Here is a 137,699-nt window from a genome sequence, read left to right on the forward strand (position 1 = left end):
TAATAGGTTGCATGCAAGCTGTTAATGGAAACCAACATCCTCCTCTAGTGGTAGACAGGTCATGTGTATGCTCGGTGTGTATTCGACCCCACAAGTGGGGCTTACACTCTTTTGCAGGTAGGCACTAGTCTGTTTTTAAGTAGCGCTGCTCATTTCCTTGCTATGTACTAATGTAATTCGTTTCTGGTCAGCTGCTCCCACTTAACAGCCATGCTTTTGGTGTATATGCAGAGCTTCTGTTTGGGTTCAAGGTGCGTTTGTAGTTCCTGGGGGGCTCAGCGCATCTCTGATGGAGGCCAATCGGAGGCGGCCTGGTGTTGCGCTGATCCATCTTTTGCGCAATTTTCAATTTTCGATTTTATTTGATTAGCCGCACCCAGGCTATGCATATACATAGGTTAGGATTTAGTTAGTGTTAGGCCCCTCCCATGGAGGATTGACTTCTTCGCAGTGGGAGGGACGAGTACTTAATAGGTTGCATGCAAGCTGTTAATGGAAACCAACATCCTCCTCTAGTGGTAGACAGGTCATGTGTATGCTCGGTGTGTATTTGACCCCACAAGTGGGGCTTACACTCTTTTGCAGGTAGGCACTAGTCTGTTTTTAAGTAGCACTGCTCATTTCCTTGCTATGTACTAATGTAATTCGTTTCTGGTCAGCTGCTCCCACTTAACAGCCATGCTTTTGGTGTATATGCAGAGCTTCTGTTTGGGTTCAAGGTGCGTTTGTAGTTCCTGGGGGGCTCAGCGCATCTCTGATGGAGGCCAATCGGAGGCAGCCTGGTGTTGCTCTGATCCATCTTTTGCGCAATTTTCAATTTTCGATTTTATTTGATTAGCCGCACCCAGGCTATGCATATACATAGGTTAGGATTTAGTTAGTGTTAGGCCCCTCCCATGGAGGATTGACTTCTTCGCAGTGGGAGGGACGAGTACTTAATAGGTTGCATGCAAGCTGTTAATGGAAACCAACATCCTCCTCTAGTGGTAGACAGGTCATGTGTATGCTCAGTGTGTATTCGACCCCACAAGTTGGGCTTACACTCTTTTGCAGGTAGGCACTAGTCTGTTTTTAAGTAGCGCTGCTCATTTCCTTGCTATGTACTAATGTAATTCGTTTCTGGTCAGCTGCTCCCACTTAACAGCCATGCTTTTGGTGTATATGCAGAGCTTCTGTTTGGGTTCAAGGTGCGTTTGTAGTTCCTGGGGGGGCTCAGCGCATCTCTGATGGAGGCCAATCGGAGGCGGCCTGGTGTTGCGCTGATCCACCCTTTGCGCAATTTTCAATTTTCGATTTTATTTGATTAGCCGCACCCAGGCTATGCATATACGTAGGTTAGGATTTAGTTAGTGTTAGGCCCCTCCCATGGAGGATTGACTTCTTCGCAGTGGGAGGGACGAGTACTTAATAGGTTGCATGCAAGCTGTTAATGGAAACCAACATCCTCCTCTAGTGGTAGACAGGTCATGTGTATGCTCGGTGTGTATTCGACCCCACAAGTGTGGCTTACACTCTTTTGCAGGTAGGCACTAGTCTGTTTTTAAGTAGCGCTGCTCATTTCCTTGCTATGTACTAATGTAATTCGTTTCTGGTCAGCTGCTCCCACTTAACAGCCATGCTTTTGGTGTATATGCAGAGCTTCTGTTTGGGTTCAAGGTGCGTTTGTAGTTCCTGGGGGGGGCTCAGCGCATCTCTGATGGAGGCCAATCGGAGGCGGCCTGGTGTTGCGCTGATCCACCTTTTGCGCAATTTTCAATTTTCGATTTTATTTGATTAGCCGCACCCAAGCTATGCATATACATAGGTTAGGATTTAGTTAGTGTTAGGCCCCTCCCATGGAGGATTGACTTCTTCGCAGTGGGAGGGACGAGTACTTAATAGGTTGCATGCAAGCTGTTAATGGAAACCAACATCCTCCTCTAGTGGTAGACAGGTCATGTGTATGCTCGGTGTGTATTCGACCCCACAAGTGGGGCTTACACTCTTTTGCAGATAGGCACTAGTCTGTTTTTAAGTAGCGCTGCTCATTTCCTTGCTATGTACTAATGTAATTCGTTTCTGGTCAGCTGCTCCCACTTAAAGTGACTCTGTAACAAAAATTACAACGTTTTTTCTACCATCCTACAAGTTCCTAAACCTATTGTAATGTGTTCTGGCTCACTGCAGCTCTTTCTACTATAACCATCTCTGTAATAAATCAATGTATCTTTCCCCTGTCAGACTTGTCGGCCTGTGTCTGGAAGGCTGCCAAGTTCTTCAGTGTTGAACTGTTCCTCTATGCACACTCCAGTGTGTGTTTTATTTACATAAGCCAGCAGCTTCTCTGCTATCTTATCAGTGATAGAAGAGAGCTGGATAAAAATCCTCCTCTGGAGGCTGTGAAAGGAGCTGGTCTGTCACATACTGAGGAATTAACGACATAGGCACAGGCAGAGCTGTCTGCAGGAAGCCTGTAATGTTCAGTGCATGAGAGAAGCTGGGGACAGAAGGTAAACACACACAAGTGATCTCTTGAGATTCAGAAGTAAGGCTGTATACAGCCTGCTTGTGTATGGATGTATTTTCTATGTGTGGACATACTGTACATCAACCTACTTCCTGTTTTGGTGGCCATTTTGTTTGTTTATAAACAAACTTTTTAAAACTGTTTTTGACTACTTTTAATGCGGTGAGAAGCGGTGAAATTGTGACAGAGGGTAATAGGAGATGTCCCCTAACACACTGGTATGTTTACTTTTGTGCGATTTTAACAATACAGATTCTCTTTAGCAGCCATGCTTTTGGTGTATATGCAGAGCTTCTGTTTGGGTTCAAGGTGCGTTTGTAGTTCCTGGGGGGGCTCAGCGCATCTCTGATGGAGGCCAATCGGAGGTGGCCTGGTGTTGCGTTGATCCACCTTTTGCGCAATTTTCAATTTTCGATTTTATTTGATTAGCCGCACCCAGGCTATGCATATACATAGGTTAGGATTTAGTTAGTGTTAGGCCCCTCCCATGGAGGATTGACTTCTTCGCAGTGGGAGGGACGAGTACTTAATAGGTTGCATGCAAGCTGTTAATGGAAACCAACATCCTCCTCTAGTGGTAGACAGGTCATGTGTATGCTCGGTGTGTATTCGACCCCACAAGTGGGGCTTACACTCTTTTGCAGGTAGGCACTAGTCTGTTTTTAAGTAGCGCTGCTCATTTCCTTGCTATGTACTAATGTAATTCGTTTCTGGTCAGCTGCTCCCACTTAACAGCCATGCTTTTGGTGTATATGCAGAGCTTCTGTTTGGGTTCAAGGTGCGTTTGTAGTTCCTGGGGGGGCTCAGCGCATCTCTGATGGAGGCCAATCGGAGGCGGCCTGGTGTTGCGCTGATCCACCTTTTGCACAATTTTCAACTTTTGATTTTCTTTGATTAGTCGCACCCAGGCTATGCATATACGTAGGTTAGGATTTAGTTAGTGTTAGGCCCCTCCCATGGAGGATTGACTTCTTCGCAGTGGGAGGGACGAGTACTTAATAGGTTGCATGCAAGCTGTTAATGGAAACCAACATCCTCCTCTAGTGGTAGACAGGTCATGTGTATGCTCGGTGTGTATTCGACCCCACAAGTGGGGCTTACACTCTTTTGCAGGTAGGCACTAGTCTGTTTTTAAGTAGCGCTGCTCATTTCCTTGCTATGTACTAATGTAATTCGTTTCTGGTCAGCTGCTCCCACTTAACAGCCATGCTTTTGGTGTATATGCAGAGCTTCTGTTTGGGTTCAAGGTGCGTTTGTAGTTCCTGGGGGGGCTCAGCGCATCTCTGATGGAGGCCAATCGGAGGCGGCCTGGTGTTGCGCTGATCCACCTTTTGCGCAATTTTCGATTTTATTTGATTAGCCGCACCCAGGCTATGCATATACATAGGTTAGAATTTAGTTAGTGTTAGGCCCCTCCCATGGAGGATTGACTTCTTCGCAGTGGGAGGGACGAGTACTTAATAGGTTGCATGCAAGCTGTTAATGGAAACCAACATCCTCCTCTAGTGGTAGACAGGTCATGTGTATGCTCGGTGTGTATTCGACCCCACAAGTGGGGCTTACACTCTTTTGCAGGTAGGCACTAGTCTGTTTTTAAGTAGCGCTGCTCATTTCCTTGCTATGTACTAATGTAATTCGTTTCTGGTCAGCTGCTCCCACTTAACAGCCATGCTTTTGGTGTATAAGCAGAGCGTCTGTTTGAGTTCAAGGTGCGTTTGTAGTTCCTGGGGGGGCTCAGCGCATCTCTGATAGAGGCCAATCGGAGGCGGCCTGGTGTTGCGCTGATCCACCTTTTGCGCAATTTTCAATTTTCGATTTTATTTGATTAGCCGCACCCAGGCTATGCATATACATAGGTTAGGATTTAGTTAGTGTTAGGCCCCTCCCATGGAGGATTGACTTCTTCGCAGTGGGAGGGACGAGTACTTAATAGGTTGCATGCAAGCTGTTAATGGAAACCAACATCCTCCTCTAGTGGTAGACAGGTCATGTGTATGCTCGGTGTGTATTCGACCCCACAAGTGGGGCTTACACTCTTTTGCAGGTAGGCACTAGTCTGTTTTTAAGTAGCGCTGCTCATTTCCTTGCTATGTACTAATGTAATTCGTTTCTGGTCAGCTGCTCCCACTTAACAGCCATGCTTTTGGTGTATATGCAGAGCTTCTGTTTGGGTTCAAGGTGCGTTTGTAGTTCCTGGGGGGGCTCAGCGCATCTCTGATGGAGGTCAATCGGAGGCGGCCTGGTGTTGCGCTGATCCACCTTTTGCGCAATTTTCAATCTAAATCAGTTTGGACTCTCCTTCACAGCAAATATACATCCGACCACCATAGACTTTTTGGATTTGACCATTTACACTGATCATTCAACACAAAAGATTATGACAAAAGCATTTTTTAAACAAACTGATTGTAATGGTTACTTGAACTATACCAGCGAACATTATAAACCATGGTTAAAAAATGTTCCATACGGACAATTTAAGAGAATACGGAGAAACTGCACGCAAAATAGTGACTTTGTTGACCAATCAGAAATAGTGAAGAAACGATTTCTGCATAAGAAATACCCCAAAAAAATTGTGGACGATGACGTAACCTTTAGACACATCAAATCCAATACAAGAAAGGACCAAAAAAGCAATTGGAAATTTTAGTTGGAAAAAGAACAAGTGCCTTTGTTGCAAAAATATTGAGAATAACAAAAAGAATTTCGACTCAAAAGTCAATAATAGAAGTTGGCCTATCCATCAACACCTCACATGTAAAAGTGATTATGTTATCTATTTGTTGGAGTGCCCTTGTGGCCTCCAATACATAGGCCGCACCAAACAACCATTACACAAACGAATAAACAAACACAGGGAAAACATCAAGAAAGGTTATTCTAAACACAGCGTATCAAAACACTATGATCAAATGCATATGAGAGATTATGGAAAAATGAAAATAACTATTATGGAACAGATTCTGGATACAAACAAATTTAACCACTTCGCCATATCTGGGCGCATATATCCGTCCAGATAGGCAGTGGTGCTGCAGCCGTGTGGTGCGCGCGATCGGGCGCGCGCCCGCGCACGCTCCCGCTGCCTCCCGCTGCACCCCCGATCAGTGAATGGGAATATAATTCCCATTCACCGATCTAAGTCCCCGGCAGAAATACCGACGCTTTCTCATCAGAGAGCGTGGTATTTCTGCCCCCAGGAAACTTCTTCTCTTCATTTTAGTTCCTAGATGCGACATCGTTCGCATCTAGGAATTTTTTGAATGTGGCCATCTTGTGGCCAAATAGTAAACTGCACCCACATACCTGTATTGAATAAAAAAAAACATTATATTACATCTAAAATTGGCTATTTACCTCCCAAACTAAAATTACCCAAATACATTTTTCTATTAAAAAAAAAAATTAAAAAAAATTACAATTAAAAAAAAACAACTACATAAATAGTTACCTAAGGGTCTGAACTTTTTAAATATACATGTCAAGAGAGTATCTTATTAAATTTTTTAAAATTATAAGCTTGTAAATAGTGATGGACGCAAATTGAAAAAATGCACCTTTATTTCTAAATAAAATATCGGCGCCATAAATTGTGATAGGGATGTAATTTAAATGGTGTAATAAGCGGGACAAATGGGCACATAAAATGCATGGGTTTTAATTACTGTAGCATGTATTAATTTTAAACTATAATGGCCAAAAACTGAGAAATAATGATTTTTTCCATTTCTATCTTAATCTTCCTGTTAAAATGTATTTACAGTAAAGTGGCTCTTAGCAAAATGTACTACCTAAAGAAAGCCTAATTAGTGGCAGAAAAAACGAGATATAGATCAATTAATTTTGATAAGTAGCGATAAAGTTATTAGCGAATGAATGGGAGGTGAACATTGCTCGGATGCACAAGATTTTCAAAGCTGTAGGCTGAAGTGGTTAATCACTTTAGGGCCCTGTGCAATAGAGAAACATACTGGATTCTGCAGATGGAAACTCTAACTCCAAACGGACTTAATATAGCATTAGAAAATATGTCAAACTAAAGGAAATAACAAAATTTTACTAGTAGAACTTTTTATCATTCATTTATTGTTTATCATCATCCACCTGCATAGTTTAAAGGGAAAAAAATTATATTTTTTAACAACTGGTTCTATATTTCCTATTTATTTATATAAATATACAGGAGGTGTGTATACATAAAAAGCATATTTTAAACGCTGTATCCTGCTATTCATAGTGTAAATGCACATGTGTTAATAGATTTGGGAAGCAAAATCCCAGCTGGACGCCATCTAGTGGCCATAGGGAACTTATAACCACTTAAAACCTTAAACATTCCATTTGGGAACTATACTGCCACCTGTTGGTTTTTCACACATTGCAAGCCACCCTCCAAAGTAAAAGGTCTTATCAAGAATTATAGTTGCATATTCCCCCTTTCCTCCCTTATTCTGATTTTTTGTACACAGTATGATATTTTGTAGCACTCCAAATTGGTTTATTTGACCAAGAAACCCTGCCAATGCTTTTCAAAGGTGATATGCCAGGTAAACTAATACAACCACATTTTTCATCTCCATCAGCTTTAAACACCGCTTCTAAGATTAGTGGTTTGCCGGTGGTGTGGCTTAAATGTCCCTCTTTCAAAAGCATCACCGGAAGATACCAAATGCTTTTCTGCTCTCTAGCAAAAAAGCATTTGAGCGATACACCATCTGAAGCGGCCCTAAAGCAAAACGAAACAAAAAATAATAATATTAAAGACTTCTACATGGGCAGTACAGACTACACTGATTTATGCGAGGTCATATTGAGAGAAGCAGTGCAGAAATTAAAAGATGTGGGGCACAGAAAGAAATAAGGCATACTCTGGAAAAATCTAGTTATCCCTCATATTACCATTGCTGAGTGCAAACCTGCGCACAAAAGTAACCTACCCTGTCAGGCCTGGTGCACACCAAAACCCACTAGCAGATCCGCAAAATGCTGGCAGATTTTGAAACACTTTTTCTTATTTTTCTGTAGCGTTTCAGCTAGCATTTTGCGGTTTTGTGTAGCGGTTTTGGTGTAGTAGATTTCAGATATTGTTACAGTAAAGCTGTTACTGAACAGCTTCTGTAACAAAAACGCCTGCAAAACCGCTCTGAACTGCCGTTTTTCAGAGCGGTTTGCGTTTTTCCTATACTTAACATTAAGGCAGAAACGCATCCACAATCCAAAAAATGCCTCACCCCGGGAGTATGCGTTTCTGCAAAACGCCTCCCACTCTGGTGAGACCCACCCCATTGAGATACATTGACCAAGCGGATCCGCAGCCGCAAGCGGCTACAGAAACGCTGAAAAAGCCGATCGGTGTGCACCAGCCCTCACTGTGTGAAGAAGACTGTAAGACTGTAAGCTTCATACCCCTCAGAATCTTACTCCTTCTTCTCCTGGTTGATTATTTCTTCTTCTCCTGTTGTTCACAGCAGTGGTGCTCAGCAGAGCTTGAATATTCGAGTAGCTCGAATATTCAAGCTCTTTTTCAGCTATTCGAGCTCGGTATTCGAGCTCCGAATAGCTGGAGCTATTCGAATGGGCTATCCGAGTACACTCGAATAGCCCATTCACTATTCGAGCTATTCGAGCAACTCGGCGCTATTCGAGCTCGGTACCGAGCTCGAATAGCGTCATAGCCCAGATTGATGTCCTTAGAGCCAATCAGAGGGCTCCCAGGCCCTCTGACGGCAGCCAATCACAGAGGGGGACCCTGGCCAGCCCCTACCCTATAAATAGCGGCCGCCATGTTCCGTTTCTCCATGCTTGCCTGAGACTTGTACAGAGAGAGAGTTGCTCCTTTGTGCTTTGGCTTAGCAAGTGCTCTATTGTGATCATTTACCTAGCGTTTTTGCTCACCTACACCTGCCATATACACCTATATTGTTGTTAGTTAGATAGACATTGTATTTTAGTTAGTAGCTTGTGTGTTACATTAGAGACAGGCAGCTGCTGCAAGCTTACAGGTTTAGGCCTCAGGGGGGCCTTGCCTCTGTGGGCAGCTGTCCTCTGTTTATTTCTCTCATCTATACCAGTATTTCTGCTGTCCTTTACTAATAGTATTGTAGTTATACTGTACTAGGAGTAGGACACTCACTGACTGTCACTGTTTATAGGCTACTAGCTAGCTCCTGCGTGTGTGCACTCACTCACTGTCTGTGTGTACACACACTCTATTTCCTTCTGATTACTGATAGATTATTGTTAGTTAGTTGTACTTACTTACTACTTATACTCTTACTGTACCCGTAGGGACACTCACTGTCACTGTTCATATAGGCTACTAGCTCCTGCGTGTGCGCACTGCACTCACTGTCTGAGTGTACACACACAACACAAACTCTATTTCCTTCTGATCGCTGATTGATTATCGTAATTAGTTAGTTCTACTTACTGTTACTACTTACTCTTACTGTACTAGGAGTCTAGGACACTCAGTCACTGTCCATAGGCTACTAGCTCCTGCGTGCGTGCACTCACTGTCTGAGTGTACACACACCCACACTCCATTTCCTTCTGATCGCTGATTGATTATTGTAATTAGTTAGTTCTACTTACTGTTACTTTACTCTTACTGTACTAGGAGTCTAGGACACTCAGTCACTGTGTTCATAGGCTACTAGCTCCTGCGTGCGTGCACTCACTGTCTGAGTGTACACACACCCACACTCCATTTCCTTCTGATCGCTGATTGATTATTGTAATTAGTTAGTTCTACTTACTGTTACTACTTACTCTTACTGTACTAGGAGTCTAGGACACTCAGTCACTGTCCATAGGCTACTAGCTCCTGCGTGCGTGCACTCACTGTCTGAGTGTACACACACCCACACTCCATTTCCTTCTGATCGCTGATTGATTATCGTAATTAGTTAGTTGTACTTACTGTTACTACTTACTCTTACTGTACTAGGAGTCTAGGACACTCAGTCACTGTGTTCATAGGCTACTAGCTCCTGCGTGCGTGCACTCACTGTCTGAGTGTACACACACCCACACTCCATTTCCTTCTGATCGCTGATTGATTATCGTAATTAGTTAGTTGTACTTACTGTTACTACTTACTCTTACTGTACTAGGAGTCTAGGACACTCAGTCACTGTGTTCATAGGCTACTAGCTCCTGCGTGCGTGCACTCACTGTCTGAGTGTACACACACCCACACTCCATTTCCTTCTGATCGCTGATTGATTATTGTAATTAGTTAGTTCTACTTACTGTTACTACTTACTCTTACTGTACTAGGAGTCTAGGACACTCAGTCACTGTGTTCATAGGCTACTAGCTCCTGCGTGCGTGCACTCACTGTCTGAGTGTACACACACCCACATTCCATTTCCTTCTGATCGCTGATTGATTATTGTAATTAGTTAGTTCTACTTACTGTTACTACTTACTCTTACTGTACTAGGAGTCTAGGACACTCAGTCACTGTGTTCATAGGCTACTAGCTCCTGCGTGCGTGCACTCACTGTCTGAGTGTACACACACCCACACTCCATTTCCTTCTGATCGCTGATTGATTATTGTAATTAGTTAGTTCTACTTACTGTTACTACTTACTCTTACTGTACTAGGAGTCTAGGACACTCAGTCACTGTGTTCATAGGCTACTAGCTCCTGCGTGCGTGCACTCACTGTCTGAGTGTACACACACCCACACTCCATTTCCTTCTGATCGCTGATTGATTATTGTAATTAGTTAGTTCTACTTACTGTTACTACTTACTCTTACTGTACTAGGAGTCTAGGACACTCAGTCACTGTGTTCATAGGCTACTAGCTCCTGCGTGCGTGCACTCACTGTCTGAGTGTACACACACCCACACTCCATTTCCTTCTGATCGCTGATTGATTATTGTAATTAGTTAGTTCTACTTACTGTTACTACTTACTCTTACTGTACTAGGAGTCTAGGACACTCAGTCACTGTGTTCATAGGCTACTAGCTCCTGCGTGCGTGCACTCACTGTCTGAGTGTACACACACCCACACTCCATTTCCTTCTGATCGCTGATTGATTATTGTAATTAGTTAGTTCTACTTACTGTTACTACTTACTCTTACTGTACTAGGAGTCTAGGACACTCAGTCACTGTGTTCATAGGCTACTAGCTCCTGCGTGCGTGCACTCACTGTCTGAGTGTACACACACCCACACTCCATTTCCTTCTGATCGCTGATTGATTATCGTAATTAGTTAGTTGTACTTACTGTTACTACTTACTCTTACTGTACTAGGAGTCTAGGACACTCAGTCACTGTGTTCATAGGCTACTAGCTCCTGCGTGCGTGCACTCACTGTCTGAGTGTACACACACCCACACTCCATTTCCTTCTGATCGCTGATTGATTATTGTAATTAGTTAGTTCTACTTACTGTTACTACTTACTCTTACTGTACTAGGAGTCTAGGACACTCAGTCACTGTGTTCATAGGCTACTAGCTCCTGCGTGCGTGCACTCACTGTCTGAGTGTACACACACCCACACTCCATTTCCTTCTGATCGCTGATTGATTATCGTAATTAGTTAGTTGTACTTACTGTTACTACTTACTCTTACTGTACTAGGAGTCTAGGACACTCAGTCACTGTGTTCATAGGCTACTAGCTCCTGCGTGCGTGCACTCACTGTCTGAGTGTACACACACTAAATTTACTTGTGATTACTACTGATTATTGTAACTGCTAGTTGTACTTCCTGACTGTTACTACTTACTTACTGTACTAGGGGACACTCACTCAGTCACCTCACCAACCAACCCACTCCATTAAAGTACCCCACTTTTCACCCGCCCTTTTACAAAACTTTTGTCTATACGCCCAAAACATTTAAGATGTCTGGAAGTGGCAGCCAGCGCGGTTTGGGCAAGGGGAAGGGCAGCAAGGGAATCAGGAGGAGAGGGAGCAGCATTGTGGCAAGCCGCGGCCGCGGGCGCGCCACCATGCACAGTTCCGCAGCAGCAGCAGCAGCGTCAGTGGCTAACATTCCTCCCATAGCCACTGGCCGTGGACGCCTTGGGCGCCGCCCAGCAGGAGCATCTGCAACTCACGCTGCAGAGACACAGCAGCAGCAGCGTGTAGCACCTGCTCCCATTTTCCTCCAGCCGGGTCGGAAACGTCCCATTGAGGAAAAGGATGCAGACACTGTGGTGCAACTCATGACGGAGGATGAGCAGCCCGCCATCAGCTCTGCATCCGAGGCCTCCACCCTCACCACCACCACCACCACCACCCCTGTTCGCAGCAGCCGCCCAGCAGGGCCTGGGGAGGAGGCCAGTTCACCATCAGTCGCCGACCTGTCACTCAGCAGTCTTTTTACCCCAGGCACCATCAGGGTATTGTCTGCTGTTGTTGGCGATTTTGAGGAGGAGATGCTGATGGGCACTTTGGGGGAGGAGGGATTGGACAGCAAGACTGTGGCGACAGTCAAGCGTCCCATCCATGCATCAGGAGAGGAGTTTGGGGGGTCATCATCCCAGCAGGACATGTTTCAGGAGGGGCATGATGATGATGACCCGGTGACAGACAGAGACTGGGTGCCACCACCTCCAGGGGATGTCGTCCTCAGCAGCTCTGAGGAGGAGGAGGAGGATGCGCTTGTGGGCCTTGCAAGGAGGCGCATCATTGCAAGCATTGGCAGCGTCCCACAGCCTGCTGGTGTCTCAGGCTCAGCAGCAGCAGCAGCAGCATCAGCCAGTACCACCACCAGCCGCACCCAAGCCCCCCCCCCAACCACCACAGGGAGACAGGCAGCAGCGCTTCCATGCCGTAGGGGGATGTTTCTGTCACCAATCTGGCGGTTTTTCACCATGCCCACTGTGTACAGCAAGTACGCCACTTGCAACCACTGTCAGCGGAAGTTGAGCAGAGGTGCAGACCCCTTAAAGTTCAGCACCAGCTCGCTCATCAACCACCTTGCGGCTAAACATTTCCACCAGCATGAGGAGTTCCAGAGGCTGAAGGCATCTGGTGCTGGCAGTGGCACCACACCCATCACTGCACAGCCTTCAGCAGCAGCAGCAGCAACAGCAGCCACCCGCCCTCCTGCTCCTCCAGCAGCACCAGCAGGAGTGCGGAAACTCACTGCTCCTCCCCCCTCTGCAACTCCTGCCGCCGACACTGAGGCCTGTTCTGGCAGCCAGTCCTCAGTGGCCTCCTCTGCTGTGTCTGCTGATTCCCGTGTCAGCAAAAGGCCACGCCAGAGCCTTTTGAGCGAGTCCTTCCAGGGGGTGGTTAGGGCTCTGCCTCCCAGCAGCCGTCGCGTGCGGCAGCTGAACGGCTTGCTGGCACGGGCCATGTGCTCCCAACTCCTGCCGTACACGCTCGTGCAGGAGGGGAGCGACATTCGTGCGCTGCTTGCTTGCGCAGCCCCAGACTGGCAGCTCCCCAGCAGACACTTCTTTGCCCGCAAGGCCATTCCTGCACTGCACCGCTTTGTGATGGCCAATGTGGAGCGAGGGCTGGAGCACGCGGTTGGTGAAAGGGTCCACGTCACCATGGACTCCTGGAGCAGCCGCTTCGGGACAGGCCGCTACCTGTCCTTCACTGTCCACTGGGTCAGCTTGGTGGAAGGGGGTGAGGATGGGAGAGCAGCAGCGGGCACAGCAGCAGCAGCAACACAGTGGGTGGTGCCACCCCGCAGGCTCAGGGGAACTGCAGCAGGTTCCTCCGATCCTCTGCCATCCTCCGGCACACCTGGCCAAACCCCCCGCCTCAGCAGCAGCGTGAAGGCCCGCCACTGCCAAGCGCTGCTGCACTTGGTCAGCCTTGGGAAGACCAAGCTGACGGCAACCCATGTGTTGGCCAAACTCCAGGAGCAGGAGAGGATTTGGCTGACCCCCAGAGGCCTCAGAGTCGGAGAGGTGGTGGCCGACAATGGGGCCAATCTGGTTGCCGCAATAGACAGGGGAAACCTGACCCACATCCCCTGTCTTGCCCACGTGCTGAACCTGGTGGTGCAGAAGTTCCTGCGCACCTACCAGGGGATGGGCGAACTGCTGGAAACGGCAAGGAATGTTGTGCGTCACTTCCGGCGCTCGGCTGCAGCCTGTGCGAGCCTGGAAGACGTGCAAAAGGAGCTGGATCTGCCACGCCATCGGCTGATCCTTGACGTTCCGACTCGCTGGAACTCCACCCTGGCGATGTTGGAGCGTCTGGTTGAACAGAGGCGCGCTGTCAAACAGTACCTTGCCCTGGCCACTGTTTCCGCAGCTCAGAGAAGGGACAAGACCAGCAACTTCCCGTCCATCGTCCCCGATGATGACTGGAGGCACATGCAGCAGGTGTGCTTAGTGCTGGCTCCCTTCCTGCAGGCCACAAACATGGTGAGCAGGGACCATGCTATGGTCTGCGAGTGGGTGCCCCTGGTTTCTCTGCTGAACAGGGCCCTCGATGCTTTGCTGGAACAGGGAGCGGCAGCCTTGGACCAGCAGGAGCGGCAACCAGCTGCGCAGTCCACCTCTGAGGGGGAGGAGGAGGAGGACTTGGTGGAGGTCCCTGACCTGGCTGCTGATGAGGGGGATCAGCACAGCGCAGCTGAGTTGGTGCGGGGGTGGAGAGAGGATGAGGCGGCAGAGGAGGAGGATGAGGACAGCACTGACGTCGATGTGCCAGCAGACGTGGCCCGCCTCTTCCCAATGGCAGCGCACATGCTGACGTGCCTGCGCAGGGACCCCAGGGTGATCCAGATGAAGCAGAGGGAGGACATCTGGATCAGCATGATGTTGGACCCACGCCTCAAGGGGAAGTTGAGCCAGTTCCTGCCGCCTGCAGGAGGAGACCCAGCGCAACAAATAAGGAGCTTGCAGCAGGCCCTTGTTGAGCGCTTGGAGGAAGCCTTCCCCCAGCCTTCCACCCCCACTGTCCAGCAGCCAGCACAGAGGCAGCAGCAGGTGCCTGCATCCAGCAGCAGCAAGCGCCCCACAGACCTGCTGTCTCTCAGCCACGAGCTCTACAGGACTGTAGAGGCTCTGGCAGCAGTGACTAGAGAGGAGATGCATGCAGCAGCATCCTCCTCCGGTCACAGCCAGCGCCTGACCCGCATGGTGGCTGACTACATGGGGTCGTACAGCGGGCTTGACAGCGATGCCCCTGTTGATCCCATGGAGTATTGGGTCAAGCGCATGGAGATCTGGAGCGAGCTGGCGCAGTACGCCCTGGAAGTGCTGTCCTGCCCCCCTTCCAGCGTGCTGTCCGAGCGCTGCTTCAGTGCAGCTGGTGGCGTGGTCACCGAGAAACGCTCACGTCTGTCTCACAAGTCTGTGGACAGACTGACGTTTCTCAAGATGAACCAGGCGTGGGTGGAAGGCGAGTTCCTGGCCCCTGTTGTCGGCGAGAGGGGGACATGAACTGGCTGCCGGAACCATCGTTAATGTGCCTTACCACCCTTTACCACCTCCTGGCTCCTGCTCACTAAGCCAGCCTGGTTCACTTTGACTATTACGTCGCCTGCAGCCACACATTTTACACCTACAGTGGGCTGCTGTGTACTGCCCTTCTGCTGTCTGTCTGTGTTTCCCACTGCCAGGGTACACAGAATTACCTTCTTCTGCTGCCACTCTGCCACCAGCTATTACGTCAAACAATAGCTATATTGGTTGCAAAACCAAAAACCAAAAAACCATAAAAAAAAAAAAAAGGTTTAATTTTTCTGAGGTGCCCGGGTTGAAAACTGTGTTGTCCCAGTTGTGTATTGGACACAATGTGGGCTGCACGACCGCTGTCTGGGACCTCCTGTTGTGTTTATTTACAGCCCTGGTATCACCGCTAGGTACCAGGGCTATTATGTCACGCTGCCTACCTGCTGCCACACTCACACTGCTCCTCCATACCTCCTCCTGCTGCTGCTGCTGCTGTCTGTCTGTGTTTCCCACTGCCAGGGTACACAGATGATTTATCTTCTGCTGCCACTCTGCCACCAGCTATTACGTCAAACAATAGCTGCTCGCCTACTCCTCCATTCCTCCTCCTGCTGCTGCTGTCTGTCTGTGTTTCCCACTGCCAGGGTACACAGATGATTTACCTTCTGCTGCCACTCTGCCACCAGCTATTACGTCAAACAATAGCTATATTGGTTGCAAAACCAAAAACCAAAAAACCATAAAAAAAAAAAAAAGGTTTAATTTTTCTGAGGTGCCCGGGTTGAAAACTGTGTTGTCCCAGTTGTGTATTGGACACAATGTGGGCTGCACGACCGCTGTCTGGGACCTCCTGTTGTGTTTATTTACAGCCCTGGTATCACCGCTAGGTACCAGGGCTATTATGTCACGCTGCCTACCTGCTGCCACACTCACACTGCTCCTCCATACCTCCTCCTGCTGCTGCTGCTGCTGTCTGTCTGTGTTTCCCACTGCCAGGGTACACAGATGATTTACCTTCTGCTGCCACTCTGCCACCAGCTATTACGTCAAACAATAGCTATATTGGTTGCAAAACCAAAAACCAAAAAACCATAAAAAAAAAAAAAAGGTTTAATTTTTCTGAGGTGCCCGGGTTGAAAACTGTGTTGTCCCAGTTGTGTATTGGACACAATGTGGGCTGCACGACCGCTGTCTGGGACCTCCTGTTGTGTTTATTTACAGCCCTGGTATCACCGCTAGGTACCAGGGCTATTATGTCACGCTGCCTACCTGCTGCCACACTCACACTGCTCCTCCATACCTCCTCCTGCTGCTGCTGCTGCTGTCTGTCTGTGTTTCCCACTGCCAGGGTACACAGATGATTTACCTTCTGCTGCCACTCTGCCACCAGCTATTACGTCAAACAATAGCTGCTCGCCTACTCCTCCATTCCTCCTCCTGCTGCTGCTGTCTGTCTGTGTTTCCCACTGCCAGGGTACACAGATGATTTACCTTCTGCTGCCACTCTGCCACCAGCTATTACGTCAAACAATAGCTGCTCGCCTACTCCTCCATTCCTCCTCCTGCTGCTGCTGTCTGTCTGTGTTTCCCACTGCCAGGGTACACAGAATTACCTTCTGCTGCCACTCTGCCACCAGCTATTACGTCAAACAATAGCTATATTGGTTGCAAAACCAAAACCAAACAAACCATTAAAAAAAAAAAAAAGGTTTAATTTTTCTGAGGTGCCCGGGTTGAAAACTGTGTTGTCCCAGTTGTGTATTGGACACAATGTGGGCTGCACGACCGCTGTCTGGGACCTCCTGTTGTGTTTATTTACAGCCCTGGTATCACCGCTAGGTACCAGGGCTATTATGTCACGGCGAGCTGCCTGCCTCATTGACTGCCTGCTGCCACACACTCATCCTCCTCCTCCTGCTGCTGAATTTACCTCCTGCTGTCTTTGTGTTTCCACTGCCAGGGAGCACATACAATGGCGCTTCCAACATGCGTGCGCCCACCAGCTATTTGTTACGCTCAAAAATAGCTGCATTTCTTTAAAAAAAAATTGAAAAGAGAAATACGTGAAGAAGAAGAAGACGATATTGAAAAGGAAGGAGAAGATGAAGATGAAGAAGAAGAAGAAGATGAAGAAGAAGATGAAGAAGATGATGAAGAAGAAGATGAAAAAGAAGAAGAAGATGAAGAAGATGAAGAAGAAGAAGATGAAGAAGAAGAAGAAGATGAAGAAGAAGAAGAAGAAGAAGATGAAGAAGATGATGAAGAAGATGAAGAAGATGAAGAAGATGAAGAAGAAGAAGAAGAAGAAGAAGATGATGAAGAAGAAGAAGAAGAAGAAGAAGAAGAAGATGAAGAAGATGAAGATGAAGATGAAGATGAAGATGAAGAAGAAGATGAAGAAGAAGAAGAAGAAGAAGAAGAAGAAGAAGAAGATGAAGAAGAAGAAGAAGAAGATGAAGAAGAAGAAGATGAAGAAGAAGACAATATAGAAGAAGAAGAAGAAGAAGATATAGAAGAAGAAGATCGAGAAGAAGAAGAAGAAAGATAAAGAAGAAGAAGAACAAGTATATACAGTAACACTACTGAACAAAATTAAGGACACAACTTCTCTTTCCACATTTTTTTTTAAAGGAACATCCCCACATAATCACTTGCTGTTGTTACTTGGAAAAAAAGAGGTTTCTTGCATCATTCACCCTCAAAACAAGTGTTGGAAGCTATTTAAGGCCAATTCGAATAGTCAGCTCGAATAGTTAGCTCGAATACCGACTCGAATAGTGAGCTCGAAGTCCGAGGTCGAATCGAATAGTAAAAATTATTCGACTCGAATATTCGACTGACTTCGAATAATTTACTATTCGAATTCGACCAAACTCGAATTTTAAAAAGGGGTATTTGAGCATCACTAGTTCACAGTCACACATTTCTGCATATGATCATCAACATGTGAGTTAAGACAGTTATCAATAACAATACTGTCTGCATACAGTGTTATAAAAACATGCTGACTCACTTGTGTACAAGACGTTCTTCTACTGAATATTCCAGTGAAAGTTTTTTCTTTTTCTTTTTCCACCGCCCATATGCTTATGTAACCAAGATCTTTTGTAATTTAATATTGTATTAATAACTAAATAGGGTTGGATAGTTTACTGGTTAAGAGTTCTGCCTCTGACACAGCAGACCTGGACTTGAATCTCAGCTTTTCCTGTTCAGTAAGCCAGCACCTATTAAGTAGGAGCCCTTGGGCAATACTCCCTGAGGCCTGGAACACAATACAAATCGCAAAGCGCTATCCCAATCGCTAGCGTTTTTAATTAACATTTTGTAAGCGATTTCATAAACCTTTTCTGTCGATTTTGGTAGTGATTTAAAGTGAACCAGAGACAAAGCACCGTCATGTATTTTACCGTATATATCAGTGGGGACATTAGATAAAACACCTACCCTGCTCTCTGTTTCATTTTTAACTGTTCAGCTTTCTTGTAATCAGCCCTCATAAAATCCACGACTGAGCATTAAGTCTGGCTTTGCTATAATGACTCAGCTATAATGATTCCTGAGCAGAGCCACAAGGGGGCAGGCTTGGGCTTGAAAAGACACCAGAGAACACAGACTCAGCTATAACAATTTCTGAGCAAAGCCCGACTGAAAGCTCAGTCGGGGATTTTATCATGGCTGGTAAGAAGCAAGCTGAACAGTTAAAAATGAAACAGAGAGCAGGGTAGGTGTTTTCTCTAATGTCCCCACTGATATATATGGTTAAATACATGAGGGTACTTTGTCTCTGGTTCACTTTAAGCTTTTTGCCACGATTGTGATAGCGATTTGCAATTAGCGATCTTAATTCTGATTGGTATTTTCAAATTACTGTATTATAATTGTTTTTTAGTTTGCAGTAATTTAAAATCACACACAAATCGCTATGTGCAACGATTCATGAGCGATTTGCCAGCGCTTATATACTTTACATTGAAGCGTGAATGCTCCCAAAATGCTGCATGTCCTGTGATTGCGATTTTGCTAATCGCAATCGTTACTGTGGAATCTTTTACATTGATTTACATTGGCAGAGTGTTTAGGGAAATCGCTAGTGATTTAAAGAGCTCCCTGAGGCTTTGTTCACATCTAAAATCGAAATCGCTTCCACCAGCGATTTTCGATTGTTAGCGTTTTTTTTCCCCTCCCGGTGCTCCACTGCGCGCTACAATGTTGTACAAATCGCTTTGCAAGCACTTTTGCAGAGCGATTCCGTTTTTTCACTTCCTCACGTCAGTCAATGAACGCTTTCACCTGGAAATGAATAAATACAACGTATTTATTCGTAAAAGCTCAAACGCAATTGCCGGATAATCCCCGGATAAAGCAATTTGTTGCGGTTTTCCTATACCTTCCATTGTAGCAAAAGTGCCTTAAAAATGGTACAGGCAGCGCTTTGCTGAGTGGAAAGCGGATGAAACGCGCTGATATGTACTATCCCATAAGGATTCATTGCACTACGGATTTTAGGATGTTTTTAAAAATCACTGACGCTCAAAAAAAAAAAAAACACAAAACGCCCTGGGTGTGAACAAGCCCTAAACGCTAAAAAAAATGCCCTAGTGGGTTCCTACCCGAACACTGCTACTGCCTATAGAGCGCACCCTAGTGGCACTTTGAGTCCGCCAGGAGAAAAGCAGAATATAAATGTTCTGTGTCTTGTTTTTATGGAGGTACAGGATGAATTCCTTCACCACTAATTAAAATGAAAGATAAGTTAACTTCGCTAGCTCATGTTCCGTGTTTTAATGCATATTACGGGTGGAATATATCATCATTTGCAGTGAATGCTTTGTGCATTGCACTTATACATTAGGCTTGATCCACACTTGTCTATCAGTTTTCTGCGTCAGTTGTTCTGCATGAGTTTTCTGACACTGCTGCATTGCTGTCAATTGTTTTTCTGCATTTGAAAAATGCATTCAAGTGTGAACTTGCCCATTGAGTAACATTGGTTCTCAGTTTTCCAGTGCTGAAAATGCACAGAAAAGCTGACAAGTATTGACAGACACTTAGGTTACAGGGACCCTGAGCAGTACCCTACAATCAAGTCACTAACTATAAACCGCTCATGCGCAGGACTGTCACGCCGGCTGCCGTGATAACGCAGAACGTTCGGCATGATGACACCATGCATCAAGATCCATGAAGAGTCAGCCCGACACCCGGCCCGAGTGTCGCCGGTAACGGGAGCCGGCGGCAGGACACGGAGACAGACACGTATCTGGAAGGGTGCAGGCATGGCACGTGCCCCAGGCGACCTCCCTCTTCAAACAACAGGGGGGGGGGGGGGTGCAGTTCTGCTGCTGACAGCATTCCTGAGTCTAAGGGAGTAACAATCATCCAGTAGCCTGGCCCTCTCAGCCTTTGTCATATATCTGCATTAGAAGCTATTGAGAAGTGAGCTACAAACTTTTCCCTCACTCCCTACCACAGATCATATCTCATGCAGGGCATACATGTCTAGATTATGCGCCGGAATCGAGCCAGCGGCTCGATGCCGGCACGTCCCCGCGGGCGCTCCTTATCTACTTTTCGTTTTTTGCCATTGTCCACCCGTGGGTATCGAGCAGGGAATCGATCCGAATGGTGATCGGACCTGTTGGAAATTATCAATCGAGCCATCAGCGGCTCAATTGATTAAAAAAAAAAAACGAGCCTTTTATGCCTGGCATGGTGGCATCAGTCCCCTGAGATAGCAGCAGATTCTCCTGGTCTGGAGGTTACAAAGTCTCCTATTCATTCCCCTCTCTGGCATTCACACATTCCTCAGTCTTATCTCAGTGTGCTGTTTACTTACTTTTATTTATAACAATTTATAACACTCTCACTTAAACCATTATCCTGCTGGCATCTCTGTGGCCAATTTTAACCACTTCTCTCTTGTACAGTGTACCTCAATAGTTAAAATGCATTATATTTCTAGCTCAGTACTATCTACTGATATATAATAGGTTGTCAGGCTTTTATAATGTTATAATCATTGCTGCAAATGTTTCATTGCTTTCATTCATATGAGAGTGGTGGCTGCCATATTTATTTCCTTTTAAACAATACCAGTTGCCTGAAAGTCCTGATGATCTTTCTGGTCACTAGGGTCTAAATTAGTGATGGGCCGAACCTCCGATTTTAGGTTCGCGAACCGGGTTCGCGAACTTCCGCGAAAAGTTCGGTTCGCGGAAAAGTTTGCGAACCGAAATAGACTTCAATGGGGAGGCGAACTTTGAAAAATAGAAAAAATGATGCTGGCCCCAAAAGTGATGGAAAAGATGTTTCAAGGGGTCTAACACCTGGAGGGGGGCATGGCGGAGTGGGATACACGCCCAAAGTCCCGGGGAAAAATCTGGATGTGAAGCAAAACAGCGTTTTAAGGGCAGAAATCACATTGAATGCTAAATTGCAGGCCTAACGTGCTTTCAAACATCTTGCATGTGTATACATCAATCAGGGAGTGTAATTAGTGTACTGCTTCACACTGACGCACCAAACTCACCGTGTAACACACCGCAAGTTACCAGCTGTTTGTGTAGTGACGGCCATGCTGGACTACTGCGCAACATGGCGAGATTGTTCTTCCTCACTCAGTGATGTCAGGTAATGTGTGACTTCCTTCTCAACTTTCCATGGCATTGTTAAAAAGCTTACGTTTTGTTTTTAAATTACATTTTCTACTTGTAGCAGTACTTGTTCAGTACCGCTACAATGAGAATCCTATGGAGGTGGGCAAGTCTGGCATTGTGACCCCGGGTAAGGCCGGGGAATGAGGGATGGAATCCGGTGTGGAGCCTGAGCAACGGCTACCACTACACATCCAATGTACTTTAAATCCTTTAACGAGAACCAGATATGGCGGGCAAAGATGACACCACATTCCTTTCACGAGAATCATATAGAGGCGGGCAAGTCTGCCATTTGTGACCCCGGGTAATGGCCGGGGAATGAGGGATGGAATCCGGTGTGGAGCCTGAGCAACGGCTACCACTACACAGGCAAGGAGGGCAGCAGGCAGGCATGCACGCCCGCCCCGAAGTAGTGACCAAAAATAACAATACAGGAGGACTATCGAGGGCTTGCTGTATTTGAAATGAATGTACTTTAACCTCTTGAGGACTGCAGGGCTAAACCCCCCTAGTGACCAGGCAATTTTTAGTTTAAAAGGCCACTGCAGCTTTAAGGCCAAGTTGCAGGGCCGCACAACATAGCACACGAGTGATTCCCCCCCCCTTTTCTCCCCACCAACAGAGCTCTCTGTTGGTGGGGTCTGATCGCTCCCCCATGTTTATTTTTTTTTAAATAAATATTTGTGTTGCCGTTTTAAAAAAAAAACCCTCTTCCTTTAAATCCCTTCCCTCCCTCCCTCCCTCCCTCCCCACAGCCGGCCAATTACGGCGATCGGCTGTCATAGGCTTCTGCCTATGAGAGCCGATCGCTCTCTTGTCCCCCAGGGGGACAGCCGTGTCACAAACAGAGCCCCAGGACTTTACGCCAATTGGCGTTAGGCGGTCCTGGGGCTGCCGCCGCGGCCACGCCTACCGGCGTGACGCGGTCGTCAAGAGGTTAAATCCTTTAACGAGAACCAGTTATGGCAGGCAAAGATGACACCACATTCCTTTCACGAGAATCATATGGAGGCGGGCAAGTCTGACATTGTCACCACGGGTAATGGGCGGGGAATGAAGGTTGGAATCCGGCCCGAAGTGGGAGCCTGCTGAGACCCATGCTGTAGCTGCCCTGACCGTGCTTTGCAGACCAGGCATCTGTGATCAGATGGACCCTTGACCCAGCGGAAGACAAACCAAGTCGAAAGCATTTGCCAAGAATGTTTTACGGAGGGCAAGTTTTTTGCCTTTTTTTTTCAATTGTTTGAAACTGTAGATGGCTGTATTTTAAAATTGTTTGAAAATGTAGATGGTTGTATTTTTAAATTGTTTTAAAATGTAGATGGCGATAGTCGGAGCTCCTATGCCTGGCGATAGTCGGAGCCCCTATGCCTGGCTATAGTGGGAGCCCCTATGCCTGGCTATAGTGGGAGCCCCTATGCCTGGCTATAGTGGGAGCCCTATGCCTGGCTATACTGGGAGCACATATGCCTTGCTATAGTGGGAGCCCTTATGCCTGGCTATAGTGGGAGCCCCTATGCCTGGCTATACAGGAAGCACCTATGCCTGGCTATAGTGGGAGACCCTATGCCTGGCGATACTCGGAGCCCCTATGCCTGGCGATAGTGGGAGCCCTTATGCCTGGCTATGCTGGGAGCACCTATGCCTGGCTATAGTGGGAGCCCATTATGCCTGGGGATAGTGGGAGCCCCTATGCCTGGCTATAGTGGGAGCCCCTTATGCCTGGGTATAGTGGGAGCCCCTATGCCTGGCTATAGTGGGAGCACCTATGCATAGCTATACTGGAAGCACCTATGCCTGGCTATAGTGGGAGCCCCTATGCCTGGTGATACTCGGAGCCCCTATGCCTGGCTATGCTGGGAGCACCTATGCCTGGCTATACTGGGAGCAGCTATGCCTGGCTATACTGGGAGCACCTATGCCTGGCTATAATGGAAGGACCTATGCCTGGCTATAGTGGGAGCCCCTTATGCCTGGGGATAGTGGGAGCCGCTATGCCTGGCTATACTGGGAGCCCCTATGCCTGGCTATAGAGGGAGTCCCTATGCCTGGCTATAGTGGGAGCCCCTATGCCTGGCTATACTGGGAGCCCCTATGCCTGGCTATAGTGGGAGCCCCTATGCCTGGCGATAGTGGGAGCCCCTATGCCTGGCGATAGTGGGAGCCCCTATGACTGGCTATACTGGGAGCACCTATGCCTGGCTATAGTGGGAGCCCCTATGCCTGGCGATAGTGGGAGCCCCTATGCCTGGCGATAGTGGGAGCCCCTATGACTGGCTATACTGGGAGCACCTATGCCTGGCTATAGTGGGAGCACCTATGCCTGGCTACAGTGGGAGCCCTTATGCCTGGCTATAGTGGGAGCCCCTATGCCTGGCTACAGTGGGAGCCCTTATGCCTGGCTATAGTGGGAGCCCCTATGCCTGGCTATAATGGGAGCCCCAATGCCTGGCTCTACTGGGAGCACCTATGCCTCGCTATAGTGGGCGCCCTTATGCCTGGCTATAGTGGGAGCCCTTATGCCTGGCTATAGTGGGAGCCCCTATGCCTGGCTATACTGGGAGAACCTATGCCTTGCTATAGTCGGAGACCTTATGCCTGGTTATAGTGGGAGCCCCTATGCCTGGCTATAGTGGGAGCCCCTATGCCTGGCTATACAGGAAGCACCTATGCCTGGCTATAGTGGGAGCCCCTATGCCTGGCAATACTCGGAGCCCCTATGCCTGGCGATAGTGGAAGCCCCTATGCCTGGCTATAGTGAGAGCCCTGATGCCTGACTATAGTGGGAGCCCCGATGCCTGGCGATAGTGGGAGCCCCTATGCCTGGCTATATTGGGAGCCCTTATACCTTGCTATAGTGGGAGCCCCTATGACTGGCTATAGTGGGAGCCCCTATGACTGGCTATAGTAGGAGCCTCTATGCCTTGCTATAGTCGGAGCCCCTATGCCTGGCGATAGTGGGAGCCCCTATGCCTGGATATAGTGGGGGCACGTATGCCTGGCTATAGTGGGACCCCCTATGCCAGGCTATAGTGGGAGCCCTTATGCCTGGCTATAGTGGGAGCCCTTATGCCTGGCTATAGTGGGAGCCCCTATGCCTGGCTATAGTGGGAGCACATATGCTTGGCTATAGTGGGAGCCCCTATACCTGGCGATAGTGGGAGCCCCTATGCCTGGCGATAGTGGGAGCCCCTATGCCTGGCGATAGTCGGAGCCCCTATGACTGGCTATAGTGGGAGCCCCTATGCCTGGCGATAGTTGTAGCCCCTATGCCTGGCTATAGTGGGAGCCCCTATGCCTGGCTATAGTGGGAGCCCCTATGCCTGGCTATACTGGGAGCACCTATGCCTTGCTATATTGGGAGCCCTTATGCCTGGCTATAGTGGGAGCCCCTATGCCTAGCTATACAGGAAGCACCTATGCCTGGCTATAGTGGGAGCCCCTATGCCTGGCGATAGTGGGAGCCCCTATGACTGGCTATAGTGGGAGCCCCTATGCCTGGCAATAGTGGGAGCACCTATGCCTGGCAATAGTGGGAGCCCCTATGCCTGGCTATAGTGGGAGCCCATTATGCCTGGGGATAGTGGGAGCCCCTATGCCTGGCTATAGTGGGAGCCCCTTATGCCTGGGGATAGTGGGAGCCCCTATGCCTGGCTATAGTGGGAGCACCTATGCCTGGCTATACTGGAAGCACCTATGCCTGGCTATAGTGGGAGCCCCTATGCCTGGCAATACTCGGAGCCCCTATGCCTGGCTATACTGGGAGCACCTATGCCTGGCTATAGTGGGAGCCTCTTATGCCTGGGGATAGTGGGATCCCCTATGCCTGGCTATACTGGGAGCCCCTATGCCTGGCTATAGTGGGAGCCCCTATGCCTGGCTATACTGGGAGCCCCTATGCCTGGCTATACTGGGAGCACCTATGCCTGGCTATAGTGGGAGCACCTATGCCTGGCTATAGTGGGAGCACCTATGCCTGGCTACAGTGGGAGCCCTTATGCCTGGCTATAAAGGTAGCCCCTATGCCTGGCTATAGTGGGAGCCCTTATGCCTGGCTATAGTGGGAGAACCAATGCCTCGCTATAGTGGGAGCCCTTATGCCTGGCTATAGTGGGAGCCCCTATGCCTGGCTTTACTGGGAGAACCTATGCCTCGCAATAGTGGGAGCCCTTATGCCTGGCTATAGTCGGAGCCCCTATCCTTGGCTATAGTGGGAGCCCCTATGCCTGGCTATACTGGGAGCACCTATGCCTGGCTATAGTGGTAGCCCCTTATGCCTGGGGATAGTGGGAGCCCCTATGCCTGGCCATAGTGGGAGCCCTTATGCCTGGCTATAGTGGGAGCCCCAATGCCTGGCTATACTGGGAGCACCTATGCCTCGCTATAGTGGGAGCCCTTATGCCTGGCTATAGTGGGAGCCCCTATACCTGGCTATAGTGGGAGCCCCTTATGCCTGGCTATAGTGGGAGCTCCTATGCCTGGCTATAGAGGGAGCCCTTATGCCTGGCTATAGTGGGAGCCCCTATGCCTGGCAATAGTGGGAGCCCCTATGCCTGGCTATACTGGGAGCACCTATGCCTGGCTATAGTGGGAGCCCATTATGCCTGGGGATAGTGGGAGCTCCTATGCCTGGCTATAGTGGGAGCCCTTATGCCTGGCTATAGTGGGAGCCCCTATGCCTGGCTATAGTGGGAGCCCCTATGCCTGGCTATACTGGGAGAACCTATGCCTGGCTATACTGGGAGCACCTATGCCTGGCTATAGTGGGAGCCCTTGTGCCTGGCGATAGTCGGAGCCCCTATGCCTGGCGATAGTGGGAGCCCCTATGCCTGGCTATATTGGGAGCACCTATGCCTGGCTATAGTGGGAGCCCATTATGCCTGGGGATAGTGGGAGCCCCTATGCCTGGCTATAGTGGGAGCCCTTATGCCTGGCTATAGTGGGAGCCCTTATGCCTGGCTATAGTGGGAGCCCCTATGCCTGGCTATAGTGGGAGGCCCTATGCCTGGCTATACTGGGAGAACCTATGTTTTACTACAGTGGGAGCCCTTATGCCTGGCTATAGGGGGAGCCCCTATGCCTGGCTATAGTGGGAGACCTTATGCCTGGCTATAGTGGGAGCCCCTATGCCTGGCAATAGTGGGAGCCCCTATGCCTTGCGATAGTGGGAGCCCCTATGCCTGGCGATAGTGGGAGCCCCTATGCCTGGCGATAGTGGGAGCCCCTATGACTGGCTATAGTGGGAGCCCCTATGCCTGGCAATAGTGGGAGCCCCTATGCCTGGCGATAGTGGGAGCCCCTATGCCTGGCAATAGTGGGAGCCCATTATGCCTAGGGATAGTGGGAGCCCCTATGCCTGGCTATAGTGGAAGCCCCTTATGCCTGGGGATAGTGGGAGCCCCTATGCCTGGCTATAGTGGGAGCACCTATGCCTGGCTATACTGGAAGCACCTATGCCTGGCTATAGTGGGAGCCCCTATGCCTGGCGATACTCGGAGCCCCTATGCCTGACTATACTGGGAGCATCTATGCCTAGCTATAATGGGAGCACCTATGCCTGGCTATAGTGGGAGCCCCTTATGCCTGGGGATAGTGGGAGCCCCTATGCCTGGCTATACTGGGAGCCCCTATTCCTGGCTATAGTGGGAGCACCTATGCCTAGCTATACTTGGAGCACCTATGCCTGGCTATAGTGGGAGCCCCTTATGCCTGGGGATAGTGGGAGCCCCTATGCCTGGCTATACTGGGAGCCCCTATTCCTGGCTATAGTGGGAGCCCCTATTCCTGGCTATAGTGGGAGCCCCTATTCCTGGCTATAGTGGGAGCCCCTATGCCTGGCTATAGTGGGAGCCCCTATGCCTGAGTATAGTGGGAGCCCCTATGCCTGGCGATAGTGGGAGCCCCTATGCCTGGCGATAGTGGGAGCCCCTATGCCTGGCTATAGTGGGAGCTCCTATGACTGGCTATACTGGGAGCACCTATGCCTGGCTATAGTGGGAGCACCTATGCCTGGCTACAGTGGGAGCCCTTATGCCTGGCTATAGTGGGAGCCCTTATGCCTGGCTATACTGGGAGCCCCAATGCCTCGCTATAGTGGGAGCCCTTATGCCTGGCTATAGTGGGAGCCCCTATGCCTGGCTATACTGGGAGAACCTATGCCTCGCTATAGTGGGAGCCCTTATGCCTGGCTATAGTGGGAGCCCCTATGCCTGGCTATAGTGGGAGCCCCTATGCCTGGCTATACTGGTAGCACCTATTCCTGGCTATAGTGGCAGCCCCTTATGCCTGGGGATAGTGGGAGCCCCTATGCCTGGCTATAGTGGGAGCCCCTATGCCTGGCTATACTTGGAGGAACACCTATGCTTGGCTACAGTGGGAGCCCTTATGCCTGGCGATAGTCGGAGCCCCTATGCCTGGCTATAGTGGTAGCCCCTATGCCTGGCTATAGTGGGAGCCCCTATGCCTGGCTATAGTGGGAGCCCCTATGCCTGGCTATACTGGGAGCACCTATGCCTCGCTATAGTGGGAGCCCGTATGCCTGGCTATAGTGGGAGCCCCTATGCCTGGCTATACAGGAAGCACCTATGCCTGGCTATAGTGGGAGCCCCTATGCTTGGCGATAGTGGGAGCTCCTATGCCTGGCTATAGTGGGAGCCCCTATGACTGGCTATAGTGGGAGCCCCTATGCCTGGCAATAGTGGGAGCCCCTATGCCTGGCAATAGTGGGAGCCCCTATGCCTGGCTATAGTGGGAGCCCATTATGCCTGGGGATAGTGGGAGCCCCTATGCCTGGCTATAGTGGGAGCCCCTTATGCCTGGGGATAGTGGGAGCCCCTATGCCTGGCTATAGTGGGAGCACCTATGCCTGGCTATACTGGAAGCACCTATGCCTGGCTATAGTGGGAGCCCCTATGCCTGGCGATACTCGGAGCCCCTATGCCTGGCTATACTGGGAGCACCTATGCCTGGCTATACTGGGAGCACCTATGCCTGGCTTTAGTGGGAGCCCCTATGCCTGGCTATACTGGGAGCCCCTATGCCTGGCTATAGTGGGAGCCCCTATGCCTGGCTATAGTGGGAGCCCCTATGCCTGACTATACTGGGAGCCCCTATGCCTGGCTATAGTGGGAGCCCCTATGCCTGGCTATAGTGGGAGCCCCTATGACTGGCTATACTGGGAGCACCTATGCCTTGCTATAGTAGGAGCACCTATGCCTGGCTACAGTGGGAGCCCTTATGCCTGGCTATAGTGGGAGCCCCTATGCCTGGCTATAGTGGGAGCCCTTATGCCTGGCTATAGTGGGAGCCCCTATGCCTGGCTATAGTGGGAGCCCCTATGCCTTGCTATAGTGGGAGCCCTTATGCCTGGCTATAGTGGGAGCCCTTATGCCTGGCTATAGTGGGAGCCCCTTTGCCTGGCTATACTGGGAGAACCTATGCCTCGCAATAGTGGGAGCCCTTATGCCTGGCTATAGTGGGAGCCCCTATGCCTGGCTATAGTGGGAGCCCCTATGCTTGGCTATACTGGGAGCACCTATGCCTGGCTATAGTGGGAGCCCCTTATGCCTGGGGATAGTGGAAGCCCCTATGCCTGGCTATAGTGGGAGCCCCTATGCCTTGCTATAGTGGGAGCCCCAATGCCTGGCTATACTGGGAGCACCTATGCCTCGCTATAGTGGGAGCCCTTATGTCTGGCTATAGTGGGAGCCCCTATGCCTGGCTATAGTGGGAGCCCCTATGCCTGGTTATAGAGGGAGCCCCTATGCCTGGCTATAGTGGGAGCCCCTATGCCTGACTATACTGGGAGCACCTATGCCTCGCTATAGTGGGAGCCCTTATGCCTGGCAATAGTGGGAGCCCCTATGCCTGGCGATAGTGGGAGCCCCTGTGCCTGGCTATACTGGGAGCACCTATGCCTGGCTATAGTGGGAGCCCATTTTGCCTGGCTATAGTGGGAGCCCCTTATGCCTGGCTATACTGGGAGCACCTATGCCTCGCTATAGTGCGAGCCCTTATGCCTGGCTATAGTGGGAGCCCCCATGCCTGACTATACTGGGAGAACCTATGCCTCGCTATAGAGGGAGCCCCTATGCCTGGCTATAGTGGGAGCCCCTATGCCTGGCTATACTGGGAGGAGCACCTATGCTTAGCTATAGGTGGAGCCCTTATGCCTGGCGATAGTCGGAGCCCCTATGCCTGGCGATAGTCGGAGCCCCTATGCCTGGCTATAGTTTGAGCCCCTATGCCTGACTATAGTGGGAGCCCATATGCCTGGCTATAGTGGGAGCCCTTATGCCTGGCTATAGTGGGAGCCCCTATGCCTGGCTATACAGGAAGCGCCTATGCCTGGCTATAGTGGGAGCCCCTATACCTGGTGATACTCGGAGCCCCTATGCCTGGCGATAGTGGGAGCCCTTATGCCTGGCTATACTGGGAGCACCTATGCCTGGCTATAGTGGGAGCCCATTATGCCTGGGGATAGTGGGAGCCCCTATGCCTGGCTATAGTGGGAGCCCCTTATGCCTGGGGATAGTGGGAGCCTCTATGCCTGGCTATAGTGGGAGCACCTATGCCTGGCTATACTGGAAGCACCTATGCCTGGCTATAGTGGGAGCCGCTATACCTGGCGATACTCGGAGCCCCTATGCCTGGCTATACTGGGACTCTGGGAGCACCTATGCCTGGTTATAGTGGGAGCCGCTATACCTGGCTATAGTGGGAGCCCCTATGACTGGCTATACTGGGAGCACCTATGCCTGGCTATAGTGGGAGCACCTATGCCTGGCTACAGCGGGAGCCCTTATGCCTGGCTATAATTGGAGCCCTTATACCTTGCTATAGTGGGAGCCCCTATTACTGGCTATAGTGGGAGCCCCAATGCCTGGCTATACTGGGAGCACCTATGCCTCGCTATAGTGGGAGCCTTTATGCCTGGCTATAGTGGGAGCCCCTATGCCTGGCTAAACTGGGAGAACCTATGCCTCGCTATAGTGGGAGACCTTATGCCTGGCTATAGTGGGAGTCCCTATGCCTGGCTATAGTGGGAGCCCCTATGCCTGGCTAAACTGGAAGCACCTATGCCTGGCTATAGTGGGAGCCCCTATGCCTGGCGATACTCGGAGCCCCTATGCTTGTTGATATTGGGAGCCCCTATGCCTGGCTATAATTGGAGCCCTTATACCCTGCTATAGTGGGAGCCCCTATTACTGGCTATAGTGGGAGCCCCTATGCCTGGCTATAGTCGGAGCCCCTATGCCTGGCGATAGTGGGAGCCCCTATGCCTGGCTATATGGGGAGCATGTATGCCTGGCTATAGTGGGAGCCCCTATGCCTGGCTATAGTGGGAGCACCTATGCCTGGCTATAGTGGGAGCCCCTATACCTGGCGATAGTGGGAGCCCCTATGCCTTTCTATAGTGGGAGCCCCTATGCCTGGCTATAGTGGGAGCCCCTATGCCTGGCGATAGTGGGAGCCCCTATGCCTGGCTATAGTGGGAGCCCCTATGCCTGGCTATAGTAGGAGCCCTTATACCTGGCTATAGTGGGAGCCCTTATACCTGGCTATACTGGAAGCACCTATACCTGGCTATAGTGGACGCTCTATGCCTGGCTATAGTGGGAGCCCCTATGCATGGCGATAGTGGGAGCACCTATGCATGGCGATAGTGGGAGCACCTATGCTTGGCTATATTGGGAGCCCCTATGCCTGGAGATAGTGGGAGCACCTATGCATGGCGATAGTGGGAGCTCTATGCCTGGCGATAGTGGGAGCCCCTATGCCTGGAGATAGTGGGAGCCCCTATGCATGGCGATAGTGGGCGCTCTATGCCTGGCGATAGTGGGAGCCCCTATGCCTGGAGATAGTGGGAGCACCTATGCCTGGCTATAGTGGTAGCACCTATGCCTGGCTATAGTGGGAGCCCTTATGCCTGGCTATAGTAGGAGCCCTTATACCTGGCTATAGTGGGAGCCCTTATACCTGGCTATACTGGAAGCACCTATACCTGGCTATAGTGGGAGCTCTATGCCTGGCTATAGTGGGAGCCCCTATGCATGGCGACAGTGGGAGCACCTATGCATGGCGATAGTGGGAGCACCTATGCATGGCGATAGTGGGAGCACCTATGCTTGGCTATATTGGGAGCCCCTATACCTGGAGATAGTGGGAGCACCTATGCTTGGCTATAGTGGGAGCCCCTATGCCTGGCTATAGTGGGAACCCCTATGCCTGGCTATAGTGGGAACCCCTATGCCTGGCTATAGTGGGAGCACCTATGCCTGGCTATAGTAGGAGCCCTTATACCTGGCTATAGTGGGAGCCCCTATGCCTGGCTTTACTGGAAGCACCTATACCTGGCTATACTGGAAGCACCTATACCTGGCTATAGTGGGAGCACCTATGCTTGGCTATAGTGGGAGCACCTATGCTTGGCTATAGTGGGAGCCCCTATGCCTGGAGATAGTGGGAGCACCTATGCCTGGCGATAGTGGGAGCCCCTATGCCTGGAGATAGTGGGAGCACCTATGCCTGGCTATAGTGGGAGCCCCTATGCCTGGAGATAGTGGGAGCACCTATGCCTGGCTATAGTGGGAGCCCCTATGCCTGGAGATAGTGGGAGCACCTATGCCTGGCTATAGTGGGAGCACCTATACCTGGCGATAGTGGGAGCACCTATGCTTGGCTATAGTGGGAGCCCCTATGCCTGGAGATAGTGGGAGCACCTATGCCTGGCGATAGTGGGAGCCCCTATGCCTGGAGATAGTGGGAGCACCTATGCCTGGCTATAGTGGGAGCCCCTATGCCTGGAGATAGTGGGAGCACCTATGCCTGGCTATAGTGGGAGAACCTGAGAAACTGAGAAAAAAAATGCCATTCATTGAGGTCAAATTTGTGTCAGGCGCAAAAATCGATCAGTTTAAAATGGCCCTGCATAGTAAATATATAGCATATGAAGACAAAACATGGTATGAGAGCTCACCATGGTAACTGAAATGTTTGTGCAAAATTTTACATATCTATGATTTATCGTTTTTGATTTTGAAACTCAATTGATGGAATCACATAAAGCAAAATAAGGGCACACTAGAAAGTGTCCTGTCCAGTCCCTTTCCAATCAAACTGGCACAAAATTTGGCATGACACTTTGTGTAACTGATGTTTATGTTTCTGCAAAATGTGAAGTATCTGTGTTGGATTGTGGGAGCCCCTATGTTGGAGCCTGAGTTACATGCAGTGCGTACGTTAAAAAGGGGCGCTGGGAAAAAAGGGCGCCGGGTTTTTAACGATAAGCATGGATAACGTTTAAAAAAATATTGTACTGTTTTTCGTTTAAAATTAATGTTTTTTAAAGTTATAAATCATTAAATAATGTGCATTAAATCGGCAATTGTAAAAACGTTAATCTTTCGTTTAAATAGTGAAACGTATAATAACGTTAAAAAAAAAAATTACTAAGTAACCCTCCCTGTACCTACCCCTAACCCCTAGACCCCCCTGTTGATGCCTAAACCTAAGACCCCCCCTGTTGGTGCCTAAGTAACCCTCCCTGTACCTACCCCTAACCCCTAGACCCCCCTGTTAGTGCCTAAACCTAAGACCCCCCTGTTGGTGCCTAAACCTAAGACCCCCCTGTTAGTGCCTAAACCTAAGACCCCCCTGTTGGTGCCTAAACCTAAGACCCCCCTGTTGGTGCCTAAACCTCAGACCCCCTGTTGGTGCCTAAACCTAAGACCCCCCTGTTGGTTTTTTCGTTTAAAAATAATGTTAAAAAAATGTACTGTTTTTCGTTTAAAAGTAATGTTTGAAATAAAATATTGTACTGTTTTTCGTTTAAAAATAAAATTTAAAAATGTATAAATCATTAAATAATGTGTAATCATGAGAAACAGTAATAAAACATTAAGTGTCCGGGCGCCGCTTTTAAAACGTTATTTTTCTCCGGCGCCCTTTTTTCCTATCGGGCGCCCATTAAACGATATTTATTATAGGAGTGAATGGCGGCGCCCGATTTGTCCACTAGCCTCAGGCGCCCGAATTTACTGTTTCCACATGCAGTGGTGCATACAGGGTGTACATTATGTCTGTGATGATCAAATTGTTCACTCGCCCCCTGCTGGCCAAATAAAAAAACGACACTTTATGCACTGTAGTGTGAAATTATTTCCCCCTTTTTAAAAATTCCTGCACGGTCCCCTTTAATCATAATGTTAAAAAATTGAGGACATCAGTTTATTTTGTATTTTATGTTTGTGCCAATTTTCAAGCATCTCTGTTGAATTGTCTTGGAGCTATTGTGTCTCAAACATAAAGCGTTTTTAAAAAGGTACATTCTTGTGTCAAAGTATTAAAGAGTAACTGTCAGGCTGCAGAAGCTAATTTAAACCTCTATTCTCCTGTGTTAAACAGTTTAGACAGAAGCCAAAAAGACATTACTAAAGATAAAGATCTCTCTTACATTTAATGTGTGCTTATCAGCACATCTAAGCTCCTAAGGAGGACGCAAGCCGCATTCCATACTGCAAAGCATTCTGGGGCCCTCCCCTCGGCTGCTAAGGAGTAGAGATGGGAAGTTCGGATCTTTTCAATGATCCGGATGATTCGAATCGGATCATTGAAGAGATCCGGATCTTTGATCCGAATCTCGGATCATTTTACTACCGGAAGCATTGGGGGGTGAAATGAACAGCAGGACAGGTCTGTGGACAAGAGAAGGGAAGGGGGGTGGACACACAGAGAAGGGGAGAAGATGGACAGAGGGCAGGGAGTGGACAGAGAAGGGAGGAGGGACGAGCAGAGAGCAGAAATGTTTGCACACAATACCCACATGCTGAAGTCATATGCTTTACATATATTTCACCTATATGTTCATCTGTACACTTTGAAAGAAAAGGTCGCACAGTGAAAGAAAGCATTCCCAGAAGATAAGTGCAGCTGTTTAGTGCCGAGTGCAGGAGGATTATATTGCCTTTCAATCACACTGTCTGCAAAGTTACTGAGCTGTGCTGAGCCAAAAGCTTCCCATGTGATCACTGTGCAGCACTACGGAATAGACAGCCTATAATGGGCAGCACATTGCAGCCAGTATGTGTGCTCTACACATATCTGGCAGTGGCACCCATGTCCCCTCTCTCTCATCTACCTGTCTCCCTGCAAGGCTGCCTCCCTTCCAACAGAGCGATCCCTGCTTCCAGGACCCCGCTGCCCGCTGAGAGGGGGCGTGTCGCTCCTGGCCCCGCCCCTTTTGCGATCCGAATCGTTCATTTTGATGATTCGGATGATCGACTCATAAAAAAGATTCGGATCAAAGATCCGAATCGTTCATGATCCGGACAACACTACTAAGGAGAAGACGGGACCAAGTTTCAGCAGCTTCTAACGCAGTCCAGCCACAGCACAGATAAATCTCCGGGAAGATTACTCTGCAGGAGTCCGCTATTGTTCCTAGCCACATGGCTCATTAATATTCACTGCACACTGTGTTATTCTGTACTAGCTCCTCTGTGATCAGAAGCAGGCAGGACATGACGACACATTTGGCTTCACAAACATGGAACCTGCCATGGGCTGTCAGGAGCATCATTCTCTGCATATACTATATAAAAATTCTGTGAAATCCAAACGTGGACAGTGAAATGCATATGTAATGTAAGTACAGCCAATCTTTAGCTACTGATATATGTGTTTATTTTCTCTGAGACCTTATACCTAACAGCTCCTCTTTAACGTATTTGTTCAGACACCTTTTTAGATAGAGTTCTAATTTCTGCCACAATTGTACTTTATCAAAGGATGAACAACAGTTAACAACATCAACCTTCTGCAGTACATCGTTTCTGAGAAAAAAAAATGGCATTGAGTTCAAATTTGTGTTGGGGGCAAAAATTGATGACTTTAAAAGGATCCTGCACAATAAATATATAGCATATGAAGACAACACTTGGTATGAGAGCTCAGTATGGTACTTTAAATGTGTGTGCAACATTTTACATATCTGTGATTTGTCGTTTTTGAAACTCAGTTGAAGGAACGTGCAATGTATCACATACAGCTAAAAAAGGGGCACACTAGAAAGTGTCCTGCTCAGTCTCCTTCTATCAAACGGTCACAAAATTTGGCATGACAGTTTGTTTAACTGATTTTTATGTTTCTGCAAAATTTGAAGTGTTTGTGTTGAATTGTCTCTTAGTTATCGGTCATCAAAACTCAAAACCATTTTGAATATCGCAACTTTTTGCGGCTAACTTCGCCAACTGCGCAAAAGCTCTTTGCGGCAAATGAGTGAGTCAGGTGTCAAAATGCTTGTCTTCGAGAGCTCTTGAAAACTCCATGTTAGAATAAATAAATCACACCTTTTTCTTTTAATAACAGGCCAAAAACTTGAGAAATCCTCGAGAATCGTTGCGTCGATGTCATCGTTTTTGTGATTTGTTGCGAAATTGAAACTTAAACTAATCAGACCACGAATTTACCAGAGCACTTAAACTCACAAAAATTAGATTGATTTTTAGGGCGTTTGCTGTTTTTCGAAAGAGCCATATACGGTTCACGCTATCACCATTGGGGGTCCCCAAAATCCCATATATTTTTTTTTTGCCCCAGTAGCATCAGGAGGTCCCAAAAGACATTTTAAAGCAAAAAAAAAAAACATGCGAGAAATTTGAGATTTTCTGCGTTAACCTTGGGTCATACGCTAGAGCCTGACCCCCCGCGCTACTGACGCCCGCCGCCGGGGGGCGCCGGTCCTGCCGGGAGCTGGCATGACCGCCCGCGTTACCGCCACCCGCCACCGAGGGGCGCCGGTCCTTCCGAGAGCCAGCCTGACCCCGCGCTACCGCATCCCGCCACCGGGGCTCCCGGGTGCCGGGCTACTCCGCGCTACCGCCGCCCGCCACCGGGGGGCGCCGGTCCTCCTGGGAGCCGGCCTGACCTCCCCGCGCTACCGCCGCCAGCCACCGGAGGGCGCCAGTCCTCCTGAGACACCCGGCGCCCCCCGATGGGGGGCGGCGGTAGTGCGTGGGGCATGCTGGCTCTCGGGAGGACCAGCGCCCCCTGGTGGTGGGGGGTGGCAGGCGAGCTGGATGACACTACCCGAACCCGAATATCAGGTACCCGAACCCGAATATCAGGCAGCCTAATGAAACCCTATGGGGAAGTTTATAATTCCCACGTTGTGGTACGCTGCGCCAGAAGTGCCCAATCTAACGCTAGAGCAGAACTACGTTACCGTGCGGGACCCACGGTGATCTGCGTCTGCCAAGAAGTCATGTTCGTTTTTGACGACGCAAAGTTTTTTTTAAATGTTGGCATTGCAACATCCCGGTGCACATGCACGGAAGCGTATCTTTACAATACCGCATACTAGAAGCAGGAAGTGACTGCAAGCGCGCATCACTTCCTGTTTGGCTGGTGGCCAGACAGGGAATGCTGTGTAATAATGCGGTGTTCCCTGAAGGCCTGTTTTTGTCAGTGGGATGCGGTGGACGTTCCGCACCGCAATGCTACCGCCAATTTGCAATGTGAAACCAGCCTTAATGAATAAAAAAAAAATAGAAATACTGAATGCGCTACTTTCCCAAATAGTTTTGATTTACTGGACAGCCCTTAGTGAATTGAGGCCTATGAGTGATGAAGTTCCACGTGTACCTTAAAGGGACCCCGAGCTGTGTATTAAAAAAGAAAAACGTACTTACCTGAGGCTTGCCAACTTTGGGTGAAGTCGTGTGTGCTCCCCCCACTGGGTAGACCTTGCGTCATCACGAGGGCCGCTGTAAGAGCCCTGCACATGTGTGGTTCAGTCTTTAGAGAACCATGCATGCGCAGGGCTCTTACGGCGGCCGTCATGATGACGTGCCGGCTTCGCAGCCGGGGCAAGCACGCACGACTTCACCCGAAGTCAGCGCATTGCCGGAGCCACCAGCGGGACACCGGAGGGGGCCAGGAGGATCCCGGGAACCTTTCGGGCTACGGTGTGCTGGAGGAAGCCCAGGTAAGTCTGGGTTTTCTTTTTTAATACACACCTCAGGGTTCCTTTAAGTAAACCTGAAAAACTGCCTGCCACGAAATAGGCAAGGTTTTCTTATCTTTGTTTCGGTCATATCAGACCATCATAAGGTTTGCTGAAATGCAGAGAATTATTAGATCTGGTTGTGGATTGCTGTGGTTACAGAAAGGCAATAGCCCTAGGTAAAGGATCAGAAGAGAAGTATCAATAAGTATTTATTTGTGGAGATGGGTTTTGAGAGTGTTATTTCAAATGATTTCTGACATTGAAATTCTGTACAGCAATGGATGTGATGCCCTTTGCTGTACAGCATTTCAATAGAAATGTTTAAATGAAAATGACATATACTGTATAGCTAAAACAAGAACTGAAATGAAAGATGGCTGACCAGAGAAAAGCGTAAATCCATTTACTACAAAATGCAATATATGGGGATTAACAGAGATTTAATCAAAAATATAATTGAATGGTTGATTTTGGTCACAAATACCTTTAAAATGAACATGAGGTTAAAATAAACCTATGAGATAAACAAATATATCTATCCTCCTACTCCTAAAAATGACCTTTTTATACATCCCATGTTTTTTTTTTATGTGTAAACATTTACAAGGTAGATTTCAAAATCGCATATTTATAAAAAAAATGCGAAAACGCATGCATTTTCGCTTTAAAGAGGAACTGTAACGACAAAACGTCCCCTGGGGGGTACTCACCTCGGGTGAGGGAAGCCTCCGGATCCTAATGAGGCTTCCCACGCAGTCCTCCATCCGTCAGGGGTCTCGCTGCAGCCCTCCGTGCAGCGGTGACGTAATATTTACCTTCCTGGCTCCTGCGCAGGCGCTCTGACGGCTGTCGGCTCCGAAGTAGGCGGAAATACCCGATCGCCGTCGGGTCTGCTCTACTGCGCAGGTGCAAGTTTCCGGCGCCTGCGCAGTAGAGCGGACCCGACGGAGATCGGGTATTTCCGTCTATTTCCGTGCCGAAAGCCGCCACAGCGCCCCTGCTGGAGCCAGCAAAGGTAAATATTGAAGCTACAGTCGGCTCTGTCGCCGGCTGTTCGGAGGGCTGCAGCGAGACCCCCGTGGGACAGAGGACGGCGTGGGAAGCCTCATTAGGATCCGGAGGCTTCCCCCACCCGAGGTGAGTACCCCCCAGGGGAGGTTTTTGTTGTTACAGAGTCTCTCTAAGATTCGCATACAAACGTGTACGAATTTGCATCCGAATGCAAATTCATTTACGCATTTTCTGCAACGGAATCACACCGCGCTAGTGGAAACGTAGCCTAATTCCTTATCAGTGAGGGTTACACTATAATCTGACAAGAGTCTGACAAGAAAATGTTACATGCATGCCTGAATTTTAACTCTTCCTGACAAAAAAGGGAAAAAAAAAAAACACAGCCTAGATATTAATACGTTTGAGACAGTACATACACATGTTAATCTCATCATGTCACATGTCACTTCAGGTACACTTTAAGTACTTTTTATTCCCAGTGACAATGTAGTATATATTTTGCTGAAGAGATAAATTAGGCATCTGGCAGAGCAGGTAACGTGCTACAGTGACGCAGTTCGGGGAATGAAGGACATCTCATAAGATCTGGGGATATTGGCAAATCCCGTCATTCTAGGCGTGAGGTCTTGGTCTGTCAGCTTAGTCTTAGAGGTCAGTGTGAAGTTCTGTAGGATGGTTGATAAGAAAATAAACAGCTCCATACGGGCCAGACCTTCCCCAAGACACACTCGTTTACCTGCAGAAAATAACATTTCATTAATTACATAATTACATTGCATTCTGCTCACCTATAAGCTTAAGCTCGCTGGCATCAGCCCTTTACATACACAGTCATTTTAAATAAATTCCCTGCTAGAGATGCTTAGTTTCAACTTACCACCTATAGAAGAGATCATGGAGGAGCAAAACATCTGCTCTGTGTGCTTCTGCTTAGCATGTGTAACGATCGGTGTCAACACGCAGAGAGAATCTGATTATTGGCAATCTGCAGAATCACCAGTAATACAGATATACACCAGATTATGGATGATCTGCAGTATCACCAATAATCCAGGTATGACTAACCTCTGGACACCTGAGATATGAGTGTATAATATAATCGTAACACTTTGAGCGAGAATCACCAGTGAAACTGGAGATCAGGACGTAGAGAAGATTCACCCCAGGCTGAGGGTGAATCACTGCAAAAGGCTTCCTAGGAGAGGGGCCTAAGCTTGGTTGCAGGAAGCCCTGCTGCTAATAGAACAACTTGCCCTGGTGGATGCGAGATACTGGCTCTCTACACCCTAGTGGTGGGCTTAGGTAGTACAGGTATACTGTGCTAGTCCTGGGTGTGACGTTTGTAGTAACAGCACCCTGGAACTAGCATACGCAATACAGATATAGATTCCTAGTCTTGTAGTAACAGCACCCTGGAACTAGCATACGCAATACAGATATACTGTAGATTCCTAGTCTTGGGTGTGAGCTCCTTGATCACAACACCCCGGAACTAGTTTAACACATAACAAAGCATTGAGACAGTTTCCTAAGCTTGGGTGTCAGGTCCGTAATCACAACACCCCGGAACTAGTCTAAAGCATACCATAGCATATAAGACAGTTTCCTAAGCTTGGGTGTGAGGTCCGTAGTCACAACACCCTGGAACTAGTCTAAAGCATAACATACAAGACATGCGAGAAATCTAGCTCAGTGTGCTTTCCTAGGTCCGTCCTGGTTCTAACACACTGTGGGATCTGACTGAGGTCTGTGTGCTAACACGTTAAGCATTTGCAATGGCAGACCACGAGAGACTGAGGGACAAGTGGTTATATAGTGCGGCGCTAATCAGCGCCGCCCAGTCCCTGCCAGCCAATCCGCTACCTTCCTCGGATCAGCTGACCAAGGGAGTCAGCTGATCCGTCTCTGCTTCCCATAAAGCTTCTGCCTCTCCGCGCGCGCGTATTCCTCAGCCTGTGTGCACAGGAAGGCTGAATGAACTCAGAGACATGTCGCCGCTCGTAAACTGCCGGGGAAGATGCGGAAACAGCCGCCGCGCCGACAGAGCATGCGGCGGCTATTCCGCTATCCTTCACAGTACCCCCCCTCCTGAGGAGTGGACTCTGGACAGTTGCCACCCGGCTTCCCTGGATGTAAATCATGGAACTCTTTCCTTACTTCCTCTGCGTACATGCGGCATTCTGGTACCCAAGTTCTATCCTCCACACCATAACCTTTCCAGTGTACCAAATACTGCACAGAATTTTGCACCAGCCGGGAGTCCAGAATCTTCTCAACCTCATACTCAGGTTGATCATCAATCAATACGGGAGGGGGGGGGGGGGAGTGGAATCCACCTGTACTGCCGGCTTGAGCAATGACACATGGAATGATCTTACACCACGCATACTGGTAGGAAGATCAACAGTGTAAGTGACAGCATTAATTCTCTTGGTGACTGGAAACGGCAGAATAAACCTAGGCCCTAATTTGGGTGACAGTTGTTTCAGTGCCAGATGTCGCGTAGACACCCAGACCAAATCTCCTGGTGAAAAGTCCCATTCAGCAGAACGTCTCTTGTCAGCCTGCTTTTTCTGAGACTTGAAAGCCTTTCCCAAATTTGTTTTCACCAGCGCCCAAATTTGTTTCAGTGCCACCTGACAATCCTCTAATGCTGGAAAAGGAGTCGACACCACAGGCAAAGGAGCAAACTTAGGAGACCTTCCTGACACATCCTGAAAAGGGGAAAACCCAGAGGAGGAACTTTTCAGGTTGTTGTGCGCAAACTCCGCAAAAGGTAGAAATTTTACCCAGTCAGTTTGTGCATCAGCCACATAGCACCTGAGAAACTGCTCCATGGACTGGTTGACCCTCTTGGTCTGGCCATTTGTCTGTGGGTGGTAGTCAGATGAAAATGACAGATCCATGCCCATAAGATGACAAAATGCCCTCCAGAACTTAGAAATGAATTGGACTCCCCTATCTGACACTACATTCTCCGGAATGCCATGCAGCCGGAAAATGTGCTGGATAAAGAGATTAGCCAGCTCCTGGGATGAGGGGAGTCCCTTCAGAGGGATAAAATGGGCCATCTTACTGAATCTGTCTACTACCACCCAGATGACAGTCATGCCTTCAGACCTGGGTAGTTCACCTACAAAATCCATGGACATATGGGTCCACGGTTCATTTGGAACCGGCAATGGCTGTAAGGTCCCCACTGGAGCCTGACGGGATGGTTTGCTCCTAGCGCAGACCGCACACTCCCTCACAAACTCCTTACAATCTGTGGCCATAGATGGCCACCATGCACACCTGGCAAGGAGATCCTGTGTTCTGCTGGCCCCGGGATGACCAGCATTCTTATGGGAGTGAAACAGCTGTAAAAGTTGTAAACGTAAGGGCAGGGGCACAAATAACACTCCCTCGGGCTTTCCCTCTGGGACATCCTGCTGAAATGGGGCCAGAGTGGCAGCCCAATCCTTCCAGGTCTGTGTGGCTGCCAAAATCTCCCTACGAGGCAGAATAGTCTCGGGGGCCGAGGGCTGTGCCGTCTCGGGCTCAAAACACCTGGACAGGGCATCAGCCTTGACATTCTTGCTACCAGGAGTATACGTAATTATAAAGGAGAATCTGGAAAAGAACAGTGACCACCGGGCCTGTCGAGGACTGAGTCTCTTAGCATTTTCTATGTACTCCAAGTTTTTATGATCTGTGTAGACTGTGATGACATGTTCTGCAGCCTCTAACCAATGTCGCCACGCCTTAAAGGCTAACTTGATGGCCAGGAGTTCACGGTTGCCTATATCGTAGTTTCTCTCTGCTGGGGAAAACCTACGGGAGAAGTAAGCGCAAGGGTGAAGCTTACTCTGCAACCCAGAACGCTGAGACAGCACAGCCCCCACCCCCACCTCAGAGGCATCAACCTCTACTATAAACGGGAAGGTGACGTCGACACGTCTCAGGATAGGGGCAGAACAGAACAGTTTCTTTAGGGTACTAAAAGCCGAGAGAGCTTCCTCGGACCAGTGGTGAGTATCAGCCCCTTTCTTAGTGAGACTAGTGAGGGGCGCAACCACCGTAGAGTACCCCTTAATAAATCTCCTGTAGTAATTTGCAAATCCCAGGAACCTCTGGAGGGCCTTCAGACCTACAGGCTGTGGCCACTCCAGTACCGCCGAGACTTTTCCAGGGTCCATAGAGAGGCCCGAGGTCGATATTACATACCCCAGGAATGCTACAGAGGTCACCTCAAAAATACACTTTTCCAGTTTGGCATATTATTGATTGTGTCTTAGTCTCTTCAGTACGTATTTAACATGTTTCCGATGCTCGGCCAATGTGGCTGAAAAGACTAGTATATCATCAAGATATACTAATGCAAATTTACCCAAAATTGGTCTGAAAACTTCGTTAATCAGTTCTTGGAAGACGGCCGGGGCGTTGCACAACCCGAAGGGCATCACTAGGTACTCGTAATGCCCATCGGGTGTATTAAAGGCCGTCTTCCACTCGTCACCGTCCCTGATGCGCACTAGGTTGTATGCACCCCTTAAATCAAACTTCGAGAAAGTTTTAGCATTAGTGATCTGGGAAAATAAATCGTCAATCAAAGGCAATGGGTAACGATTTTTCACAGTGATCTTATTCAACCCTCGATAGTCTATGCAGGGACGGAGGCCTCCATCTTTTTTTTTTTACAAAAAAGAACCCAGCGCCCGCAGGCGACCGAGAGGGGCAGATGAAACCCTTGGCTAAATTTTCTTTGATGTACTCCTGCATTGCCAACTTCTACGGCCCAGACAAGTTATAAAGATGACCTCTAGGGGGCATACATCCAGATCTTAACTCAATCGGACAATCAAAGGGACGGTGTGGGGGCAGTCTGTCTGCTGATTTAGGACAAAAGACATCAGCAAAGTCTTTATACTGCTCTGGCAATCCTTCCACCTGAATGCTGGTGCTACCCATGGTTACCTTTGCCAAACAATGATGAGAGCAGTGGGTAGACCAGCTCGTTAGCTGACCAGAAGCCCAATCAATCTGAGGGGCGTGAAGTCGTAACCATGTCAGACCAAGGATAATGGTGGAGGTTGCCATTCGTAACACAAAAAATTGCAGACTCTCTCTATGTAGAACCCCTATGGTGACCCCTAACTCTGGAGTCTGAGACAGAGGGTATTTACTCTGTAGAGGAGAGTCATCCACCGCAGTAACTAACACCTTGTGATTTAAAGGGACCATGGGAATCCCCAACTTTGTAGCAAAATCCTAGTCAATAAAATTGGCGGCCGAGCCAGAGTCGACAAAGGCCTCAGTGGGAACTGTCTGATCCTCCCATGAAATGGTGCATGGGAGGAGCAGTCGATCATCTTAAGAGGTAAATTCTGAGCGCCTAGGGTGTTACCTCTGACCACTCCTAGGCGGCAGCGTTTCCCGACTTTTTAGGACAGTTCTGCGCTTTATGACCCTCCTCTGCACAGTACATGCAGAGTTGTTCAGCTTTTCTACGACTCTGCTCCACTCGGGACAATTTTGACCGTCCAATCTGCATGGGTTCAGGAGGGGGTGACGTAGGTGGGGAGGAAGTATAGGTAACGTATCTCACACTACTCCTACCCCGACTTTGTCTCTGGTAGGCGACGGTCCACTCTAATCGCTAGAGAAATGGCTTCATCGACAGTTTTTGGCTCAGGATATCCTAACATGAGATTAGACACTGCATCTGACAATCCTGACAAGAAACAGTCTAACAATGCGAATGAGCCCCATCTAGCTGACACCGCCCATTTCCTGAACTCTGCTGCATAAGTCTCTACCGAATCTTTGCCTTGCCGCAATATCTTAAGCTTCCGCTCAGCGGTCGAGGCAAAGTCCGGATCATCGTAAATTATAGCCATCGCTTTAAAGAATTCCTCCACAGAGGACAGGGCCCCATCCCCTGGTTGCAACTTGCAGGCCATATGCCCAGGTCTGGGAGTCCCCAGTCAACAGTGCTTTAATAAAGATAACTCTCTGTGCGGCAGAACCTGAAGTATTAGGTCTCAACACAAAGTAAGATAACACTCGATGCTTAAAGTTTCGAAAGTCAGATCTATGACCAGAAAATTTCTCAGGCACCGGCATGCGCAAGTCTGTAACAAGAGGGGATCGCACTGCATTGACAGTCGTCTGAAGGGCTTGTATAGACCCAGACAAGGCATTGATCTGGGTCTGATGACTATCCAGCACGCTGATGCAATTCTCCATCGAGGTGGTGAGTGCAAGCAGACGATTGTCAAGTGCGTCCATATTGTTTGGGTCTGCCATTCTGTAACGATCGGTGTCAACACGCAGAGAGAATCTGATTATTGGCAATCTGCAGAATCACCAGTAATACAGATATACACCAGATTATGGATGATCTGTAGTATCACCAATAATGCAGGTATGACTAACCTCTGGACACCTGAGATATGAGTGTATAATATAATCGTAACACTTTGAGCGAGAATCACCAGTGAAACTGGAGATCAGAACGTAGAGAAGATTCACCCCAGGCTGAGGGTGAATCACTGTAAGCAAAAGGCTGCCTAGGAGAGGGGCCTAAGCTTGGTTGCAGGAAGCCCTGCTGCTAATAGAACAACTTGCCCTGGTGGATGCGAGATACTGGCTCTCTACACCCTAGTGGCGGGCTTAGGTAGTACAGGTATACTGTGCTAGTCCTGGGTGTGACGTTTGTAGTAACAGCACCCTGGAACTAGCATACGCAATACAGATATAGATTCCTAGTCTTGGGTGTGAGCTCCTTGATCACAACACCCCGGAACTAGTTTAACACATAACATAGCATTGAGACAGTTTCCTAAGCTTGAGTGTGAGGTCCGTAGTCACAACACCCAGGAACTAGTCTAAAGCATACCATAGCATATAAGACAGTTTCCTAAGCTTGGATGTGAGGTCCGTAGTCACAACACCCTGGAACTAGTCTAAAGCATAACATAGCATATAAGACAGTTTCCTAAGCTTGGGTGTGAGGTCCGTAGTCACAACACCCTGGAACTAGTCTAAAGCATAACATACAAGACATGCGAGAAATCTAGCTCAGTGTGCTTTCCTAGGTCCGTCCTGGTTCTAACACACTGTGGGATCTGACTGAGGTCTGTGTGCTAACACGTTAAGCATTTGCAACGGCAGACCACGAGAGACCTAGGGACAAGTGGTTATATAGTGCGGCGCTAATCAGCGCCGCCCAGTCCCTGCCAGCCAATCCGCTACCTTCCTCGGATCAGCTGACCAAGGGAGTCAGCTGATCCGTCTCTGCTTCCCATAAAGCTTCTGCCTCTCCGTGCGCGCGTATTCCTCAGCCTGTGTGCACAGGAAGGCTGAATGAACTGAGAAACATGTCGCCGCTCGTAAACTGCCGGGGAAGATGCGGAAACAGCCGCCGCGCCGTCAGAGCACGCGGCGGCTATTCCGCTATCCTTCGCAGCATGTGAGCTGTCAGCCTGACTGAATGCATCACAATTTTTTTGCAATGATTGACACAGTGAGAGGAGTAACACTGGGAGATTCTGCTTGTGGTACCCCAAGGTGTAACTGCACCCCATGAGGTTACCATGGACCCGGAGGTGACCACAAGGAAGTCTGCTTACTCATCCAATTATAGTGAGGGAAAGAAGTATTTGAACTCTTGCAGATGGCTTGTTTGCCATCTGACCAACAAAACAACCAATCGGAGTTTGTTGTGCATTACAATGAGCAAAAGAAAATTTTATATCCTAGAAACCAGCAAAATTTCAGGCTTCCAGCTGTCTTCAGTGTATGCAGGTAATGAGGTAAGATATGTAGCACCCTCTGTAAGGGAGTGCTCCTTATCCCAGCTCTGTTTCTGCAGAGTGCAGCCTGAGGCAAGGGGACTTGGGCACTCTTTAAAGAGTACTTGAAGTAAAAAAGTCACGCCAGCCAGGCTCTGTCTGTCTTAGGGCTGAATTCAGGCCATGATAAAACCTATTCTAATAAAGATGACCATATAAACATTTTTTTCCCATAAATTGCATCTCTTTTAAAAACCTGATTTTGATAATTTCACAAAACCAATATTACTGGCTCATCCCTATATAGGAGTCCTGGACCTTCCGTAAGTTATGTAAGGAGATGCACAGACACCTTTAGTTGTCTATGATGATCCGTTTACTGGCAGTTTAGATGAAAAATTTATGCATAGGTTCCCTTTAAACTCTCTTTACACTAGTCAGGTACCTGCAGAAAATGGCATGAAGGCCTCATTCTTCTTAAAGGAGCCATTACTGTTCAGAAAATGATCAGGGTTGAACTTGTTCGGTGTAGCAAATTGCTTGGGGTCTTTAAGAACAGATGTTAGTAGTGGATAGATATCCGTACCCTAAAGATGGAAAAACATGTAAAATATGTATAAAACGGGCACCCCTCAATATAAAAATGTATTACTGTCAGTTTCATATATCCAAATAATCATTATAGATCGTATTATGTCATCCTGGTAATCTATAGCAAGGTCACACATTACCCCAGCATATCTGTCACACTTCCTGCAGGAGGGGGAACCAACTGGACTTTCTTGTTGGGGGACCTGTCTTAGTTGCACTGTCCCTGCCATAGTAAAAGGGTGTCCTCCATTTCATTCCAGGTATGATTCTTTTGCTAAGTTTTAGCTTGCTGAACTTACTTCACTTGTTACACATGTGATCTCTCATATACTAGAGAAAGAGATGACAGCAGTGCAGTCACAGGAGAGCTTCCCTGATACTCATTGCAGTGCTGTTAGCTAATTGCATGTGGCAGACTTGATGAGCACATTATGCAGAATGCTAATTGTTGTTAGCTGTGATATGCTAGACTGCACTTGCACAGATGTTATTTCTGAGTCATATAATGTTATATATGATTTTATTTAGTTGCACTGTCCCTTCCATAGTAAAAGGGTGTCCTCCACATCATTCCAGATTGTTTGATCCTCAATAAAGACCCAGCTTCTACCCACCTCTATCATAATTAGAGATGTCGCGAACCTCCGATTTTTGGTTCGCGAACCTCCGCGAACCCTGTTCGCGAACCTCCGCGAAAAGGTCGGTTCGCGAAAAAGTTCGCAAACCGCAATAGACTTCAATGGAGAGGCGAACTTTGAAAAATAGAAAAAATTCTAACGCCTACAAAAATGATAGAAAACATGTTTCAAAGGCTCTAATACCTGGAGGCAGACATGATTGAGTGAAATACACATCAAAAGCCCCAGGCTAACATCTAGGTTTCACACAGACCCCTATTTTAGGCCTCCTCCCTCCTACCGGAGGGTCTCATCTGCCAGAGAATTATATTATTTCAAAAGCCAGTTTACATACCATAGCTGAGAATTGAACCCAGGTCTCACTGTGTGGTGGGCAAATACCTTAACCGCTGTACCACAACAGTACTAACTGAAGCTGGCCTAGCATTTACCATTTATGCTCAATCCAAGAGAAAAATTAGACAAGATAGCAGTGTTAGGAAGACTTGCCTAAGGTCTCCTACTGAATAGGTGCTGGCTTACTGAACAGACAGAGGCGAGATTCGAACTCTGGTCTCCTGTGTCAGAGGCAGAGCCCTTAACCATTACACCATGCAGCCACTGCTTACAGAGATGTAGCCAGACATGGCCTTGTATTTTGTGTTCAACAGTTGTCCAAAGAGAACCCCAGATAGCCAGGTAGATTCATCTCTCTCTCTCTCTCTCTCTCTCTCACCAACACTACATGCTGAAGCCAGCCTAGCATGTACCATTTATGCTCAATCCATTTATGCTCAAAAATACAATTCCGCGGAATAGTTAAGTTAAGTACCAGCGTATCGATTAAGAGGCAACGGGCGGGATCACTCACCTTTTCCGCGTTCCAAAGTGCGCTCCACTGACATCACTTCCTGCAATGCCGTCCACTTACTTTACAGTGGGCGGCGTTGCAGGAAGTGACATCAGTGGAGCGCTCGCTGGAACGCGGAAGAGGTGAGTGATCCCTGCCCGTTGCCTCTTAATCTATACACTGGTACTTAACTATTTACAGCTGGAGGGGAGCGCAGATCGGGGGACCCAGGCGAGGGAGGGGGGGGTCTGACCCCCCTCCCCACCGCTAGGCCTAATACCCCCTTTCTGCGCGCTACTCCTCCAGCTCGGCGGGCAGCCCCCCACCCATGGACAGGCAGGTGCCGCCCCCCCAGATGTGACGCCTGAGGCAAATGTTTCACCCCGCCTCATGAGCGGGCTGGCCCTGGGCATTCCAAATATATCCAGAATTAGATTTGCACAATAGGAACCATTTTATCCCAAATCTGGCACGCTTAGAAGAGATATACTGTTTCCAGGCAAGTCTACCTCATTAGGCTCTCATCCACGCTTACGTCTGTTTCTGGAACATACACGGACTGAAATTTGCCTATGACCATTTGAAATAGGTCATAGATCTTCCACAGTTTTGGGGCAGGATGGGTGGCCTCATCAAAGGTCTCATTATTCATGAATTGCAGGTTTTTCATGATGAGGCTAAATCTGTTTTCTGACATGACAGTCCCAAAAAAAGGTGTATCAATCAGTCGGTTGGTGCTCTAATATGTTGTCTGGCGGGGTTTCCCCACAATTCCCTGGAGGATGAGCAGGCACAGGAACAGCCACATCTCATCCTGGGTGACTGGTTCCCACCTTTTTCCCCTAGCAAACCTCCTGATTGGACCAAGCTGCTGTTCCGCATAGCGGTTGGTCTCCTCCACTATATTTTGGATTATGGCCTCGTCCAAAAAAAGTTTCAAATAGGCCAGGGGGTTAGGGTCACAGGGAACTTTTTGGCCGGATTTCCCTGTAAATGGGAATCATGGGGAGACAGGATTATTCTGGGTAGGGTCTATAACAATCCATGTGTGGATGTTCTCAACCTCTTCGGTGAAATCATCGCTGTTAGACTCTGAGTCAGATCATAACATGTTCGCCACATAGCTGTCACTTAGGTCTGAGAAAAACAGCTGCTCATCCTCGCTGTCATCAAACTCCTGCATCAGGGTTCGCGGGGAGAGGCGTCTATGGGAGCTGGAAGCCACAGCAGGGCAGAAAAAAAACGTCGTTATTCGTAGCAAGGGTCAATCCAGGCGGCAATCAAATCGTCGTTGTTATCCAATAGCAAGGGTCAAATCCAGGCGGCAATCAATAGAATAGTCGATAGTCCAAAGCAAGGGTCAAAACCAGAAAGCAGAAATCAGATAGCAAGTGTCACTAGCAATAGCCAAAGAGCAAATGGTGTTTTTTACTATGTGTCTTTTGTGTATACTTTTTTTTCAAAGTTGTTATTCATTACAATGTATTGGATTGGATACAGGAGTATTCAATCTAATACAAATTCAAATTTACCACCCCCTAGCGTAGGATGCGTAATGACATCCGTCATTACACATCGCGGAACGTGACGCGAGGTAGGAGACGCGATGGAGGGGCCGGAAGTGTTCAGAGGAGGGGATCGGAAGGCCCAGGACCGGAGGAGGGAGGATCGGGAGGATCGTGAGGTGGGATAGGACGGCCGGAGGACGGGGACGCCACCCTGACACTGGCAGCAACAGTTAAGTGCTGGGGAACTTTTTTTTTCTTCCCCCGACACTGCATCGGGATTATCTAAATGGGCATCCTTTTTCACCCCGATGCAGTGTCGGGATTATCTGCCAGAGGGTTACATTTTATTGGCTGTTGTTTGTGAATATGAGCCTTTGTGTCATATTGGATATCCCAATATTTCAGCATCCTCCATAAATTTAAAAATCTAACCATTTAAAATAAAATGGTTCCCCTAGCACAGTTGTCCCCAAACTTTTTTGGTCAAGGGCCGGGTCAGCATACTTCAGACTGCTGGGGGCCGGAACATACATAAAATGATGTTGAAAAACATTCCATTGAATCTAGGTATTGATTCCCCCAATCATGCCTGGAGGAGAACTCACAGCAGCAGCCATTCAGTCATGCGCCCAAAGAACGTCTTTGAGCAGCAGACAGTGAAGCATACCCAGGGGACAACCTGCCATCCAGTTGGACAACAGTGTCACCTGAACTGAAACAAAAAATGTGGTTGTGTCTGTATTACTAATAATGGACCCACCTTAGGAATGGTGTAGCCCCTGAAGTTTACATCCTTTGTTGTTAAATGGGGAACATCCATAGGGAGGACATCACAGAATCTCTGGATCTCATGAATGACAGCATCCATATATGGCATCTTGCTTCGATCCTCAATATTCGGGATCCTATTTTCACCAATTACCTGGTCTATTTCCTTGTGCAATTTGACTGGAAAAGATTAAGCCATAATCTAAGTCAGGGGATTGTAGTTTTGCCACTACACTTATAGTATACATTGTGTCATTACCGTAAATATCGATATCCTCATATACACAAACAGCCCTACCACCACTAAACTAATTTCCTCACCTCCTCCTTTGGCTTCTCCCAATGGTCTTTCACGTCCACCTATAAGAACGGCCACACTCTGGATCTCAGCTTTACTTGGCTATGGACCATCTCAATCTATGAAAACTCTCCTTTTCCTTTTTCAGATAAAAATTATGTTCTTTTCAGTCTGCAGTTCTCTCTGTTGAATTTGCTTGTGTAAGAGGTACCACAACCTAGATCTCTACTCCCTTTCCGATGCTCTACAACCTTCATATTTCATGTCCTTCTACACTGACCATTAGACTCAATCCCCTACTAGTACTACAACAGTCTCTTCATTTCTGAATTGCACTGTCAGCCTTTTGAATGACTTCTTCAGCCACTGGTAACCCCGGATGACTGAACCCATAAAAATAGTTTTATTAAGTCCATCTACAATAGTTTACTGGATTACCCTATCTAGCACTAAGCCCTCTTTCTCAAAAATGCCTTATTATATTTATGCAGGCCCAAGATGCTCCAGCTGTTGCATTGCACTGGGGCTTCTGAGTGGGTCTCTGTAGGATCCAGGAGAAAGGCTGACACATCATTGTCATTGTTAGAAAGGGGGTGTTGTGCTTGGACACATCAAACGTTTTGTTTAGAGGGGAAAGAGATGAGACCTTCATCACCGGACCACAGGAAAAAACAGAACAGAGTAACAGTTCATCCAACCTTGCTCTTTCCCCCAACTTTTTCACTGGATCCTAGAAACATATGCACTCCACCTTGCAATGCTTTACCCACAGCTCTATCACCACGTGGTGTAGCCATGCCCCCACCATTCACCAGAATAGGAGGAGGTGGTTAGTCCCTGTAACAGCCTGCTTCCCTTTAATAGGCTTTAACGAGTGGGTGAGTAACAAATGCTCCATCCCTCCTCTCAAAAGGGGCTGCAGGAGGCTGGGCCACTGCTATAATCCACCAGTGTCCCTCTGAATGGCATCAGTGCACTGGCTGGAAACTGGTTGGAAATTCAAGTGTATTTGTGAGTATAATAGAGAAGGCCAGTAGGGGGCATCTGATTATTAGGTGGGGAATATAATTTATTCTTGTAGTTGGGCTTTAAAGTAAAAGGTAAGTACTGGTCATCACTTCCAACATGTGTCTAAAAAGCAGGCGCACAATACATCACACTGGGTGAAGCCAATAATAATTCCTTTATATTTTATGAGTGCCTTCCATTTAATGCCTGTCTTATCCTCACTTTGTATTTCAGGGTATCTCATGAGTATAAGGAAGCCGTATCGCAGGGTGGTGCTGACAGTCTCTGTTCCAGCAAAGAACAGGTTGAGTATCGTCATGATCATATTCTTTGTGTTGAAGTTGGGATTGTCCTTTTCCTGGAAACACAAAATATGAGATTAAAAAGTGCATATCCATTTTAAGCCATTTGTTTTGTATGTGCAGATCTAAACCTGCCACAAGAAATGACTCTTATGTCCTAGATGCTGATAAAAAGTATTTACTGTACATACAAACAACAAAGCTAAGGGAGCTCAGAGCTAACACAATCCCATGACTTTATTGGCCGTACATAAACATCCATTGGCTCCAACACACACCATAAAACAACCCACCCATAAATACCCTGCAATCTGATAAATCAGGACAAATGATGCTAATAAGAGTTCCGGAATGGAATGCACTCCTATTGACAGACTGTTTGTAACGATTTGTGTCAGCAAGAAACAGAATTCTGATTATTAGGTGATCTGCAGTATCACCTATAATGCAGATATATACCTGATTATATGGTGATCTGCAGAATCACCTATAATACAGGTATATCAGTCAGCTGATGTGGCAGCAATAGCTAGTATAGTGATTGGTGCAACAGTAGTACTGATAGGTTTAGCTATATCTCACCAGAGGAGCTGGTGGGTACTAACAGTACAGCGCCCCTCACCAGAGTCAAGGGCCCTCTGGTGAGAGTAGAGTGGTCAGACTAATCGGGTTGGCAACAGACAGACAGATGCAGTACAAAATCGGAAGGCAGAGACAGAAAGGTTTAAACAGGCAGAGTCAGCAGCAAGATCAGATGGGCAGAGGTACAGAATCACTTTGCAGAAGAGTAGTCAGAACGAGCCAGAGTTATGCACAGATAAACACAGTAATGAATAATCTTATAGCTATCAAACAATTCCTATCTTGTGTGAAATCCCCAGTTTCCTCCCGGATCAAAGCACATCGGAACTATCTAAGGTCTGAGTGCTAACACCAAGTATTCGCAACAGCAGACAAGTTGCGAGTGATTCAGCTTGGCTTATGAAGCAGAGGAGGCCCCTCCGTCACGCCTACTCCTCTCAGCCAATGAGGAGCGGCAAGTGTCTCCTCTGACGTCAGCCGACCGGCCGGTCAGCTGACGCGCCTCCTCCCCGCATAAAGGTCCTGTCTGTGCGCGCGCACACGCGATAAGGCGACCTTATGTGCAGCTGACAACCCCGTCCTCGGCGTGCTAGCCGCCCGAGGCACGGATAGATTGCTAGGCAGAGAGCTGGAGGCAGCTGCGGTGGTATCGCTGTTCACCGCAACTGCCTCTCCACCGTTTGTTACACTGTTACTGTTTTAATCTTTGAGCCCATATATCAGTATTCAGCAGACTGACATGCACAATGGGTAATAGTTTGTCCACCACGTGTGTCCAGGATGACACGCCTCTGTGCATATACACATACATGCTCATTGCTTACACTATTTTGCACGCCAAACATTTTAAAGGGAAAAAAAATAAAAAGTAATTATTTCTCAGTTTTCAGCCATAATAGTTTGAAAATAAAAAGTGCTACTGTAGGTAAAACCCACCCATTTTATTTGCCCATTTATCCTGGTTATTACAACATTTATATTATGTCCCTAATACCATGTGTGGTACCAATATTTTATTTGGAAATAAAGATATTTTTTTTTCATTTTGAGTTTCTTTATAATCCTATACAATTAAACCTAACTGTCCCTGCATCATCCACTTTCCCTGTCTGTCCGTCCATGGCTTTTTAGTACTGCTAGCCGTTGGGACAGGAGGTCGGGACAGGGAGCAGGGTGGGTGCGCACGTGGCGGCGGGCACGCGCGTGCACTGATTGGTGGCTGTAATTTTACTACCTATAGCCCATTTTTAACCTGTACAGGCCCGGCCCACGCCGATGGGCGTGGCCACAGCGGCAGCCCCAGGACTGCCTAACGCCAATTGGCATCAAGTCCTGGGGCTGCAGTTTGCAGAAGATCGTGCGCAGGCTGCGCGCGCATCTCCTGCTCGGGGGGCGGAGCTCCGCTCTGCCTTCAGTCTCCAAGCGGCGATTGCCGCTCGGGAGACTGTTAGACGGCGAAACTGCCGTCTTTACCGTTAGTACAGCGCTGCGATCAGTAGCAGCGCTGTACCAGGGACAGCCGTGTGACACGGCTGTCCCCCTGGGGGACAAGAGAGCGATTGGCTTTCATAGGCAGAAGCCTATGACAGCCGATTGCCAGGATTGGCCGGCTGGGGGCAGGGATTATAAAAAAAATTAAAGAAAACAGCAAAAAATAATGAAAAAATAATAACAAATATTTATTTAAAAAAAATAAACACGGGGGGGGGGGGGGGAACGGGGGGGCGCGATCATACCCCACCAACAGAGAGCTCTATTGGTGGGGGGAAAAGGGGGGGGGATCACTTGTGTGCCGTGTTGTGCGGCCCTGCAGCTTGGCCTTAAAGCTGCAGTAGCTGCAGTGGCCATTTTATTAAAAATGTGCCTGGTCTTTAGGGGGGTTTACCACTGTGGTCCTCAAGTGGTTAAACAGGCTTAGGTAGCCTAGTATACAAATAATTATAAGCCCTTATTTGAAAAAAATAACAGTAATATACCCTCATAACATAAATATTAAAAAAGCTGAGTCCCTGAAGTAACTTTTTAATGTATTTTTTTTAAATGCTATTACTTTTTTTTTTACCAGTGTTTTATTTTGGTAACTATGGGGAAGGGGGTAGATGGGGTTAATCCTACTAATATTATAAATGGGAAAGTTTGGATGTTTGGATGTTTGTTACTCGATCACGCAAAAACGGCTGAACAGATTTGAATGAAATTTGGCACACAAATAGTACATAACCTGGAATAACATATAGGATACTTTTTATTCCCATAACCAAAAAGTGGGGGGAGACAAATACAAATTTCACTGAAAAACTTAAACAGCAGCCATTCTTACACTGTTAATGGTAGGGTTCTCAAACTTTGCACAGTTGGTCACTGGGTATTCAGAAAAGTAGGTGGAGGCTACAAAAGCCAATCAAAATTCACCTATTGATTTTCTAGGGGGAAATGCCATTGCTGCCATTCTTGCACTGTTAATGGCACAAGTCCCGAGTTAATCGTTGGGTGATTGGGGTTCAAATTCAGAAAAGGGGGTGGAGCCACAAATAGACAATCAGATTTGTTTCATTTCAATGCAAATTATTGATGCCAAAGACCTCAAAGCTCACAAACTTGGTCATTGAGTAATTAAGTAATTGTGTGTTAGGGTTTTAAAAATTGAGCAGAGCCAACACCAGCCAAATACATACCGGGGTTATGCCGGGTCATCAGTGGGTGGAGACAAATACAAATTTCCCTGGGAAAATATAAACTGCAGCCATTCTTACACTGTTAATGGCAGGGTTCTCAAACTTTGCACAGTTTGTAACTGGGTAACTGGGATTAATATTCAGAAAAGAGGGTGGAGCCTACAAAAGCCAATAAAAATTCACCTATTAATTTTCAAGGGGAATATTTCATTGCTGCCATTGTGTTAATGGCACAAGCCCCAAACTGGGTACAGTTAGTCATTGGGTGACTGGGGTTCAAATTCAGAAAAGTGGGTGGAGCCACAAACAGCCAATCAGATTTCATTCATTTCAATGCAAATTACTGATGCCAAGGACTGTAAAGCTCACAAACTTGGGCATTGAGTAATTAAGTAATTGTGTGTTAGGGTTAGAAAAAGTGGGCGCAGCCAACACTAGCCAAATACATACCTGGGAAACAGCGGGTCATCAGCGGGTGGAGACAAATACGAATTTCACTGGTTAAATATAAACTGCAACCATTATTACACTGTTAATGGTAGGGTTCTCAAACTTTGCACAGTTGGTCGCTTGATGACTGGGATTAATATTCAGAAAAGAGGGTGGAGCCTACAAAAGCTAATCCAAATGAATTTATTGCTTTTCAAGGGGAATATTCAATTGCTGCCATTCTTGCACTGTTAAGGACACAAGCTTCAAACCGGAGACTGGGGTTCAAATTCAGAAAAGAGGGTGGAACCACAGCCAATCAGATTTGATTCATTTCAATGAAAATTATTGATGCCAAACACTGCAAAGCTCACAAACTAGGTCATTGAGTAATTGTGCATTAGGGTTAGAAAAGTGGGCGCAGCCAACACTAGCCAAATACATACCCGGGCAACGCAGGGCCATCAGCTAGTAGCTTATAAGTAATATACCTGTGGGGGCTGATTCCGCCGAGACCCGGTCTAAATCTGCCACTTTCGGGTCTCGGTGCTTGTTCCCCGCTGATGATGCTGCCCTTGGCTCACAGGCTGTACTTTCTGATAGACAGAAGGCACATTCCCAGTATGCCCTGCGCAAAGGTAAACAGTAGTCAGCTGACTCCGGTCAGCTGACAGAGCGGTGCATCACACAGCATGGCCTTGCTGTGTGATTGATTGTGTGGAGTGTGGCTGGCCACTGATTGGATGTTGTTCTGTATTTAAACCTGCAGAGTGCTCCCAGTCATCACCCGTGGTAAGCATAGCTTTGGCTAGTTGCTGGGTGTGCGCTCTATTTGTTACTGATATTCTGGATTTTGACCTCGGCTTGTATTTGACTACTCTGTTGTGTTTAACCTCTGCTTGATTCCTGGAAACTCTTTGCTCGCCACCTGGACCGACCTCTGCTAGTTACTGGACATCCCTTGCTTGCTGCCTGGACCGACCTCTGCTAGTTACTGGACATCCCTTGCTTGCCGCCTGGACCGACCTTGGATTGTTACCGGATATTCCTTGTATGCCACTTGAACTGGATGATAAATATAAGTCTACTTTCCTTATCAGTCGACTAACAGTGTGCATGTAATCTCACATAACCTGTCACATATCATCTGGGACGTCTGCTGTCAGTTGCATAACTTTGCATGCAGACTAAAAGGAACTGTGTTATACTTGTCACCTGTTGCTAGATACTGCATGCAAGTCTGCTTGGACTATATCATACTTCTGATCAAATTACCATTGCTATTGAATAATTTTGCATCCATACCTGTAATATTTATTATCTGAACTGTGCATGTGATACTGCTGAACTGAGTTACTAGCCTCAGTAGTGGCTCCTGGTGGTATATCTGCCTTCTACACCAGCTTGTATGCCTTGCATGCCTAAGTCCTAATTGGGGCCAGCTAGTGGTGTGCTAGGCAGGGACAGCGTAGGTGTCAGTTAGTGGTGTTCCAGGCAGGGATAGCTAGGTGGAGAGCGAGACCTCTAGCCTGGGACATACACGCTGACTCCGTGAATTATACCACCAAGCCTTACATAGCTATAGGAAATGTATTTTTTATGTATTTTATTGTATGCAGGGGTCGGTTCACATGGATTCTTGCCGGTGTTTACCACTAAGCGTTCAGGACTCGATGGTTAAACACTCCCATTCAAGTGAGGAAGTCATGTGAATGAGGAAGTGACGTGTCCCATCTTCATGTCCGCATCTTCATGTCCTCTTTCAGGGAAAAAAAAACGCCCCCGATCGAGACGTCACAGGATGAGGCGGCTTCTGGCCGCTGGAAGCAGCCTACCGTCCGTGTGAGCCGCCCTAAATGTACTTTTACTTTCTCCCGACTAGATATAACAGTACACAGGAAGTGAATGTGTGTGTTTACTTTTATGAATGATCACTGTCTTCTCGCTTAAAACATGGAAGTATATATATATATATATATATATATATATCCCTGATCCTCGAAGTGTAGCTTTTAGAGGCTCATATATATGCTGAAGGGACTTGGAACTGGATTAGTACTGGAAAGTAATCAGCACAGAACTGTGTTGCTCAAATACCCCTTTTCAAAATTCGAGTTAGGTCGAATTCGAATAGTAAATTATTCGAGGTCAGTCGAATATTCGAGTCGAATAATTTTTACTATTCGATTCGACCTCGGAATTCGAGCTCACTATTCGAGTCGGTATTCGAGCTCATTATTCGAGCTGACTATTCGAAATGGCCTTCAATAGCTTCCAACACTTGTTTTGAGGGTGAATGATGCAAGAAACCTCTTTTTTTCCAAGTAACAACAGCAAGTGATTATGTGGGGATGTTCCTTTAAAAAAAAAAAGTTGAAAAGAGAAGTTGTGTCCAGAAATTTGTTCAGTACTGTATATACTTCTTCTTCTTCTTCTTTATCTTCTATATCTTCTTCTTCTTCTTCTTCTATATCTTCTTCTTCTATATCTTCTTCTTCTATATCTTCTTCTATATCTTCTTCTTCTTTTATATTGTCTTCTTCTTCTTCTTCATCTTCTTCATCTTCTTCATCATCATCTTCTTCTTCTTCATCTTCTTTTTCTTCATCTTCTTCATCTTCTTCATCTTCTTCTTCATCTTCTTCATCTTCTTCTTCATCTTCTTCATCTTCTTCTTCTTCATCTTCTTCATCTTCTTCATCTTCATCTTCTCCATCTTCTTCATCTTCTTCTTCTTCTTCATCTTCTTCTTCTTCATCTTCTTCATCTTCTTCATCTTCTTCTTCATCTTCTTCATCTTCTTCATCTTCTTCATCTTCTTCTTCATCTTCTTCTTCTTCTTCTTCATCTTCTTCTTCTTCTTCATCATCTTCATCTTCTTCTTCATCTTCTTCATCTTCTTCATCTTCTTCTTCTTCATCTTCTTCATCTTCTTCTTCTTCATCTTCTTCATCTTCTTCTTCTTCATCTTCTTCATCTTCATCTTCTTCATCTTCTTCATCTTCTTCTTCTTCATCATCTTCATCTTCATCTTCTTCATCTTCTTCATCTTCTTCTTATTCATCTTCATCTTCATCTTCATCTTCATCTTCATCTTCATCTTCATCTTCTTCTTCTTCTTCTTCTTCTTCTTCTTCTTCTTCTTCTTCTTCTTCTTCTTCTTCTTCTTCTTCTTCTTCTTCTTCTTCTTCTTCTTCTTCTTCTTCTTCTTCTTCTTCTTCTTCTTCTTCTTCTTCTTCTTCTTCTTCTTCTTCTTCTTCTTCTTCTTCTTCTTCTTCTTCTTCTTCTTCAATATCGTCTTCTTCTTCACTTATTTCTCTTTTCAAATTTTTTTTTTTAAAGAAATGCAGCTATTTTTGAGCGTAACAAATAGCTGGTGGCGCACGCATGTTGGAAGCGCCATTGTATGTGCTCCCTGGCAGTGGAAACACACAGACAGCAGGAGGTAAATTCAGCAGCAGGAGGAGGAGGATGAGTGTGTGGCAGCAGGCAGTCAATGAGGCAGGCAGCGTGACATAATAGCCCTGGTACCTAGCGGTGATACCAGGCCGTAAATGAACACAACAGGAGGTCCCAGACAGCGGTCGTGCAGCCCACATCGTGTCCAATACACAACTGGGACAACACAGTTTTCAACCCGGGCACCTCAGAAAAATTAAACCTTTTTTTTTTTTTAATGGTTTTTTGGTTTTGTTTGTAAAACAAATTACACAGATATAGCTATTTTTTGACGTAATAGCTGGTGGCAGAGTGGCAGCAGAAGGTAAATCTGTGTACCCTGGCAGTGGGAAACACAGACAGACAGCAGAAGGGCAGTACACAGCAGCCCACTGTAGGTGTAAAATGTGTGGCTGCAGGCGACGTAATAGTCAAAGACAGTGAACCAGGCTGGCTTAGTGAGCAGGAGCCAGGAGGTGGTAAAGGGTGGTAAGGCACATTAACGATGGTTCTTAGCCAGTTCATGTCCCCCTCTCGCCGACAACAGGGGCCAGGAACTCGCCTTCCACCCACGCCTGGTTCATCTTGAGAAACGTCAGTCTGTCCACAGACTTGTGAGACAGACGTGAGCGTTTCTCGGTGACCACACCACCAGCTGCACTGAAGCAGCGCTCGGACAGCACGCTGGAAGGGGGGCAGGACAGCACTTCCAGGGCGTACTGCGCCAGCTCGCTCCAGATCTCCAGGCGCTTGACCCAATACTCCATGGGATCAACAGGGGCATCGCTGTCAAGCCCGCTGTAGGACCCCATGTAGTCAGCCACCATGCGGGTCAGGCGCTGGCTGTGACCGGTGGAGGATGCTGCTGCATGCACCTCCTCTCTAGTCACTGCTGCCGGAGCCTCTACAGTCCTGTAGAGCTCGTGGCTGAGAGACAGCAGGTCTGTGGGGCGCTTGCTGCTGGATGCAGGCACCTGCTGCTGCCTCTGTGCTGGCTGCTGGACAGTGGGGGTGGAAGGCTGGGGGAAGGCTTCCTCCAAGCGCTCAACAAGGGCCTGCTGCAAGCTCCTTATTTGTTGCGCTGGGTCTCCTCCTGCAGGCGGCAGGAACTGGCTCAACTTCCCCTTGAGGCGTGGGTCCAACATCATGCTGATCCAGATGTCCTCCCTCTGCTTCATCTGGATCACCCTGGGGTCTCTGCGCAGGCACGTCAGCATGTGCGCTGCCATTGGGAAGAGGCGGGCCACGTCTGCTGGCACATCGACGGCAGTGCTGCTGTCCTCATCCTCCTCCTCTGCCTCGTCAGCCTCATCCTCTCTCCACCCCCGCACCAACTCAGCTGCACTGTGCTGCTCCCCCTCATCAGCAGCAAGGTCAGGGACCTCCACCAAGTCCTCCTCCTCCTCCCCCTCAGAGGTGGACTGTGCAGCTGCTTGCCGCTCCTGCTGGTCCAAGGCTGCCGCTCCCTGTTCCAGCAAAGCATCGAGGGCCCTGTTCAGCAGACAAACCAGGGGCACCCACTCGCAGACCATAGCATGGTCCCTGCTCACCATGTTAGTGGCCTGCAGAAAGGGAGCCAGCACTAAGCACACCTGCTGCATGTGCCTCCAGTCATCATCGGGGACGATGGACGGGATGTTGCTGGTCTTGTCCCTTCTCTGAGCGGCGGAAACAGTGGCCAGGGCAAGGTACTGTTTGACAGCGCGCTTCTGTTCAACCAGACGCTCCAACATCGCCAGGGTGGAGTTCCAGCGAGTCGGAACGTCAAGGATCAGCCGATGGCGTGGCAGATCCAGCTCCTTTTGCACGTCTTCCAGGCTCGCACAGGCTGCAGCCGAGCGCCGGAAGTGACGCACAACGTTCCTTGCCGTTTCCAGCAGTTCGCCCATCCCCTGGTAGGTGCGCAAGAACTTCTGCACCACCAGGTTCAGCACGTGGGCAAGACAGGGGATGTGGGTCAGGTTTCCCCTGTCTATTGCGGCAACCAGATTGGCCCCATTGTCGGCCACCACCTCTCCGACTCTGAGGCCTCTGGGGGTCAGCCAAATCCTCTCCTGCTCCTGGAGTTTGGCCAACACATGGGTTGCCGTCAGCTTGGTCTTCCCAAGGCTGACCAAGTGCAGCAGCGCTTGGCAGTGGCGGGCCTTCACGCTGCTGCTGAGGCGGGGGGTTTGGCCAGGTGTGCCGGAGGATGGCAGAGGATCGGAGGAACCTGCTGCAGTTCCCCTGACCCTGCGGGGTGGCACCACCCACTGTGTTGCTGCTGCTGCTGTGCCCGCTGCTGCTCTCCCATCCTCACCCCCTTCCACCAAGCTGACCCAGTGGACAGTGAAGGACAGGTAGCGGCCTGTCCCGAAGCGGCTGCTCCAGGAGTCCATGGTGACGTGGACCCTTTCACCAACCGCGTGCTCCAGCCCTCGCTCCACATTGGCCATCACAAAGCGGTGCAGTGCAGGAATGGCCTTGCGGGAGAAAAAGTGTCTGCTGGGGAGCTGCCAGTCTGGGGCTGCGCAAGCAAGCAGCGCACGAATGTCGCTCCCCTCCTGCACGAGCGTGTACGGCAGGAGTTGGGAGCACATGGCCCGTGCCAGCAAGCCGTTCAGCTGCCGCACGCGACGGCTGCTGGGAGGCAGAGCCCTAACCACCCCCTGGAAGGACTCGCTCAAAAGGCTCTGGCGTGGCCTTTTGCTGGCACGGGAATCAGCAGACACAGCGGAGGAGGCCACTGAGGACTGGCTGCCAGAACAGGCCTTAGTGTCGGCGGCAGGAGTTGCAGAGGGGGGAGGAGCAGTGCGTTTCCGCACTCCTGCTGGTGCTGCTGGAGGAGCAGGAGGGCGGGTGGCTGCTGTTGCTGCTGCTGCTGAAGGCTGTGCAGTGATGGGTGTGGTGCCACTGCCAGCACCAGATGCCTTCAGCCTCTGGAACTCCTGATGCTGGTGGAAATGTTTCGCAGCAAGGTGGTTGATGAGCGAGCTGGTGCAGAACTTTAAGGGGTCTGCACCTCTGCTCAACTTCCGCTGACAGTGGTTGCAAGTGGCGTACTTGCTGTACACTGTGGGCATGGTGAAAAAGCGCCAGATTGGTGACAGAAACATCCCCCTACGGCATGGAAGCGCTGCTGCCTGTCTCCCTGTGGTGGTTGGGGGTGGGGCTTGGGGGGCTTGGGTGCGGCTGGTGGTGGTACTGGCAGATGCTGCTGCTGCTGCTGCTGAGCCTGAGACACCAGCAGGCTGTGGGACCTGCCTACTGCTGCTGCCAATGCTTGCAATGATGCGCCTCCTTGCAAGGCCCACAAGAGCATCCTCCTCCTCCTCCTCAGAGCTGCTGAGGACGACATCCCCTGGAGGTGGTGGCACCCAGTCTCTGTCTGTCACCGGGTCATCAACATCCTCCCCCTCCTGAAACATGTCCTGCTGGGATGAGGACCCCCCAAACTCCTCTCCTGATGCATGGATGGGCTGCTTGACTGTCGCCACAGTCTTGCTGTCCAATCCCTCATCCCCCAAAGTGCCCATCAGCATCTCCTCCTCAAGATCGCCAACAACAGCAGCCTGATGGTGCCTGGGGTAAAAATACTGCTGAGTGACAGGTCGCCAACTTGTGACGGTGAACTGGCCTCCTCCCCAGACCCTGCTGGGCGGCTGCTGCGAACAGGGGTGGTGGTGGTGGTGGTGGTGAGGGTGGAGGCCTCGGATGCAGAGCTGATGGCGGGCTGCTCATCCTCCGTCATGAGTTGCACCACAGTGTCTGCATGCTTTTCCTCAATGGGACGTTTCCGACCCGGCTGGAGGAAAATCGGAGCAGGTGCTACACGCTGCTGCTGCTGTGTCTCTGCAGCGTGAGTTGCAGATGCTCCTGCTGGGCGGCGCCCAAGGCGTCCACGGCCAGTGGCTATGGGAGGAATGTTAGCCACTGACGCTGCTGCTGCGGAACTGTGCATGGTGGCGCGGCCGCGGCCTGCCACAATGCTGCTCCCTCTCCTCCTGATTCCCTTGCTGCCCTTCCCCTTGCCCAAACCACACTGGCTGCCACTTCCAGACATCTTCGATGTTTTGGGCGTATAGACAAAAGTTTTTTAAAAGGGCGGGTGAAAAGTGGGGTACTTTAATGGAGTGGGTTGGTGGGTGAGGTGACTGAGTGAGTGTCCCTAGTACAGTAAGTAAGTAGTAACAGTCAGGAAGTACAACTAGCAGTTACAATAATCAGTAGTAATCACAAGTAAATTTAGTGTGTGTACACTACAGACAGTGAGTGCACGCACGCGCAAACACGCGCAGGAGCTAGCCTATGAACAGTAACTGAGTGAGTGTCCCTAGTACAGTAAGTAAGTAAGTAGTAACAGTCAGTAAGTACAACTAACTAATTACAATAATCAATCAGTAATCAGAAGGAAATAGAGTGTGTGTAGTGTGTGTACACAGACAGTGAGTGCACACACGCAGGAGCTAGTAGCCTATGAACAGTGACTGAGTGTCCTAGACTCCTAGTACAGTAAGAGTAAGTAGTAACAGTAAGTACAACTAACTAATTACAATAATCAATCAGTTATCAGAAGGAAATAGAGTGTGTGACTGTGTGTAGTGTGTGTACACAGACAGTGAGTGCACACACGCAGGAGCTAGTAGCCTATGAACAGTGACTGAGTGTCCTAGACTCCTAGTACAGTAAGAGTAAGTAGTAACAGTAAGTACAACTAACTAATTACAATAAGCAATCAGTTATCAGAAGGAAATAGAGTGTGTGTAGTGTGTGTACACAGACAGTGAGTGCACACACGCAGGAGCTAGTAGCCTATGAACAGTGACTGAGTGTCCTAGACTCCTAGTACAGTAAGAGTAAGTAGTAACAGTAAGTACAACTAACTAATTACAATAAGCAATCAGTTATCAGAAGGAAATAGAGTGTGTGTAGTGTGTACACAGACAGTGAGTGCACACACGCAGGAGCTAGTAGCCTATGAACAGTGACTGAGTGTCCTAGACTCCTAGTACAGTAAGTAGTAACAGTAAGTACAACTAACTAATTACAATAATCAATTACAATAATCAATCAGTTATCAGAAGGAAATAGAGTGTGTGTAGTGTGTACACAGAAAGTGAGTGCACACACGCAGGAGCTAGTAGCCTATGAACAGTGACTGAGTGTCCTAGACTCCTAGTACAGTAAGAGTAAGTAGTAACAGTAAGTACAAACAACTAACTAATTACAATAATCAATCAGTTATCAGAAGGAAATAGAGTGTGTGTAGTGTGTACACAGACAGTGAGTGCACACACGCAGGAGCTAGTAGCCTATGAACAGTGACTGAGTGTCCTAGACTCCTAGTACAGTAAGTAGTAACAGTAAGTACAACTAACTAATTACAATAATCAATTACAATAATCAATCAGTTATCAGAAGGAAATAGAGTGTGTGTAGTGTGTACACAGAAAGTGAGTGCACACACGCAGGAGCAGCTAGTAGCCTATGAACAGTGACAGTGAGTGTCCTAGTACAGTTACAGTATATAACTACAATACTAATACAATCAGTAGTAAAGGACAGCAGAAATACTGGTATAGAATAGAGAGAAATAAACAGAGGACAGGAGGACAGCTGCCCACACAGGCAAGGCCCTGAGGCCTAAAGCTGTAAGCCTGCAGCAGCTGGCCTGTCTCTATGTAACACAAAAGCTACTAACTAAAATACAATGTCTAACTAACTAACAACAATATAGGTGTGTATAGGAGGTGTATGTGAGCAAAAACGCTAGGTAAATGACCACAATAGAGCTCTTGCTAAGCCAAAGCACAAAGGAGCAACTCTCTCTCTGTACAAGTCTCAGGCAAGCACGGAGAAACGGAACATGGCGGCCGCTATTTATAGGGTAGGGGCTGGCCAGGGTCCCCCTCTGTGATTGGCTGCCGTCAGAGGGCCTGGGAGCCCTCTGATTGGCTCTAAGGACATCAATCTGGGCTATGACGCTATTCGAGCTCGGCACCGAGCTCGAATAGCGCCGTTTGCTCGAATAGCTCGAATAGTGAATGGGCTATTCGAGTGTACTCGAATAGCCCATTCGAATAGCTACAGCTATTCGGAGCTCGAATACCGAGCTCGAATAGCTGGAAAAGAGCTCGAATATTCGAGCTACTCGAATATTCGAGCTCTGCTGAGCACCACTGCTGTAAATGAACAATTCTCACATTGCTTACTGCCACTATACTCACATACTGTCCTTGACTTGTAATATACACACTGTCTGTTCTTGTATTGTTTTTGTTTGTGTTTGTTAAGCAACTGCCAAGACAAATTCCTTGTAGGTGCAAACTTACTTGGCAAAAATAAATTGATTCTGATTATCCCTAGGCCTAGGACCCACTAGCAGCGCTTTCTAAGGCAATGATCACATTATAAATTGCCAGCGCTATTGCAAGCGGTGAGCGATTTATTGAGATTTTTTTTAAATGCTTTTCCTTGTGTTTTCTAAGCGCTTTTGCAGAGTGATTCTTTTTTTCACTTCCTGACATCAATAAAATGAATAAATACAATGTATTTATTCATGAAAGCGCTCAGGAAATCGCTATGCAAAGCGCTTTTTAAGGCGCTTTGCGATTTCCCTGTACCTTCCATTGAGCCAAAGCACTCAGAAAATGGTACAGGTAGCGCTTTTGGAAGCGGATCACAATTGAACCGTTCATATGTAAACATTCTCATAGGGAATTATTGCACAAGTGCATTTAGGGTGATTTGTAAAATCGCCAGTGCTTAAAAAAATAAGCACATGCTCATAGGGCTTGATTCACTAAAACCGTGACAACTGATGACGGTCGCGCTAGCGTTTTGCGCGCGAAAACTGTTACGCATGTTATAATGCATGTAAACCACTAGCACGACCGTGATATCAGTTATCACAGTTTAGTGAATCAAGCCTATAGTGGGAACAAGTCCTTAGTGTAGTGTAGTGGGGGTGTCTCAGCACCTTGCAGGGAAAAAAATATAGGAGACAAATACGGGAGCCCAATAATGTAGTATATTAGTATGCAATTGAAAAAAGGAATTTCAATAAATTGCTACTCACAAAAGGAGGTTGCAAGGGCAACCAACCGTAGGAAGCAGGTGGAGACCATAAACCCGACTCCACTCGGGGTAGTCCCAGCCGGGACCTGGATGTGGTCGCTCTCCTTGGAAAAGTAGGGACAGGTGTCCACTGTGGGGCACCCACAGGTGGTCTGTCACCACCCCTCAAACACAGATTGTTTGGGGGTATAGCTATGCACAATTAGAGGTAAAGAGGCACCCTGGTTGAAATAAAAGCATCTAAAATCAGCTTAAAATCGAGGAAATAATATGAGGTGGCTTACCTCAATAACGAAATCCTTGTATATGACAAAAGATTTTTATTTAGCACAGGCAACGCGTTTCGCAGGTCCAAGCTCGCTTCATCAGGCCAATAAAAGTGCCAAATGCACAAGTCGATATGGCAAAGGGAGCCTCTCTGGACCCGCGAAACACGTTACCTGTGCTAAATAAAAATCTTTTGTCATATACAAGGATTTTGTTATTGAGGTAAGCCACCTCATATTATTTCCTCGATTTTAAGCTGTTTTTAGATGCTTTTATTTCAACCAGGGCGCCTCTTTACCTCTAATTGTGCAAGTCCTTAGTGTGTGTGATTTTAAAAGCTCTTGCTATCTGTGTGATCCCACTTAAGGGCCCATTTCCATTTGCGAATGGGAGCTGAAGGGATGCGATGCAGCTACGCATCACTTTTGCTCCCATTCGCGTCACTTGCGCATCCCCCAATGTGGAAGTGAATGGACGAGACGGGGGCGGAGGCGGCCATGCGAGAATCTGCAGCTTGCTGAAGATTCTCTGATCACTCCGCACCTCTCCGGATAACCAACACGCAATGGAAACTTGACATACTTTGGTTTCAGTTTGGCTGCGGTGCAATGCAGCTATGTAGCCGCATTGCACTGCGTGTAGTGGAAACAGGAACTAAAAGATGTGATTTTTTAAAAAATATTCCCCATAGGATTAGGTTTGCAAGAGCTTTTCAAATCACAAGCCCTTAGAAAAGTGCTGCTAAAGGGTTTCAGGCCAGAGTGATAGTTATGTAATACATTCATCTGTTTTCTAACTTACTTTTCTATGTGGGGGAGGGGTTGTGGTGTCACAAAGGTTAAAAATGTATTATATTTTCATAACACTGTTAAAATGTATCATTGGTGGAACAATATATTGTACACGATACCCAGACAGAACACCAGCATTCTACTTTTTCTGCTTTGTTGTATTGGAAAGGACAGAATCATAACAATTGAGACAGTTGTAATGTGCACACTGCTACCCCAAATGTAACCCTTATACTGCCGTGGACATCTATAGTTGTTCTGTGATGTCGCAACCATATTATACTGATGTCTAAAGGCCTTTTAGTACAAAACTACTTCTGCCTGCAGCGGACGGCTATAAGCATTTTCCAGTGGCGTAGTTAAGAAGCTGTGGGCTCCAGTGCAAGTTTTACATGGGGCCCCCCAAGCACTCTGTACATAACAATTGATACGGTGCACCAAAACCAATCAAGTACAACCATAGTGTCAGAGGTGCAAGAAATGGATGGGAAACAATGTGTTAATGATCAATACAATTTAAAGCATCTATAGAAGGGCATATTACCAACACAGGACCAATAGAGAGCCAATACTGTGGTTGAGGGGGGCCCCGAGGGGCCCCCATGCGGTCGCAACCTCTGCAACTCCTATTGCTATGCCACTGGCATTTTCAATTCCCCCTCAATCCTGTGCCGCGGACATCATGCGTTTAGTTCAAAGCAGAGATGGGCTTAATTGCTTTAGGTGTGTGCATGGGAGACAGGGGGTTAATTACCCAAAAGTCCGCTGGCTTCTATGTGTGATACGTCTGGAACTCGTCCAATTGGACGCGTTCCACGACTCACTACCACGCACTTCCTCCTTCCGGCTTGAAGGAGGAAGTGCTCGGAAGTGAGTCGTGGACGCGTTCCAGATGTGTGATACATAGAAGCTGGCGAACTTTTGAGTAATACCCCTGTCTCCCATGCACACACCTGAGGCAATTAAGCCTCATTTTAATCATGAATTCGAGTAACTACCTACTCATGAGCCCATCCCTGGTGCAAAGTTTTGGCTCAGTGCCAAGGTTCTACTTTACTTGAAAGATGCAAATCATTTTAAGCTGATGCAGAATTATGCAAATGTTACTGCAAATCTGTGCAGCTTGGAAATGGACCAATCAAATGCTTTTACTGCAAGATTTGGTTAGTCCATTTTACAATAGATTTTAATATTAATTAACATAATGATTAGCATCATTTTCAATCATCTCAAATGTATTTTCCCATTAATGACATCCCTACTGACTAATGTGGACTTTGCGAAATGTAGATTTAGGCAAGACATTTATTACACAATTCAAACATAGATGGCACTATTTATAGCTTTTTTTAAAAAAATGTTGCTGTGCCTAAGGGTTAAAATCCTCAGCTGCTCAGTTGTTATCTTCCCCTAGTCATATGCCCTGCTCCCCCTCCTATCAGGCTATCAAGATAATTACATAGACGCTCCCAAATACCTCAGTTACAATCAGAGCAGTGGCAGTAGTGTGATTGCCACTGCTGTTTGTAGATACCTACAGTGGCGTACCTACCATAAGGCTTCAGGTGCTCACAGCACTGGGTGTAGCCATGGCTAGGGGTGCCACTGTGCTGCTCAGTCACTGTGTTCTTCCACCTGGGACCTTTTTTCATAGTTTGGGCAACATTCAGGAAAATAGCAGCAGGCAGTGCATGGGACTGTACTACTTCCTGCACTAGATGGCACGCTTTCTTTCCCATGGGCAATGTGTCTGCTCACTCTCTACACTCAGTGAGCGAATGTGCAGAGCAGCAGGGTGAGTAGAGAGAATGATTGCTGTGCTGCAGCTGAGGCATTAGCAAGGAGAGGTGACAGGATGTGTTTAGTGCTTCAGAAGTTGCCTGCCAATTGTAGCCATGTGCACTGGCTGCTGTAATACCAGAGTACCCTAGACTATTGATTATTTATCCTGATCAGAGTAATTAATCAATAATGCAGGGTATTCTGCTGTTGCAGAAGCCATTAAAGCGGAATATAACCCTGCATTTCAACTTTGCTCTAAAACATTATTTACAGCATATTATATGCAAAAAGCATTTTTTTTTTTTACTAGACCAGCATTGGAAGGGTTAAACACAGAGGTTTTAAGTTCCGAGCAGACGTTCAGATAGTTACATTCTATTTAGTTATATGTATATATTTAGAAATGTTACACACTCTTTGGCTGTCTTCCAACTCCTTCTCCGTGAGAGAGATGAGTCACAATAAACACTTAGATACATTTGTGTAAACAAAAAGTATCTAACTCAGCTTCGGATGCGTCTGCAAAAATCTCCAGGGACTTTAAAGCCCTGTGTAACCCTTCCAATGCTGGTCTAGTAAAAAAAAAAAATGCTGGTTGCATATAATATACTGTAAATAATGTTTTAGAGCAAAGTTGAAATGCAGGGTTATATTCCGCTTTAATACAGGTGCTGACAGCCGACTTCTGTAGTGAGCAGAGAAGCAAGCTCCAGGCAATTTAGATTAGCTTGATTGCAGGTAATCGTATGTCTTTTCCCAGTTCCCCTTCCCACCCTGTTGTCTTCCCCATGGCCCTTTCCTCTTTTCAGATTTTAGTGGCTTCTTTTAACAGCATATCCCTGCCAAAGAGCACTGGTGATGTCTGCAGTCCTGGTGAGAGGTCTTCCTGCCATTTCTCCTCTCCCATCAGGCTCTCTGTCTTGTGCCTCTACCTCTTTATTCCCCCCCCCCCCCCATGCATCCCTCTCTTTCATACATCCTCCTTCTCTGACTGTCCTCAGAGAAGCTCATAATCTAATTGTACCTTAGTCATAGTATAATGTCCTACCATATTATTATTGCGTATTTATATAGCACTGACATCTTCTGCAGCACTGTATAGAGTACAGAGTTTCATAACAGTTAGCTCCATCCACATCCTGGTGACTAATTTTCCCCCCAAATCCCCCAAAATTTGCAGCAACATGCTCGGCACCCCAACTTGTCAACCCTCCCATCAAAAAACTGGTTGTTGGGGGGATGGTGTCTGTAAAATTGGTTGTTGAGGGGAGGGGGGTCTGTGATGGGGCAGCTCTTTTTTGCAGGCTGGAAAAGCAGTCCTGTCCAAACTATCCCCCTTCCCACATTAGCCATGCTACCTACCGCCATGAACTCAAGAGATATAGTAGGTTGAGTAGCAGACCAGCGAGATTCCTGCCCACATCCTGATAAGGAACGATGGTTTGTGGCTTCCGTCTTCTTCATTGCAGCCGGGCGGTAGTGAGGGTTTCTTCCAGGCTTCCATCTTCAATTGCATCCCACATTGCGTCATGTGACTATGCTTCCTCCAACCCAGAGGGAGGAAGCGCGGTAGTCCCATGACGCAGCGGAAGTCTGGTGTTTTAACCCTCTCTCACCCACCCAGCTGCTGTGGCAACAGAGTGAAAACGGATCCGATCGACTGGTGATCAGATCCATTTTCACTGATTAGTTTGTCAGTGTGAACCAAGCCTTACGTATTCGGTAAAGCGGAAACTGGATCCGTCTTACCAGATTTGTTTGGCTTTCATTCCTAATGTGAAATGGGCCTAAGGGTTTAGATGCAGTTAACAATAACCAATTAACCATTATACCTGCTGCTGCTTGATGAGGAAACAGTCAATATAATCCCGCGGTGAGTTGGGATCCAGTGTTTCTTGGTTCCTCTTCACTCTCTTTAAGATAAAAGCTTTCACTTTATCCATGTGAGTGTTTATTCTCTTGTGAGGTCCTGGAATATATCTCATGATGTTTGGGAGAACATCCATCATCTGGATAACACAGACATGGCCATTCAGTGAATATTTCACACAGTGTGAATAAGCAGCTCTTTTTATTTTCACTTTTTTAAAACCAGATTTCACAGTTATTTTGTGCTATAAATACAATACGGATATACACACATTATTTTGAATGGGGCAAAAACGGTGCTGGAAATTTGCCAGTGAATTATTATCATTTTTTATTATTTATTGTATTTATAAAGCGCCAACATATTATGCACTGCTAGATTACAGTTATAGCGGTGCTCAGTCACTAATTTGGGTGCCATCAAATAACAGAGAGAGATAAAAACAGTGTAATTCAGCTGCCTATCAGCGTTAGGCGGTTGGAAATGGGAAGGGGTTAAAAAACCCTTTTTGGAATTTTTTTATTAATTTCCTCAGAAACTACAAGATCTTTTGGGGAAAAAAATTCAGCTTGTTTCCACTTGTTTCTTGTTTGCGCGAACGTGTTTTCACGATTTACGGGAAAAATCTTCTTATTTTGCAAAAACATGCAGAATTTCTGTATAGATTACCGTATGTGAAATCAATTGATTTTCAAAATTGCATAAGCAAAATTGCACATAAAGATCATCACTATTTCTTGTCCCCATTGCAAAGATAACCCATTTTCTGTCCCTGATGACACAACAAGAAGTAATGCAATAATTCCACTGGAGAAACAGAGAACAATAAAAAAAACCTCAACACCTATTGTAACCCTTCCCCAAACTGATTTTTGAGTCTCCGTAAGGGCCTGAGCCCACTAACGCAGTTGTGTCTGCTTTTCGGCATCTGTAACATTGATGTGTTGCTAGAGATGAGCGTAATGACCTAATTACGATTTTGCGAAATTTCGCGTAATTAGTGTAATTACGATTATGGCCGTAAGTACATAATCGTAATGAAGAAGGATTTCGCGAAATTTCGCGTAAGCGTAATTTTCGCGTAATTTTCGCATTACAGTCGTATCATGCCGTAATTTCGCATTAAACGCTACCGTAATTTCGCGTTAAACCGTAACGCTCCGTATAATATAAAAAAGCCGCCGACTTTAAGGGTTAATAGCAAAGCCCCCTTAAATGCTAAGAGCCTCAAATTTGGATAATATATTAAGGAGATCAGGAGGAATAAGAGGAAAAATTTTTTTTTCAAAAAGACCTTATAGTTTTTGAGAAAATCGATGTTAAAGTTTCAAAGGAAAAATGTAAACATTTAAAAACCCGCCGACTTTAACGGTTAATAGCAAAGCCTGCTTAAAGTTTAGGAACACCAAATTCCCAGGGTATATTAAGGGGATCAGTGGGAATAAGAGTAAAAAATTTTTTTTCAAAAAGACCTTATAGTTTTTGAGAAAATCGATTTTTAAGTTTCAAGGGCAAAAATGTCTTTTAAATGCGGAAAATGTCAGTTTTTTTTGCACAGGTAACAATAGTGTATTATTTTCATAGATTCCCCCAAGTGGGAAGAGTTTTACTTACTTCATTCTGAGTGTGGGAAATATAAAAAAAAAACGACGTGGGGTCCCCCCTCCCAGACCTCTTTAACCCCTTGTCCCCCATGCAGGCTGGGATAGCCAGAATGCGGAGCACCGGCCGCGTGGGGCTCCGCACCCTGACTATACCAGCCCGCATGGTCCATGGATTGGGGGGTCTCGGAAGGGGAGGGGCAGCCAAGCTTTCCCCTCCCCCTCCGAGCCCTTGTCCAATCCAAGGACAAGGGGCTCTTCTCCACCTCCGATGGGCGGTGGAGGTGGAGGCCGCGATTTCCTGGGTGGGGGGTTCATGGTGGAATCTGGGAGTCCCCTTTAAAAAGGGGTCCCCCAGATGCCCACCCCCCTCCCAGGAGAAATGAGTATAGAGGTACTTGTAGTACCCCTTACCCATTTCCTTTAAGAGTTAAAAGTAAATAAACACACAAACACATAGAAAAAGTATTTTAATTGAACAAAAAACATAACCACGAAAAAAGTCCTTTAATATTCTTAATTAACCATTAATACTTACCTGTCCCTTTAAATAAATGATCCCACGCAATATCCTCGGAAATGTTCTATCAGTTACAATGTAACAAAGTTATTATGTAACAACTTTGTTACATTGTAACTACGCCGCACCCGACGCCACTCGCCGCTCAGCCGCCGCATACGCGTCCGTGCAGGACGCTAAGTCCCCGCAGCTCCCGCTGTCCACCCCGCCCACATCTGTCACCCACATGTCACCCACATGTGGGTGACATGTGGGTGACATGTGGGAGAGGCGGGGAGGGCAGCGGAGCCGGCGGGGACTTAGCGTCCTGCACGGACCCGACAGAGCTCTGAGCTATATAGCTCAGAGCTCTGAGAAGCATCTTTGTATTTGGGCTCCAAGGAGCCCCATTGGTCCTTAGCAGACCAATGGGGTTCCTTCAAATCAGAAGGAACCCCATTGGTCTGCTAAGGACCAATGGGGCTCCTTGGAGCCCAAATACAAAGATGCTTTCGAGAGCTCTGAGCTATAGCTCAGAGCTCTGTCGGGTCCTGCAGCGCAGACGCGGCGGCGGCGGTGAGTGACGTCGGGTGCGGCGTAGTTACAATGTAACAAAGTTGTTATATTGTAATAACTTTGTTACATTGTAACTGATAGAACATTTCCGAGGATATTGCGTGGGATCATTTATTTAAAGGGACAGGTAAGTATTAATGGTTAATTAAGAATATTAAAGGACTTTTTTCGTGGTTATGTTTTTTGTTCAATTAAAATACTTTTTCTATGTGTTTGTGTGTTTATTTACTTTTAACTCTTAAAGGAAATGGGTAAGGGGTACTACAAGTACCTCTATACTCATTTCTCCTGGGAGGGGGGTGGGCATCTGGGGGACCCCTTTTTAAAGGGGGCTCCCAGATTCCACCATGAACCCCCCACCCAGGAAATCGCGGCCTCCACCTCCACCGCCCATCGGAGGTGGAGAAGAGCCCCTTGTCCTTGGATTGGACAAGGGCTCGGAGGGGGAGGGGAAAGCTTGGCTGCCCCTCCCCTTCCAAGACCCCCCAATCCATGGACCATGCGGGCTGGTATAGTCAGGGTGCGGAGCCCCACGCGGCCGGTGCTCCGCATTCTGGCTATCCCAGCCTGCATACGGGACAAGGGGTTAAAGAGGTCTGGGAGGGGGGACCCCACGTCGTTTTTTTTTTATATTTCCCACACTCAGAACGAAGTAAGTAAAACTCTTCCCACTTGGGGGAATCTATGAAAATAATACACTATTGTTACCTGTGCAAAAAAAACTGACATTTTCCGCATTTAAAGAGGAGCTGTTAGGTATAAGGTCTCAGAGAAAATAAACACATATATCAGTAGCTAAAGATTGGCTGTACTTACATTACATATGCATTTCACTGTCCACGTTTGGATTTCACAGAATTTTTATATAGTATATGCAGAGAATGATGCTCCTGACAGCCCATGGCAGGTTCCATGTTTGTGAAGCCAAATGTGTCGTCATGTCCTGCCTGCTTCTGATCACAGAGGAGCTAGTACAGAATAACACAGTGTGCAGTGAATATTAATGAGCCATGTGGCTAGGAACAATAGCGGACTCCTGCAGAGTAATCTTCCAGGAGATTTATCTGTGCTGTGGCTGGACTGCGTTAGAAGCTGCTGAAACTTGATCCCGTCTTCTCCTTAGCAGCCGAGGGGAGGGCCCCAGAATGCTTTGCAGTATGGAATGCGGCTTGCGTCCTCCTTAGGAGCTTAGATGTGCTGATAAGCACACATTAAATGTAAGAGAGATCTTTATCTTTAGTAATGTCTTTTTGGCTTCTGTCTAAACTGTTTAACACAGGAGAATAGAGGTTTAAATTAGCTTCTGCAGCCTGACAGTTACTCTTTAAAAGACATTTTTGCCCTTGAAACTTAAAAATCGATTTTCTCAAAAACTATAAGGTGTTTTTGAAAAAAAAATTTTTCCTCTTATTCCCACTGATCCCCTTAATATACCCTAGGAATTTGGTGTTCCTAAACTTTAAGCAGGCTTTGCTATTAACCGTTAAAGTCGGCGGGTTTTTAAATGTATACATTTTTACTTTGAAACTTTAACATCGATTTTCTCAAAAACTATAAGGTCTTTTTGAAAAAAAAAATTTTCCTCTTATTCCTCCTGATCTCCTTAATATATTCTCCAAATTTGAGGCTCTTAGCATTTAAGGGGGCTTTGCTATTAACCCTTAAAGTCGGCGGCTTTTTTATATTATAAGGAGCGTTACGGTTTAACGCGAAATTACGGTAGCGTTTAATGCGAAATTACGGCATGAACGAAACGCGAAATTTCGCATTGAAAATTACGCTTACGGTATTTTCAATTACGATTTTAATGGCAATTTCGCTACGCTAATTTCGCATCGTAATCGCAAATTTCGCATGCGTAATTATAGTAATGCGAAATTACGAAAATTTCAGCTCAACTCTATGTGTTGCTGAAAAGCGGACACAACAGCGCATAACTGTTTTAGTGGGCTCAGGCACTAATAGTGATTTTCTCTCTGCAGTGACACCATAAGGAGGAGAGGAAAAAGGTTTTTTTTAAATAATGTTCTGCTCTATCCAAACCTGATCTATTATGTTTACAATGCTCCAAAATTGCAGATCTGATTTATGGCTTCTACTTTTCATTGCTGTATTAGTAAACAATTTTGAAGATCACCCCATCCTCCTCCACAAGAAGTACCTCCAGGGACATTTATTCTTATTCCCGGCTCTTCAAGTATTTTTAAATGAGGTTTAATTCCAAAGGTCACCTACCTGCCCCCAGGCACTGCTCATTTCTCTGAAGGTGAGACCAAACAAGGCAATAAGATTCTGAAAACTCTCGTTGTCGTATTCAAATCGGTTTCCAAAAACTATGGAGCAGATGATGTTAGACACACACTGGACGAGGAGGCTTGTTGGGTCAACATATTTTCCTGCACAAGTAATGTGAGATGTTAATTACGTTTTCAGATATCAATTTTGTCATTGTCATCTGTTCTTTCTAACGTCAAAAATTCAGCACCATCACTCATCTCTGTCTCAACTGCAAGTAAATCACACTGTTGGGACTTGGAGTATGCCATATTTGGTCAATGACATCATTAATTATGGTGACCGCCGGGATTACCAGAAGCCATAGTAAGAGAGTGTTAGGTATGTTGGGTGTTATTTTTGCCAAACGCCTTGTGAAAGGAGCATAGTTTGCGGATGGATGACATGCTAGTCTTTTTTGTCACAGGCATGAGAGTGTCCATTCCTTATAGTTCTTTCTGTGTATATATGTAAGTCCACTTTACAAAAAGTTGCCTGGATAAATAGAATCTATCGGGATTTTCAGTGGGAGGTATTTAGTTGTCTGGTGTCTAGCAGTAAATGAGAGACTAAAGGTACATGCCCACCAGGAGATGAATCGGAGAACCCACGGCGATACGACCCAACAAACAAGCTCTCACCGATCCATATTCCTACCGTGGGCACACGACAAGCACAAATGAGGGTTCAAACGATTGCGGCACCTTGTACGGGGTTCATCGGGGATCCACATGAGGTGATCTGCCATGACGGTCCTAATCACTGTGCAAGCGAAAGATCAGTCATCTAATCACGCAACATACCCACGTAGCGAAATTGCAGAAACAATTACTCGGTGTGGGAAAAGTCTTGCATCGCAGGAATAATCACAGCAAAAACTGTGCTGTGGGTATGGTCCTAAAGCAGGGGTCTCAAACTCGCGGCCCACGGGCCATTTGCGGCCCTCGATACAATATTTTGTGGCCCTCGCCGGCAAAAGCTTCCTTATAGTTTGCTTTAGTGCTCCCAAGTAATCCGCCGTGTCCCCACTGCTAAACAAGGGCTGCAGAGCCCCCAAATCGCCCGGGGGGCAATCCGCCTGCATTTCCTGGAAGGGGCAGAGCTTTCAGCTTTAGCTCTGCCCCTCCTGACGTCAATCGCCACACGGATCGCCGCCTCTCCCCGCCCCTCTCTGTGATGGAAGAGTGAGAGGGGCGGGCAGAGGCGGCGATGCGCCGCGATTGTGAAATTCCTTATGCGGCCCAGCATCATCCTGACTTTGCCTCCTGCGGCCCCCCAGGTAAATTGAGTTTGAGACCCCTGACCTAAAGGGTCTGATCCAATTCCCTTTTTCTCTCCAGCTTTCTCCTAGGAGTTCATTTTTCATCTTCTATTTAAAGTAACTTTTCAGCACTCTGCAGTTGAAAAAGTTCCAAAGAGTATGTAAAAAAGTGCTCGCAAAATTATTCAGAGTATCTTCTTGCTTGCTGGTGGTTTAAATGGCATTTTCTTGATAAGATGTGAAAATAACACCTAGGAGAAAGTGAATTTGATCGGGCCCTAACTTTTTTCCCAATCTTGTGATCTGCGTATTTATGCAGTCTAAGGCCAATTTTGTGGGTTGGGGGGAGCCAGAATTTGTATGTTTTTGGCATGTGGGAGGAAAGCAGACTACAGTGGGTTGCAAAAGTATTCGGCCCCCTTGAAGTTTTCCACATTTTGTCATATTACTGCCACAAACATGAATCAATTTTATTGGAATTCCACATGAAAGACCAATACAAAGTGGTGTACACATGAGAAGTGGAACGACAATCATACATGATTCCAAACATTTTTTTACAAATAAATAACTGCAAAGTGGTGTGTGCATAATTATTCGGCCCCCTTTGATCTGAGTGCAGTTAGTTGCCTATAGACATTGCCTGATAAGTGCTGATGACTAAATAGAGTGCACCTGTGTGTAATCTAATGTCAGTACAAATACAGCTGCTCTGTGAGGGCCTCAGAGGTTGTCTAAGAGAATTTTGGGAGCAACAACACCATGAAGCCCAAAGAACACACAAGACAGGTCAGGGATCAAGTTATTGAGAAATTTAAAGCAGGCTTAGGCTACAAAAAGATTTCCAAAGCCTTGAACATCCCAAGGAGCACTGTTCAAGCGATCATTCAGAAATGGAAGGAGTATGGCACCTCCTTGTTCAGCCTGTGAGTTTAGGTGGATGGCCTTGTCTTGGTAGGTGTACAGGAGTATGTACACCTACCAAGACAAGGCCATCCACCTAAACTCACAGGCCGAACAAGGAGAGTGCTGATCAGAAATGCAGTCAAGAGGCCCATGGTGACTCTGGACGAGCTGCAGAGATCTACAGCTCAGGTGGGAGACTCTGTCCATAGGAAAACTATTAGTCATGCACTGTACAAAGTTGGCCTTTATGGAAGAGTGACAAGAAAAAAGGCATTGTTAACAGAAAGTATAAGAAGTCCCGTTTGCTGTTTGCCACAAGCCATGTGGGGGACACAGCAACTATGTGGAAGAAGGTGCTCTGGTCAGATGAGACCAAAATGGAACTTTTTGGCCAAAATGCAAAATGCTATGTGTGGCAGAAAACTAACACTGCACATCTCTCTGGACACACCATCTCCACTGTCAAATATGGTGGTGGCAGCATCATGCTCGGGGGGTGCATCTCTTCAGCAGGGACAGGGAAGCTGGTCAGAGTTGATGGGAAGATGGATGGAGCCAAATACAGGGCAAACTTGGAAGAAAACCTCTTGGAGACTGCAAAAGACTTGAGACTGGGGCAGAGGCTCACCTTCCAGCAGGACAATGACCCTAAACATAAAGCCAGGGCAACAATGGAATGGTTTAAAACAAAACATATCTATGTGTTAGAATGGCCCAGTCAAAGTCCAGATCTAAATCCAATCGAGAATCGGTGGCAAGATCTGAAAACTGCTGTTTACAAACGCTGTCCATCTAATCTGACTGAGCTGGAGCGGTTTTGAAAAGAAGAATGGGCAAGGATTTCAGTCTCTAGATGCGCAAAGCTGGTAGAGACATACCCTAAAAGACTGGCAGCTGTAATTGCAGCAAAAGGTGGTTCTACAAAGTATTGACTCAGGGGGCCGAATAATTACGCACACCCCACTTTGCAGTTATTTATTTGCAAAACATGTTTGGAATGATGTATGATTTTCGATGCATTTCTCACATGTACACCACTTTGTATTGGTCTTTCACGTGGAATTCCAATAAAATTGATTCATGTTTGTGGCAGGAATGTGACAAAATGTGGAAAACTTCAAGGGGGCCCAATACTTTTGCAACCCACTGTATCTGGAGGAAACCCACACATACACAGGGAGAACATACAAACTAGTGCTGCAAGGTGTTAGTGCTATCCAGTACAACACCATGCTGTCCAGTATTGAGGCCCATGGTGGGTTTTTTTGCCACAAGAAGGCATTATTAGGAGGCGTGTTTTCTTGCTGAAAACGGATTTGACATAGGATGGGAGAAAAAAAATGTTGTTTGACATATAAGGCTCTGATCTCTTTCCAAGACTGTTTGTCCCTTTTACACTGGGAGGTTTTCATTCCGTCGCGTTGCCCTTTTTTACCGCAGAATAATGCTAAAGCAATGAAAGTCTATGGGACATTCATACCTGACGTGGTTCGATGCGCCGGAAGAATCCTATCTGCCGCGAAAGCATCAGTGCGTTATAGGTCAACATGTGTTGACTGGAAGTCATGGTAACCATATAAGTACAAGGATATATAGTAAGAAAATATTTTTGAAGAGACAAAAAAGTTTTAAGATGATCTTAAATTTTAATGTATCAAAAAGTTATTTTGTAAAAACAGAGTTCACAAATCTTCAAGCGAATTCATCTTTGTAAAAAACATCCCATTATCACGTACCAAAAACATTTGTTGAAATATGCAATTGTTTAAAAAGGCGACAACGTCGATTGTAATCTGTAATATACAGGACAAAAATTGGGACGGGTACCATCTGGACAAAATCAAGCCAGGAAACACCACTTAGACTACTATCATTGGACACAGCACACAGGCAAGATGTACCTGGTACATCTTGCCTGTGTGCTGTGTCCAATGTTCGTCTAAGTGGTGTTTCCTGGCTTGATTTTGTCCAGATGGTACCCGTCCCAATTTTTGTCCTGTATATTACAGATTACAATTGTTTGTGAAGGCCTGAAGAAGGGTACTCCGAAACAAGTCGATGTTGTCGCCTTTTTAAACAATGGCATATTTCAACATGTGTTTTTTCGGACTTTATTCCTTTTGCTATCAGTCTTAGATGGCAGGCAGAGAGTAGTCAAAATCCAGGCAGAGATCGGTGCAGGCGATCCTGCCACAAGAGTGCGGATTCCATTTATTGAAGCCAGGGCCAGATTTCTGGTAAGGCCACCAAGGCCTGGGCCTTGGGCGCCTGCAGCCCACGGCGGCACCTGGATGTGAAATAGGGTTTGCTACATATTAAAGAAAAGGCTGAAAATGAGGAGCTACACATGAAGCTGATGTCCAAGAGAGCTGTGCACGAAAGAGAGGATCTGCAGTAACAGGATGATACACATGGACGAGGGGGCTGCACATGGAATTGGAGGGGCGTTGCTGCGCTTGGAAGGGGAGCCCCAATATACTTGGCCTATGAGGAAAAAAAAGTATAAACCGGCCTTGATTGATTTGAAGAGACAGTGATCTGTTACTGCAATTTCAAATGTTGTATATGGCTGTAAGACAGACAGAGACTGAATCTTGCAAGTTAATGATTCACTTTTGTTATGCATGACAATTGCACAGAAAAATATTAAGGTAAATTGAGGACACTGCAGATTGGGACAGACTGACTGTGTTGATTCAGCACTTGGTCGTCTTCAGTCAAAGGGTCCCTACTAACAGATACCATGGGAGAATTAGATAAAAGACTAGACATTAGGACATGTTCCAGTTGACACTCTTTCCACCCTTGCCTGACTAGTTATGGTAACTAATTAAATAACAAGACTAGAAAAAAGAGGAACTTGTTATTTATCAGCTTGAATACAAATAGGGGAGAGGGGAAGCGGAGACCATTGAGAGCCCCCTATCCAGTGGCGTAGCTAGAAACCTCTGGGCCCCGATGCGGAATCTGGATGTGGGCCCCCCCGGCAACAACAGCCCCCCCAGCAACAACAGCCCCCCCGGCGACAACAGCCCCCCCTCCCCCGGCAACACCCGACACACACACATATCCGAATCCCTATAGCCAGCTATAGGTCCCCCCAGTATAGGTAGCCAGGCATAGGTAACCCAGTATAGTTGCCCCCGGTATAGGTTAGCCAGGTAGGTGCCTCCAGCATAGGTAGCCAGTATAGTTGCCCTCCTGTTTAGCCGGAAGCAGCGTGTGTAACATCATCTATGCAGAGAGGAGATCAGTGGCGAGTGGAACGCAGGGAGGTGAGTTCTGCCTTCAGCGCTTCTGTGTGCGTCACTCTGCATCTGAGGGGGGGGGGGGGGGGGCCCGGGGAGAGGAAGGGAGGGAGAGGTCGGGCTGCCCTCCCCGCAGCTGCGGCTCCCCCCCTCCATTACAGCCCCCCCCTCCCAATAGCGCGCACGGGCTCTTTAGGAGCCGGGCCCGGTCGCCAAGGCGACCGTTGCGACCCCGGTCCCTACGCCACTGCCCCTATCGTGTAGTGTGTGAAGGTTTGTTGCAGGAGACAAGACTTCAAAAGCTGAAATAATGCTCAAAAGTGTGGATTATCACTTGTAAATGCAGATGGGGAGATTAGACCCGATCCCCACTCCGGTTAACAAGTCACTCTCTGTAGTAGCAAGAAAGGGGTGACGCCACTATACCAAGTGTGGACAACAATTAGACTGATATAGGATAACCAGAAGCGCTAGAAAGAATAAAATACACTAAAAATTGTTTATCAGCTTTCATACAAGATCCAAAGTATTACTATAAACAATTTATTACATCACCTTTGAGTGATCTAATGTCTGCCACTAAAAACCCGGCCTCTTCTTGGATCCTTTCCTCAATGGTTTTCTTTCCCATCCCAAAATTTCTAAGGATGGTTAGTGAAAACCTACGCAGATCCCTCCATCTTCCTCCGTTGGCAAAGATGACTCCTGAAACCCATGCGGATAAAGACCAGATGAAGTTAAAATATGGTGAGGTAGAAGGCAGCATAGAAATAGTAAAAAAGCAAAAACAAAATAAAATAAATAAAAGATAAAATAAAAAAAAAGCAAAAAACAACAACTTACCATATCCATTAACAATTTGATCATTGGTTGGAAGACTTCCACGACCAGCAAATTCTTCTGGGAGGTCAACTAATGCCTCTTTTACTGCATCATATCCACATAAGACAACAATGGGATTATGGCCAAAATAAACCGTATATACTGAACCATATTTCTCCCTAAACTGAAACAAAAAATAAAGATGGAAGATATTTGCAGTTGCAGTGTCTAAGCAGCAACGTTTTGTGCATTTTCTTGCAAAGAAGCTCATTTAGCACTCTCATTTATGAGTGCTGCATTTATGTAAAAGCCACAAAGGCTCGGGCCTTGGGTGGATGCGACCGATTGGGGGCACCAGAACATGAAAGAATGTGTTGCTACATGTGAAAGAGAAGGCTGAAAATGGGGAGCAACACATGATAAACGGAAACTGAGGTCTAAGTGTACATGAAAGAAAGGTGCTACAGTACATGGATGCTGAGCTTTGCTGATCGGTTCGGAAACAAACCGCTCAGATGTAAACACTCTCATAGGGAATCATTGCAAAAGCGTTTTCTATCCTATAAGTTCCTATACCTGTTCTAATGTGCTCTGGATTACTGCAGCCTTTTCAATTTGCACTGTCTCTGTAATATTTCTTATCTTCTTTACATTGTCAAGCTTTGTCGACCCAAGGAGGAATGGGCTGCCTCTGTTGTAATGAATACAAGTTATGCATGCCCCCTGCACGCCCCCTCCAGGCACTGTGTGCTTTGTTTATTACTCAAAGACAGCTCTCTGCTCTTCAGCTTGTCTGTGTGGTGCAGTTTGTGAGGCTGAGGGAGGAGGGAGCTGCCTGTCTCATGCTGAGAAACTGTGGGAATCCCAGACTGGAGGGCAGATAATTCACTATGTAATAAAAACTTGTAGTAAAATAAAATATAAAGAGAAAAGGGCACATAGCGTAATCCTGCGGTCCCGGGTAGCCGCTCACATACACGCCGCCTCAGACCCTCACGACCTGCTGCTTCCTCGTACTGCCGGTCACGTGACGTAGCTCCGAGGAAGCAGCAGGTCGTGAGGATCTGAGGCGGCGTGTATGTGAGCGGCTACCCGGGACCGCAGGCTACACATGTACTATACGCGTTATGACCAACCACGCTTGTGAGTGCATTTCTCTTGTATTTTAAAGGAATTAAAAGGTTTTACACTATCTGGCGCTTTTTAAGTTTTAGATCATCCTGTGATTAGAAGTGAGATTTGCCACATCCCCTGTCTATGCCTTATATCCAGACCTCCGGATTTGTTGGGGGCTGACTGGGTGAGTGCGGGAGCATTGGGGGGAGTGTGATCCTGCACGAGGTGATATTCTAATTCACTTTGAATGGTGATGGGCAATACATGAGTATTGGATTACGCTATGTGCCCTTTTCTCTTTATATTTTATGTGACATGTTGGCCAAGCTACCAAGGAATCGGTTACAGCTCTGGGAGATCCTGTCGGTTGTTTTGAACTTCTGGATGGTGACTTTCTGATAGACTGAACTTTGTGTTGTACTGAGCCGTGAGCGCTTCTGAACTTTTTTGCATACTAACTTGACAGTATGTTTGTTAAGGCTGGAGTTCCTCTTTAAGCAACTGCCAAGTCATATTCCTGTAAATGCAAAGTTATTTGGCCAGATAAAGTTGGTTCTGATTGGGAAACGGATTCTGAATGGTCAATCAGATGCTAATAATTCTGAGTTGATGCAACTTTTTTTCAATCATTTTTGCAAATGTACGTAGCTTGAAAATTGATCAGTCAATTGCACAAATTCCATGGCCATTGACTGATAAGATTACAGAATAAATGATTGTAAACCTTTCAGGCACATTTTAAAGGGGAACTGAAGTAAGAGGTTTACGGAGGCTACCATATTTATTTCCTTTTAATTAATACCAGTTGCCTGGCAGCCCTGCTGATCCTCTGCCTCTAATACTATTAGCCATAGCCCCTGAACAATCATGCAGCAGATCAGGTGTTTCTGACTTTAAAGTCAGATCTGACAAGACTAGCTGCATGCTTGTTTCTGGTGTTATTCAGATACTACTGCAGAGAAATAGACCAGCAGGGCTGCCAGGCAACTGGTATTGATTAAAAGGAAATAAATATGGCAACCTCCGTATACCTCTTACTTCAGTTCTCCTTTAAACATAGGTTTGTCCTTTGAAATCACAATGATGTGGCTAATGTATTGGAGCACAGAGGGATTTTCCAGTGCAGTTGTGCTTTGATCTATTAGGGTGTGTACACACATCCAATGTTGAATGGCAATGATTGGCTAACTTTACCCTTTCCATGTAGTATGATCGCCAACTGATTTTGAAAACAATGAACAGATTGTGTAGGTAAGCTGTTACATGACATGGAAGGGGTAATATTGGACTGTCATTGGCCAAATAAAACTAAAAGTGTGAACCAGGCTTTAGTGTGTATACACACATACATTTTTTATTGGCCAATCACTGACCAATTTTCTTACCTCCATGTAGTATGAGAGTCAACAGACATTGGGCATGATTCACAAAAGAGTGCTAACTGTTAGCATGGGCGGTTTCGCGTGAATTTTTCGCATTGGGCGCGATCGCGACTTTTCGCGTGAAATTATAACGTTTTCGCGCGCAAACGCAAATTTTAATGCAAAAACGATATCGATTTTGCGCAAAAATTTGCGTTTGCGCGCGAAAACTTTATTGTTTCACGAGAAAATTCGCAATCGCGCACAATGCGAAAATTCATGCGAAAATGGGCGTGCTAACAGTTAGCACTCTTTTGTGAATCAAGCCCATTGAATGCTATGAACAGATTGTGTAGGTAAACCCTCACGGTGGTGTGTAAGGAGAGAGAAAAAAGAACAATCGAGAGCCCTCAATAGTGTATTATTGTAGATCGGTTGGTATAAATGAATAAATAATAGTAGATTATACTCACAAGTATGGGTTGCCGAGAATAGGCAACCACTTGTATTACAGTCGGGGAGATTAGACCTGTCCCCGCTCAGGTTAAGAAGTCGCTCTCTGTGAAGAAGAAAGGGTGTCTACACCCATCCACCAGGTGGATAATAGCGTAAATGAAAAAAACAGAGGTGCCAATAGAATAAAAATGATGCCAATTTAAAACAATTAAAAATGTGGGTGGCAATGGTGGACTTGCCCACCCTACAGGAAACAAAAGACCACTTTGTATGGTAAGATACATTTAATCAATTTAGTACTCCAAATAAAAAACACAGTTTGCAACGCGTTTCATGGGACACAAGCCCGCTTCCTCAGGCAAAAACCCTTACAAGCAGGAGCAACTGAAAACAGAAAAAAAACATACAACAAAGGATCCATAAAAATTCAGTAACAAACAGAATTAATCAACACGATCGCACATAAAATGATTGCACATAAACAATGGTAATCTTCATCCCAAAAATCCGCAGTTAGAGTCCCCATCAGCAGTACATAATTGGTCAACATTGGCTAAATAATCATTAGTCCCCAAATAAGGGACTCGTGTAAAATCTTACTTCATATACTCATAAAACTTAATAATCAATTTACAATAAATTCATACATTCATCATCATTTAATCTCCCTGCCGGTTAATTTTTTTTGCCACTTAGGCAAAAATCCTTTTTTTAAAAAATTTTTTTTTTTGTTTCATGTAAAGCTACCAGAGTGGTAGCTACATGAAACACCACTAGAGGGCGCATGTGTCCCTCTAGTGCGATCGTCGCCGGCATCAATAGCAAACAGGGGAACGCGTATATAACGCACTCCCCTGTTTGGCTTCTCCTGTCGCCATGGCGATGATCGGAATGACGTCATGGACGTCAGCCGACGTCCTGACGTCAGACGCCTCCGATCCAGCCCATAGCGCTGCCCGGAACTCATTGGTCCGGGCAGCGCAGGGCTCTGGCGGCGGGGGGGGGCCCTCTTGCGCCGCTGCGTGCGGGCGATCGCCGCAGAGCGGCGGCAATCGAGCTGTACGCGCAGCTAGCAAAGTGCTAGCTGCGCGTACAGCATTTTAAACTGAGCAAATCGCCCCACCAGGGGCTGAGATATCTTCCTGCGCGACATAGCCCGAGCTCAGCTCGGGCTTACCGCCAGGAAGGTTAATCCACTATTGGTCATAAGTGTAGCTATCAGACGACCAAGACTGAAACATCCTATTGACTCATCTATAGACCAGTTATATATATCTAGAGAGTAAAATTTCAGACTATATAACGTTCAATACTATTATTTATTCATTTATACCAACCGATCTTCAATAATACACTATTGGGGGCTCTCGATTGTTCTTTTTTCTCTCTCCTTACATACCTACCGAGGACAAATCCTACGGCTAATCGATTGTAGACCCCACGGACACCTGATTGACATCTTGATTATAAACAACAAACCAGAAGGATGAATTTCATCGAACAACGAAATACACACAGAAGTGACCTCCTTGCAGTGTTCAAAAAACCAAGCATACCCGATGCCCGGGGAAACCACAGGACTCCCAAACTATTAACAATGAGACTCAGACTGATCTTAAACCCATATTTCAAAAACTGGAGAATGCTCTGAAGGATGAATTCCTCCATCAGGCGGACATCTCTATGCAACAGACCTATATAGAGGAGAACATTTCTCCAGACGGCATAAGGGTAAAAACACTCTCAGCCTTCCCGAAGGACACGGTCTTCACGGAAGATTGGTATCAATATTTGGAAACTTGCTCAGAAGGCATGATGACTAGAATTATTAACAAACGTACCTCTTTAATAGAGAAAATACAGCCTGTTATAAAAGAATGTAGGGAAACATTAGTTCTCCACACTGGGAGTGTGAAATACCAAGCCCTCATGTCAAATATGATCACTAGAGTGAGAAAATTTGAACATGACACTACAGATAACAAACTTGGGAAGCTAAATAGAGATAGATTGGCATACGCTGAGCACAGGGAAAGGGAAAGAAAACCTAGGGGCCCTATACCACCTCCTCGGCACCCAGACTTCCCTAAGTATCCCAAAGAAGATTACGTACCCAAGCCCACACCAGTAAACGTTCCATATATACCCGGGACCACATCCTCTAATATTCCACAGTTAATGAAACTACACATTCCTCCACCACCCTTCTTGTATCCAAATTTTCCTCCACCCCCCATTATTCAGAACAACACAAATACACTAGGAACAACTACTATACCCACACCACAAAGTTGTATCATCAATGACCAACCCCTTAAAGAACACCATTCGGTACAGGGGCCTAATACAACTCTAAGCATTAAGACTCCAACATCAAATGTGAAGAAGACTCACCCAACACATGTAACTAACACATTTTCATTGGAGTCACACACATTTGTTCTTTCAAAAGCACCAGCACCTAAAAACCCTTTTCCTATAAAGAATTTGATTGATAAATCACGACCTATTCGAAATTGTCTGAAAGACAAGAAAAAGCCAACTCGTACTTCACTGGACAAACAAAAGACGCAATCTATCGTGGGACTACTGAATTAACCCAAGTACACCTTCACGAAAGGACCACCATCTCCCACTCTTTTTAGACATACAGCCAACCCACCAGTCAGGGTTGCCAGCTTTTATGACACTGAAGTGACCCAACCTTCTGACGCAACACTTGATCCTTCTGAAGTCAAGAAGGATGAAACCACAAAGACAGAACAAACTCCAACAGAAAGTAACACCAATACAGATGTGAGCACACCAGATCTAAACACTGAGACAGGGAGGAACCCGTTCACAACAATTCACAATTCTCTCACCAATACCAGTCAAGTAGAGGTAGAAGAAAACCTCACACAATTTAGTACCTACAGCACTCAGGATAGCACCCCTCCCCTATCCCAAGCTGAAGTTTTGAATACATCAGAACAAGAATTATTATTACCCAATTGCAATCATCCATCATCAGAAAGTTCAAGTGAACACTCAGAATCTTTTTTAGATCTTCCACCCACCCTCACCACCCACCCGCCAGATTCATTACACAAACAACTTCCCAGTCCGAAATCATCACGCATGATCTTACAGCCCAAAAGCATCCCCAAACGTCCATACCAAAATACAGAAAACGAGCGTCAAGAGGGAGGGGCAGAGGAAAAAAGGAACAGAACCTAGTTTCACCCACTGACAAAGGTACCAAATCCATTTTTAACTTATCCAATTATGTGCTCAAAGAAAATGAGACAAAATTATTAAGTAAGGGTTTATCCTTTTGTCCCACAAATACAGCTCAACTCAGTGAACTATACACAGACGTCAATGCTTTTGTCCGTAAGCTCACTCTAAAGCGACATTTCGCGCTAAAGAAAATTGATAAAACCATAACACCCATTTTGACCCAAGATGACAATATACCGACAATTACAGTAAATGAACAGGAAATACAATCGGAGAAATGCATAGTGACCTCCTTAAAAGGCCGTTCTAGATTTTATCCTACAGCCTTTAAGGGCAATTTTATAGAAACTTTTTATGCACTAGTATTGGAGGACCTACAAAAATTATGTCACGAAAACCTAAAATTCCCCTCCAATTTGACACCATTCGAGAAAGCTGCCCTCAATAATCTTAAAAACAACAGAAATCTGGTCATCAAACCCGCAGATAAGGGGGGAGGGATAGTGATACTCAACAGAGAAGATTACATTGAGGAATCAAACCGCCTACTTCGAGACCCCGTCAACTATCGTATATTACCCTCTGATCCTACTATTACATACCACACGGCACTAAAGACTTTTATTAACACTGCTATGATGGATGGCTTGATTACCAAAAATGAAAAAAAATTCATACTGATTGAAAATCCCACCACCCCCTTTTTTTACCAATTACCAAAAATACACAAAAATCTACAACATTCCCCAGGAAGGCCCATAATATCTGGTATCAATTCTATTACCAGTAATCTATCCAAGTATGTGGACCAACACTTACAAAAATATGTACGTAAATTAGAATCATATACAAGAGATTCCCAACACCTTATAGACATACTTGGAAACCCGACTATACATGGTTGACGTGTGACGTATCAGCCCTATATACCAACATCTCGCATGATTTTGGAACTGAAGCCACACAATTCTATCTACAGTCAGACCCGGACATGCCACAAAAACAAAAAAGTTTCTTGTTACAATGTGTCGAATTTATATTAACACATAATTATTTTTCTTTTATGGATACCATCTACCAACAAATAGGGGGCACGGCCATGGGCAGCAGTTTTGCGCCCAGCTATGCGAACCTAGCCATGGGATTACTTGAAACCATTTATATTTATAACAACAACCCATTTCAAGATCACATTGTACTATACAAACGGTACATTGACGATCTGGTTTTTATTTGGCAGGGCGATACGTCACTGATTCCGTTCTTCCTTAACTACTTAAATTCAAATAGAGCCAAGCTCTCTTTCACCTCACAATCTAGTAATATAGCTCTGGAATTTTTTGACCTGATCTTGTTTCACAACGAGGGAAAAATAAAAACCAAAACATTCTTTAAACAGGTGGATTCAAACAGTTATATCCATTTTGACAGTTTTCATTACAAATCATGGACAATCAACACTCCATATAACCAATTCAAACGTATTCATAAAAACCGTATGGTTATACAGGATTATGAAACACAATCCAAAATTCTGGTTGAAAAATTCAGAGAAAGAAAATACCCCAAAAAACTTATACAAAATGCCAAATTTAGAGCCAAACATCCCCATACATCCTCCAAAGCCCACGTTACCACACCACCAAACAGTTCAGAAACCGTACTACGATTTATCACCAAATATAATGCACAACATACAACTATTAAAAATATCTTAACCCATAGATGGGAAATCCTACAACAGGATCCAAATCTACGGGATTGCATCCCCAAAAAAACAATTATGACATTTTGCAGAGCACCCAACCTTCGTAATCTACTGGCACCCAGCAAAATCAGGACAGCTTCGAAGACGCCACCTCTACCAGCAGGCTCCTGTGCATGCAACAAAACACGCGTGCACATCTATAACCAATGTGGATCATCTGGTAGCAACAAGTAATAAGGTCTACTACCCAATTCAAAAACATATAGACTGTGACTCAAGACTGGTTATTTATGTGGCCACCTGTCCCTGTGAGATACAATATGTAGGACGCACTAGCCAACAACTACGAGACAGAATTGGACAACACAGACGTAGCATTCTTAAGGGCCTTGCCACACACAGTCTATGTAGACACTTTGATCTAGTCCATAGTAGAAATGTATCACAGTCGGGGAGATTAGACCTGTCCCCGTTCAGGTTAAGAAGTCGCTCTCTGTGAAGAAGAAAGGGTGTCCACACCCATCCACCAGGTGGATAATAGCGTAAATGAAAAAAACAGAGGCGCCAATAGAATAAAAATGATGCCAATGTAAAACAATTAAAAATGTGGGTGGCAATGGTGGACTTGCCTAGTGTTGGGCGAACACCTAGATGTTCGGGTTCGAGAAAGTTCGCCGAACATCGCCGCGATGTTCGGGTGTTCGCGCCGAACTCCGAACATAATGGAAGTCAATGGGGACCCGAACTTTCGTGCTTTGTAAAGCTTCCTTACATGCTACATACCCCAAATTAGCAGGGTATGTGCACCTTGGGAGTGGGTACAAGAAGAAAAAAAATATTTGAAAAAGAGCTTATAGTTTTTGAGAAAATTGATTGTAAAGTTTCAAAGGAAAAACTGTCTTTTAAATGCTGAAAATGTCATGTTTCTTTGCACAGGTAACATGCTTTTTACCGCCATGCAGTCATAAATGTAATAAAGAGAAGAGGTTCCATAAACAGGGACCGGTAATGCTAACCCAGCAGCAGCAGCAGCACACGTGATGGAACAGGAGGAGGCGCAGGAGGAGAAGGCCACACTTTTTGAGACACAACAACCCAGGCCTTGCATGAGGACAAGAAGCGTGCGGATAGCATGCTTTTTACCGCCATGCAGTCATAAATGTAATAAAGAGAAGAGGTTCCATAAACAGGGACCGGTAACGCTAACCCAGCAGCAGCAGCAGCACACGTGATGGAACAGGAGGAGGCGCAGGAGGAGAAGGCCACGCTTTGAGACACAACAACCCAGGCCTTGCATGAGGACAAGAAGCGTGCGGATAGCATGCTTTTTACCGCCATGCAGTCATAAATGTAATAAAGAGAAGCGGTTCCATAAACAGGGACCGGTAACGCTAACCCAGCAGCAGCAGCAGCACACGTGATGGAACAGGAGGAGGCGCAGGAGGAGAAGGCCACGCTTTTTGAGACACAACAACCCAGGCCTTGCATGAGGACAAGAAGCGTGCGGATAGCATGCTTTTTACCGCCATGCAGTCATAAATGAAATAAAGAGAAGAGGTTCCATAAACAGGGACCGGTAACGCTAACCCAGCAGCAGCAGCAGCACACGTGATGGAACAGGAGGAGGCGCAGGAGGAGAAGGCCACGCTTATTGAGACACAACAACCCAGGCCTTGCATGAGGACAAGAAGCGTGCGGATAGCATGCTTTCTACCGCCATGCAGTCATAAATGTAATAAAGAGAAGAGGTTCCATAAACAGGGACCGGTAACGCTAACCCAGCAGCAGCAGCAGCACACGTGATGGAACAGGAGGAGGCGCAGGAGGAGAAGGCCACGCTTTGAGACACAACAACCCAGGCCTTGCATGAGGACAAGAAGCGTGCGGATAGCATGCTTTTTACCGCCATGCAGTCATAAATGTAATAAAGAGAAGAGGTTCCATAAACAGGGACCGGTAACGCTAACCCAGCAGCAGCAGCAGCACACGTGATGGAACAGGAGGAGGCGCAGGAGGAGAAGGCCACGCTTTTTGAGACACAACAACCCAGGCCTTGCATGAGGACAAGAAGCGTGCGGATAGCATGCTTTTTACCGCCATGCAGTCATAAATGAAATAAAGAGAAGAGGTTCCATAAACAGGGACCGGTAACGCTAACCCAGCAGCAGCAGCAGCAGCACACGTGATGGAACAGGAGGAGGCGCAGGAGGAGAAGGCCACACTTTTTGAGACACAACAACCCAGGCCTTGCATGAGGACAAGAAGCGTGCGGATAGCATGCTTTTTACCGCCATGCAGTCATAAATGTAATAAAGAGAAGAGGTTCCATAAACAGGGACCGGTAACGCTAACCCAGCAGCAGCAGCAGCACACGTGATGGAACAGGAGGAGGCGCAGGAGGAGAAGGCCACGCTTTGAGACACAACAACCCAGGCCTTGCATGAGGACAAGAAGCGTGCGGATAGCATGCTTTTTACCGCCATGCAGTCATAAATGTAATAAAGAGAAGCGGTTCCATAAACAGGGACCGGTAACGCTAACCCAGCAGCAGCAGCAGCACACGTGATGGAACAGGAGGAGGCGCAGGAGGAGAAGGCCACGCTTTTTGAGACACAACAACCCAGGCCTTGCATGAGGACAAGAAGCGTGCGGATAGCATGCTTTTTACCGCCATGCAGTCATAAATGAAATAAAGAGAAGAGGTTCCATAAACAGGGACCGGTAACGCTAACCCAGCAGCAGCAGCAGCACACGTGATGGAACAGGAGGAGGCGCAGGAGGAGAAGGCCACGCTTATTGAGACACAACAACCCAGGCCTTGCATGAGGACAAGAAGCGTGCGGATAGCATGCTTTCTACCGCCATGCAGTCATAAATGTAATAAAGAGAAGAGGTTCCATAAACAGGGACCGGTAACGCTAACCCAGCAGCAGCAGCAGCACACGTGATGGAACAGGAGGAGGCGCAGGAGGAGAAGGCCACGCTTTGAGACACAACAACCCAGGCCTTGCATGAGGACAAGAAGCGTGCGGATAGCATGCTTTTTACCGCCATGCAGTCATAAATGTAATAAAGAGAAGAGGTTCCATAAACAGGGACCGGTAACGCTAACCCAGCAGCAGCAGCAGCACACGTGATGGAACAGGAGGAGGCGCAGGAGGAGAAGGCCACGCTTTTTGAGACACAACAACCCAGGCCTTGCATGAGGACAAGAAGCGTGCGGATAGCATGCTTTTTACCGCCATGCAGTCATAAATGAAATAAAGAGAAGAGGTTCCATAAACAGGGACCGGTAACGCTAACCCAGCAGCAGCAGCAGCACACGTGATGGAACAGGAGGAGGCGCAGGAGGAGAAGGCCACGCTTATTGAGACACAACAACCCAGGCCTTGCATGAGGACAAGAAGCGTGCGGATAGCATGCTTTCTACCGCCATGCAGTCATAAATGTAATAAAGAGAAGAGGTTCCATAAACAGGGACCGGTAACGCTAACCCAGCAGCAGCAGCAGCACACGTGATGGAACAGGAGGAGGCGCAGGAGGAGAAGGCCACGCTTTGAGACACAACAACCCAGGCCTTGCATGAGGACAAGAAGCGTGCGGATAGCATGCTTTTTACCGCCATGCAGTCATAAATGTAATAAAGAGAAGAGGTTCCATAAACAGGGACCGGTAACGCTAACCCAGCAGCAGCAGCAGCACACGTGATGGAACAGGAGGAGGCGCAGGAGGAGAAGGCCACGCTTTTTGAGACACAACAACCCAGGCCTTGCATGAGGACAAGAAGCGTGCGGATAGCATGCTTTTTACCGCCATGCAGTCATAAATGAAATAAAGAGAAGAGGTTCCATAAACAGGGACCGGTAACGCTAACCCAGCAGCAGCAGCAGCACACGTGATGGAACAGGAGGAGGCGCAGGAGGAGAAGGCCACGCTTATTGAGACACAACAACCCAGGCCTTGCATGAGGACAAGAAGCGTGCGGATAGCATGCTTTCTACCGCCATGCAGTCATAAATGTAATAAAGAGAAGAGGTTCCATAAACAGGGACCGGTAACGCTAACCCAGCAGCAGCAGCAGCACACGTGATGGAACAGGAGGAGGCGCAGGAGGAGAAGGCCACGCTTTGAGACACAACAACCCAGGCCTTGCATGAGGACAAGAAGCGTGCGGATAGCATGCTTTTTACCGCCATGCAGTCATAAATGTAATAAAGAGAAGAGGTTCCATAAACAGGGACCGGTAACGCTAACCCAGCAGCAGCAGCAGCACACGTGATGGAACAGGAGGAGGCGCAGGAGGAGAAGGCCACGCTTTTTGAGACACAACAACCCAGGCCTTGCATGAGGACAAGAAGCGTGCGGATAGCATGCTTTTTACCGCCATGCAGTCATAAATGAAATAAAGAGAAGAGGTTCCATAAACAGGGACCGGTAACGCTAACCCAGCAGCAGCAGCAGCAGCACACGTGATGGAACAGGAGGAGGCGCAGGAGGAGAAGGCCACACTTTTTGAGACACAACAACCCAGGCCTTGCATGAGGACAAGAAGCGTGCGGATAGCATGCTTTTTACCGCCATGCAGTCATAAATGTAATAAAGAGAAGAGGTTCCATAAACAGGGACCGGTAACGCTAACCCAGCAGCAGCAGCAGCAGCACACGTGATGGAACAGGAGGAGGCGCAGGAGGAGAAGGCCACACTTTTTGAGACACAACAACCCAGGCCTTGCATGAGGACAAGAAGCGTGCGGATAGCATGCTTTTTACCGCCATGCAGTCATAAATGTAATAAAGAGAAGCGGTTCCATAAACAGGGACCGGTAACGCTAACCCAGCAGCAGCAGCAGCACACGTGATGGAACAGGAGGAGGCGCAGGAGGAGAAGGCCACGCTTTTTGAGACACAACAACCCAGGCCTTGCATGAGGACAAGAAGCGTGCGGATAGCATGCTTTTTACCGCCATGCAGTCATAAATGAAATAAAGAGAAGAGGTTCCATAAACAGGGACCGGTAACGCTAACCCAGCAGCAGCAGCAGCACACGTGATGGAACAGGAGGAGGCGCAGGAGGAGAAGGCCACGGTTTTTGAGACACAACAACCCAGGCCTTGCATGAGGACAAGAAGCGTGCGGATAGCATGCTTTTTACCGCCATGCAGTCATAAATGAAATAAAGAGAAGAGGTTCCATAAACAGGGACCGGTAACGCTAACCCAGCAGCAGCAGCAGCAGCACACGTGATGGAACAGGAGGAGGCGCAGGAGGAGAAGGCCACGCTTTGAGACACAACAACCCAGGCCTTGCATGAGGACAAGAAGCGTGCGGATAGCATGCTTTTTACCGCCATGCAGTCATAAATGTAATAAAGAGAAGAGGTTCCATAAACAGGGACCGGTAACACTAACCCAGCAGCAGCAGCACACGTGATGGAACAGGAGCAGGCGCAGGAGGAGAAGGCCATGCTTTTTGAGACACAACAACCCAGGCCTTGCATGAGGACAAGAAGCGTGCGGATAGCATGCTTTTTACCGCCATGCAGTCATAAATGAAATAAAGAGAAGAGGTTCCATAAACAGGGACCGGTAACGCTAACCCAGCAGCAGCAGCAGCACACGTGATGGAACAGGAGGAGGCGCAGGAGGAGAAGGCCACGGTTTTTGAGACACAACAACCCAGGCCTTGCATGAGGACAAGAAGCGTGCGGATAGCATGCTTTTTACCGCCATGCAGTCATAAATGAAATAAAGAGAAGAGGTTCCATAAACAGGGACCGGTAACGCTAACCCAGCAGCAGCAGCAGCAGCACACGTGATGGAACAGGAGGAGGCGCAGGAGGAGAAGGCCACGCTTTGAGACACAACAACCCAGGCCTTGCATGAGGACAAGAAGCGTGCGGATAGCATGCTTTTTACCGCCATGCAGTCATAAATGTAATAAAGAGAAGAGGTTCCATAAACAGGGACCGGTAACACTAACCCAGCAGCAGCAGCACACGTGATGGAACAGGAGCAGGCGCAGGAGGAGAAGGCCATGCTTTTTGAGACACAACAACCCAGGCCTTGCATGAGGACAAAAAGCGTGCGGATATAGCAGCAATGCTTTTTGCCGCCATGCAGTCATAAATGTAATACAGATGAAAGGTTCAATAAACAGAGACCGGAAACGCTAAACCATCCCAGATGTTCATTGGTCATGTTACTTGGTTGGGGTCCTGGAGTGTTGCGTAGTCGTTTCCAATCCAGGATTGATTCATTTTAATTTGAGTCAGACGGTCTGCATTTTCTGTGGAGAGGCGGATACGCCGATCTGTGACGATGCCTCCGGCAGCACTGCAACAGCGTTCCGACATAACGCTGGCTGCCGGGCAAGCCAGCACCTCTATTGCGTACATTGCCAGTTCGCGCCAGGTGTCTAGCTTCGATACCCAATAGTTGAAGGGTGCAGATGGATTGTTAGACACAGCTACGCCATCTGACATGTAGTCCTTGACCATCTTCTCCAGGCGATCGGTGTTGGAGGTGGATCTGCACGCTTGCTGTTCAGTGGGCTGCTGCTGCATGGGTGTCAGAAAATTTTCCCACTCCAAGGACACTGCCGATACCATTCCCTTTTGGGCACTAGCTGCGGCTTGTGTTGTTTGCTGCCCTCCTGGTCGTCCTGGGTTTGCGGAAGTCAGTCTGTCGGCGTACAACTGGCTAGAGGAGGGGGAGAATGTCAATCTCCTCTCTAAAGTCTGCACAAAGGCCTGCTGGTATTCTTCCATTTTGACCTGTCTGACTCTTTCTTCAAGCAGTTTTGGAACATTGTGTTTGTACCGTGGATCCAGAAGGGTATAAACCCAGTAATTGGTGTTGTCCAGAATGCGCACAATGCGTGGGTCGCGTTCAATGCAGTCTAGCATGAATTGAGCCATGTGTGCCAGAGTCCTACCAGAATCCTGATCATCCTCTTGTGAGCGTTGTGATAGTTGTTGTGATGCATCATAGTCGTCACCTTCTTCCTGGTCTGCTTCTGCTGACCATTCACGCTGAATTGTGGAAGTCCAACGTGCACCGCTCTGGCCCTCGTCAGTGGTGGCAGGAAATTCCTGCTCCAACTCCAGCTGTTCCTCCTCCTCTTCTTCGTCATAGCTGCTGGGGCCAGCGTTTCCTGAGGCGGATGGCCTGATGTTGGTACCATCACGCTGATCGTTTTCTCCTTCAGATTCCCCCAGTTGCATCATGACAGCTGTTTCTTTGATTTTCAACATTGACCTCTTCAGTAAACACAGCAGTGGTATGGTAATGCTGACTGAAGAGTTGTCACTGCTCACAAGCAACGTGGATTGCTCAAAATTTTGGAGGACTTGGCAGAGGTCCAACATGTTGGCCCAATCGGATCCACAGAAGCTTGGCAGCTGGCCGGATGCGCCTCGGTACTGCGCCGTCATGTACTGGACCACTGCACTCTTCTGCTCGCAAAAGCGGGCTAGCATGTGCAGCGTAGAATTCCAGCGCGTAGGGACATCACACAGCAAGCGATGGTGGGGGAGATTGAAGCGCTCCTGCATCTTGGCGAGTGCCCCCGAAGCAGTACTTGAATTTCTACAACGTTTGGCCACTCGTCGCACCTTCAACAGAAGATCGGCCACGCCTGGGTATGTCTTCAGGAACCGCTGAACTACTAGGTTCATCACGTGCGCCAGGCAAGGGATGTGTGTCAGCTTAGCCAACCTTAAAGCGCGAATGAGATTACTCCCATTATCACACACAACCATGCCCGGTTTCAGGTCCAGCGGTGCCAGCCACAAATCCGTCTGTTCCTTTATTCCCCTCCAAATTTCCTCCCCTGTGTGATGCTTATCCCCAAGGCAGATCAGCTTCAGCAACGCTTGCTGACGCATGCCAACAGCTGTGCTGCACTGCTTCCACGATCCTACTGCTGCTGGTGCTGGGTTCGCGTTTCCGGATGAGGTACAGCTTTGAGATGCGTTGGAGGAGAAGGAGTCATAGAGGTAGCTGCTGCTGTTGTTATCCAGTGGGAGGGACGGCGGTGCAGCTGTTTGCGGCGTGGGCAACACCCGCGCCGTAGCAGGTGAGGAATCGCTGCCAGGCTCCACAAGGTTCACCCAGTGCGCGGTAAGGGAGATGTATCGACCCTGGCCGAACGCACTCGTCCAGGTGTCAGTGGTGAGGTGAACCTTGCAGGCAACGGCATTCTTCAAGCTTCGGGTTATTTTGCTGACCACATGCTCATGCAACTCAGGCACTGCAGAGCGCGCAAAGTGGTAGCGGCTGGGAACCACGTAACGTGGGATGGCCACTGACATCATGCCCTTGAAGCTGTTTGTCTCCACCACTCGATATGGCAGCATTTCGCAGGCCAGAAGCTTGGCTAAGCTGGCTGTTACTGCCACGGCCCGGGGGTCATTTGCTGGCAATTTCCTCTTGCGCTAAAACATCTCCGAGACAGACAACTGAACCGTAGGGCTGCACACTGAAGGGCTGTTGGTTGTTGTGTTTGATGAAGACTGGGAGACCTCAAGAGCACTAGTCCGGAAAGTGACAGTGTCAGCGTCGTCTGATGTTTGTGAATGTTGTGAACCACGCAATGGCTGGGCTACTGCTGCTGCTGAGGCGGGTCTGGTGGTGAGTCTGGTGAACCCAAGGGAGGTAGTGTTGCTGGTACCCTGTCCTGTCGAGTTTGCTCACAGAGTGGGATGTTTGGATAGCATGTGGCGGCTCATGCTGGTGGTGGAGAGGTTGTTAATACTTTTCCCCCTGCTCAGGCGGGTCTTGCACACCTTGCAAATCGCCATGGTAACATCCTCAGTGCAGTCTTCAAAGAAAGCCCAGACTTTGGAGCACCTGCCTTGCTGGCGATTTCTGTTTGCGCCTCTTTTGCCTCTCAAAGGAACTTCCACGCTTGTGGTGCCTGAAATTTCACGCCGCCTACCTTGTTGCACAAGGCGAACTCGTGCAGCAGTGGGTTCTTCAACAGACTCATCTGTGCTGCTGCTACGACGGCGATGTTCTCGTTCACAAACAAAATCTGGGTCTCTGTCCACATTGTCCATACCCTCCTCTTCCATCTCCTCAAACTTGTCATATGTCATTGTGGGGGGCCGCCGCCGTGGAGTAGAGCTCCCCAGAACAACCTCTGCGCAGCTCACTCCAACGTCGTCTTCCAGAGCTTCTCGGCCGACCTCCTGCAATTGCAACCCCTCCTGCCCAACTTGCTCTGGGATTTGGGTTTCAAAGTCCTCGGACTCGCCTTGTTGTATTTCAGTGCCCGGTGCATTTCCCATAGTTAATGGTTGTGAATCCGGGCACAACATTTCTGGCTGTTCCTCCATTGACCTTTCAAAGGTGGAAGTTTGTTGGCCTGGGAATAGCTCCTGCGAATACCCCATTGTGTCCTGAGGTAATTCATCGGACTGGTTATCTGGCAGTTGTGTGCGTGGTGTCGCTGCCGGTTGTGTCAGCTTTGTGCCCACTGGCTCCTTGTAACTGGCTGAGGACTCGGACCTCGTGCGTGATGTGCTGGTGCTGCTTAACCCACTGCTGGACGCTTGAGAGGTCATCCAAGTAATTATCTGGTCCTGTTCTTTTGGATCTGTGAGGGTTGTTGTCCTGGACAACATGGGCGGTATTGAGTGGGTTTTCTTGGGTGCTCCTCTGTACAGGCGTACGTGAACCGTCAGGGGAAACACCTCTTCCCTTGCCCCTCCCTCTTTCACCGGATTTCTTCCTCATTTCACTTATCCTTAAAGTACACGCTGACTGGCAGCAGTACAGTGGCAGTACAGAAATGCTATACAGTGGTGGGTGAGCGGTGTACCACTATTGCCAGCAGCGACACAGAGCACAATGCTATACAGTGGCGGGTGAGCGGTGTACTACTGTTCCCAGCAAAACTTAACCCATATAACGAGCACTATCAAAATTCTAATCGTGGTTTCTCCATTCTGGGGACAAAAGAATATTAGAATATTATAAACCTTAGAAGAAAAGATATCCCTCTCAAATGGAGTCCTATGTCAGTATAAATGATCCAAACTCATGTATCAAAAATGAAAAATCTTTATTATATCCTGACACAATCACAAACATTTAAAAATCAATAAAATACCCCCATATGTCCTACAATACGTGGACCGCCAGAAGAAAATTGTGTATTTATATATTACTTATATCAAATTACATATTGCACTACATAACCATTTACAACCAGCAAAAGCAACCCATATAACAAAGTGCTCAAGTGCAAAAAAAAAGGGGGAGGGGTCGTCACAACCCAATATGGATCGTGAACTGCAACGCACATCCAGAAATCCGGATATGAGTCCCAGATCACAACCTTAATCAAAAACCTTTCGTTTGGTGCAACCAGTGCATATGATCAATACAATACAATACAATTATGTGCAAAACATTCAATAAAGTGCATCAGAGTGCTGCTGCTGGAAGAATTCTCACATGTGAATGAGATGATCCTGGCGTGGAGGTAGATAGCCTTACGCGCTCGCAGGACTAACTGTCCGCTTCCATTGAGGCTAATTTCCTTACTGACTGTGCGCAGCTTAAATCCCTGCAGGGCGTGGGGCGGATCCCTAATTGTTGTACGTGGCCACATAGCCACGTGGTACGTGGATGATTACGAGCAAGAAGTTCGCAAGTACAAATACGGGTAAGTTGTATGAAATCAGAGATTTTATAAATTGCCAGACAAAAGGGGTCATCTATTTACTAGAATGCCCCTGTAAGAAACAATATATAGGACAAACCAAAAATCAGTTAAAATTACGTCTCCAAAAACATATCTCTACGATCAAACTGGCAGAACGTGATAGGAGAGAGGGTAAAACTCTGACTACAGTGGCAGAACATGCCCTGGATTATCACAACAGTGATCTAAGAGGGTGGACCTTTAAGGGCATACAGCATGTGAGAAACAGCGAGAGAGGTGGGAACATATCTGTAACTCTTTTGAAAAAAGAACTTAGGTGGATACATGATTTAAAGACCCAAAGACCGTGGGGTCTGAACGAAGATTTCAATTATGGATGTTTTCTAAAATAGATCTGGGCGGGGGCGGGATTTACCATGATAACCCTTTCTTCCTTCTTATGCATTTTGTATTCTATAGAATTCTACAAGCTTGAACTGAGTGAAGTACATGGGAGGTGAGTATTCCGTGCACTCTACGAGTGTTATTTTGATTTTTGATTATTGATTTGGTCTATGGGGTCATTGTGGGTGAGTACAATGACTGCCACCTCTGTAAGTGAGTAACAGAGGATAGTTTATGATTTGCGTGCACACACTTCTTGATGGTTGGCTGCATGTTCACAACCGTGGGTGTGCTATAGAGTATGGGTTTAAGCTCTTTCTGTAGGTCACTACACTTTTTGGTAATTATTGGACAGGTCTGTTTGTGAGTAGCAGACTTGTAGATAAATTTATTCTGGTTGTGTATAAGATATATGTATCCAATACTTGAGGAGTTAGTAATCAAAACATATTTGCTGTTTTAAGTTCTAGATTTCCTAATATACTCTCAACACTGGGTGGCAGCAGAAGATCAATTTTGGCCGTTTGAGACAAGACACTTCAACAATGGGATCGTTTTACAGATTATATTGTGATATTACTACTGTTTTTTATTTTTAAATAATATATGATTCATGTCTATATGTACATTGATATTATGAGGATGAATATTGTGTTTATGCAGCCTGGATCACCAGCAGAGTAGGTACTGGAACGCACTGGGACGCATTTACACTACAGTCCGGAACGCACTGTCGCGCGCATGCGCGCCGTGCGTGTCTGGATGATGCGCCCGTGACGCTATCTTCGCATGGCAACTAGGGACGCGGACATTGGGCCGCATTGCGCATGCGCATCCAGCTACCAGGAAGGGACAGGACCTTGCTGAACGGCGTGTAATTTACACGCTGGGCGGCAGGTTTTTAGTACGTGGCCACGTACAACAATTAGGGATCCGCCCCACGCCCTGCAGGGATTTAAGCTGCGCACAGTCAGTAAGGAAATTAGCCTCAATGGAAGCGGACAGTTAGTCCTGCGAGCGCGTAAGGCTATCTACCTCCACGCCAGGATCATCTCATTCACATGTAAGCATTCTTCCAGCAGCAGCACTCTGATGCACTTTATTGAATGTTTTGCACATAATTGTATTGTATTGTATTGATCATATGCACTGGTTGCACCAAACGAAAGGTTTTTGATTAAGGTTGTGATCTGGGACTCATATCCGGATTTCTGGATGTGCGTTGCAGTTCACGATCCATATTGGGTTGTGACGACCCCTCCCCTCCCCCTTTTTTTTTGCACTTGAGCACTTTGTTATATGGGTTGCTTTTGCTGGTTGTAAATGGTTATGTAGTGCACTATGTAATTTGATATAAGTAATATATAAATACACAATTTTCTTCTGGCGGTCCACGTATTGTAGGACATATGGGGGTATTTTATTGATTTTTAAATGTTTGTGATTGTGTCAGGATATAATAAAGATTTTTCATTTTTGATACATGAGTTTGGATCATTTATACTGACATAGGACTCCATTTGAGAGGGATATCTTTTCTTCTAAGGTTTATAATATTCTACTGTTCCCAGCAGACACAGAGTGGCAGTAAACACAATGCTATATAGTGTGGCTGAGCCGTGTACACACAGTGGCAGTAAACAATGCTATATAGTCTGGCTGAGCGGTGTACACAGAGTGGCAGTACACACAATGCTATATAGTCTGGCTGAGCCGTGTACACACAGTGGCAGTAAACAATGCTGTATAGTCTGGCTGAGCCGTGTACACACAGTGGCAGTAAACAATGCTATATAGTCTGGCTGAGCGGTGTACACACAGTGGCAGTACACACAATGCTATATAGTCTGGCTGAGCGGTGTACACAGAGTGGCAGTACACACAATGCTATATAGTCTGGCTGAGAGGTGTACACACAGTGGCAGTACACACAATGCTATATAGTCTGGCTGAGCGGTGTACACACAGTGGCAGTACACACAATGCTATATAGTCTGGCTGAGCGGTGTACACAGAGTGGCAGAACACACAATGCTATATAGTCTGGCTGAGCGGTGTACACAGAGTGGCAGTAAACAATGCTATATAGTCTGGCTGAGCGGTGTACACAGAGTGGCAATACACACAATGCTATATAGTCTGGCTGAGCGGTGTACACAGAGTAGCAGTAAACAATGCTATATAGTCTGGCTGAGCGGTGTACACACAGTGGCAGTACACACAATGCTATATAGTCTGGCTGAGCGGTGTACACAGAGTGGCAGTACACACAATGCTATATAGTCTGGCTGAGCGGTGTACACAGAGTAGCAGTAAACAATGCTATATAGTCTGGCTGAGCGGTGTACACACAGTGGCAGTACACACAATGCTATATAGTCTGCTGAGCCGTGTACACAGAGTGGCAGTAAACAATGCTATATAGTCTGGATGAGCCGTGTACACACAGTGGCAGTAAACAATGCTATATAGTCTGGCTGAGCCGTGTACACACAGTGGCAGTAAACAATGCTATATAGTCCGGCTGAGCGGTGTACACAGAGTGGCAGTACACACAATGCTATATAGTCTGGCTGAGCGGTGCACACACAGTGGCAGTACACACAATGCTATATAGTCTGGCTGAGCGGTGTACACAGAGTGGCAGTAAACAATGCTATATAGTCTGGATGAGCCGTGTACACACAGTGGCAGTAAACAATGCTGTATAGTCTGGCTGAGCCGTGTACACACAGTGGCAGTAAACAATGCTATATAGTCTGGCTGAGCGGTGTACACACAGTGGCAGTACACACAATGCTATATAGTCTGGCTGAGCGGTGTACACAGAGTGGCAGTACACACAATGCTATATAGTCTGGCTGAGAGGTGTACACACAGTGGCAGTACACACAATGCTATATAGTCTGGCTGAGCGGTGTACACACAGTGGCAGTACACACAATGCTATATAGTCTGGCTGAGCGGTGTACACAGAGTGGCAGAACACACAATGCTATATAGTCTGGGTGAGCGGTGTACACAGAGTGGCAGTAAACAATGCTATATAGTCTGGCTGAGCGGTGTACACAGAGTGGCAGTACACACAATGCTATATAGTCTGGCTGAGCGGTGTACACAGAGTAGCAGTAAACAATGCTATATAGTCTGGCTGAGCGGTGTACACACAGTGGCAGTACACACAATGCTATATAGTCTGGCTGAGCGGTGTACACAGAGTGGCAGTACACACAATGCTATATAGTCTGGCTGAGCGGTGTACACACAGTGGCAGTAAACAATGCAATATAGTCTGGCTGAGCCGTGTACACACAGTGGCAGTAAACAATGCTATATAGTCTGGCTGAGCGGTGTACACAGAGTGGCAGTACACACAATGCTATATAGTCTGGCTGAGCGGTGTACACAGAGTTGCAGTAAACAATGCTATATAGTCTGGCTGAGCGGTGTACACACAGTGGCAGTACACACAATGCTATATAGTCTGGCTGAGCGGTGTACACAGAGTGGCAGTACACACAATGCTATATAGTCTGGCTGAGCGGTGCACACACAGTGGCAGTACACACAATGCTATATAGTCTGGCTGAGCGGTGTACACAGAGTGGCAGTACACACAATGCTATATAGTCTGGCTGAGCGGTGTACACAGAGTGGCAGTAAACAATGCTATATAGTCTGGCTGAGCGGTGTACACAGAGTGGCAGTACACACAATGCTATATAGTCTGGCTGAGCGGTGTACACAGAGTAGCAGTAAACAATGCTATATAGTCTGGCTGAGCGGTGTACAAACAGTGGCAGTACACACAATGCTATATAGTCTGGCTGAGCGGTGTACACAGAGTGGCAGTACACACAATGCTATATAGTCTGGCTGAGCGGTGTACACACAGTGGCAGTAAACAATGCTATATAGTCTGGCTGAGCCGTGTACACACAGTGGCAGTAAACAATGCTATATAGTCTGGCTGAGCGGTGTACACAGAGTGGCAGTAAACACAATGCTATATAGTCTGGCTGAGCGGTGTACACAGAGTGGCAGTAAACAATGCTATATAGTCTGACTGAGCCGTGTACACACAGTGGCAGTAAACAATGCTATATAGTCTGGCTGAGCGGTGTACACAGAGTGGCAGTAAACAATGCTATATAGTCTGGCTGAGCGGTGTACACAGAGTGGCAGTAAACAATGCTATATAGTCTGGCTGAGCGGTGTACACAGAGTGGCAGTACACACAATGCTATATAGTCTGGCTGAGACGTGTACAGACAGTGGAAGTAAACAATGCTATATATAGCATGGCTGAGCGAGGTACACAGTGGCAGTACACACAATGCTATATAGTCTGGCTGAGCGGTGTACACAGAGTGGCAGTACACACAATGCTATATAGTCTGGCTGAGTGGTGTACACAGAGTGGCAGTAAACAATGCTATATAGTCTGGCTGAGCGGTGTACACACAGTGGCAGTACACACAATGCTATATAGTCTGGCTGAGCGGTGTACACAGAGTGGCAGTACACACAATGCTATATAGTCTGGCTGAGCGGTGTACACAGAGTAGCAGTAAACAATGCTATATAGTCTGGCTGAGCGGTGTACACAGAGTGGCAGTACACACAATGCTATATAGTCTGGCTGAGCGGTGTACACAGAGTGGCAGTAAACAATGCTATATAGTCTGGCTGAGCGGTGTACACACAGTGGCAGTACACACAATGCTATATAGTCTGGCTGAGCGGTGTACACAGAGTGGCAGTACACACAATGCTATATAGTCTAGCTGAGAGGTGTACACACAGTGGCAGTACACACAATGCTATATAGTCTGGCTGAGCGGTGTACACACAGTGGCAGTACACACAATGCTATATAGTCTGGCTGAGCGGTGTACACAGAGTGGCAGAACACACAATGCTATATAGTCTGGCTGAGCGGTGTACACAGAGTGGCAGTAAACAATGCTATATAGTCTGGCTGAGCGGTGTACACAGAGTGGCAGTACACACAATGCTATATAGTCTGGCTGAGCGGTGTACACAGAGTAGCAGTAAACAATGCTATATAGTCTGGCTGAGCGGTGTACACACAGTGGCAGTACACACAATGCTATATAGTCTGGCTGAGCGGTGTACACAGAGTGGCAGTACACACAATGCTATATAGTCTGGCTGAGCGGTGTACACACAGTGGCAGTAAACAATGCAATATAGTCTGGCTGAGCCGTGTACACACAGTGGCAGTAAACAATGCTATATAGTCTGGCTGAGCGGTGTACACAGAGTGGCAGTACACACAATGCTATATAGTCTGGCTGAGCGGTGTACACAGAGTGGCAGTAAACAATGCTATATAGTCTGGCTGAGCGGTGTAAACACAGTGGCAGTACACACAATGCTATATAGTCTGGCTGAGTGGTGTACACAGAGTGGCAGTACACACAATGCTATATAGTCTGGCTGAGCGGTGTACACAGAGTGGCAGTAAACAATGCTATATAGTCTGGCTGAGCGGTGTACACACAGTGGCAGTACACAATGCTATATAGTCTGGCTGAGCGGTGTACACACAGTGGCAGTACACACAATGCTATATAGTCTGGCTGAGCGGTGTACACAGAGTGGCAGTACACACAATGCTATATAGTCTGGCTGAGCGGTGTACACAGAGTGGCAGTAAACAATGCTATATAGTCTGGCTGAGCGGTGTACACAGAGTGGCAGTACACACAATGCTATATAGTCTGGCTGAGCGGTGTACACAGAGTAGCAGTAAACAATGCTATATAGTCTGGCTGAGCGGTGTACACACAGTGGCAGTACACACAATGCTATATAGTCTGGCTGAGCGGTGTACACAGAGTGGCAGTACACACAATGCTATATAGTCTGGCTGAGCGGTGTACACACAGTGGCAGTAAACAATGCTATATAGTCTGGCTGAGCCGTGTACACACAGTGGCAGTAAACAATGCTATATAGTCTGGCTGAGCGGTGTACACAGAGTGGCAGTACACACAATGCTATATAGTCTGGCTGAGCGGTGTACACAGAGTGGCAGTAAACAATGCTATATAGTCTGGCTGAGCCGTGTACACACAGTGGTAGTAAACAATGCTATATAGTCTGGCTGAGCGGTGTACACAGAGTGGCAGTAAACAATGCTATATAGTCTGGCTGAGCGGTGTACACAGAGTGGCAGTAAACAATGCTATATAGTCTGGCTGAGCGGTGTACACAGAGTGGCAGTACACACAATGCTATATAGTCTGGCTGAGACGTGTACACACAGTGGCAGTAAACAATGCTATATATAGCGTGGCTGAGCGAGGTACACAGTGGCAGTACACACAATGCTATATAGTCTGGCTGAGCGGTGTACACAGAGTGGCAGTACACACAATGCTATATAGTCTGGCTGAGCGGTGTACACAGAGTGGCAGTAAACAATGCTATATAGTCTGGCTGAGCGGTGTACACACAGTGGCAGTACACACAATGCTATATAGTCTGGCTGAGCGGTGTACACAGAGTGGCAGTACACACAATGCTATATAGTCTGGCTGAGCGGTGTACACAGAGTAGCAGTAAACAATGCTATATAGTCTGGCTGAGCGGTGTACACACAGTGGCAGTACACACAATGCTATATAGTCTGGCTGAGCCGTGTACACAGAGTGGCAGTAAACAATGCTATATAGTCTGGATGAGCCGTGTACACACAGTGGCAGTAAACAATGCTATATAGTCTGGCTGAGCCGTGTACACACAGTGGCAGTAAACAATGCTATATAGTCTGCATGAGCGGTGTACACAGAGTGGCAGTACACACAGTGCTATATAGTCTGGCTGAGCGGTGTACACAGAGTGGCAGTAAACAATGCTATATAGTCTGGCTGAGCCGTGTACACACAGTGGCAGTAAACAATGCTATATAGTCTGGCTGAGCGGTGTACACAGAGTGGCAGTAAACAATGCTATATAGTCTGGCTGAGCGGTGTACACAGAGTGGCAGTAAACAATGCTATATAGTCTGGCTGAGCGGTGTACACAGAGTGGCAGTACACACAATGCTATATAGTCTGGCTGAGCCGTGTACACACAGTGGCAGTAAACAATGCTATATATAGCGTGGCTGAGCGAGGTACACAGTGGCAGTACACACAATGCTATATAGTGTGGCTGAGCGAGCGGTGTACTACTGTTCCCAGCAGCGACACACAATGACTGGGGGGACCCTGGCTAGCGTGGCTGGAGCGCGAACTACCCTGCCTGCCTACCCAAAGCTAAACCCACAGACAAATGGAGGAGATATGACGTGGTTCGGGTATTTATTTACCCGAACCACGTGACCGTTCGGCCAATCAGAGCGCGTTCGGGCCGAACCACATGACCCGTTCGGCCAATCAGAGCGCGTTCGGGGTCCGAACCACGTGACCCGTTCGGCCAATCACAGCGCTAGCCGAACGTTCGGGGAACGTTCGGCCATGCGCTCTTAGTTCGGCCATGTGGCCGAACGGTTTGGCCGAGCACCATCAGGTGTTCGGCCGAACTCGAACATCACCCGAACAGGGTGATGTTCTGCAGAACCCGAACAGTGGCGAACACTGTTCGCCCAACACTAGACTTGCCCACCCTACAGGAAACAAAAGACCACTTTGTATGGTAAGATAAATTTAATCAATTTAGTACTCCAAATAAAAAACACAGTTTGCAATGCGTTTCACGGGACACAAGCCCGCTTCCTCAGGCAAAAACCCTTACAAGCAGGAGCAACTGAAAACAGAAAAAAACATACAACAAAGGATCCATAAAAATTCAGTAAAAAACAGAATTAATCAACATGATCGCACATAAAATGACGCACTTCCGCCCCCGAAAAACCCAGCACTAGCCTCAACAAATATGGCCACACAGGACTCATGCCCTTAAATGAGGTATATCCGCCGGGAGCCATGAACCAGTGGCTGAACGGCGGATAGCGTCTACTTCCACGCATAGTTGGCCCCGCCCACTCAAAGCCACGCCCATTCAAAGCCGCTACCGCTCGATTAACTGAGAATGGGGTATATAGAAGCTGGTGTGGGGTCCATTCGGAACAGAGGTGCCACGCCAGTACAGATCACTGCTTGGGTACGTTTGCCGGATTTATTTATCATTTTATGTCCCAATTGCTGCGGGTATACCTTCTCATATCCTATATGCTGCTTTGTCTTTTAGGGCCAACCATACTGGAGATACCTGCTCAGTTATCTTCACCAAGTATCATAGTACAGCATTTAGAGCAGTAGGTCTATATTTATATTTATGGTTATGTTAGTTTTAGATAGACATGTGCAATGACGTTTACTTACTATCTATAGATATATATGCAACACCACCCATGGGCATAAGAAATATGTTACATGGGATTATGTATTATATATTATATTTTATGAGTTGGTGAACATTATATAGTCTGAAATTTTACTCTCTAGATATATATAACTGGTCTATAGATGAGTCAATAGGATGTTTCAGTCTTGGTCGTCTGATACACTTATGACCAATAGTGGATTAAATAATGATGAATTTATGAATTTATTGTAAATTGATTATTAAGTTTTATGAGTATATGAAGTAAGATTTTACATGAGTCCCTTATTTGGGGACTAATGATTATTTAGCCAATGTTGACCAATTATGAACTGCTGATGGGGACTCTAACTGTGGATTTTTGGGATGGAGATTACCATTGTTTATGTGCAAATATTTTATGTGCGATCATGTTGATTAATTCTGTTTTTACTGAATTTTTATGGATCCTTTGTTGTATCTTTTTTTCTGTTTTCAGTTGCTCCTGCTTGTAAGTGTTTTTGCCTGAGGAAGCGGGCTTGTGTCCCGTGAAACTCGTTGCAAACTGTGTTTTTTATTTGAAGTACTAAATTGATTAAATTTATCTTACCATACAAAGTGGTCTTTTGTTTCCTGTAGGGTGAGCAAGTCCACCATTGCCACCCACATTTTTAATTGTTTTAAATTGGTATCATTTTTATTCTATTGGCGCCTCTGTTTTTTTTTCATTTTCCCTCACGGTGGTGTAGTGGTTAGTGCTCTCTTCCTAGTTCGAATCCCAGTCAGGTCAACATCTGCAAGGAGTTTGTATGTTCTCCCTATGGCTGTGTGGGTTTCCTCCGGGCACTCCAGTTCCCCCCCCCAAAAAAAAAAAAACCCATACAGATAAGTTAATTGGCTTCCACTTAAATTGCCCCTAGACTATGATACATACACTACACGATACATACATTGGCCCTAAACTACAATACATACATAGACATATGACTATGGTAGGGATTAGACTGTGAGCCCCTCTGAGGGACAGTTAGTGGCAAGACAATATACTCTGTACAGTGCTGTGTAATATGTCGGCGCTATATAAATACTTAAATAAATAAATAAAAAGAATATTACATGGAGGTGGTAAAATTGGTCAGTGATTGGCCAATCATAATTGAAAGTGTGTACCAGACTTTACTCTTTCCTTCATACCTAACGATACCTCTCCCTCAGTTAATTAATCTTGACTTTAATCCGTTTCACTTTAGTTTGTATTGTCATAAAAACATTTTCATGTTTGCAAAATGTCATCAGATGAAGAGACAAACTCAGTCATCTATAGTATTGTTCATGTGGTGTAGTGTCATTTGGACTTGAGGGTTCCAAAAACTGAGAATTGTTTTGGGGCCACACAGGGTCAGCCTTTATGAAATAGAAATGCAAATAAACAATGTAACAGAGTACTCAACAGAAATATCCTTAAAAAAGTACACATACCCAATCAACCTAGTGCTTCTGAAATAGTAATGATGTCATATTCCGTTTCTCACCAAATAAACATAAACATCTGTTTGATAGTTGAGTGGAAGTTTTTTTTTTGTCCCCAGAGTTATCACTTAATTTCCTTACTACCTCTTGTGGTTGATGGTAATAATTGGTTCAGATGATGGTGATGAAGGTGACTGATGATGGCTGGGTACAGGGCCGGATCTTTCATGCAGTGAGGGGAACTGCATGCTCAGGGTGGCGATATTTAGAGGGTGATGCTGTGGCAACAGTGGCGTACCTAGAGACGTGCAGGCATGGCTAGTGCACTGGGCGCAGCCTCCTTCAAGCCACGGGGGGGAGGGGGGAGGGATATGCTACTGTGTCCCTGAAATGATATCTTCCTTCCTCGACTCTGTCGAGAACAGAAGATCGTAGAACAGAAGAACGTGCAGAGACCTCGGTCTGTCTCATCATGTGACCGAGGGTGGAGCAGAGGAAAGAGCTGGTGCATGAAAGGAGACTCAAGGCTGGGAATACAAAGTGGCTGCACACCAGGCAGTGAGTACTGCTGCTTGTGTCCCTCACACTGCTTGGTAGAGGGGGACTCTGCAGCTCTGTGTTCAGCTGCTGTGTAGTGACTGGCAGAGACACACACACTGCTGGCTGTACTGTGTGTCTCTCTGCCAGAATATTTCACCGTGTGCTGTCCTTATCTCATGACCACTGGTACAGAGGTAAGCCTGTCTGCCCACAGAGCATACACATCTCCCCTCCTTTCCTGGCTTCTGCTCACTGTTTAAAGTGTACCTGAGATTTTAAATATGGGTGTATATATACTTACCTGGGGCTTCCTCCAGCCCCATGAGGTGCATGGGCTCTCTTGCCATCCTCTCCAGCCACTCTGTTGTCTTCTTATTACCACCGGTAATCTGGCCAGTCAGTAGAAGCAGTCAGCTTGGCGGTATGATGGGCAGTGCGATGAGGGGGAAGGGGGTGTCTTTTTATGGACTAAGGAGTTGCCAGGGCCAGATCTCTCTATCTATGACCCTCTCTGTCTTTCCCCCTTTCTTCCCACTTTCTCCCCCTCCTTCCCTTGCAAATTTATGTGACACCCACTAGGTGTGTAGGTGATGATAATGTACTAAAGGATCTTTATTAAACAAACAAAAAACCTCACCAAAACTACAGTATAGGCATGACCAATTTAAATGCACCCAACAATCATTTAGATTTACGTAGGGCCCAGGATGAGGATGGCTAGCCTTTTATTACACTGTGTGGAAGGTAGCAGACAGTGGCGTACCTAGGGAATTTGTTACCCGGTGCTGATTATTTATTACAGACACCCCTTAAAAACAATCAGTTTTGATGGGAGGGTTGATGGGTTGGGGCGCTGAGCGTGTCTCTGCAAATGATTTGGGGGCAAAATGAGTCATCAGGATGTGGACAGAGCTAACCGTTATGAAACTCTGTACTCTACACAGTGCTGCAGAAGATTTCAGTGCCACTGGCTTCCACAACAGCAGACTGCCCTGCATTATTAATTGCTCTGATCAGGATAAATAATCAATAGTTCAGGGCACTCTGGTATTACAGCAGTCAGTGCACATGGCTACTAATGACAGGCAACTTCTGAAGTACTAAACATATCCTGCCACCTCTCCCTGCTAATGTCTCAGCTGCAGCACAGCAATAATTCTCTCTACTCACCCTGCTGCTCTGCACATTCACTCACTGTAGGCTGTGTGTAGTGAGCGAGGAGACACATTGCCCACAGGACAGGAAGTTGTAAGGGTGCTACATGTAGTGCAGGAAGGACTACAGTCCCCTGGACTGCCTGCTGCTATTTTCCCAAATGTAGGACAAACTATGAAAAAAAGTCCCAGGTGGAAGAACACAGTGACTGAGCACCACAGCGGCACCCCTAGCCATGGCTACACCCGGGGCTGTGAACACTTGCAGCCTTATAGTAGGCACGCCACTGGTAGCAGACAACTCTAGCACAAGAACACTATATGCACATACCGTAACAAGGATATTTCTCAGATGTGTTGGTATTTATCTGTCTTCCTTTGAAACATACCTCCAAAAGGGATTTGATTAGCTCTCCTCTCCTTATCTGCAGCACATTCCCAACAATGGGAAGAGGTGTTGGCCCAGGGGGCAGATTATGTCTCCGATATATGGCATTCCATGATGAGTAAATGGTATAAGAGACTAGCACAGCTATAAACAGCGTGAAAAGCCATGTGATATCCATACTGTATGATTCCAAAGTGTCCCTCTATTCTTGTTCCTCGGTGTGTTTATATTCAGTTAATCAGTTACTGCTTGTCATATGATTTCTTGTGACAGTCAGAGTTCATTCTGTAGTCAAAGAATAAATAAAGAAAAAATAAATATAAGGGCTGGTTACCTGACGGCATGAAGCCAATAGCAGCTGTAAACAAAGTGCCTTTTTTTGAAAGCTGCTGGTGCAGTGACAGCCTCTGCTGGCATATCTCATTTGGCAGCCAAACAAGTGCCTGGCAGTAAGAAGTTACATCTACCTGTTCCGGATGGCTTCTTCTCTTCCTCCACCGGTGGTTCTGAACTTCTGGATCCCAATCACATGATATGACATGTGATCACGATCCAGGAGAAGTTGTCAGCGTTACAGTGCCACCCGGTGGTGGAAGAGTAGGGATGCTCATTCGGTTTCCACGGAAATGCAATTTCCGAAATTCCGATCGGAAATTGCATTTCCGCATCGGAATGCGGAAATCGGTAATGCAAGTGCAGTAGACGGATTTCCGCCGGAAATTGTGGAAATTCCACCCGACTTTAACATCGATTTTCTCAAAAACTATAAGGTCTTTTTGAAAACTTTTTTTTGCATCTTGTTCAGATCTTATAGGGGCTTTGCTATTAACTGCTAAAGTCGGCGGATTTTTACTGTAATGTAAAATGCAGAAAATCTGCATCTACCGATTTTCTGCATTTTACATTACAGTAAAAATCCGCCGACTTTAGCAGTTAATAGCAAAGCTCCTATAAGTTCTAGAAACACCACATTTTTAGGGTTTATTAAACAGAATCTTCTGAACAAGATGCAAAATTTTTTTTTCAAAAAGACCTTATAGTTTTTGAGAAAATCAATGTTAAAGTCGGGCAGAATTTCCACGATTTCCAGCGGCTGAGCCTGCCAGGCTGGGGAAGCACACTTCCCGGCCCTGTAGCTAAATAAAGTTTTACTTTATTTGGATGCTAAAGGGTTAAACAACAGGTCGTTCGAGGGCTTACCGCCGTTTACTGTTGTGTGCGCAAATGCCGCACTCGATCCCCTCACTTTCCATTGTCACGATTCATCCTGCTACGTTACATCCCGCTACATGTAGCGTCCAGGATCGCCTAAGCGCTGAGCTTCCACATACCAACTGTCCCTCTTTTGGAGGGACAGTCCCTCTTTGGGAACCCAGTCCCTTTGTCCTTCTTTCTTCCTCATTTGCCCCTCTTTGAGGACCGATGTACAGATCTGTGTAAATATATGTATTTTTCTACTGAAAAATGTGTTTCATTTAATCGAAACTTTAGTACCATACTTTAAATTGATATATTTCAAATGTTAATATGAAGAAAAATGAAAAATGAAGGACCGGTGTGGTTTGAATCATAAAGCAACTCAATTTTCTTATGAAATCTTTATGGTATGTGTGATTAGTGGTTTGCTGGTGGTGTGGCTTAAATGTCCCTCTTTCTTATCTCAAAAAGTTGGATGTAGGCTTCTATGTCCCCCTGCGGGTTGAGAGGAAGGGGGGGGGGGGGGGGGGGGAGTCAAAAGCATCACCGGAAGATACCAAATGCTTTTCTGCTCTCTAGCAAAAAAGCATTTGAGCGATACACCATCTGAAGCGGCCCTAAAACAAAACAAAACAAAAAATAATAATATTAAAGAGTTCTACATGGGCAGTACAGACTACACTGATTTCTGCAAGTTCATGTTGAGAGAAGCAGTGCAGAAATTAAAAAAATAAAAGATGTGAGGTACAGAAAGAAATAAGGCATACTCGGGTAAAATCTAGTTATCCCTCATATTACCATTGCTGAGTACAAACATGCACACATAAGTAACCTACCCTGTCACTGTGAGGAAGACTGTAAGATTGCTTCATACCCCTCCTTCTTCTCCTGGTTGATTATTTCTTCTTCTCCTGTTGTTCATACGTTTCTGCATATGATCATCAACATGTGACAGTTATCAATAACAATACTGTCTGCATACAGTGTTATAAAAACATGCTGACTCACTTGTGTACAAGACGTGCTTCTACTGAGTATTCCAGTGAAAGTTTTTTCTTTTTTTTCTTCCACCGCCCATATGCTTATGTAACCAAGATCTTTTGTAATTTAATATTGTATTAATACCTAAATAGGGCTGGATAGTTTACTGGTTAAGAGTTCTGCCTCTGACACAGCAGACCTGGACTTGAATCTCAGCTTTTCCTGTTCAGTAAGCCAGTACCTATTCAGTAGGAGCCCTTGGGCAAGACTCCCTGAGGCCTGGAACTCACTACAAATCGCAAAGCGCTTTCCCAATCTCTAGCGTTTTTAATTAGCATTTTGTAAGCGATTTTATAAACATTTTCCGTTGATTTTGGTAGTGATTTAAGCTTTTTGCCACGATTGTGATAGCGATTTGCAATTAGCGATTTTAATTCTGATTGGTCTTTTCAAATTACTGTATTATATTTTTTTTTACAGTTTGCAGTAATTTAAAATCGCACACAAATCGCTATGTGCAACAATTCATGAGCGATTTGCCAGCGCTTATATACTTTACATTGAAGCGCGAATGCTCCCAATATGCTGCATGTCCTGTGATTGCGATTTTGCTATTTGCAATCGTTACTGTGGAATCTGTTACATTTATTTACATTGGCAGAGTGTTAGGGAAATCGCTAGTGATTTAAAGCGCTCCCTGAGGCTTTGTTCACATCTAAAATTGAAATCGCTTCCACCAGCGATTTTCGATTGTTAGCGTTTTTTTTCCCTCCCGGTGCACCACTGCATGCTAAGATTTTGTACAAATCCCTTTGTAAGCACTTTTGCAGAGCGATTCCGTTTTTTCACTTCTTGACGTCAGTCAATGAACGCTTTCACCTGGAAATGAATAAATACAACGTATTTATTCGTAAAAGCTCAAACGCAATTGCCGGATAATCCCCGGATAAAGCGATTTGTTGCGTTTTTCCTATACCTTCCATTGTAGCAAAAGCGCCTCAAAAATGGTACAGGCAGCGCTTTGCTGAGCGGAAAGCGGATGAAACGCGCTGATATGTACTATCCCATAAGGATTCATTGCACTAGCGATTTTAGGATGTTTTTAAAAATCACTGGCACTCAAAAAAAAAAAAACACAAAACGCCCTGGGTGTGAACAAGCCCTAAACGCTAAAAAAAATGCCCTAGTGGGTTCCTACCCTAACACTGCTACTGCCTATAGAGCGCACCCTAGTGGCACTTAGAGTCCGCCAGGAGAAAAGCAGAATATAAATGTTCTGTGTCTTGTTTTTATGGAGGTACAGGATGAATTCCTTCACCACTAATTAAAATGAAAGATAAGTTAACTTCGCCAGCTCATGTTCCGTGTTTTAATACATATTACGGGTGGAATATATCATCATTTGCAGTGAATGCTTTGTGCATTGCACTCAGGGGAGGACTGGGACCTTTAGGCCTGGGGGAAAAACACAAACTAGAGGGCCACGTTCATGGCAGCCTGAGCCCAAATGGCGTCACACATGCACCCCACTTGCTATATGCCGCTAGTCACATGGGGCGCCCATACGGAAATACAGCAAGGACACTTGCAGGACAGCGTGACAGGTAAAGTATAAATGCTCAGGCATCGGGGGTCACATAATACATTTGGAGGGATGACAGCCAGGGGATTCCGTTGTGTTTGTTGTCTGTGAGTATTGCACGCAGTTACCGCTGCGCACTGGATCAACCACATCAGCCTGAGATTCCCCAGCATCTCAAATTCAACCAATTTCTGCCCGAAAACAGTCAAATCATTGATTAGGCATGCTTGTGACAGCACCAATTTTCATCCAATTGGATAGTAATTATCAAAACAGTTGAGTCAACAGATGTATGGGGACGCACACACACACACACACACACACACACACACACACACACACACACACACACACACACACACACACACACACACACACACACACACACACACACACACACACACACACACACACACACACACACACACACACACACACACACACACACACACACACACACACACACACACACACACACACACACACACACACACACACGTCCCTTCAAAAGAGGGACAATTGGGAGAGCAGACAATTTTTCCCATGGACCCTCCAGGCAAGCCTCTGCTGTGCATCATGCTATGTATATTTACTAGCTTTACCGCCCTCTAATTGCTAAGTGGGCTTTTATTTTCCTCAGCCAGCCTAGTGGTTCACATTGTCTTATACAAAAACTGCACCAGCCCTAAATCATTAAACGAGAGGCAGCCTGGGGGGAAATCTCCCCCCTTCCCCCCTGGCCAGTCCTCCCCTGATTGCACTTATACACAAATGACCCTGAGCAGTACCCTATAATAAAAAATGTCACTAACTATAAACCGCTCATGCGCAGGACTGTCACGCCGGCTGCCGTGATAACGCATAACGGTCGGCATGACGACACCAAGCATCAAGATCCATGAAGAGTCAGCCCGACACCCGGCCCGAGTGTCGCCGGTAACGGGAGCCGGCGGCAGGACACGGAGACAGATGCGTATCTGGAAGGGTGCAGGCATGGCACGTGCCCCAGGCGACCTCCCTCTTCAAACAACAGGGGGGGCGCAGTGCTGCTGCTGACAGCATTCCTGAGTCTAAGGGAGTAACAATCATCCAGCAGCCTGGCCCTCTCAGCCTTTGTCATATATCTGCATTAGAAGCTATTCAGAGGTGAGCTACGAACTTTTCCCTCAGTCCCTACCACAAATCATGTCTCATGCCGGGCATACACGGCTAGATTATGCGCCGGAATCGAGCCAGCGGCTCGATGCCGGCTCGATCCCGCGGCTGCACGGATCGATTCCCGCTCGTCCCCGTGGGCGCTCCTTATCTTTTCTTTTCGTTTTTTGCCATTGTCCGCCCGCGGGTATCGAGCGGGGAATCGATCCGCACGGTGATCAGACCTGGCGGAAATGATCAACCGAGCCATCAGCGGCTCAATTGATTAAAAAAAAAAAAATGAGTCTTGTATGCCCGGCATGGCGGCATCAGTTCCCTGAGATAGCAGCAGATTCTCTTGGTCTGGAGGCTACAAAGTCTTCTATTCATTCCCCTATCTGGCATTCACACATTCCTCAGTCATATCTCAATGTGCTGTTTACTTACTTTTATTTATGACACTCTCTGCACTTTAACCATTATCCTGCTGGCATCTCTGTGGCCAGTTTTAACCACTTCTCTCTTGTACAGTGTACCTCAATAGTTAAAATGCATTATATTTCTCGCTCAGTACTATCTACTGATATTTAATAGGTTGTCAGGCTTTTATTATGTTATCATTGCTGCAAATGTTTCATTGCTTTCATTCATATGAGAGTGGTGGCTGCTAGTGTTGGGCGAACAGTGTTCGCCACTGTTCGGGTTCTGCAGAACATCACCCTGTTCGGGTGATGTTCGAGTTCGGCCGAACACCTGATGGTGTTCGGCCTTTTAAGTTCGGGTTCGCCCCGAACTACTAATTGGCCGCCGAACGGGCCCTGTTCGGCCGAATACTGCCCCCCTATGGGGTCGCAGGCATAAGGGGGGAGCATGCCCCGATCGCGGGGGGGGTCGGAAATTCCCCCCACCCCCTCCGCTAGCGCTCCCCCTCTGCCCGCTTCCCCATACAAAAGTTTCAGGAAGTACCGGTCCGGTGGTAGTGGGTGGCTGGCAGTGGGCGGCACTGTGAAGTGAGTGACTGAGGAGGAGGAGTCCGGAGAGTGACGCGTTGAGGGAGGCCGGGCAGCGGGCGGTTCAGCAGTAGTATGGTACTACTGCTGAACCGCCCGCTGCCCGGCCTCCCTCAACGCGTCACTCTCCGGACTCCTCCTCCTCAGTCACTCACTTCACAGTGCCGCCCACTGCCAGCCACCCACTACCACCGGACCGGTACTTCCTGAAACTTTTGTATGGGGAAGCGGGCAGAGGGGGGAGCGCTAGCGGAGGGTGTGGGGGGAATTTCCGCCCCCCCCCCCCGCGATCGGGGCATGCTCCCCCCTTATGCCTGCGACCCCATAGGGCCCCCAAAAGCGGGATGTTAAGGGAGTTCGGGGTTCGGCCCGAACATGCCGAACATTGCGGCCATGTTCGGCGAACTTTCCCGAACCCGAACATCCAGGTGTTCGCCCAACACTAGTGGCTGCCATATTTATTTCCTTTTAAACAATACCAGTTGCCTGGAAGTCCTGCTGATCTTTCTGGTCTGTAGGGTCTAAATCACACACCTGAAACAAGCATGCAGCTAATCTTGTCAGATGAGTCATAGACATTTTATCTGCATACTTGTTCAGGGTCTATGGCTTAGGCCTGGTTCACATTAGCGTTCGCTGTCCGGATCCGACTGATCGGATCCGGACCGTATACTGTACAAACGGAACGTACGTTCCGCATAACAATGCAAAGTCTATGCGGACGTTCACATGCGTACGTTCCGTACAGAACGGAGCCGGATCGGGTCCAGACTCCGGACACTTTTCCGACATGTGCTATTTTTCGGGTCCGGATCATCCGGCCCACGCACCCGGACCGGAGCCTGACTGCACCATCAGGATATAGAAACCAATGGGGAACGGAAAGCACAGAACACACTGGATACAAGCACCTGACGTTCTACCCCACTTCCTATGCGTTTTCTAGCGCCCATTTCGGATGGGGACACATGGGCCCAGCATTCTTAGAGTGGAGCAGCAGTGACTAACGTGCTGGAGCTGTTTGGCAGTATGTCGGAGGTGGAGGTGAGGTCTAAACAGCGGAGGAACCTGATTCTACAGGTGCACCAGGTGCACCTTCTGCTGACCCCAACAATTTTAATAGTAATTTCGCTATTTTTACCACACGGATCCGGATGGCAGCCTGATGCATGCCTGATGCAAATGGACCGGATCCGGTCCTGATCCGATCCGGACCCGGTCCGTTTGCATGCCAAAACGCAAGTGTGAATGGGGCCTTAGGCAGGGATCACACTTGTCCTTCAGTTTTCAGCTCATGTTTCTGCACACCAAGTTTCTATGCAGAAAGACGTGCGTTTTTTGCGCTAATGTATTTGATACAGAAAACTGACAAAATGAGCAGAATTATCATGCAGAATGTCCGTTTTTCAGTGTGAACTAGCCCTTTGATTAACACGAGTTCTTCTGTGCAGAAAACACGTATGAAAACGGTCAAGTATGTTTCCTGCCTAAAAGTATTAGAGGCAGAGGATCAGAAGGATAGCCTAATTTATTTCATAGTGACTGTTACATTCTGGTATTTTTGTGTGCGTGTGTTCTGACTGCATGAAGGGGCTACCCTGTCCAAAAAGTTTAGGCAGGATGCTGTTGATTGTAGGTGTGTGTGTGTATGTGTCCATGTGTGTGTGTGTGTGTGTGTGTGTGTGTGGGGGGGGGGGGGGCGGCACAATTTTAGTATTTGCTATGGGCGCTGTCTTACCTAGATACACCACTGCTCGGAAGGGAGCCAGGAGGACGCCGGGGGACCTTGTAGCCTACGGTGGGCTGGAAGAAGCCCCAGGTAAGTGACATTTTTGATTGTAGGGTACTGCTCATGGTCCCTTTAAGGTGCCACTTGTCCATGCAGTAAAACAGCAGTTTTCTGCTATCAGCTGGCTTTTTTCTTTGCATGTTTTCTGCGTTAGAGTTTTTCTGTGTCCGTTGTTATGCTTTTTCCATGCATTTTTTAATTCATATTCATATTATTTATGTATATATATTATTCTTTTTATTGGGTTTAGAAAAAAAAATATGACATACAGATTGAAGAAAGCATTACATAGTCAAAGAGATATTCAAACGAAATTGCAACTTGTAACTATGGGTTGTCACCTAGGTGAGTCACAGTCACACTTTATAGAAGCGATAAGACTAACAGCAATCAATGAAGTCGTAATGAAAATCAGCCTGTCAATATTAATATTCATATTTAACTAGTAAAGATAAATAATTTTCAAATGAGTTTTTACCTTATTTGGGCAAAAATGCAACAATTTAGCCTTGGAAAGCATTGCATGCAGAACGCATGTGTTTTGCATATACTGTAGTATGCAGAAAGCATGAACTTGTTGAGCGACTAAAAACGCATTGAAAAATGCATACGAATGCGTTTTTTGCAGCTCATAGACTATCATTATGTGCGTTTTTGCACGCGTTGTCAAAAATGCATGGGGTTCAAATAAGTGGGACCCTGGCCTAAAACATTTTTGCATTCTGTTTTTTTTGTTGTTTTTTTTTTTGCTTGTATGACCTAAGCTCCTGGGTTTGCAATGCTGACATTCTATGGTAATGTCAAATCTGGTTAGCTAGACTGAAAAACAGTCTATGTTCTTTCCAAACTCCTCTCCCATCCCATCATCACCCATATGAAGAAGCAAGCGCTTTCAGAGCGATTTTGGCTTAGAAAAGTGCTTTTATAAGGTCGGTCAGGAAGTGAACTCTTTAACCCAGAAATGAATAAATACAATGTATTTATTCATCAAAGTGCTCGGGAAATCACAATACAAAAGCTTTTTCAAGTGCTTTGTGATTTTCCTATACTTCCATTGAGCCAAAACGCTCAGAAAATTGTACAGGTAGTGAGTTTGCGATTTTAAAAAAATCCAAACGCTCAAATGTGAACATTCTCATAGGAAATCATTGCACAAGCGCTTTTAGAGCGATTTGAAAAATTACCAGCACTTAAAAAAATCAACAAAGGCTCATAGTGTGAAACTGAGGTTAGATAAGCCCATAGTAAGATAAACAATTGTATCTATCTTCCTACTCCTAAAAATGATTTTTTTTTCCAGATATCCTATGGTTGTATTTTATGTTTAAATATTTGTAGTAGATTTATTGTTTTATTGTCTTTGCTCAATGGCAGTCTCTCAAGAGTCCCAGAGCTAAATGACATGAACTATCTGCCTTTTTTTATCTATCTCCACAGTCAGAAGTTGTTCTCTGCAGGAAATATTTTTTATGACTATAATTCCTTATCAATGAGGGTTATGCTGTAATCCGATAAGGGTCTGACAAGAGAGAAACTACCACTTGCATTTTCAGTTTTTCCGGTAGGAAAAGAAATACAGCCTAGTTATTAATATGTTTGATCATCTAACCTTGGATACACTTTAACCACTTCAGCCTACAGGGTTGAAATGTTTTTGCATCTGAGCAACTTTCACCTCCCATTCATTTGCCAATAACTTTATCACTACTCGGCACAATGAATGGATCTATATCTTGTTTTTTCCGCCACCAATTAGGCTTTCTGTGGGTGATACATTTTGCTGAAAATTAATTTATTCTAATTCAATTTTAACAGGAATATTAAGAAAGAAATTGAAAAAAATTATTATTTCTCAGCTTTTGGCCATTATAGTTTGAAATTCATATATACTACCATAATTAAAACCCATGTACTTTATTTGCCAATTTGTCCTGCTTATTACACCATTTAAATTATGTCCCTATCACAATGTATGGCGCCGATATTTTATTTGGAAGTAAAGGTGCAATTTTTCAATTTGCGTCAATCACTATTTACAAGCCCATCATTTTAAAAATATATATTAATACACTCCTTTGACATGCATATTTATAAAGTTCAGACCCTTAGGTAACTATTTATGTTTTTTGTTTTTTTTTAATTAAAAATTGTATGTGGGTAATTTTTGATGTGGGAGGTAAACAGTTATTTTTTAATGTAAAAAAGTGTATTGGTGCAATTGGTGCAGTGTATTGGTGCAATTTACTATTTGGGCACAAGATGGCCACAGTCAAATAGTCCTGGGTAGCGATCAAGCTCGCTCCCAGGAAGAAGATTGAAGCAGGGGAACTTTTTGGAACGCAGAAAAGCTGCAGCGTCTGGAGAGACGCTTTCTCTCCAGACAGCTTTTCTCCGGGGGGCGGGGGGGGGGGGGGGAACCCGATCAGTGAAAGGGATCTATAATCCCTTTCACTGTTCGCTGGGCTAACGGCCGGTAGCGGGAGTGCACACAGGGGGGCCCGCGGGAGTGCGCGCGTCCTGCGGGATTGCGCGCAGCCTAACTGGACGAGAAATTTCGTCCAGTTAGGCTGAAGTGGTTAAAAAAGTTTACCACTGCACATAGTATTGTAACTATAAGGGCCTGTTTCCATTACACACAGATTGGATGCAGAATTGATGCAGAAAAACTGAACTCAATAAATGCCTCGGGGCCTGTTTCCACCAAACGCAATTTTTCTGATGCATATTTTCCCATAGGCATTCATTGGAGTCAGTTTTTCTGCATCCATTCTGCATCCAATCTGCATGTAGTGGAAACAGGTCCTAAGGCAAGTTTCTTATCTATGTTTTGGTGAGTGTTCTCTGACCTCGATGTTTGGCACAATTTGAACATCAAGTTATGCAATGGTCCATCTGCTAGCTGTTTACTAGCTTCCAGTATAAGCTGGTAATTTCTGGCATCAGTTCAGCTGCTCTGTAGAATTGCAATGCAAATTGACTACCATTGATAGAAATGATATGTTCCTTTGTGTCATTGTCTGAATACATTCCATATCTTGAAACCTGTACACCAGATTGTAGGAAGGGAGGGTGAATAGACGGTAACAGTAAATTCGGGCGCCTGAGGCTAGTGGACAAATCGGGCGCCGCCATTCACTCCTATAATAAATATCGTTTAATGGGCGCCCGATAGGAAAAAAGGGCGCTGGAGAAAACTAACGTTTTAAAAGCGGCGCCCGGAGACTTAATGTTTTATTACTGTTTCTCATGATTACACATTATTTAATGATTTTTACATTTTTAAATATTATTTTTAAACGAAAAACAGTACAATATTTTTTCCAAACATTATTTTTAAACGAAAAACAGTACTTTTTTTTTTTTTTACATTATTTTTAAACGAAAAAACCAACAGGGGGGTCTTAGGTTTAGGCACCAACAGGGGGGTCTTAGGTTTAGGCACCAACAGGGGGGTCTTAGGTTTAGGCACCAACAGGGGGTCTTAGGTTTAGGCACCAAAAGGGGGGTCTTAGGTTTAGGCACCAACAGGGGGGTCTTAGGTTTAGGCACCAACAGGGGGTCTTAGGTTTAGGCACCAACAGGGGGGGTCTTAGGTTTAGGCACCAACAGGGGGGTCTTAGGTTTAGGCACTAACAGGGGGGTCTTAGGTTTAGGCACCAACAGGGGGGTCTTAGGTTTAGGCACTAACAGGGGGGTCTAGGGGTTAGGGGTAGGTACAGGGAGGGTTACTTAGTAATTTTTTTTTTAAACGTTATTATACGTTTCACTATTTAAACGAAAGATTAACGTTTTTACAATTGCCGATTTAATGCACATTATTTAATGATTTATAACTTTAAAAAACATTAATTTTAAACGAAATACAGTACAATACATTTTTAACCGTTATCCATGCTTATCGTTAAAAACCCGGCGCCCTTTTTTCCCAGCGCCCCTTTTTAACGTACGCGAATAGACACCCTGCAATGAAAAAGCACAGAGACCACAGGAGCCACAATAGTGTAATGTGTCACATAAAGGTAAGAACAGTAATGTAATCAAAGGTGGTTCTCACAGAGAGAGGTTGCAGACGGGGCAACCAACCACAAGGCAGGTGGAGATGTTTAACCCAACTCCACTCGGGCGTCCAGGGCAAACTGATTGCATTGGCACTCCTCATGTAAAAGATGTCACTACTCCCGGTGATAGCAGAGCCCCCGCTCTCCACTCGGGCGTCCAGGTGATAGCAGAACCCAAAGAAGGGCAAAGGAACATCCCTCAAATGGAGGGTAAACAAGCACAAGAGGGAGGAGAAGAGGCACCCAAGGGTAATAAAAAAGTTAAAGACCAAATAAATGAGAATGTTGGCTACAAGCACACTTTGGCCCATATGCAATTGACTTTTTCACTTGAGTTTTCTCCTGGGTGATGTTTTCCCAACTTGTAAATAAAATGCCTTTTACTCCACCAGCAAGCAAACAAATACTCAAAATAATTTTGACAGAACTTTTTCACCTACTTTTTGGTATTTTTTTTTATTGCAAAGTGCTAAAAAGTTAATTTAAATTGGAGATGAAAAATGATCTCCTAGGAGAATATGCAAGTGAATAGCATATGGCCCTTTGGCACTTTAATCGCCCCGAGGAAGTGGGCCCAGACCCAAGAATCGCCAGTGCATAATACAGTTCATTCTTCATATGAATTTTGTCTTCACTGAGGTAAGCCACATCATTCTTTTTCTCATGTATTTGGTATTTAACTTAGTTTTATTATACCCTTGGGTGCCTCTTTACCTCCCTCCTGTACTCCAGATAAATACTGAGAAAGCTAGGGCCAGTGTGAGTAAATTGCGTGTGTGTCCTTTTATGGACGGAAAGGAATGGTTTACATATTCAGTGATGATGCATTAAGGGAGTTCCTTATTGCTTACTCAAAGCTGAATGATTGCAAATACCTTCTGTTTTCAGGAGGAAAACGTATATTGAGAATTGCTATTTAGCATGGGGGGCTTTTAGATTCCTTTTGATACCTTGCAAAATCCTATTCGAAATAGCTGATCACGAACTTACTGGATACTCTGTAATATGTCCATGCAGATTGAAGGAGACACATCTCTGGGTTCTCAGATAATAGTGGAGCCCAGAGGCGCATCTAGGCACAAGCTGATAAGGCAATTGCCTGGAGCAGAGATTTATCTAGGGCTCCAGGGAAAAAAAGTTTATTTTTCCTGTCCTTAGAGACTGAAAACTGAGGGTGCGGAGAGAAAAAGTTCTGATGAAAGCATCTGCTGCTCAGCCTCTCATAAGGGATCTACAAACCTTTTGTCTACAACACTTTGTATGACATTCCCTAATTAGTGTTATCTCAGGATCTAGAGTGTGTCTGTGCACTCCTGTCCCACCCCTCCTTATGACCCGTGAAAAGAAAGTACTTCAGAAGAGGAGGATGGTGTCTTTCTGTGGAAGCAGGTAGGCATTCCAGGATGCACTGGCCAGGGGGAAAGGGGGTAGATTTTCCCCCAGGCTGCTGGTACAGTGCCAGGTGCAATGAGGTTTTTCTTGTATAAGGCAATGTGAAGCACTTGGCTGGCTGAGGGAAATAAAAGTACAATTTACAATTACAGGGGAGGCAAGCTGGTAAATGTACACAACATGATGCAGAAGGTAGGCTTGCTTTATGCAGAGTCCGTAGAAAAAACTCTGTGTCTTCTTGTCATACAGGAAAGCTAAATAAAAGTGCTTTTCCCCCCCTCTCTCTGGATAGTGTAATGGTTAAGGGCTCTGCCTATGACACAGATGACCTGCGTTCAAACCTCAGCAAATCTCAGCTCTTCCTGCTCAGTAAGCCAGCCCCTATTCAGTAGAAGACCTTGGGCAAGACTCCCTAACACTGCTACTTGCTCACTGAGCGAGTCTTAGTGGTTGCAGCTCAAGCAATTTGAGTCCGCGAGGAGAAAAGCACAATATAAATGTTCCTTGTCACTGTCTACTTGGCTCCCTTCCCATCTTACCCTCACAATTTAATCACCCCATTCTTGATATTAGTAACCCTAGCCTATAGCTTTCAATACATGCATTCATTTTTACTGACAGATTCTTTCACTATGATTGAATCTGGTGATTATTAACCACCCACATCGATCATACTTTCGATCAATCTGTGGTAAAAATCTGGGCTGGATTAGCACTTTTCTCTACCCAAGGCCCACTGTCACCAAACTCCCCCCCCCCCCCCCCAACCGACCATATTTTTTCCAACATAAGCCCCTCCAGTCCATTCCATTGTGTCGCTATCCCCCTCTAAAGGATCGCAAGTCACAGGATACTGTGCATGTGCCGCCCGGGTGTCACATTTCCTTGATCGTGCTTCCATGGCGGCGAGCATTCTACTCATGTGCAGAATGCTCCCAGTGGCGGGGGCACGATTGAAGAGGCGCACGGCCTGGGTCACGCATGTGCAGTAGCCTACGACTGGTCTAGTGGAAGCAGGGGCAACGCCAGGGGGGTGCATTGGGGTGCCGAAGCACCCCCTAAATTTGTCCAAGCACCCTATTAACACCCCCTAAAAAAAAACAGGTGCTGATTTTGTTTTTTAATTTATTTTTTTTGCTCTGTTTCTTTAATATTATTTGACCCAGGCCAGCGGCGTTGTCCCCCTTGCTGTGTACTGGCGGGGGGGCGACGTCAGACGTTGCGTGCGCAGCGCACGCTGATGTGACGTCACACGGCCTGGCCCAGGCAGCATAACACAGCGCACGCCCCACGCCGCGTGTGTTGGCGTGCCATGGAGAGAGCGAGCGAGCGACGAGACGACTGACTGGCCGAGCCCGAGAGTGAGCGAGGAGCGAGCGAGCGAGAGAGAGACGAGCGAGACTGGACCTGGAGACCGGAGTTGTGTGAGTATCGCAACAGCAGTCATTCACTCACTCAGTCCCCCCACTGCCCCCAGCCAGTTCAGCGCGGGCATCGGGCGGGGCTGGGGTAGTTTGGATCCCGGGGTCTGGGCTGGGGACTGGGCTGGGCCCCTGCCTGCCTGCCTGCCTCTCTGATGGGGCCTGTTATCCGACCATATCATTATGTATTTATATAGCACTGGAATATACTCCTGCACTTCACCACGCCCCTCTCTTGATCACCACGCCCTATTTTGTTGGCCACACCCTCTTTTTGGCCACTCCCCCCAAAAATTTACTTTAAAACCCCCCCTGCAAAATTGTACAGCACCTGCATAGCACCCCCCCCCCAAAAAAAAAATTCCTGGAGCCGCCGCTGAGTGGAAGCTTTTGGAGGGACACAGTGGCACGACATAACAGACCAAGATGAAACCAAGGGACCTGTAAGGCTATGAGGAGCTGGAGGAAGCCCCAGGTAAGTAGAATAAAACTTTTTCCCTGTCTCAGGGACACTTTAAAGGAATCAGATTTATACTTACCCGGTGCTTCCTCCAGCCCCCTGTAGTCCATCTGCTTGATCACCAGACTTCCACCATGTAGTGCGCGATCCAGCCTAGTCACGGGCCAGAATACATGTGTGCTCCCAGGAGGGTCCCCAATCTGAATCCCATGGCTGTGAGCATTCTGTGCAAGTACAATAACAGTACAATAACAGTGTTAGCGCACTGCGCATGCGCAGAACGCTCCCTGCCATGGGATCGCGAATGGTCGCAGCTAGGATTGCACATGCACAGAGTGTGACTGAGCAAGATAGAGAGCGCACACTGGACAGAAGCAGAACATTAGGGGGCCAAAGCAAAGGCAGGTTGGGGACTCGTAACAGGACCCCCATATATAATTATCTTTTAAAATAACACTTGAATTCTAAAGAGGAGGAGGGGACACAGTAAACATACAGTAAACATGACCCGCTGTATTGTAATTGTACATATGCAGAAGTTGTTCTGACTGCTTACTTTGCTTACTTACAGCAACTGGTTGGAGGGCTGTGTGCAGAAGATAAATTCTTTATTCAGTAAAGAAGGGGGGCTCTATCTCCTCGGTGCCTGCACACTGGGGCTCTAATGCAACCATCAGCCCCAGCGGTTTCTAGCATTTAAGGTGGATTTGCTATTAACCATTAAAGTCGGCGGGTTTTAAAATGTGTATTTTTTTTCCCTTTGAAACTTTAAAATCAATTTTCTCAAAAATTATAAGGTCGTTTTGAATTTTTTTTCCTCTTGTAGCCACTGGGGGCCCCAACAAGCCCTGGGGCCCTGGGGCAATTGCCCCCTTTGCCTCTATGGTAGCGCCGGCCCTGTTAGAACCATCTAGTGGGCATCCGACCTTCATGCATCAACCATGAATGGAGTGCATGAAGTCGGAACCACCGTGGAACGCTCCCTTTTCCTGGTTGCCGACGCCAGGGGGGCGCGGCTTCCACCGGAAATTGGGCGGGCGGCGAGGTCCAGCGCGCTATGCGTAATGGGACAAACAGTCCATTTAAATTAGCCGGTGTCCAGCATACTAACGTGCGCAGAAGCCTCTGAAGACGCTCATGGAGCGAAATGATCATTAGGCGACCCCACCGCCCCCCACCTCACCCCATCAGCAGCAGTGTATTAGCCCGAGTGAATAAAGCTGTTTTATTGCTTTGGATCTGCATGTGCCAGCCTGTTTTCTCTTCTTTCCACACTGTTACGCTATGTACTGGACTTGTATGCTTTAACCATATGTCTGCTGAGGAAATAAAAGCAAGCCTAGAAGCGGTGCACAGACTGTCTTGCTTGTACTGTATCGGTCAGTGTGTTTTCTAATTAAGTCTGTATGCACGCATTTTCTGCAATATCATGAGCCAAGCAGTGTGGAACAGGACGGAGTAATGAAAGTTGCAGTAGACCCATTTATCCCCCAATTACCGAGTGCCAGGCAAAAAATTATCTTTTGTGCGCCACCCACCCAACGAAGTGTAGCAAATTTCGGCGCCCTAGTCCTGGGCTTTGGGGGCCTTCCCACAAATCCGGCCCTGGTAAAAATGTATTAAAATTACAATCAAACAGCCCATTTTTCAATTGGGCACAGAGGCCCAATTGGTATAGAGGCGGAAGGTCAGTGGCTCGTAGTATTGCACTGAACCACTACAGTAATACGATTCTTTTCTGGTGAAATACTGACGCATTGTGATTATTTTGATGGGGGGGAGGGTGGCACCAGAGGTTCCCTAGTCTGGAGTGACAAAATGGCCAGAGGCACACCTGGTGGAGCCTAGATACCTGTTTATAATACAGATCAGCTAACTAATCCCACCTAATAAAATACAAGTGTCCCTGCATCCCATGTCCCTGTGTCAGTGCTTTTGTGCTACTGCGCATGCCCTGCACTGACACAGCCATTGGGACAGTACGTGCCAGGAGGTGTTTGGCCAACCGACCAGGCGTGTGTGTGTGCACACGGCGGGCAGTGTGTGCGCACGTGGTGGGCAGTGGTGACAGACCTAGAGCCCGTTTTCAAACAGGCTTAGGTCACTGGTGTCACACGCCCCCTAGTGGCCGGACTGCACAATGCCTTCCAATCGGTTTCAGCACACAGACCATCCAATCTCGTGGATGCAATCGATGAGCTGAAACCACTGGAATTTTGGCAGCAGACAGACCAGAGGGGGGCTTTCGATCTATTAAACACAAAATACTAGGCTGCCACCACCTCTTTTTGATGGGAAGAGGAGCCCCAATCTGCCTGATACTAATACCTGCAAATAAAATGGTTAAACACACTCTATTCTGGCTAATAACAACAACTCTCGGTAGTGGATCTTCAGAAGATAGGATTCTTTCTGTGTGGCTGAATAGCAGGTGTAGCTGAACAAATAATGGACTTTTAGAAGTCTTTTATTATAAATGCAATGTGGACTATAAGACGCTCCTGACCATAAGACGCACCTCGGTTTAGAGGACAAAAACCAGGGGAAAAAAATATAAACGGAACCTGGTGCATCTACTGTATGGTGAAGGGAAATCTTGCGGATTATGCCCCCTTTGTACCTCATGCCCAATTGTACCTTTTGTGTCTGCCTCTGTCCTCCTTGTGTCCTCCTCTATGCCCCTTTGTGTCGTCCTCTATACCCCTTGATGTCCCGTGTCCTGCATTTGTCCCCGTGTCCTCTTCTGCATGGGCACAGTACAGGGAGTCCCCGACATTGCGGCGGGTCAGAGTTTCATATTGGCTGGCGTTCACAAGTGAGGAACTCCCTGCATTTGCACTATAGGACTTAGTGACTTTTTTCTCCCTCTTTTAGAGGATAAAAAGTGAGTCTTATAGTCCAAAAAATACAGTAAGTAATTAATGTATACAGAAAATCATTAAAAACAATTATGGAGACAACAGTAGCGCAGTATGAAAATAAAAATACGGGAAGAAATAAACGGATACTTAAGCTCAGGTGTCATTTTGGAAAAGAAATGATAAGACCTTGGTTTCAGAGTCAGGCGACTCAGCATCAAAGTCCAAATAAGCTGGATGCCAGCATGTTCTCAAGCTGGCAAGGGTATAATCGGGATGATGTTTCAAAGTGGAGGACATTGATTCTGGGTCCTCTGCCATTTTTATACCCCTGACACAGTAAGAAGGAGTGAGGGCGGGAACCACACACTCCCTTAGAACCTGAGATGAGCCCTCCCCCTTCCCCTGGGGACCAAAAATCATATCTAACCATATATGGGCTCTTTTTCACAGAACCGTACAGGTCAGGGCAGATTTAATAACATTTTCAGGTCAGTCTGGATTTATCCAGCACAATGATACCCAACACGAGGGGTAGGGCCCCTGTGGTATCACCAGGTTACTTTGGACCTGCCTAACTGACAGTCCATAACTCAGAATGTTCTGAAATCTTCTCAGTACCAGTGCCAGGCAAGGTCCGACACTCTCTGCGAGTTTGAAGGGCCTGGCAGCTTTGCAACAGAGGAAATATGACAAATATAGCAGTTTATGGTTTATCTTATAACTAACAGTTCAGCAGGAGTTTAAAGTTGCCACTTGGAGAGATGCTGGTCCTTTGAACTCCTCAGCTCAGAGCTCATGCGACAATTCATGCTGAGAATGGTGCCAACTTGGCTATACTAAGATCCACGTTATGAGCTTCTGTCAGTCCTGATGTGTGGAAACTTGATTTATGAGGGCCCTTAACACAGCTGGATGCCTGGGCACTTCCTCTGAGAAAGTGCCTGAATGGCCCTGGCCATTTGGTGTTAGGGGAGCAAAGTGGTCTTTTAAAAAGAAACAAAAAAAATGTCATTCTGAATGCTGCAATGACTGCGCAAATCTAACCGGGAAGCGATCAGAGAACTGACTGTGCGGTTCTTACTCAATCGCCTGTGCTTTTCACGGCTGTTCCGTGACAACTAGTGTATGTATAAAGGTATCAAAATCAAGTATCTTACCCTACACACTAAGAAAAAAAAATACACAAGTGACCCACGAGTAACCCATAATCATAGATGGGTAGGAGAAGGCGCCCCTGGAGGCGTACGTATTATAATATGTCGCTGGGGAGCTGGGCCCTGGGTGAGCCAAAGGATGCATTAGTGCTATAGTGTTGCCCAGCTTCACTGCTTGGCACTGAAATGACCTGCTTCGCCCCAGGGATGTAAATGTTTAAACATTTCAAAACAAGGAGTGGGGATATTATTATTTGTCGGACACAACTGATGATGTGTTTAGAGGGAACTATCCACTTCCTCAGGACAATAATATAGTGCCTGTAAGCTGATCTCAATAGACTTGAAGGGCCTGTTTTTGAAAAAAAACATGCACTCTAAGTCCATTGTGATCGTCTATGTGGTGCCCATTTTACTGGGCAGCCACTGGTGCCCACATTACCTGCTTTAGTCTACAGGTGTCCGCTGACATTACAAGATGTGTCTCATTGGCTCTTTAGTGACAGCGATGCCTGAATGACGGCGATGCCCTAACCCCTTTCTATCTCTCTTCAAAAGCCTATCCATTGTGCGCCACACCATTGTCCCTTCTTCTCTCTCCGTAGCAACAAAGGCATTGCTAGCCTGCAGGCTAGTGATGCATCTGTACATCACTTGGCTGCTTGGCCCCAAACTGTCATGCGGGAAACAAGTCTCATTCCCTTAGGGTGTCCATAAATGCGTGTGGATGTATATATCTAATATAATGCATATACCTGCACATGACAAAGTACTGAATAAGATTTTGAGATCAAGTAGATGAGGTGGAAGTGCCCTGCACCCTCCTAGACTAGTTTACATGCTAACCTTGAATATAAAAATGGTGCAATAAAACTGTATTACATTATGCTGATGTCTGTAAAGGTCATAGTTTGCTTTGCTATTATTATTATCATTGATTTATAAAGTGCCATTATATTCCGTGGCGCTGCACAGAGTCAGAAATGAACATGAAACACATAATAATACAGACAAATGGAATACACCAATATACAAAATACATCATATGTGACAAAATACAGAATCGATACAAAATACAGAATTGGTAATGGCAGTGAAAAAACGTAACATGATGAATAAAATGTATAATGAATTCCAGGAAACAAAAGGGGGAGAGAGCCCTGCCCTTGCAAGCTTAAAATTGAGTGCAACTTGGCTTTAGGACAAAGGGGAAGTGGCCTAAGGTAGAGTGTATGCTTACAAGTGAGTTTTGAGGGAGCGTTAAGGTAACAAAGGTTGGAGAGTGATGGATGCGCTGTGGTAGGGCATTCCAGAGGAGGGGTGAAGCATGTGTGAAATCTTGTATACATGAATGCGAGGAGGTAATTCTAGAGGAGGACAACAGCAGGTCATGTGCAAATCTGAGATGACAATTGGGTTGGTATCTAGAAACTAGTGAGGAGATGTACAGGGGAGAGAGATTGTGGAGAGCTTTGTAGGTTAGGGTTAAGAGTTTACACTGGATCCTCTGGTTAATTGGTAGCCAATGAAGAACTTGACAGAGAGGAGTAGCAAGAACAAGAAGAAAGATGAATGAGGAGAGCAGCTGTGCTGAGTTCAGTACAGATTGGAATGGTGCCAGTCTGTTACTTGGTAGTGTATAAAGTAGTATATTACAATAGTCCAGACGAGATATTATAAGAGCATTTACTAACATTTTACAAGAAAAGTTCATGAACGCTCTGTACCCCCAAACATCATACCAGTCGGTGCAGGATCAGGTGAGCCAAGCCATAACGGGATGAACAAAAAAAGGATCCGCAGACCAGAGCAGGTTGAAGTAAAAAGGCTAATAAATTTATAGTGCAATAAAATCACAGGATCAACTCACGCGTATCGGGCCTACCATCTGCCCTTAATCGTAGTTAAAAGTGAACCTGTCTAAGGAGGAATTTATATGGAGCCAGGGAGGAGAAAACGCCAGCCCTGGAGACATACAAACTACTCCTTAAGGGCTGGAACCCACAGGAGCGCTTTTGGCAGCGTTTTGGCAGCACTGCGATACGCTAGCAGTTTGCCAAAACGCTGGGCTAATGTTAATGGATGGGGCAACTTCCACAGGAGCGTTTGCGTTTCCCAGAAACGCAAACGCAGGACCTGCAGCATTTTGGGAGCGTTAGCGCTTCAATGTAAAGTATTGAAACGCTAGCAGAAACGCTCAGCAAAACCTAAACTGAGCGGTTTTGCTAGCGTTTTGCGGTTCAGCACACTGTAACAAAATTAAAAATAATTCACAGGACCAATCAGGATAAAAACGCAAAACGCAAAACGCTAGGCACCCGCTGGGGAAAAAAATACAATGTTGCAAAACACAACCCAAAACGTGCATGAATCCGCTTGCAAACCGCTCAGACAAAACGCTAGCGGTTGCGTTTTGCGTTTGCGGTTTTCAGTGGGTTCCAGGCCTTAAGGGATATACATCCTCAGTAAATCCAATACAGAAATGCTATAATAACATTGAAAATAGCATATAAAAACATGTAAAAAAACGTTACCACTGAATTTTATATTATATGTGAGCAGGAAAGAGAAAATCACCAATAACAAATATACAATCTAATTAATGGGCATGACACTAATTGCATTTGAAAAGATGAATGATCTCTCAGTATGTGTAAACCAAGCTTAAATGCCACTTTTTATTTAGACCCTGTGGTGTGCGAGTGCCCAATCTGTGAATCCAAAAAGCTTCACGTTTTAACAACAATCTTTGAATATCACACCCTCTGATTGGACAAACCACCCGCTCCACCCCCTGAAAACCAAAAGAGGACAAATCACCCCTATGCACAGTTTCAAAATGTTTTGAAACAGCGGACTTACGGAAAGTATTCCAATTGGTACCACAATAACGTTCCGCTATACGCGCTCTCAAGTGGCGAGTGGTGTACCCCACATATTGGATATGACATGTCAAACAAGATACGACATACATTGTGCATTTAGTGCATTTACATTTTGTTTGATGGGAAAACTCTTTTTGTGTACAAAAGAGAATATTGAGTTACCCCTTTTGTGACACTGACAATATTTACATGTGGAAAAACCACATGGGTAAGAACCCACTGTGGCCAACCACGTAGGAGTGCGAGAGATGGAAGGAGATCAAAAAATACTGGGTGAGAGAATGGACCCTAAAGTTCGGGCCCTTCTGGCAGAAAAACGACAGCCTCTGTCTAAAATTGTTTTGAGTTTTGTGTCCGGGTGCAGCACTGGAATGTACTTTTTGACAATATCAGTAATTTTATTAAACTCCAGTCTGTACCCGGTAACAAAAGTTACCTGATCCTCCTCAGCCTCATTCCAAACTCTGGTTTTCAATAAATCTGAACGTGGTCTCCTGGTACCTTTCTGGCGTCCCACCTCCGATTGTCTCTTAGTGTACCCCCTTTGTCTGAGTCTAGTTTCTACTAAACTGCACTCCTGCTCAAGATCCATCGGATCTGAGCAATTCCGTGCAGCCCTAGTGAATTCTCCTGTGGGGATAGCATTTATCGTGTGTCTGGAACGAACGAGCAAGCAGCATTTATCTGTGTGGAACGAACTAGCAAGCAGAATGGAATTGCCTGCTGTGGATTTCCGAAAAGTACGTGTGGAGACTGACTGTGATGAAAAGTTCCCAGTAAGGGTAAGGTCCAAATAATCAATTTTGACCGGATCTGAACTCATAGTAAATTTCAAATTAAGACTATTGTTGTTAACATAGCTCAGAAATTCCCCCAGGAGAGCAGGAGGACCCCCCCACACCAAAAGCAAATCGTCTATAAATCTGCCATACCAAATGATATGGGAGGCATAGGGGTTATCATCTCCAAAGATGCGGAGCTCCTCCCACCACCCCATGTAGAGGTTCGCTAGGGAGGGGGAAAATTTAGCCCCCATAGAAGCTCCGCATCTTTGGAGATAAAACCCTGAGTCAAACATAAAATAATTGTGTGTGAGGAGGTACTACACAGCCCCCCCCCCCAGGAAAATCCGTAAAGGAGTATCGAAGGAGGAATATTTGCAGAGATGAAAATCCATGGCCTCTAAAGCTAGGCTGTGTGGGATGGAAGAATAGAGTGATGTGACATCCATAGTCACCCACATAAACCCCTCCTCCCACACAAAACCATCAAAACCCGAGAGAACATGGCGAGTGTCCTGCAAATAACCCGGGAGTCTAGTGACAAGGGGATGTAGGTGTGCATCGACCCACTCCCCCAGACGCTCCCTCACTGATAAGAAATTCCAACTAGAAAACACTTTCCTAGCAGAAAATGGCTTCTGAGAGCAAGAAAGATAAAAAAGGGAATTTTTTTTATCAGTGAGGGTCACACTGTAGTCACTTCCTGTCTGAGTCAGGACTGAGTCAGCCACTTACATACCTGATATTTAACTCTTTCAGGCAGAGAAAGAAAAAAAAGGAACACAGCATAGTTATGTGTGTGCTAGGCACTGTACATACACATGTCTATCTTATCATGTCACATGTCAGTTCGGGTATCCTATAACCATTACACTATCCAGCCATTATTAATCATTTTTCCTCACTTACACATTAAGGGTTTTTTTTTACACCAGAAAAGGAGAAAGAAATTTACATTGCAGGAAAAAATACCTTTATTTCAAATTCGAAAAAAAAAATGAAGTCATCACCACACATTGATATATATACATCTACAAAGAGTCAAAAGTAGTGATAAAGCTATTGCTAAACCAGTAGAGACATAGCTAAAATGTCATAATTGCTCTAATGTTCTGTGTCATGATACTAAGTCACTAGCGAGTGAGCGGAGAATGACTGGCAACATCAGCAATAGAGAGATCCCATTGTTGATATGAAATGGATGGTTACTAGTGTTGTTCGAATTCAGGTTTCCTTATTTGGAAACCGGGCTAATGCCGTGCACAGTAGATGAGCACCTTTATGTTATGATAGAGTAACGGGATTGCTGTCCACCTCACGGTTCACATGATTCTGATGTTTCCTCCTTTCAAGTTGGAAGGAGGAAGTTTTGGAGTCACATGAGGCGCAATATGGAATGCTCCGTGACTCTCTCGGAACATAAAGCTGCTGAACTGCTGTGCAATGCACAGCATTATCTAGGTTTTTGAATAAGGAAACCCGGATTCCTACAACACTAGTAGTTATACATCAGGCTCACAACATTCTCACCCATACGGCAAGAGACTAAACCATAACGGTCAGTATTGTCAAGGCTAAGAACTCATCAACTTCAACAATGGTACATCTCATATTTTTTTTCATTGTTGTTAAGGCTGGGAACACACCTAGCAGAAACGCTAGCGTTGCGGAAAACACAGCATTTTTGCCTGCAATGTTCGTCAATGGGCCGCATCAAAAAACACATAAAAAAACGCATATGTGCGCTTTGTATGTGTTTTATAATATGCGTTTTTAAAAACGCTATTTTTGTTGCCTATTTTTCA

At 46.6% G+C, this 137,699-nt stretch overlaps 1 protein-coding gene across 1 annotated transcript; it reads right to left on the reverse strand.

Moving 5' to 3' along the window:
- Nucleotides 1-39,040: 39,040 nt before the first annotated feature.
- Nucleotides 39,041-115,240, reverse strand: LOC137528993 (cytochrome P450 2G1-like). The gene is made up of 10 exons (XM_068250842.1): nucleotides 115,222-115,240; nucleotides 113,190-113,473; nucleotides 82,404-82,566; nucleotides 82,116-82,265; nucleotides 76,107-76,267; nucleotides 71,158-71,334; nucleotides 52,226-52,361; nucleotides 50,690-50,877; nucleotides 46,809-46,950; nucleotides 39,041-39,324 (listed from the first exon to the last, which is right to left on the reverse strand). The coding sequence occupies exons 2-10, from the start codon at nucleotides 113,364-113,366 to the stop codon at nucleotides 39,131-39,133; spliced, it is 1,488 nt and encodes a 495-aa protein (XP_068106943.1). The 5' UTR covers nucleotides 113,367-113,473; nucleotides 115,222-115,240; the 3' UTR covers nucleotides 39,041-39,130.
- Between the last annotated feature and the right edge of the window lie 22,459 nt (nucleotides 115,241-137,699).

Source organism: Hyperolius riggenbachi, chromosome 8, assembly GCF_040937935.1.
Source record: "Hyperolius riggenbachi isolate aHypRig1 chromosome 8, aHypRig1.pri, whole genome shotgun sequence".
In the NCBI taxonomy this organism is placed as follows: Eukaryota; Metazoa; Chordata; class Amphibia; order Anura; family Hyperoliidae; genus Hyperolius; species Hyperolius riggenbachi.

What these genes read in the sequence shown, in the direction of transcription:
- LOC137528993 (XM_068250842.1), bottom strand. Translation starts at nt 113,366, where the DNA reads ATGGATATCACATGGCTTTTCACGCTGTTTATAGCTGTGCTAGTCTCT. An exon ending in AGACATTAGATCACTCAAAG is followed by an intron (nt 76,268 to 82,115) that starts GTGATGTAATAA and finishes TTACTTGTGCAG; the next exon opens with GAAAATATGTTGACCCAACA. An exon ending in CTTCATGCCATTTTCTGCAG is followed by an intron (nt 39,325 to 46,808) that starts GTACCTGACTAG and finishes TATTTTCTGCAG; the next exon opens with GTAAACGAGTGTGTCTTGGG.